Consider the following 144,179-nt stretch of genomic DNA (forward strand, 5'->3'; position numbering starts at 1 on the left):
CATCTAATAGGCATATATCTTTTATTATATAAAGCTCCTGTATTCTCTCCCCTCCCCTATCTGGGAAAGACGCTGCAATTTAGAATTTCAAGCGGCACAATGGAAGAGAGTTTATGAACCACGGGGAAGGTTAAGTGAATGGCTGGGTGAGAAGGTAAGTGGCACTCGGGAGTCTGGGAAAGAAAACAACAAACATTTCAGCCTCGATGGGTGGTTGAGTGCGAGTGTTCAATTGGAAAATGAGCGGGCAAAGCGAAGATAAAGTGGGTATTAACAATGAGAAAGCCATTAATAGGGTCACCTAAAGGGCTCTTGAAAGCGGGCCGGGAACAGAAAAGTGTCCTGTTGCTATTACTATGGGGTTTCTTGTGCTCGGTAATCGCAGCACTTATTCATTCTTTAAGAACAGGTCTCTTCGGGTTAAAAATATCAAGTTTGTCCTCATAATATTTTATCAGATGATGGTGATGTTGCTGCCCAATATGAGAGTGCGCCATCTCTCCTGTACGCAGTTGTGACAGCAATGCGATTGGCTGCAAGAGCCTCCTGCACCTGTGATGTCACCCAGAGTTCAAATGGTTGCTCTTTTCCTACTGTAGCCCACATATAGCAACTGCCTTTCTGTGCGTGCAAACATTGTGGAAACGTCTCCTTTCGTAGCAGGTTTTCTTCCCACGTGAATCCCCATGTTTAATGTGGAATGTTTTACTCTCTTAAGGTGCCGTGTGCACAAAAGAGTCATTTGGTCCTTCAAGTGACATCTATTGGTCATTGGCAGTACTTCAACTCATTGAGGTGAGCATTATTCAGCCTTTTATATACAGTCAGGTCCATAAATATTGGGACATCAACACAATTCTCATATTTTGGGCTCAATACACCACCACAATGCATTTGAAATGAACCAAACAAGATGTGCTTTAACTGCAGACTTTCAGCTTTAATTTGAGGGTATTTAAATCCAAATCAAGTGAACGGTGTAGGACAGGCATGTCCAAACTGTGGCCCCCCAGCTGTTGTAAAACTACATAACCCAGCATGCCTTTTAACATTCCCTAATAGCAAAACTTTGGTAAGGCATGATCAGGGACGTGCAGTCAGGGGAGGCAGTGCCTCCCTATCATAAATTATCAAAAATAATTACAAAAATATTTATAACACATATACTGTGTTTATAAATATCTTATTATTAATTTTTATTATTTATGAGGTGGGACACTGTCGGAGTCTAGGAGGCAGCGGAAGCTGTGCCTCCCGCTGACAATTGTAAAATGTCAGCAGGGGGGGGCAGGGCTAAGCCACGGGGAGAAATGAGGCTGAAAAGCACATTAAAAAGCAATGAAAAAGTGGCATCTACACATCTGCCTCAGTGACAGGGACGAACACCCCTGTCACTGAGGCAGATGTGATAGGACAACGGATCAGGCTGTCACACACTGACAGCCTGTATCCACGGTCACGCTAAGCTGTGGTGGCTGCGCTCCACCGACAGGCATGGCTCTCCTCCCCCCCCCCCCCGCCGCCAGTGGAGCCCTGGCATCGGCCAGACTCACCTCCCTCCTCCTCCGCCTCCCTCTGCTGCCGCGGCCCTGCTGGGTGGCCCGGCTCCCCACCCTCCACCCGCCGTGGCTGGCGCCCCAGCTTAGGCATGTCAGGGAGGCCAGGCTCACCTCCTCCTCCCGCTGCCACGTGGCCCGGCTTCCCTCCCTGCTCCTGCCGCTGCTGGAGCCCCGGTATCTGCATTTCAGGATGGTTCTTCCTGTTGCGGCCCTGCCAAGTGGTCTAGCTCTCCTCTCCACTGCTGGAGCCCAGGCATGGGCCAGGACAGTTACAGCGGGCGATGAATGTACCCCGGTCTCCACTGGGTGGCCCGACTCTCCACTCTCCAATACATGAGCGACACAGGTACAGGAAATACTAATCCCTTACATATTGGTTAGCTTATGTGTGTTCTATTCATGCTGTATAACAGTGAACAGTAAATATATTAACTATGTATGCATTTGACACATGTGCGTACCATCATTTTTGGAAGTGTCATTGAATATACCTAGACTTAATATCTAGATATTGATACATGTTATCTAACCTACCATAATATACTAGGTCAGACATAGTATAAGTTAGACAAAATCCTAACAATTATCATTATAAAAGGAGCTTTGCATTAAATCATTCTGAGGCAACACCCCCCGCTAAATTGTATAGAATCTCCTAGAACTGAATAATAGTTTTTTTTTTCGTTTTTTTTAATCAAATATGATAAATAAATCCTAGTGCTTTCGCTCTCTTTGTACTTCCCCTTCAAAAGTAAGTAGTTCTTCAGCCCTTTGTCCCGTCTATCACTGTCCCGCGTCCCCCTCTGTCACTCTGGGCCTTATTCTAGTTCACTCTTTCTGACAAAATCCTTCTTAGATGGACAAAACCATGTGCACAGCAGGTGGGGCAGATGTAACTTGTGCAGAGAGAATTAGATTTGGGTGGGGTTTTGCTTCAAAGTGAGATCTATATTGCAGTGTAAAAATAAAGCAGCCAGTATTTACCCTGCACAGAAACAAAATAACTCACCCAAATCTAATTCTCTCTGCACATTTTACATCTGCCCCCCTGCAGTGCACATGGTTTTAGCCATCTAAGAAGGATTTTGTCAGAAAGAGTGAACTAGAATAAGGCCCTCTGTGTTTATTACTTTATAGGACTAATTACCATTTCACAAAAGTGCCTGCCTCACCTGACACTAACCTCACCGCACGTCACTGGGCATGATGGGAGTTGTAGTTTCACAACAGCTGGAGGGCCATAGTTTGGACATGCCTGGTGACGAAATTACAACGGTTTCTATATGTGCCTCACACTTTTTAAGGGACCAAAAGTAATGGGACAGTTGACTCAAAAGTTATTTCATGGACAGGTGTGGGCTATTCCCCCATTATTTCATCATCAATTAAGCAGGTAAATGGTCTGGAGCTGATTCCAGGTGTGACATTGGCATTTGGAATCTGTTGCTGTCGACTCTCAATATGAGATCCAAAGAGCTGTCACTATCAGTGAAGCAAGCCATCATTAGGCTGAAAAATCAAAAGAACCCCATCAGAGAGATAGCAAAAACATTAGGTGTGGCCAAATCAACTGCTTACAACATTCTTAAAAAGAAAGAATGCACCCGAGAGATCAGCAACCGAAAGACCGTGGAAAACATCTGTGGTGGATGACAGAAGAACTACTTCCCTGGTGAAGAAAAACCCTTTCACAACAGTTGGCCAGATCAAGAACACTCTCCAGGTAGGTGTATATGTGTCAAAGTAGTCAAGAAGAAGTCAAGAGAAGACTTCACAAGAGTGAATATATATATATATATATATATACATATATATCACACACTATTGTTTTGTCCTGACGACGGGGGAGACCCCGAAACGTAGACCACCAGGCAATAAATTTGTCCTACGTTCACCAGCATCAAGTCCCTGAGTGCCCTTCTTTCCTCATTTGTGTCTTCAGGGGCTGCGAGGCCCTTAGGGTGGCACCAGGGCAAGCTACCTCTCTGGACTCATTATAAGTCCTGGGTGCCGGTCTTTCTCTTGGATATATATATTACTTTTTTTTCTTTTTTTTTTTTTTTTCTTTTTTTTTTTTTTTTTTTTTTAACTACCGATATTTTTTTAATTAGTAAGCCTCTAAGGAAAGACTTAAAGGTTTCCCAAACACAAGCCGATTTTGCAGATCCTATATTATCCCCAAAAAAACCCTTTATCTGCGGAGTAAGATCATCATTCTGGTTGAACACCTGCAACCAAGATGGATGCAGTCGCCAGTATGTATAGCCTTTATCCATCTCAAAATCCATTTGTATAACAACCGGGGAGTGATCGGAGATCCCTCGTGCTTTATAGTCTATATGGGATATGTATCTTAAAAGGTTTAAGGAAGCAAATGCCATATCTATTCGTGAGAATGTATTATGGGAGGCTGAATAACATGAGAATTGTTGTTTATGTGGATTTCGAATCCTCCAAACGTCACACCATCCAATTTCTGATATAAAAGCTGCCATTCCCCTTTCATCTCTACAAGCCCCTGGATCCAATCTCCATCTATCTACAGCCGGATCCATCACAGCATTATAGTCCCCCACACATAGAACCATATTGTCTGGACGTGAGGAGACAAAGTCCACCGCTTTGTTAAGTGTGGCATATGAGAACGGTGGGGGGACATATACTACTAATATAGACAGTCTGAAGGAATTAAAAATTCCGTCAAGAAATATATATCGCCCCAACGTATCAATCTCAATTGAAATACATTCGAAAGCAACACTCTTTTTAATTAATATAGACACCCCGCGTGATGCAGATGTAAAGACCGAATGATATGACCAACCGACCCAAGGTCGCTTGAGAGATAGTGTCTTCTCATGAGTTAAGTGAGTTTCTTGTAAGCATATAATCTCCGCCTTCAAATTCTGGCATTGTTTAAGAACTAGGGAACGCTTTAGCTTATCATTTAGCCCACGTGTGTTCCAAGATATTACTTTTACCATAATTGTTACATGTATACATTTCCTACCTTAGTGTGTTACTACCTAAGGGGGCCATTTTTGTGACGCCATTTGACTGTGCACTACACAGAAGACAACACATAAAGACACACATATACCCACCCTCCCTAACCCTCCCTGTCTGACCCGCCCCTGTAGGCCGACCTTGATCCCCATCCCACCTAATAACCTATCTAATAACCTATCCCAAGGCGATTTATTACAATCACAATCACGGCGTGCCCGTCCCTCCGGAACAATAACCCATCAGCGCACTCGTTGGAAATGGGGGGGGTACATCCCACAACAAAGAAAGAAAAAAAAGGATAAACAGGTTTTCAGTATAATCGTACCCCTCCTCCCAATCCTCCCCTCCTCTCCACCCCCAACCCCCAGCTAGGCCATCGTGTCCAAACGGATAATATTTCAGTACAGAATTAAGGACAATCTATTATTATATTCACATTATTGGTATCCCTCTTTCTAGAAATCTTCTCGGAAAGAAACAAAATCATATATATATAGCTGTGTGAATCCAAAAGCGTGGCTTCTGATTCACCGTCCAATTACACATACAGACCCATAATGCCTAACATAATTCCTAACATTTTCCCGAGAGTATATGGGCAATATTGCCCCTTCGGTATCCCATCTGAGGGAAGAAGGGGAGAAAAAAAAAAAAAAAAAAAAAAAAAAAAAGAAGCCCAACATATCAACTTAACATTTAGAATCAACTAAATCCACTGGTATGGCTTCTGTTCCACAGTCATTTCCAATCAAGTATTTAGATCTTATATCACCTGGGTATCCTGTCCCACAGTTATGCATCCATTCGGCCATTAATGTACGTTATAGAAGGAAAATATACAATAAACAAGTCCTCCTATCTTTTACAGGTCATATATAAGGAAATCCCGTTCTGTATACCATACAGGTTTAAAGAAAAAAAAAAAAAAAAAAAAAAAAAAAACTCCCTTTCTCTTCCATTTTCTTCCAGGTTATCCTTTTTGATAAGTAAACTGCCAGGAGCTGTTTAAAGTATATTAACTTTTTGCCAGTTGTCTGGGGCCTGGATAACATTTGTCGATCCATATTGCCGCATCGTTGGAGGTTGAAAAGAACCTGGTGGTATCCTTATCCACCACCCGCAGTTTTGCTGGATATAACATTGAGTACTTGATGTTTAACATTCTTAGCCTTTCTTTCACATCACGGAATTCTGCTCTCCCCTTTCTGACATCAAGTGGGAGATCAGGGAAGGCAGATATCTTTTTTCCGTTATAGGAAAGTACCCCATTATTTCTGTCAAGACGCAGAATGGTATCTCTATCTTTCGACAGCAACACCCTCACTATCAAGATTCGTGGGGGACCACCTGGTATTGGGGGCCTGGCAGGGACCCGGTGGGCTCTTTCAATAGAGAATAATGGGGACAGCGCTTCTCTGCCAACACATTTAGTTACCCAGTCCTCAATAAATTTTTCAGGGTGATTTCCTTCAATCTTCTCCTCGAATCCAACAAATCTGATATTATTCCGGCGAGAACGCCCTTCCATATCTACTACTTTTGAATTTAGCTCGGATATTTGGGCCGTTAGAATTTTAATTTGATTTTGCATAGGAAGAATAGCATCTTCCGTATTTGAAATCCTGGCTTCAGCTTCTGAGACTCTATCGCGGGTCTTTTGCGCATCGTCCCTTAGAAGCATAACATCTGATTGTAAGCTGTGGATTTGCTCCGACAATCTAGATTCGCATGAATTAATGGCTTCTAATACTTGTGACAACGTCACCTCTTGGGGTTGAGGATTTGTGCTGGTTTTAGTAGGAGTACTCAAAGGGGTGTTTTCTCTGGAGGATGAAGGGGCATTGGTCTGTGACCGGGCGAATTTCTCTAATTTGGCGGCCGCTGCACTCTGTGTCGACTTCCCCATGTCTAAGGACTGATGTCGACCAAACGCTGGGAGAGATCTTAGATTTATATTAAAATAAACTTAGAGAGTCTTAAGCAAGCAGATCAAACAACGGTCGTGCACGGGAGTCCTGCTCTATGACTTCGCGGCGGTCATCAGGACAAATAGTGTGGTATATCAAAGCAGTCTTACTTACAGAGTCTTGTGGAGCGTGTTATGGCAGTTATATCTTACTGTCAGGGTTCTCTGCGCTTTCCTCTGTAATACGCAATCGCTGGGTTAGTTGATAACGTCTGGGCGGATCCAAACTCAGTTTTCGTGCGGGGCACCGCCGCGTCCACCCGGCTGCCAGCACCCGGCTCAGCCACAGCATACACACGATCCCACCGCTATATCCCGGTCTCCGGGAGTTGAAGTCCCATACAATCGCTGGGTAGCAGCAGACACCAGGACCAATCCCTGCTTAGCTCCCGCTCAGGATACCACCGCGTCTCCCCAGCTGCACGCGCCCGGCGCATCCGCTATGTCCACGAGACCTCGCCGCTGTATCCCAGTCACCGGGAGATGATGTCACACGCTCGTCAGCAGGGCCTTGCGTCTCCTTCCTCAGGCGCTCCACGCCGCACCAACTCTCTCGATGTGTTATCCCAGCCACTCTGTGTTTGGCCCGCCAGTACCCCGTGGGGGGTAGATCAGGGGAGAGAATTCAGGCTCTCATCTCTGCGCCATTCCTCCGGAGGGACAAGCCTTCCTCCCTCACGTGCACGCCAGCGTGACCCCGCCCCTCGACTTCCCTCCCCCGGAATCTCAGAATTCTGGATATATATATTACACACGATGTAAACCATTGGTGAGCCTCAAAAACTGGAAGACCAGATTAGAGTTTGCCAAACAACGTCTAAGAAAGCGTTTACAGTTCTGGAACAACATCCTATGGGCAGATGAGACAAAGATCAACTTGTACCAGAGTGATGGGAAGAGAAGAGTATGGAGAAGGAAAGGAACTGCTCATGATCCAAAACATACCACCTCATCAGTGAAGCATGTTGGTGGCAGTGTGATGGCATGGGCATGTATGCCTGCTAATGGAACTGGTTCCCTTCTATTTATTGATAATGTGACTGCTGACAGAAGCAGCAGGATGAATTCTGAAGTGTTTTGGGAAATACTATCTGATCATATTCAGTCAAATGCATCAGAACCCATTGGACGGCGCTTCCCAGTGGAGATGGACAATGACCCGCAGCCTACTGCAAAAGCAACCAAAGAGTTTTTTAAGGCAAATAAGTGGAATGTTATGCAATGACCAAGTCAGTCACCTGACCTGAATCCGATTGAGCATGCATTTAACTTGATGAATACAAAACTGAAGGGAAAATGCCACAAGAACAAGCAGGAACTGAAGACATTTGCAGTAGAGTCTGGCAGAGCATCACCAGGGATGACACCCAGCTTCTGGTGATGTATTTGCTGAGCATACAGACTATCCAACTTATGCTTATGACCAATTTACACTTTTTTTGTGGCCAATTGTGTACATTTTAATTGAATCCTTGTTTAAAGTAAATTACAATTGCAAACATACTGAGTCTATTACCAATTTCTACTGCATACAGCCATATGCACCCATATATATATATGTATATTCACTGCATATTGATTAATAATTAAGACAGACCGCGACACTCACCCACAAAAATGATATGCTAAAGCTTTGTTAGAGGCAGGCTCCTCCCTTCTGCATCCCAGCATCCTCAGTACAACTTCCAGAGCACACTAGGATACATTAACTCAGTACAATGCCTGAACATATTAATGTGTACAGTACAATAACATAATAACCAATTTAACATGACAACACATGAAACTGCAACTTACTGAGCGTAAGGGAGGGATCGCTGTGTCACCAGGATGGATTCAGAGAAAGGGATTCGCACGGTAAGTTCTTACAAAAATCCCTTTTCTCTTTCATCCAAACTGGTGACACAGCCCAACCATGGGACTTTCAAGAGCCGGTCCTTTGGGAGGGTACGCTCAGGTCTGCAGTTCTCATCACTGCTCGTCCAAATGAAGCGTCCTCCGATGCAAACTCATGGAACTTGTAGAATTTGGTGAAAGCATGAACAGAGGACCAAGTGGTAGCCCTGCATACTTGCTCCGCCGTAGCCCCGTGGCGCACAGCCCAAGAGGCAGCAACCAATCTGGTGGTATGAGCATTAATTCTGGAGGGCATTGGTCTGCCAACTTTGGTATAGGCAAAGGCAATAACCGACCTTAACCAATGAGCAATGGTCTGCTTTGAAGCTGGCCAGCCTCTTTTGTGTACATCATACAAAACCGATAGTAATGGGGGGGGGGGGGGGGGTAACTGTAAGTCTTAGACCCTTTATTCTAGAGCAGTGTAAACTTTATAACATTAAGTCCAGACATCTGGGAAAAAAGGGAAATGAAGGCCAGGGATGGTCGCATTCACGGGGAGCACCAACCTCCGTGCTCCCATCCTCGGCCCCCATCCCACCCCATCCTCAGCCCCCGGAGGAGGAGAGTGTAGAGACGGCAGAGGGAGAATATCCTGGATGGTGGAGGATGTGGAGGGGTACAGAGGAGGTGGAGGGGGATGAAGAAAACGCAGAGGACTGCCGAATGACCCCTGGCGCAGGACCTGATCATCGGCAGCCGCGTCACCAGGCTTTTCCACTCAGACAGGTGGCATCTGTGATGGCCCCGGCAAGACCAGGAGTGAGTGACCACCAACAGCGGGAGCTGCGGCATCAGCCCGGGAGACTAGAAGTGAGTGAACACCATCGACCGCATCACTAGGCCGTGCCACCTGTCCTCTAGACTTCAGGAGCCCGCCCACCCAATGCTCCAGCTTCAGGCAAACCCAGTGGAGGCGGCCCCATGGATGCAGGTACTGCCTATCTATCGGCCCACAAACTCTTCCACTGGCCTCACTGATTCCCCCCCCCCCCCCCATCACCACCACCCACGCTGGCTCTCCCTCTAGCCAGGCCCCTGGCACGCTGCCCCCCCTCCCCTAAGCCCCTCAACAGGACAGCACCTGGATCCATCCAAGCTGACTCCTATGGGTGCTGAAGGGAGATGGCTGTTGAACCCCTCCACTGCTGCCTGTGAGTAGCAATGTTAAGATTGCAACGCTGAATGGCTGCCTAGGATCTGTGACACTGGCCAGAACATGTACCCTGTGTCTCCCCTGTCGTGTTTTTACCTGCTACCTATCTGGCTGTGCAATCACCAAGTGGCGCCGCTGAATGGCTGCCTGGGTGCTGAACAGCTCAGTAAATATATCAGGGTTGCCGACTCTCCCGGAATGTCCGTGAGACTCCCGTAATCATGGGTCATCTCACGGACTCCCGGAAGAGGGCCCCTTTCTCCCGACGCAGCTGCCTCGCTTGTGTGATATGAAGTGCGCATGCGCTAGATGCCGCCGGCGGCACCAGCAGTTGGGCCAGCTCTTCCGGGATCCTGCTGCTACATACACTTTCCGGGTCCGGCCCCCTGTCCCTGTTGCTGCCGACTGGGCCTTTACGGTGCCTATCCTGTCCCCAAAAGGGAAGGAGCAGGATTCAGGACAGGAGCAGCGCTGAGCACAGGCGGCGGCCGGGAGCTGAGCAGCGGAGGCAGCAGGAGGAGAGGATGGCCAGTCTCCTGTGTCTCCTTGCCCTCCCTCTGCCTGGTCTCCCAGCACTGTCCCCACTACACTACTCCTTCCTTGCCCTCCCCCTGACTCCCCTCTGCCTGGTCTCCCAGCACTGTCCCCACTACACTATTCCTTCCTTGCCCTGTCCCCTGACTCCCCTCTGCCTGGTCTCCCAGCACCATCCCGACTACACTACTCCTTCCTTGCCCTGTCCCCTGACTCCACTCTGCCTGGTCTCACAGCACCATCCCCACTACACTACTCATTTCTTGCATTCCCCTGACTCCCCCTCTGCCTGTTCTCCCGGCACTGCCCCCACTACTCATTCCTTGCCCTCCCTCTGCCTGGTCTCCCAGCACTGTCCCCACTACACTACTCCTTCCTTGTCCTCCCCCTGACTCCCCTCTGCCTGGTCTCCTAGCACTGTCCCCACTACCCTACCCATTCCTTGCCCTCCCCCTCTGCCTGGTTTCCCAGCACTGTCCCTACTACCAATCTGGCTCCATGCTTATAAAAATACTGTAGTTGCCCCCTGGCGACGCCAGGGCCGGATTAACAATGGGCCTGATGGAGCTACAGCTGAGAGCCAGGGCTTTTCAACGAGCCTGGCACTGCGTCGCTAGGCCCCTGGAAACTGGAGATACCACCAGGCAAAGCTGGAACGTTTTCCCCATAGGATAACCTGGGACACACTAATTCCGACCCCCACCCAGTTCCAACAGCTGTCAGTTCCCCGGCATCACAGAAGCTCAAGGTTGATCTCAGTCGAACCCACATCGCTGGGCCTTCAATCTGATACCAGGCTGGTCCATATGTGTTCATTGGTTCTAGCGATATTGTGGGTAAACCGATTTTTTCATTTCTGAAATGTAATTTCATGGATTTTGTTTGAGGACAGATTTCTCTGGAACCAAACGGCCCAGTTTCACGGGACCAAAATCATTCGAAGCCCACATGTAAATGGGTCAGTTGGTTCTGAAGATATAGCTGGTTGTTTAAAGGGGGGGAGGGGGTTCTCCCCCTCACACCAGAAAACGCAAGGACTAGGCTGGTGTAAAAGGGGCCTGCCCGGGAATGTCCCTGCATGATCCTGGGACCATAATCCCGGGTAAATCCCTGCATTTTCTGGTGTGAAAGGGGTATTATTTCCAACAGCCGGAACCTGCAGTGCTCTGAATACAGCCGGGCAGCCCCCTGCTTTCTGCCCTGGTGTATGCAGAGCACTGCAGGTTCCGGCTATTCTGCCCGGCGGCGGCTGTCCCCCAGTTACTGCGAGCATGTATTCCCCCTTGGCAATGAGCATGTAATCCCACATGGCAACAAGCATGGAACCCCTGGCAATGAGCATGTAGGTAAGCAGCACTTATGTATCATAATTTTTAATAGGCATTATGGTGTTTGGCATAATACGTAATGGAAAATATGGTGTCAATTTTTGATGCGCGTCTTTGGCATGAATTGCCCCTGTTTATGAAGCATATTGTGCATTATTGCTCAATCTGTTTGGTATAGGGTGTATTTTTCTTCAATCCATGTGGCAAAATGTGAATTTTGCCTTAATTTATGTGGCATAAAGTGAATTTTGACTCAATTCGTTTGCCATAGTGGGAATTTTGGCTCATTCCATGTAGCATAATGTGTAAGAGGCAAGTACAGTATAAGGGGGTTACTATTGTGGTGCCTGATTTGTATAAGGGGTATATGGTGTGGTAAACTTAGGTGACCACATAAAAGGTGCTGCAATGTTGTCTACCAAGTTTCGGCTTTCAGTATTTTTTTATGACTGGAATGCCGCCTCATCCTGCAAGTATCTTATGACATCGGTGTCCTGCGGGTGTACCTTTGGAGGGCACCCGCCAATATGTCTCCCTGCATTTTTCTTATGCCAGCCCCCTGCCTTTTCCATGCATATATAATTAGATGAAAGTATTTACACAAATAGAGACGGACCTATGAGCAGATCACCCAACCAGAGCACTGGTCACGCCTCCCACATTATTAGGTGCTGGCCACATCCCCTATTATTGCGCATAATAGGCCCTTGATAATTTTCAGCTCCAGGCCCATTTAGACCTTAATCTGGCACTGGGCGACGCAAGGCCTGCCCCCTGGCGACGCAAGGCCCTCCCCCTGGCAACGCAAGGTCCACCCCCTGGCTTTTATATTTCTCCCTGAAATGATTTTTCAAAAGTAGGCAACCCTGAAATATATGTTCCCCATGCCTGTGTCCCTCATCAGGATACATTTAGTGCATATCTGTATGTGTTATATAGATGTCTGTACTGCCACTGTTTTACTTGTTCCCACCCTGGCTGTGCACAGCAATCCAAATCAAATTCCTAGTATACGCAATTATACCTGGCCAACAAAGCTGATTTTGATTATGATTATTTGCAGAACTAAAGGTGCCCACACACTAGAGAGATCTGCGATCGTAAGATGTGCGCATAAATTAGCCTTAAAATCTTTTTTCCATCCTGGACAAAAGATTTCAGGCAAGCGCACATCTTTACCAAAGATTTTTCTTAAGATCCCGTGTGCGTTCCTATGGATCTTTTGTTGAATCTTCTGATCTTTTGTGCAGCACGTAAGATCAGAAGATTCAGCTAAAGATCTACGGGAGCGCGCATCGGACAAAAATCACATCGGACGATATATATCGGCCGATTTATCGGAAATCGGCCAATCGGCCCAAAAATCGTTCTAGGGTGTGGGCACCTTAAGCCTTTAGTTCACCTATAAAACATACATCCTGTGTTAATCTATGTAATGACTACGCTAAATCAATACAAAATTGCTTGCTTTTATATGGTGTAAAACCATTGGGAGAATGCATTGCTGCTTTGTGTTATTCAATATCCTATGTTACAACAGGGGTCAGACATCTAGGGGGAAATTTACTAAAGAAAATTTGTAAAAAAAATAGGTGTATTTGTATCCAGAAATACATTCATTTTTGACATTTACTATCCCGAAAATACGGCAATTTGTATTCGTGTTGATGTACTATCAATATGAATTGCTGTATTTTCGGGATAGTAAATGTCAAAAATAAGTGTATTGCTGGATAAAAATACACCTATTTTTTACAAATTTCCTTTAGTAAATTTCCCCCCTAATGACATCTCCCACTGCAGTGTATACACCCAAAACCAGAGAACACAGAAGCCAGACCGAAGCAATTCAGCCCTGACTCTACCATCAATGAACGTTACTTCAAAATACCATAATAGATCGGAAGAGGAGAGTCACTCAGACACCCTGGAGATTAACCGAACCTGGGCCCCAAAACTCATGAAGGAAATGAATAATTGCCAGGTGTAAACACTAATTACAAGAGGGATAAAGAAAACACAGGTTTATAATTAAAGCAGTTCTTTTGGGAATTGACAAATGCTGCAAAAAACAACAGATGACAACAAGAAGGAAAAAATTCTGTTCTAAAACCTGCTCTGATAAATCGATATTTTACAAGTGGTCCTTTACAAGTGGTCCTCATATTGCTCCATAGACCAGTCCTAAAGGCCCCCATCCAATTCTCCTTGAGCCACCCGGGACCCTCGCAGGTGGCAGGATCTCATGCGATACATCGCTAGTGTATCGAGCAGAATGGGGAGACAATGGGCCATATTCAATGAAGGAAAACAGTAATTACTTTTGTGTCTGGAACAAACCATAGTTGCCTCCCCTCCTGCATTCTGCAGGAGACTCCCTGAAACAGCAGCAATCTCCCTCTCTCCCTCATTAGTCTAGCCATCTCCCTCGTGTCACCTAGCCCACATTACACGGTTACTTTTTTGGGAAAAGCAATGAGAGATAGATACATTTACATTGAATCATCAGCGCCATTTCACAGTTCTTAACCAAGTATATTATCTCTTACTAACTGCTTTGGGGCTCATCTACATTTGGATATAAGTCATTTTACAAGATTCCTCTCAGATGTAGGAGTACACACCCACGCTTCTAGGTATCTCTTTGACAATCTCTTTGCACAATCTCTCCATATATGGAACTAGACACGCCCTTTGGGTGGAGCATGACACTCCCCCTCGATGGGGCGCTGTGCAAAATTCTATTACCAACTATAATCTCCCTGAAACTAGTTTTCAAAAGTAGGCAAGTATAGAACAACCCATGTTGCTATGCAAGGCGATCAAACACAATTATATGGTATCTGTGCAGGGTAAATACTTTCTGCTTTTGCATATAGCCCACATAAGTTAGACAGCTTTATTTGTATACTGCAATTTAGAATTCAGTTTAAACACACCCCACCCAAATCTAAATCTATCTGCACGTTACATCTGCCCCACCTGCAGTGGTTTTGCCCATTTGCATGTTTTTTTTTTTTTTGCTTTTCTAACAAACCTGAATCAGTCTTATATCTGGAACAATGAATCTGAAGAAAATTTCCTAAAGTGCAGGTTTTCAGAATTGGAGATGTCGGCCATAGCAACCAAGATTCTAGCTATTATCTTGTAGTATGTGATTGGTTGCTATGGGCAACATCTCCACTTCTGAAAGCCCCTATGAGTGGTGGGGTAGAGTTACATGAGGCAAAATCACATTATGTAGCCCCACTGCTTCAACAAACACCCACAAATCGCAACATTTTGTCCCTAAGGGGGCAGGGCTTAATAAAATCAGATGGGTCCCCTGAAGTATCTACCAGGGTCTCCTTTCTGCATTTCTTCTTGACAGCAGATAGTAGGCAAATATGTATATACTGCCCAACATGGATAAGAACCATTTGGTCCATCTATTCTGCCACTTTTTTTAACCACACTGCTACCTGAAACCACATTTGTTCCTTATTTCTTTTTAAGAACATCCTTATGTCTATCCCATGCATGTTTAAATACTGACTTAGCCTCTACCACCACTGATGGAAGGCTATTTTACTTATTGTCTACCCTTTGGGCCATATTCTGGTTCACTCGGTCGGATGTGCGTTCGTTTGTATCGGACCGAACGCACCACACACCCACACGCCTACAAGACCTCCGCATCCGTTCGGACGGACCACCATATAAGAGGGAGTGGCGTGGTTCTACATGAACACGACCATGTACAGACGGAACTCACAAAGTTTGCTCAGTCTTTCAGCGTCCAAGCGGCCAGACAGCCGACCAAACGCCCTCTGTTGGAGTTTTACACAGCACAGCACAGCACGAATCCGCACGGAACTCATGCTTCAAACCCATTAAACAATTAGCCAAACTCTATGGTCTTTATTACTACTTTCAATTAAATGCTTTTCTACCCAAATTGGAATTTACATTAACCCTTGCGACATTTCTATGTATTCTTTAGAATGTGGCATTTCACAAACTACCTGCGTTTATGTGCCCCACAATTTCACATACTGCAATGACCTTTGCACCACTACAATCTAATGTTTAATAAACACCCCTTCAATTTGTATAACTGACACAGTTCTGTACCCATTATGTAATCTACATCTAATATTTTTCATAAACAGTACACAAAATAAATAAATGTGTGGCATTTTTGAGTATTCAAATATTGCGGCATGCAATGCTGTCACTTCCATATACTACATTTCGGTACTTGTGACTTATCTGGGTGCCTGATTTTCTTCATCGCACCTAAAAATCGCGTCAAATCGCATCGCATACAATCAGATTGCATGCGATGCGATTTTAATATGTGAAGGCACCCAGATGCCTGTTTTATATGTGAAATGGCCCCCCAGACCCCATTTTTAATTGTATACCCACCCTGATGGCTAAATGCCCCCCATTGTTAACGCCACTCCACTATCAACGCCAACCCGAAGCGTGGCGAGCGCAGCGGTACGCGTCCTCCGACCTTTTCATACCCCCACTATCCACGTCGGTGTGGAGTTGATTTTATATAGTGTGGCGAGCGCAGCAAGCCACCGAGCCCGAAGCGTGGCGAGCGCAGCGAGGCCCGCGAGGGGACACGGATACCTGTGAAGCCCGCGAGGGGACGCGGATACCTGTGAAGCCCGCGAGGGGACGCGTATAGCTGTGAAGCCCGCGAGGGGACACGGATACCTGTGAAGCCCGCGAGGGGACGCGGATACCTGTGAAGCCCGCGAGGGGACGCGTATAGCTGTGAAGCCCGCGAGGGGACACGGATACCTGTGAAGCCCGCGAGGGGACGCGTATAGCTGTGAAGGTATCCACGTCCTCTCGCCACGCTTCGGGCTCGGTGGCTCGCTGCGCTCACCACACTATATAAAATCAACTCCACGCCGACGTGGATAGTGGGGGTATGAAAAGGTCGGAGGACGCGTACCGCCGCCCCTCGCGGGCTCGCTGCACTCGCCATGCTTCGGGTTGGCGTTGATAGTGGGGTGGCTTTAACAATGGGGGTCATTTAGCCATCAGGGTGGGTATACAATTAAAAATGGGGTCTGGGGGGCCATTTCACATATGAAACAGGCATCTGGGTGCCTGTACATATTAAAATCGCATCAAATCGCATCGCATGCAATACAATAGCATACAATGCAACGCGATTTTCTCTTCAAGGGAATTTCAAGGGAAATCACGTCAAATCGCATGCTTAGGCCGGTTTCACACACTCCGGCTCCTGCCGGACGGTGAAATCCCGCACGGCCAGGGAGCCGTGCCGCACACATTAGTTGTGAATGGACACTATTGTGTCCATTCACACGGGACAGCCACGGCCCGGCCGCACGGCTGCAGCCGGATCCCGCCACTGGAAGGGACGGCTGCTGGGCTGTGGCCATCCCCTCCATGATAAACTACTGTGTGCGGCACGGCTCCCTGGCCGTGCTGGATTTCACCGTCCGGCAGGAGCCGGAGTGTGTGAAACCGGCCTTAGGGTACTGGCATACAATTTCAACATCGGGCGCCCAGATAAGTCACAAGTACCTACATTTCCAAACATATGTGGCACAGTCCGTGTGTGTACTTATCTATGATAGCATTGCAAAACACAATTTCCAAATTGGACTCAAATGTGTGCTTATGTGTACATGTGTTTGGCAAACCAGTGTTTACATTCATGCATTAATTATGATGGTCATATTTATGCCCATCACACACTAACCCAGGGGTAGCCAACTCCAGTCCTCGAGAGCTACCAGCAGTGCACATTTTCCAGCTCACCTCACAGATACACAGGTGCACTCATTACTCACTGACACATTTTAAAAGATCCACAGGTGGAGCTAAATACTTCACTTGTGATTCTGTGAGGAGACATGGAAAACATGCACTGTTGGTAGCTCTCGAGGACTGGAGTTGGCTACCCCTGCACTAACCTAGCCCTTTATTCTGAAAATACACACACCCCACCACACGTTCACCAACATGTATTCATTACCCTCCACTTTATACCACACATAAAAATGCAATCACACATGTGTATATGTACCTTCCCTTCCCTTAACACAATACACAAACATATTTTAACAAAGCACAGGCAACTTCTAACTTAGAATAAACTTTTATTTGAACAAAGGGGAAAAAATGAACTTGGGTCAGTTGGCATGGGAAATGGGGTTTGTTGATTTGCAGTTGCACATGTTAATATTTTTTGTCTCAAGTTGTTTGAATTGAGCTAGGAACCCTACAGTCATTTCTATACAGGATTAAAGAGCTGCTGTCAACATGTTACTAACTATGATGATTGGGAGACACACAGATGTCTAGTGTATTAATTGTATGGCTTGTGCCATCAAATACCAATGTATGTTGGCAAAGCTGCCCTAGCCTTGTGGCTGTGTCAAACTGGACAACACTCTGCAGTAACTAATGTACTGATAAGGTCCTAAAATTGAAGCGCCTTGTCATTTTGAACCATCACCAACTATATGGTTGGTGACCAGTCACCACCATGGTGCAGATTTCTCCTGTAGTCCTTTCCCTTTCCGAAATTCTGCCCCTCTTGTATCAGACCCTGCCCCTTTTAGCCTCCCTAATGTGTAGGTAAGGCCTGCAGCTGTTGTACGGGTTGTCCCAAAACCTTCATGCAAGCATATGTAACTTAAGTTAGTATTTAATTTGCGGAGGAGTGAAAATTTAATTTAATCTATGAAGGGTTGAGGTGTATAATTGCATTACCTGTGAATGTATTAATATTATATGGGGATGTAGATTGTACAGTAATATTGTGGTGTGGGGCATATTACCATTATGGGGTTCCCTCTGGCAGCAGAGGGAAGAAGCAGCGCTGTGCATGCCCGGCGGTGAGCACTACAAAACGCCACAGCAGAGGCGGGACAGCAGGATGCTGCACCATCGGCCTGCGGGCAGTCAGCCCCCCTGTTGGGGTCGGGGATGGACGCACACTGTGGAGCTCCTGGCCCCTGGCCCCCCCAGCTCTACTGCTGGATAATGCCCATTGGCGGGCAAGACAGGCGAGCTGTGACGGCCACCAGGAGAGAAGAGGAGAGAGGGCCAGAATCCCACAGGCAGCAGCGGTCCGGTCTAGCGGAGGCCCCACACAGATATCTACAGGCGGCCTCTAGGTATTTAGACTCCCAGCGACCATCGGAGGGAGAAGGTGAGGAGAAGCTATGCGAGGGTACCAGTGGTAGCCCCCTCATCCCCAGTAGAGAGATCTGCCCTCAAGAAACACCAGCAGTGGCTCCCTTTCCTGCAGGCCCAATCTTGCTCCCCCCGTCTCACCCAGGAGATGGGGCCTCTGCCCCCAACTCCAGCCTCACTGACTCTGCCCATCCCCCGCCACCACCCACGGCTCTCCCTACAGGAAGATTCAAGATGGTGCCGCAATGGCTGCCTAGGAACGCACTCAGACAAATGTATCCCGTGTCTTTTATGTGATAACTGTCTCTGCTACAACTGTGCTGTCTTTACTCACACTGTTACCTTATACTGTGCTCATACTGTTACCCACCTGGCTGCTGCAACGACCAGTGGCGCCGCTGATGGCTGCCTAGGCGCTGTGCAGCTTGGCAGGTATGTGTTCCCTGTGTGATAAACTGTACTGTCCCTGCTTATATTGTCACCTACCTGGCTGCTGCAGCGACCAGTGGCGCCGTGGATGGCTGCCTAGGTGCTGTGCAGCTCGGCGGTTATGTGTTCCCTGTGTGCCACTATACTGTCCCTGCTTATATTGTCACCTAGAATATAGAAACAAACAAGTGTGCCAACATATAGTGCGCAATTAAAACTCAGTGCAGCAGATGTGAATTACACCTTAAAGTAGGACATCCAGAACCTACTTAAAAAGACATATAGTGACAACAACAGGGGGGTGTCTCACATACAGCGCTCAGTGTATAACCATAAATAATAGAGATACCACCATTTATTTGTTTCTCTTTTAAATGGAGATCTCAGATCAGCAGGCTTTTGGTGAACCTGAAATGATAAGCACCCAATCTCACAGATTGTGTGAGAGGGTGAAATAGGAGGAAATATAGTGCAGATTAACCTTGGTTTAAAAAGGGTTTAATATACAATCCGCACTTACAACATAAAAGCTTTTAGACAGCATATAGTACAATCCACCAGGCAAAAACAGCTCACAGTCAGATGGAAGAAGGGTCTTAAAACCAGGGTCCAACGTCCAGTCCGGAACCAGAAAGAGGGATCCACCGATCAGCACCTTGAGATGACTTGTGTTCAGCCTTGGATGGGGGTCTGTACCTTCTAACACTCAACGCGTTTCGAAGTATTCTTCATCAGGAGTGTAATTCTCTGTATGTCTGGTAGGTATATTTATACCTCCATACTAAACGGTGCCAGCTGAAACAAATGCGCTCCGTACATCACCACCGGATGTCCGGGTAGGAGCAGCCGGAAGTGACGATTTTTGCGTGTCACATGCAATAAAGGAAGATGGCCGTGCGTTCCAAATGTCCGTTTTATCGGACATATGTGGTAACGGACTAATTCTATATAAGTTTATTACAGATGGAGATAATCTCTCTGTGCGCATATTATTAGTAAAAACTAAAGCCTCATAAAACCCCAAATCAATGGGGAAAAGAATAAGTCAGGCTGTAGCGGGGCGCAATGGCCGTGCGTTCCAGGTGAAATAACCTTTGGAACGCATTGCGGAAGTAATCACGTAATTCTGTTATTGAATCATTGAAAGCCATCTTCCTAAAGTGCAGAGTACATATCATGGACATATAATCACATTATATTACATTATAACATTGTATCACAGATTTGGCTAGTATAGACCAGATAGATGCATTTTAATGTAAATGAATCAACATAAAAGTACACCATATAAAATTATTATAAAAAATCATTTTATTTTTTATTTTTTTTAAAAATCTGGTTCAGTGACTAACCTTCCTCCTGATACGTACAAAATATAAAAAACAATTTAATACATAGATAAAAATGTATATTTGATCGACACATAGATCAGAAATAGGTCACTTTTTCCAGGATGATCTATAATAAATAAAAACAGGTAAGTATTTTAAATATTGACTAAAAACAATAAATCACCCAGCCAGGGATAGAAGAGAAGTATAGCTTTTTATGTACTGCAGATGTTAGTACTTTGTACACAGTGATAACCAAAGAAAATGGCCTTCAAGCTGTGTCTTTCTTTTTAAACAAGAGTGATTTGAGTGAACAGGTAAAACAGTTTATTCTCACTAGTATATCATTTATCCTTACTAATAATTTCTTTTTTCATGAAGGGGATTATTATTTACAGTGTGTCGGAACTGCAATGGGCACCAGGTTCGCCCCCCAGCTACGTCAGTATGTAAGGGCTTTGGATATATTAAAGTTTTATTTTAAGTGTGTGTCAGTGTGTTTTATTTTACTTTTTTTAATACTATGGAACTACAAGTGCCAGCGGGCCCTTTAATGCCCCGCAGGCTGGGACTTGTGGTTCTCCAAGTCCCAGCTTGCGGGGGAGGCTTGCTGGGACTCATAGTTCACCAGTATTAAACAATAGTTTATTATTTTTTTTTACACCAAGATCAGCCCGGTGACCACAGCCCAGGGTCACCGGGGACAGCACAAGGCTTCAGCCTGGTCAGGTAAGTCCTGGAGGGGGGGTCCCCACTCCCCCAGGGCCCCTGGCCAGACTTACCGGTCAGGGGGTTAATGTTTTGGCCGCGGGACCTTATATAATAAGTGTCCCCCAGCTGTGTCATTACCCTGCTGGCTGGTTTGGCCTGGGGCTGGTTCTTAAAATACGGGGGACCCCTAGTCATTTTGTCCCCGTATTTTGGGAACCAGCCCCGGACCTGGAGCCTGGGGCTTGTTGTTAAAAATCGGGGAACCCCTATTTGTCGGGTTCCCTGATTTTTAATTACCGGCCCCGGCTCTTTCAGCCTGGTGCTGGTTACAACTGTGGGGGGGACCCCACGCTGTTTTTTTTTCTATTTTTTTACACTAAAGCCTGCACAGATCTGGCTGATCCGTGCAGGCTAAAGCCAAATACGACAGGGAAAGCAAGGTGTATTTTCCTGTCGTATTTTGGTGCCTGTTTTACACCAATTAGCAGCCGTATTATCAATACGGCTGCTTATTAAATCAGGAACCACCATTCTTTTGAATGGTGATTCCTGTCGTATTCTATCGATGGTGTAGACATTCGTATTTGTAAATTAGGGTAGGGGATTGCCTGTTGGTCTCTTCCTCCTGGCGTGCCTCCTCCCACCATTGCTGCTGTGATCTTTGTCGTGCTGTGTATATTTTGTTTAATTGTAGATTGGGTGTTGTAGGTGGAATCCATGGGATTGGGGATAAAAAAAAAGCTACAAAAGTTACAAAGCAATACACAGTACTCTTTATAAACAATAAAACTGAGGTTATGATAAATTTAAAAATTACTCATTAAAAATTCATAAAAAAACACACTGACACTCGTGTCACAATTCAAAAAATACAGCGTCCTAATCGGCGCCTTAGTTCTTGTAGGAGGTCCGGCTGGCGCCTCCGCAAGTCGGACTATCGCCGCTCCAGTTGAGCGATGGTCCGGCGTACGCCCGCGCGGGCGTGAATGCGGCGCCGGGCCACAAGTTACGCCCGGTGCTTCTGCCTATTTGAGACATAGGGGCCTGCATGCCCCAGCCTCGCCTCCATCACTCCCACAAGGGCCAGAAGCTCCCTGTGGGAAAAGGGCGCTGCCCTGTAGGTAGACATATTTGGCAATGGCGCAGTAAACAAATGCAGTGACATATTAATAATGGTGTTCTGGGATTGGTTGCTAACATTCTTATTTGGAATAAACTTTATTGATATTAGTTCAAATAACAGTATGTATGTGGAAAAAAAATTGCCACAGCGATCGGATCGCATCACTTACTCTATGCATGTATGTATATGGTCATATTTGACAAAATATGGCCATACACATATGCGCATGTCTCCTGCCTACATGTTTTTTTTAAACCTTGTTTATACTTCTGACCATACCTTCCTGACTCTATACCCACTCAAATAGTCGTTTGCACATTTGAATAATCTTAAGCACCATATAATACCTAGGTACAGCAAACTTCACATACTGTACCAACATGACTCTTAAAGGAGAATACACTTACAAATCAACTCACCTTAAATGACATCAATAATCAGCTATATAGAAAAATAATAAATTAAATGTTAGAAATTAGTGAAAACATCACCAAGTTCACACATGACTGGGCCCCCAACCCATTACACCAAAATCAGTATTTAGCCAACAGGTGCAATGTTGATGAATGTCAAATAAACTGTGATATGAAGTTTTTATAACATTTTAAAGTGTGTGTGTATTTATAACATAATCAATTAGTTTAAGATCTTATATAGTATGTTGTCCATCCACACAGATACCTGAAGTAGCGTGCCACCACACAGTCCCGCAGATGGTATCCCCGGATGCTCTCATGGGTGCGAGATGGGCGCAGGGCACCTCTTGCAGCTCAGCTGTTGTTACTTCCGACTCGGGAAAGGGTACATTACGCTTCACAGCGATGTTGTGCAAAAAGCAACACACCCCCACAATCCTTGCCACCATTTCGGGGGAATATTGCAGGTCGCCACCAGTGCGGTGGAGCACCCGAAAATGGCCCTTTAACAGGCCAAGCATGCGGTCCACCACTTGCCTGGTGGCAAAATGCGCCCCATTGTATGACTCCTGTGGGCGTGCAGGGGTAACCAGACACACCCAGAATCCACGCATCACGGCCTTCCAGCTCTTGGAGTCTTTGCCAGATCCCGGTTTTTCGGATAACATGAGAGTCATGGGCTCTTCTGGAAAGTTGGAATTGAATGCAAGTATTTCCATGGATAGGCCACATACCACCATCACATTGAGTGAGTGAAACATTTTCCTGTTATGGTAGATCCGCTCGCTCCGTGGTGGTGGTACGATTTGTACATGGGTCCCATCCACAGCCCCTATCACATTAGGGAAGCCAGCAAGTTGTTGAAATGCAAGCTTACTTCTATCAAGGGTATCTTGAGCAAAAGACATGGCCATGAAGTGCCCCTTGCGCCTAAATATGGCAGACATCACATGCCACTACTTGCTGGAAGGATCCTGAGGCGCAGAAAAATGCTGCCAACACCAGGGCGAGTTTCGGTATTACGGTCTTAAGCCGATGATGAGCTTCCAGATCACTCTCAATTAAAGTAAGAGTCTCTAGAATAACATGTGGGGGTAACCTGTACCTAGAAAGTACCTCATCATCGGGCATCCCAAAGAGGGTCACCCGTGAGCGGAAAATTCTAGCACGACCTGGCCTCCTTTGGCGCCGAGTGGCTGAACCCGCACGTTGCCCCTCCCTGTGCACAACATACACCATTGCAGCTTCTGATAACTAAACTTACAGAAAATACTCACAATTAAAGCAATGTACTGTTAATGTTCACAAACCCCAAAAAGTCAACTACTGTATTTAATTCTACCATACATACAGATGAGGGACGGCCCGTATTCTGAAACAATTTACTGAAACAATGGACACAACATTTAAGTTACCACACACCCCAATGAAACATATATGTAATTACCATGTATAACATTGCCACCAGTTACACCAGGGGTTGCTAAAATGTTACAGTAGCAGCATTTATGAAAACAAATGTGCCTGGAATACTGTATCCTAGCCACCATTGAAGAGGCAACCAGTGACCTACTGTATAACAACTGGACACAAATATCTAGATGAGAATTTACCAATGACCTATACAGAACTGGACACAGTAATGTAGATGAGGTCGTACCAGTGACCTATACAGAACTGTACACAGTATTTTAGATGAGGTTATACCAATGACCTATACAATACTGGACACCGTATTCTAAACGAGGTCATACCAGTGACCTATACAGACCTAATCAGACCTGGACACAATATCTAGATGAGGATTTACCGATGACCTATACAGAACTGGACACAGTATTCTAGATAAGCCTTACCAATGATCTATACAGAACTGGACATAGAACTCTACATGAGGCTGTACCAATGACCTATACAGAACTGGACATAGAACTCTACATGAGGTCGTATCAATGACCTATACAGAACTGGACACAGTAATATATATGAGGCTGCACCAGTGACCTATACAGAACTGGACACAATAGTCTTGATGAGGCCGTACCAGTGACCTATACAGAACTGGACAAAGTAGTCTTGATGAGGTCGTACCAATAACCGATACAGAACTGGACACTGTATTGTAGATGAGTTTGTACCAATGACTTATACAGAATTGGATACAGTAAACTAGATGAGGTCTTACCAATGACCTATACAGAACTGTACACAGTATTCTAGATGAGGTCATACCAATGACCTATAAAGAACCGGACACAGTATTCTAGATGAGGCCATACCAATGACCTATTGGACATAGAACTCTACATGAGGTCGTATCAATGACCTATGCAGAACTGGACACAGTATTCTAGATGAGGTTGTACCAATGACCGATACAGAACTGGACACCGTATTGTAGATGAGGTTGTACCAATGACTTATACAGAACTGGACACAGTAAACTAGATGAGGTCTTACTAATGACCTATACAGTGGCATTATTACTTTCTTTCTGTTGCTGATTCCTCTCCCTAAGCAACCAAGCATCAGAATTGCCTTCTTTATTGCTATGTTACACAGCTTCCCTGCCTTTAAGTCACCTGAAATAATGACTCCTACTGTAGATCCCTTTCCTCCTCAGTAGTTTCCAATATTGAAACCATTAATAGTATATTTACCTATTGGATTTTTGAGAACCAAGTGCATGATTTTACATGTTTTTGTCAGTAAACTGTAGTTGTCATGTTATTGACTATTTCTCTAGTCTATCTAACTCAGTGGTTCTCAACCTTGGTTTTCATGACCCCCACACAGTGTACGTTTTCCATGTCTCCACACAGAATCACAAGTGAAATAATTAGCTCCACCTATGGATCTTTTAAAATGTGTCAGTAAGTAATGAGTGCACCTGTGCACATGCTGGGTGACCTAGAAAAATGTGAACTGTGTGGGGGTGTTGGGGACTGAGGTTGAGAACTACTGATCTAGATCATCCGCCATTTGTTTTACCCCTCCTGGTGTGTCTACCGCTCCTTGTGTCATCTGTTATAATGATATTAAAAAGCACTGGCCCAAGTACATATCCCTGGGGAACTCCACTGGTAAAAAATTTCTCCTATGAATAAGGCCCATTTGCTACAACTCTGTTTTCTGTCCTGCAACCAAATTCTTATCATACAAGCATTTTAGTATCCAACCCCATGTTTCTGAGTTTATTAGCAGTCTGCAGGGTGGGATAATGTCTACAACCTTACTAAAGTCTACATAATATAAGCTGTAATTACCCCCCCCCTTTTTTTTTTACTTTGGTCACCCAGTCAAAAAAGTCAATAAGCTTTGTTTGACATGATCTTCCATGAGTAAATCTAAATCCATACTGGGATGGATTTACTTTTTTGGGATCCTGTAAATTGTTGGATTTGAGATAACCTACAACTCCTCCTTTTAAAAGTGTTTCCATCAATTTTCCTACTACTGATGTAAGGCTCACTAGTCAGTAGTTGCTTACATATTCCTTGCTTCCACTTTTGTGCAGTGGTACGATGTTTGTTTTTTTCCAATCCTCTGGAAACTGGTTGAAAGATTCTGGTAATGGTGCTACCTTAACCCCCTTTAGTATCCTTGGATGTATCCTCTGTGGCCGCATTAATTTAGCCACTTTTAGTTTTGAGAGTTCTGTTAGGACAGGGGTGGCCGAACCGGTCTTCGGGATCTACCAACGGTCCACATTTTCCAGATCACCTAGCTGCTGCACAGCTGTAGTCATTACTAACTGTCCCATTTTCAAACATGCTGCATTTATTCCTACTATAGATCCACAGGTTGCCTGAAAAACATGAACTGTTGGTAGAACTTGGACAGGTTTGGCCACCCCTGTGTTAGGACCTTCTCCTCTGTATAGCCCTGTACACACACATCGATTTGCTTTTGATTCGATGTTAGATTTGATTTTCTATTAGATCTCGCATTAGGTCTTTCCATTCGATTTGGCATTAGATCTGTACTTTTGCATTAGATATTGAATTCGATATACATTCATGGTACATTGTACACATTCGATTTACTAGATCGAATTTGATATTTCCTTGGCTGCCCAGTAGATTTTTCTGTTCAATTTTGTGAAAACGGGAGCGTGCATCGAATCGAATGCAGATTGAAAATGACACAAAAAACATTCGATTTCGTTTAGGATTTGATTTTGCTTCTATAAGCAAAATCGAATCGAAAATCTGGAAAAATCGATGCATGTGTACAGGGCTCAAATGTACTTTTTCGGAATACCACTGCAACTTACTTACCTTTGGCCCCTTTCTCTCTCTTTCAGTAGTGAATACTGAGCAAAAATAATGAAGATGATCTACTATTACATTGTTTCCCTCAAAAAGCCTTCCACTCTGCCTTTTGTTTTTCTCCTTTCACTTAGAAACTTAAAAAAATTGTTGGCACAGTAGGAATGGGGTCTGTCCTAGATTTTAACCATATTCCAAATCTCAGGTGGGACCCGGGACTTTGGGGGAAAAGAGGTATTAGTGGCACTGGTCCCAATGACAAAGTGAAGTATTGGGCATGATGGCTATTTAACAAGGCTGTAACTCATATCTGCTACAAACCCACCTCTTTCTCTGGGCTACTGCAATAATGCCCCATTTACCAAGGCCCCAAAAGGTCTGCTTTTAAGGGCTCTGCACCCTTACCTAATTAAGGGGACAATTGTGGTTCATTCCCAATGAACTGAAATTGGCCCCTGCACCGATGGTCGGGGTTAGCGCTTTCGCACTCTAGGAGTCCGTAAGCTGCGATCTTTGCAGCTTACCAAGTCAACCACAATACGGCCCTAAATGTTTCGATGTTATTGGTGCCTTTGGACCACATTTCTGCATTGATTCATACCTGATCATTAATCTGCAAAATTGCAGATGGCTGCGAGTAGATAGCCACCGCCCAGACAGATAGAAAACCCGGCCGTGCAAATCTGAAAATGAATTGCGAATGGATCAGGATTCGCAATCCTTGTGCAATTCCCAAACCATCAAATAGTTTTTTTGTCTGTGCAAATGTAAGTAATGTAAGATTTGGTCCTTTCCACACAATGCATCAGAACAATAAATCATGTGAAAAGTGTCTAATCATAGGTCTTTTACTTCTCATTCTGATGTGCGGCTCCGTGCCCATCTGACCAGATCCGCAGACTTCTGCAATAAGTACACATCATATCCCCCAGCAAATGTGATCGCATGCGAAACATCGTAAGCAAAGTGACCGCATATGACTTATATGCCATCTAGCCACCGTTGAGGCCAGAGGATTCTCGGCTGGGAGTTGCTGAGGTACCGTATGCCTCAGCTATGTCTATGGAGGCCTTTAGACTGACCCTTTCCACATCTCTGCAACAGAGACAGGATGTTCAAGGCCAGCGCTGATATCACAGACCCTCCCTGAACACGCCTGCATTTTCCTAACACTTCTAGAAAATGCCCGGTTACCACTGCCATACACCAGGTTCCTGTCAGTCAAGCAACGCCCTCTTTGCGTTTACGACCCATACGCATTCACGCTACAATCCATGTGCAGTCATTCCATAGTCGCTTGACTTGCGAATTTGCACATCAGCAATTCAGTCTGAATTAGGCCCTATTTGTGGGGAGGGATCCAAGGGTCCCCTCACTGGGGATTTTTGCATATCGTATTTCCCTGTTTTGGATTCGCCGTGCGCTCGCTGTGCTTCCGCCATCGATGTCAAGCTCTGATACTGGCCGCCTGTGAGCTGACGTCCCCTGCATCCCCCCCCTTGTGCTGCTCAGCTGGCTGCAGGCACAGCAGTTCGCTGGGGGAAAAAAAATAAAACAAAAAATTTAAAATATAGTAATGTGGTGCTTGTAAAGATAAAAAATAAGCAAGATCCTTCAAATAAAAAACTGACTTGTAGACACCAAAAAAAATTAATAAAAAACCTTTAAGTACAAATTTCAGTTCACTTAAAAAAGATGTCAAAAGAACGGCAAACTTCACCAAAACAAAAAGTGAACACAGTTCTCCATTTTGGCATTGAATACACTGTGCTGAATTTCCCATTGAAAACCAAAAGCGAGTAGCGTCAATTATGAAACAGTGAATTGGCCGGCATTCGATGTTTGGTGAACAGTGATCGTTGAACACGGCAAATATCATTTTCGGTGAAAAAAAATTTCACCAAAAAAACAGCCCTGTTCGCCGAAAAATCAAGAGCACTGAATACTGCCCCATGTCGTGGCATCTCGCCACCCTTTGCCCACGACTGAATCCCTCCCATAGCCCAGGTAGAGTTATACCCCTTTCACACTTACAAAAATATCCCGGGTTTTTGCACATGAACGCACATTAACCCCGGATTTAGCTCAGCGTGATAGGGTCTTAAAAGAATATCCCGGGATTTCTACCCAGGTCCTGACCTGGGTAAATTCCAGAATCGACCCGCGATGCGGTCAGTGTGAATGGTCTCGTACCTGGGATTGGGTACACAGGACTTTAAAAAAGCTGCTGATTGGAGCTTTCTTAGGCTCACAAATGCTGATGTCATCTTTCAGAGCCCTGGAGTCCATTTCTAATGACATGCATATGTATTTGCAGGGATTTCCCGGGATCAGTGTGAATGGGGCTGTCCCAGGTGGATCCCAGGTCTGAGTGCAGTGTGAAAGGGTACATTCCTTGGTAGAGTCCCGGGAAGCATCCGGTAACACATTCCCAGGTATGACCCGGCTCTGCGAGTGTGAAAGGGTATATAGATTGTAAGCTCCACTGGGGCAGGGACTGATGTGAATGTTCAAATATTCTCTGTAAAGCGCTGCGTAATATGTATGTGCTATATATGAAACTGTTAATAAATAAATAATAAATATTACACATCGCCGCTTTAAAGGAAGCTAAATTGTGTCACTTTAGCCCCAAAATGTAATGAATATGCCCATTGGACGTCATACATCCATCACTCAGGGACCCCAGCGCAAGGCAGGCATGCTGGTACTTGTAGTACTTCAAAGAGATACATGTAGCATCCCTGCTCACCCAGAGCCGGCCGGGTTACATAGCGTATGCCAGTCAAGCTGCAGCGGGACAGGAGAGGGAGGCGCCGCCAGCCAGTGTGTGACTGGGAATGGGCGGGATAACAGCGGCGGCGGCGCTGGGCGATGACGTCAGGCGAGGCGGCCTGCGGGATCCCGTCACTCGGTGTGTGAGCGAGCAGCCCGGACCTTCCGCTCAGGTAAGCGGCGGCACCAGGGAGAGGAGGCCTTAGGATGTATCCAGCCTAACATCAGGCCGGTGACCGGCCTCCAATAACTGCTCAGCTGGGCCCGGCTTCCCCTCACTGAGGCGCCCTGCTGCGGTTCCGTGCCCAGGGTGCCACGCTCACCCCCGGTCCCCCTCTACTATGAAACACCCCCCCCCTCCACCCACCCAATTCACTGCTGTTCCCCATCCCGATCGAACTGCTGCTCTTCCTTCTGGAGACCCCCCCCCCCCCCCCCCCTCATACTGACCCCCACCCCAATCTTACTGCTGCTCTCCCCAATTTTGCGAATGCCCACTCAAGCTAGCTGCTGCTCTCCCTTCAGTAGGAGACCCCCCCCCCCCACACACACCATCTTACTGCCCCCCCCCCCCCAATCTTGTTGCTACTCCCCTCAGGAGACCCCCCCTCTCAGCTGCTCTCTGCTATGAAGAAACCCCCCCATATCTTACTGCTGTCCCCCACCCCAATCTTACTGCTGCTCTCCCCTCACGAGGAGATTGACTCTCTGCTGCTCCCCCCCAACATACTGCTGCTCCCCCTTCTGGAGGAGACACCCCCCCCCCCCCCCAATCTTACCGGCTGCTCCCCCTTCTGGAGGAGACCCCCCCATCTTACCGGCTGCTCCCCCTTCTGGAGGAGACCACCCCCCCAACCCCCCAGAATGTAACTGCACTGGATACAGACCGCCATGTTATGTGCATAAATAAGGGAATCTAGCTTTGGCCATGCGTAATTAATGCAGGGTGTACTGTAGAATAAGATCTGTAAACATTCGTTCATGCACCTGTGTGACTATTTTATTTTACATCATGTAATGCTAGACCTATTCGTGGTCTGTAAAGCCATTGCTAACTCTGTGTCAGATTGGGTTTTCTCTGGGTACAACGCTCTTCTCCCACATTCCAAAAATATACTGGTAGGACAAGTGTGACTTTACATGTGTTTATTGCAGACTAGATGGGCCAAGTAGTTCTTACCTGGCATAAATATTCTATGATTTTAGTTCATACATTTAAATCTTTTTTTTTTTTTTTTTTTTATAAAGGTACTTTTGACAGATGGCAGCAGCAGAGAGTCCTGAACGGGACCCGCTTTCTCCTGAAGAAATCCTGCCTGACCTCACCGATGAAGAGGAAGATGATGACCGAGATCACACTCCGCACCATGAGTTGGATGAAGAGGAGGAGAGAAATAATGATATTCTAGACAATAAAGCGTCACCTGATACTGTTGTCCCAGAATCAATCTTGGGAGATCGCTTCTCCCCATTATCAAATAATAACCTGTCCCCAAAATCTATCCCGGAGGAAAAATCCATATCAGAACCCATCTTCGAATCAACCACAGATGAAAAAACTGTCTCTAATTCCTTTCCAGAGGGGGAAGATGCCTTAGAAACTGTTACAAAGGAGAAAAATGAAAGACATTTTGTTTCAGGAGACCAAGAGAGACGGTCTATTAAGTCTCCTCTTCGTTCTGACGAAGAGGACAGTGTCAGTGAGGTGAAGTCTCCAGGCTCCGATGGTGAGCAGACCAGAGACATGCACCAGTCTCCTATCCTTAATAAGGGAGGGGATGAGAGACCTAATGAACTTCCTGATGAAGCCTCCTCAGTTATACGAGAACTGGATGAGCATGAACTGGATTATGATGAGGAGGTCCCAGAAGAACCAACAGTTCCTAACCAGGAAGATGACACAGAGAAGCCTGGAGCCGATGACGACGACGAAAAAGAGAAGGATGAGTCCCCCTTGGATGTAAAGAATGAAAATCAGAATGAAAAGAAGAAAGAGGAAGATGATGGAGAGATTGATGAGGGGGAAATTGATGTGAGTTTTTCATTATTTTTTTTCTGGCAATTTAATACCTGTATATTATCAGTATGTGTCCATAGTTCCATTCATCTTGCACATCGGAATGATGGTGCAATGCTGTAATTTGTGGTTTCAGTACATCCAATTGCTGTACACACTACACCAGTGGTTTCCCAAACTGTGTGCCGTGGCACCCTGGGTTGCCTCAGGATATTTGCAGGCGTGCCTAGGGTTGGTGGTTCAGAAGCAATGCAAAATTATTTATGGTCATTGTAATAGGCAAAACCAGAGCTTATGGCTGTCGATCATAAACTATATGAACAAACATAAGTGAATCCTGTCCTTTCCCACATAATTATACCTAAGGATGACATATAAACACAATTTATTTACTTCAATATTGTTTTCTAAATTTCTCAATAAGAAACTTTTTTTTTTTTTTTTTTTATCCTAGGGCAGCCATGAATTTATTTTTTATATATATTCCAGGGTGCCTTGATTCAAAAAAGTTTGTGAACCACTGCCCTACATGATACGTTGTAAAAAGCTTCTATATATCATTATATGACTGATGTGCAGAATATCTCATGGGACAATGAGGTCACCCAATTAATCGTATAATTATACCCCTTTTAAACCGCTGCAAAACCCCGGGTCTTCGGCGGGTCAGACCTGGGTCAGTGGCGGTGTAAATGGGACGCGTCGTGTCCCTTTACACGGGACTTCTACCCAGGTCCTGACCTAAGTAGAACATGGCTAGGACCTGGGTAGAAGGCAGTGTAAAAGGGTACACAGGGTCATCCGACCCGGATCCCATTTACATCAATGGGGGTCGTGCAACCTACGGACCGCAGCGTCCGCAGGTTGGACGGGGTGGGGGGGGGGTGTACAGGGGCTGGGGGCAGCCCAGCAGCTTACCTTGGTGCTGGGCTGCCCCTAGCACAGCGATTGGTGTTTCCAGCAGGGATCATCGCAGTCCCGGCGCTTGGAGGTGATGTCTCCAAGCGCCGGTCGAAATACCGACATTTAAAAAGTCGACATGAGTTTTTCATCATTTTTTTTTTTTTTTTTCTTTTAAACCAACTTGTAGGCTAGGGCGAACTGCTGGCAGGAGGAGGACTTCCCAAAAAGGGGGCATGGCCGTTCAGCAGAGGGCGTTGTCTCATGACACTCTAAAGACACCCTTACACTTGTGAGATTTTGTCAGATTTGACCCAATTCAGTTGGATTGGGCCAATTTATCTGACAAAATCTGATGTGTAGGACCCAAATGCACAATCCCGTGTGCATTGGGTCTAACCAAGAGCTTGATCCTCCTGCACATAGGATAAATCTCAAGTCAATCAGGCCCAACTTGTTGGACAAGAGGGGGCCTTTAGGTGCTAGGTTGTCTCCAATCTGTCTCCAAGCTCTCCCCTCACTGATGTCGTGCACATGCCGTCTGCTCAACAGCGGTGTCACTGCCGGCTGGGTGGGAACAGAACAGGCCAAACTGCTTCTGCAGGGCACCGCCATAAGGGCTGGGTATATTTTGCCATTTTAAAATCTGTCAGCTGATCAGCCTAGCAGGAACATGGTATAAGGGGGTTTCAACATGCGTCCTTTCTCTTTGTGGAAGAGAACTCCTAGGTTCAGATTGCAAGAGTCTTGGCTGGCTACATGGGTCACTCCTGGGTCCAACTTGGGTTGCCTACAGTGTGAAGGATGTGACCCAGTCTTTGACCTTGGTTACTTTTTAAAAGTGAGGATTGATAGTATCCTGCAGCAAACTCAGGTAAAGACACTGGTTCAGCATGAAATGGGTTGACCTGACAATAAGTTGGCACCAAGGTGCAGTGTAAAAGGGTATAGGAGCCGTACCCACTCCAACTCATGTTCAGTATTCAGGGAAAAAGAAGGTTCAAAACACCAGTTTTGGTTTGAAAGTGGTATAACAGGTCCACTTGTATACTGTAGGACATCATGAATATAAGGGTGATTATACAATACCCATTACGGGCAGAATCCACTGCTTGGACACTGTTTCGGCTTGTAAAACACGGGTTGGATCCCAAACCCACCTCAGTACCCACTTTCCCACAGGAGATGGAAAATGCTGGGGCAAGCATTTTGATTCGGGAGAAAGGGGGGTGTAAGACCTCTGAAAGCTTGTTGGGGCAGAAAAGTGATTTGGGGAAACCATGGGACATTTGAGAATTGCATTTGGATGGAGCGGAGTATGTATGTAGAACTATATATTGTGGTTAAAAGTAAGTGCTGTTCCGCTGATCACTTTGTAGTATGTCAGGATGTCTCTTTGCAGGCGTAGCACAAGGTGGTGACACACAATATGGTCATTTATTGAAGTATCACATAGCGGCCTGTGAGCCACAACTATGCAAAATTATGCAAATGCCATAGCTGCCTGAATTTACTTTTAAATGCCCACCAGTGACTGAGTGTCCCAGTGTCTGCGCAAAAGCTGCAGCATCAGTCTCTGATCAATCGATAATTGAACTTCTGCGCAGCCCTATGGTCGCACTGCATGGCTGCAGGCAGGGGGGTCAGTCAGGTGCAGCTGTTCTTCCTCCTCCTATTGCAATGATTTGCCATATGTAATTCTGATTTATATTCTAATATAGTGTTCACTAGCCCCTTGCATCTTTCAAACCCTGTGCACTTCCTCTTCTCTGCCTGGGAAGTCACTCTCTGCTGTGGTGCTTCTAGCACAGTGTGCTCTGTATTTCAGCTCTAATATACAGAACAGACCTGTGCTAAAAGCACCACAGGCGAGAGCGACACCCCTGGCAGGGAAGAGGAACTGCACAGGGTTTGAAAGATGCAGGGTTCTAGAATGAATATATAATATGGGCAGAAGCTGTCTCCTGCAAAACAATGCCTACTGCAATCACATAATTTGTGCATGGCGCCGCTTGTTTGCAGAAACATTGATGACATCATCGTACATCATCTCCATGTACAGTCTGAGGGCCTGATGCACACGCTGAGCTGATCTCATCTCCCAGGATGCAGAGGCCTCCACTAGCAAGCTAGTATTGTATGCATGCCCAGAAAACACCATCCGAGCGAGGATATTTTAAATTGTTTTTGAATATATCGTCCAGATCTTGGCCTTCATTTGTGATGCACATTTTATAATCGATCTCTGGGTGCTCTTGTGCCTGCATCCATCATTGCACCGTACAGATTTTTGGCATCTTGCATGAACGGGTTCAGCCTCTGTAACGGGTGGCGGGTTCTTTAAACCAATGTTGCATCCTAGGACGCAGGTTGCATCACTACTGCAGCAGGTGGCATCTGCTTGTAATCCTCAGCAGCTGCGTGAGAGGCCTCTATGCAGCCACTGTGCCATCTGAGTACTGATGTCCACAAACATCCACCAAGAACCATTATTGAACTGAAGGTTGCTGTACTCCAAGAGATGACCATATCCTATTGAAAGCCAATTGAAAATAAATTGTAGAAATCTCGAAGCTTTATTTATAGATTTCCATTGTCACTGGTGTCCTCTTTTCACAGAATAACCCTTCCGCAGAAATATCAGTGTATTTGAAACTAAAACATCCAAAAAATACAATATTGTAAATCTGGGTACTACTGTACTTCCGCAATAACAGTGATCTTGTTGGGGGTGATTTCATTGTCACTAGTTTGTGCCCCATGGAGCAATTTAGTTGTTGCCTCGTCCAGGCACGAATATCAGCATGGAGACACATTTAAGCTTGCAGCTTCCAGAGGTGGCAACCTGACATGTGCACTAAGGGGGGTATGCAATGTGGGATCACGGCTGTCGATCCCCGCCGACAGCCGTGATCCAGGCCCATTTGCGGTCAGATTGACCGCATAACGACCGACAGGATTCAATGTCCTGCCTACCAATGGGCGCAAAGGGGGCGTGGCTGCGAAAACAGCCGTGGATTGGCGATCTGCGGCCTGGATAATGACAATCCACAGGCGTTATCGGCAGAACGGCCCTGTGAAACTTAAACACATGCACATAGCGCACTGAGAGGCGGTGTGCCGTCGCTCAGCTGGCGCACTGAGGGGCGGTGTGTGCCGTCGCTCAGCTGGCGCACTGAGGGGCGGTGTGTGCCGTCGCTCAGCTGGCGCACTGAGGGGCGGTGTGTGCCGTCGCTCAGCTGGCGCACTGAGGGGCGGTGTGTGCCGTCGCTCAGCTGGCGCACTGAGGGGCGGTGTGCGCCGTCGCTCAGCTGGCGTACTGAGGGGCTGTGTGCGCCGTCGCTCAGCTGGCGCACTGAGGGGCGGTGTGCGCCGTCGCTCAGCTGGCGCACGACTAAAACATCTGACATTTGTCAGATCGGTTTGGTACACGACTAAAACATCTGACATTTGTCAGATCGGTTTGGTACAAAAGCCTGGTAATATCTGATTGTTTTGCCAATTTTTGAGCATTTCGAAGCAAATGGTCAACTGTCAAGCTCTCATCCATTACAGGTTGAGTATCCTTTATCCAAAATGCTTGGGACCATAAGCATTTTGGATAATGGATTATTCTGTGTTTCTGAATATTTTGCAATGATGTATCTTGCATTTATGTTGTACAAACATATGAAATACACACAAATATATTTTATTTGAGCATGAAACAAGGTTTCAAAACAGTACACAAACTTTGTTTGGTACTTGTGTATTATCACGGCGCCCATTACACAGTTAGCGTAGCGTCCCTGTCAGAATAGGCGTAGTGTTCCCGCGGTCAGCGTAGTGTTCCTGCCCATTCGCCAATAGCTGGAGCTTACGTAGTTAGTGTAGTCAGTCAGGGTTATGCAGTTAGCGTAGTCAGTCAGCGCTTATTACATTGTGTGGGAACCATTGATCATATTAACCTGGCTGACATGACAGGTGGGAATGTGTTCCTGAAACACCCCCCACTATCCACGCTAGCCCGAAGCGTGGCAAGCGGACGCGTCCTCCCGACGTTGGCGTGGAGTTGATTTTATAAAGTGTAGTGAGCGCAGCGAGCCACCGAGCCTGAAACATGGCGAGCGGACGCAGAATACATGTAAAGTAATCCGCGTCACCTCGCGGGGCTCTGTGGCTCGCTGCGCTCCCCACACTTTATAAAATCAACTCCACGCTGACGTGGATAATGGGGGTATGAAAAGGTCGGGAGGACGCATAACACGACCCTTCGGGCTGGCGTGGATTTCAAATGGAGGCATTTGCCAGTATGTAACATGGAGCGCTGGCGAATGCCTCTTATTGTACATGAGATGCACTTGCGTCCACACCCCCCCCCCCCCCTTTGTGTAGGAGACGCATGCGCTAACGAATCCCTAAACCTGTCGGCAGGGTTGCCGTACCATGCCGCAATAATTACTGACAGATGGTACGCCTCTCCGCCGGCGTCCGCCAGTGCACGGGATCTGACGTTTACCAGCGCTGTGTGAGAGGCGCTCACTAGTCTTGCCAGGGACAGAGCTGCAGCTCCCGGGGACAGTACGGTGACTAGCTGCCTGACGGGGACACTACGCTGACTATGCTAGGCAGCCGTTGGGCTATGCTGAAAGGTCATGCCCGCAGCGGGGCCAGTTACAGGTCATGCCCCCAGTAGTGATTGTATAATAAAAAACAAAAAGTACTAAGAACTATGGTTTGCAGAATAATTTGGATAAGGAATATACTGACCCTGTACCAGGTTTACAACTAGCCAGATCTGACAATAAATCTGTAATGTATGGGCAGCTTTAGATGGGAGTTGTTGCACATAGCAATCAATGATTTTCTACTTATTTATTTAGCACCTTTCTAGAATTTAATCAATAGAATTTGGTTGCTATGGGCAACATCCCATCTTCAGTAGGACTCGCATCTTAGTAAATTTACCCCGTAGGATCCAGTTACTCTGCTGTCACACAGCACACCAGCGGGTAGGGCCCCCTTGCTCAGCTGTCTCACTGACAGGCAGTATCCTGTCACACAGCACACTGGCGGGTAGGGCCCCCTTGCTCAGCTGTCACACCGGCGAGTAGTGCCCCCTTGCTCATCTGTCACACTGGCTGGTAGTATCTGGTTCCTTCCCTGTCATGACCAGTCCCTATGTTGTGTTTTTTCCGTTGCCAATGGGGTGTCTTCTGCTTGTAGATAATTTTTGTAGATCTGAGTAGTTACTTTTTAGAGAAGCAAACTCCTATAGCAAGCTATAGAAATAGGCAGGACTTTATTGGATGTTATTTCCAGCCTGAAAGAGGAAAAAGGTGGATAATTGCGCCAATTCTTTTAGAGCAGTGATTTTCAACCTTTTTACCTTGTGGCACACTAAATAAGATTTTAAAATTGCCAAGGCACACCGTGAGATCCCCACAGGGCAAAACACATTGGCCCCCACAGGAAAAAAACAAACCTATTGCCCCCATATACAAAAAAATCACACTGGTCCCCACAGGTAACACAAATAAAATACATTGGCCCCTTAAATGAAAAGAAGAGACCAATAAATAACAGTTGAACTGGTGGTGGCTGTAAACTAGTTTGGGCATCTCTAGATCTGGAGGCACACTTGAGAACAGCTCAAGGCACACTAGTGTACCACGGCACAGTGGTTGAAAAACGCTGTTTTAGAGCACCAGGGGTGTATCCTCCTGTATAAACACCAATACATTTGGAATTAAAATATATAACAATTATTTATTATAAAAATTGTTATATATTTTAATTCCAATTGTATTGGTGTTTATACAGGAGGATACACCCCTGGTGCTCTAAAAGAATTGGCGCAATTATCCCCCTTTTTCGTCTTTCAGTCACATTTTTTCCTAGTTCCTTATTCTGCTTTTTAGCAGAATAGGATTATTGGTGTGTATACACTAACACACCACTGGATTTGCTGCCTATAATTAATGGAATACCTATTGTAGAGCATACGATATATGCATCTATAAATTTAAACATCTGTAGATTTTTATTTTTTATATATTTTCTTATGAGCGCCCATTACTTCCATTATTCTATAGTGGTTGTTGTATATCTTTGTTATTTCCAGCCTGTCAGTCTTTCACTACAATACCAGGGACGATTGTAGACCTTCCAAAATGTTGAGATTTTATCAGTACAGATGGGATCCGGTCGAAAAGTCGACCTCAACGCATGGTTGACCCAATCAAAAGGACAACATGAAAATAGTCCACAGGTTTTTCATGTTTTTTTTTTTTTTTTTTTAAACAGACTTGTTCTAACTTCATGATCCAAGTGGGCACAGAGTTAGATTTAAATAGTGTGTTGAGTATGTTTTCTGTAATTAGCAATTCATGCTGAATTAGGCCTGTAGTCACATCTGTCCAAATACATCTAGGTGTGCTCTTTGTATTTATATATAAATTTCTGTGTTTTGAACCCTTAATAGTCTTAAAGGGGGTTATTCTAGTTCATTCTTTCTGACAAAATCCTTCTTAGATGGACAAAACCATGTGCACTGCGGGTGGGGCAGATGTAACTTGTGCAGAGAGAATTAGATTTGGGTGGGGTTTTTCTTCAAAGTGAGATCTATATTGCAGTGTAAAATAAGGCAGTCAGTATTTTCCCTGCACAGAAACAAAATAACTCACCCAAATCTAATTCTGTCTGCACATGTTACATCTGCCCCCCTGCAGTGCACATGGTTTTGTCCATCTAAGAAGGATTTTGTCAGAAAGAATGAACTAGAATAAACCCCAAAGAGAGAATGTTTATAAGATAATAGAATGTATCGCTGTACAAGGAGATGCAATAGTCACATAACATGTATAGCAGGTTATAGTGTGTACATGCACAATAGATGTAACCAATGTTCCCTCTAATTTTACGAAGGCTGTGTGCGGCAAAAGATTTTGGCTGTGCAACTTTGGAAGGAAATTAAAATTTTTGTGCGTCACTTATATATAACTGGAAAATAACACTCAGCATTTGTGTTAACTTTACTTCAAAATGATATTAAACATTCAAAACACAGCACACAGTAGTTAATGGGTGAAACACACATTAATTGAGTCCACAACTGCAAAAAGGGACCACTGCTGCTTTGTGCGCTCTGTTGTAATGTCTGTGCGCACGCTCGCCGAGTTGTGTGCGCGCGCACACGCGCACAGCTTAGAGGGAACACTGGATGTAACCAGTACTATTTTTCTGGAAAAATAGCACCAGGAACCCAGGGTCTGAGAGAGAGATGCATATATTGTATTTTAGAAATGAAGGCACTCGCAAAGGACTTTAAAATAAAACGTATCTTATGGAAAGTACATTTTGCCCAGGACAGGTTCAGGGACCCAGTTCCTGATGATGTCATATTTAATTAGAGGTTCCAGAATGGAGTTCCTGCACTGGGTGTACCTATTATGAGGTGCGCTACTTTAACTTTCTCTGCAATGTCTGTTTCTGCTGGTCAGCCTGACTTCTGGTAGCCCAGGTGTTGTCAGGCTGGAGGGATGCGTCTTGTGCTAGGACAGGGGCTCTGGACTGATTGTTTGTGTGGTGCAGTCCACAGCCAGCGAAGCTTCTCTGTGCGAGTGCTCCCTAGGGATGTTCTGTGCAGTCACAGGAACGTAGTCTTAGGGGGTCTGGAGTCCCGGTAGAGCTTACCTCCGGTAGCCCAGATGATCTCCTAATACAGGCATCTGTGTTCTCTGTATCTATGTGTGTCACCTGCTGCTTCCACATCAATCGCTTTGTAACACAAAAAAAAAAAAAAATTCCGTGTTTATATATGTAACGCCTATTTTATTTTTGGATAGACAGATCTGGGGGGTTGGGATCATTTGGTCGACAGTCATTAGGTTGACATGGCTCTAGGTTGAAAGGTCATTAGTTCGACATTGTCTAGGTCGACAGTGAAAAGGTCGACATCCGTTTTTATCCCCTGAATGTCAACACAGTCGACATGGACACAGTTTAAAGTGCACCGCTCGCTGCACTCGCAATGCGCCGGGCACTATTTTCTTCTCCCACCGCGCCCTAGTGGGTGGTAGGGCATGAAATACCACCTGTCTGCACATGTTGGCTCAAAAAAAAGTGAAAAACTCCATGTCGACCTTTTGACTGTCGACATGGAGACGATGTCGAACTAATGACCTTTCGACCTTTTCCCATGTCGACCTAATGACTGTCCACCATAATGCTTTAGACCAAATTACCGTATTCCGGATCTGGGATCCCCTGTCTGCCGACTCGCACATCCACAAATTCAATTAGACTATTCAGATTGAGGGGTAGATTTATTAAGCTTGGTGAAGTGTCTGGTTTTTATCACCGGCCAATCAGTTCCTACCTGTCATTTTTCAAACCAAGCCTGTAACTTCACAGTTAGGAGCTGATTGGCCGGTGATAAAAACCAGACACTTTATCACTTCACCGAGCTTAATAAATCTGCCCCTCATTAAGACTGCGACTACCATCTGCAGCCACTGGCAATTGGTTATCGGTTAGCGGCTCCAGTGATATGTAATTGATTCATTAAGGCAACGGAATATCTACATAATTGCTGCATATTCAAGGACCTAACGCATTTATTTTATTTTGATTGCAATATTTATCTCCATCATTAGGTGTCGCTCACAAAAGATATACTCATGTTGCCACTAGATGTCACTAGGGGACTGTAAAGAGAAATGAAAGTTTAGCTTAAAATAAATTACACCATAAATAAAACAATGAAACACATCATGAACACCACGCAGCGTGGTAAATGTACTAAGATGGGAGTTCTATTGAAGATGAGATGTTGCCCATAGCAACCAACCAAGATTTTACTTATTTAGCACCTTCTAGAAGATAATAGATGGAATCTGGTTGCTATGGGTGACATCCCATCTTCAATAGAATGCCCATCTTCATAAATGTACCCGTGTGTATAATGTGTGTGTAGCAGTAAAACGATGTCTAACATTTTATATTACACAGTTAAGTTGTGTATGGCTGTATCTGTGGCCTGTGTTATATAGGCTCACTCTGTCTGCTAAACCATCTCAGGATGAAGTGCTTGGCACCATTACCCGGAATAATGTCTGTGTGGGGATATTGGCAACGTTGTATCCTGTTAATAAACAATTGTTCTTGCAGGACGATGACCTGGAGGAAGGAGAAGTAAAGGACCCTAATGATCGAAAAACCAGACCCCGATTACCCTGCCGATTCTTCATGAAAGGTAAACATCTCCTGCCTCGCCTGTTTAGCGCCATTCCTGATGTAGTTATTTAGTAGACAAGCATATAGGTATGGCAGGCACAGAAGTCCTGATTACCATGGCCTCAAACAACTTACGTGCGCACACAGACCGATACGGGGTCTCATTCAGATTCGATCACAAATACAAAATCTTTCTCAAATGGACGAAACCATGCTGCGCTGCAGGTGAGGCAGATGTAACATGTGACACTTGCGGAGGGGCAGTTGCTGCTGTCTCCATGCTGGTGCAATGGCACTTTAACTTGCTTGCACCTACTTGAATAGACCCCATAATGTGTCTTCTATGAGATGTGCAAAATAATTATTTTTAAACAATAACATTTTAAATCGAGATCCAAAATCGATTTAAAATTGTAAACACGGTTCATTGAATTTACTGTCAACACTAGCATGTCACAAAATGATGCAGGTCCCCCCCCCCCCCCACCTCCTAACTTTACACCTATAGTGCTAACAAAAGAAACAAATAGCAGTGCGTGTAATGCATGGGGGATTATTCAGACCTGATCACTGCTCTGCTAGATAGCAGATCTGTGCGATCAGGTATGTGCCGCCCAGTCAGACATCATTGACTCCTCCCTCTCTTTCACCCCCCACATTCGTGCTCTCACACAGTCTTGCCGCTTTCACCTCCGCAACATCTCGCGCATCAGACCATTCCTCTCCACTGACGCAACCAAAATTCTCATTCACTCTCTTGTCATCTCCCGCCTTGACTATTGCAACATCCTTCTCTCTGGGCTACCTCTCACCCGCCTCGCACCTCTCCAATGCATTCTTAACGCTGCTGCTAGGCTCATCATCCTCTACCTCCCCCCCTCTGTCTCTCTTCACTGGCTCCCCATTCCTTTCCGGGTTCTCTTTAAACTCCTCACCACCACCTACACGGCTCTCTCCTCCTCCACCGCTCCTTACCTCTCTTCACTGATCTCTATCCACACTCCCTCCACCGACTGACCTCTCACCTAATCACCTCCTCCCACTCCCGTGTCCAAGACTTCTCTTGTGCTGCCCAAAACGGATAGAGGGTGTACACTGCGCTAGTAGGTAAAGGATTCGGTTTGATTAATCGGTAGGTGCCAATATTCAGATAAAAACAATTTATTATTACACAATAAAAATTTATATATTCGGTAAAAAATAGGTGAACATGGTTATCCACAATGAATAGCAGTAGGTGTTTTAAGTAAATGAAGCTTCTGGGAGGGAATGAATGTATGAGGTCAGTCCATACGGTTCCGTATTTCTTTATGGAGAAAAGAGATGAGATCCATTCCTAGGGTGCCTTCTGAGATGTCCTTTATGTATTCCCGTTATGTGGGGGGTATGTTGGTATGGGTGGCGTATTTGTGGGGTAGCACTCCCCGGCCAGATAGTAGGAAGTCCGCTTTGCTGGACTAGGACCAATCCTCCAAAACTTTAGGGAAGGGCAATAATGTAGTACAGGAAAAGGCTGGTTCAGTCTCAAAGTGTATCTCCAAATGCTTGTAGCAAATTGTATGAGGCTGTGGATTCCCTCTCCACCAACGCGTTTTGCCTGTAAAGAAGGCTTTTACCCCTGCACTGGAACAACCTCCCGCCACCCATCAGGCTTTCTGATTCCCTTACCTCCTTCAAGCGCTCCCTCAAAACCCACTTCTTCTGACTGGCCTATCCCTCCTCCTCCTAAACTCTTTTGCTCCTCCTATCCTGTATCCCTACCCCTCCATCCGTTCCTACTTATCCTATCCGCTTATGAGTAGGGCCCTCCTTCCTCACGTACTCACCCTATCTCTTTACCTCACCTGTCCTCCTGTCCTGTTCTTCCCTTCCTCTACTTCATCTTCAGTCTCCTCGGAAATTTCGACACCAACTTCAGAACTGATGCTGATTTTAGTTCTACCAGCTATACCCCTATTTATGCTGTATTTTATCAACACACCCTGTACGTTACCTTGTAATTTGTTTTTTTGTTTGCTATGTACGGCGCTGCGGACACTTTGTGGCGCCTTATAAAAAAAAAGTACTACTGCTGAAACCCTGCTCCACGCGAGCCTGTAAATTACTTAGCCTGGCTTGCGAAAAAATTAGCTGCAAATCCATCTGCAAGCCGCTCACCATTGAATGACTACTCCAATGTGTGCTGTCTGTGCGTAGCCCAGGACTTGGCGGCTGCAATAGATGCAGGCTATTCTGCACTGGACCCTCAATAGTTTGGGCACAAACGTCCGCTTACCACCCCCCAAACGCCGTCTTCCTGGCAATCAATTTGTGTATAGCCAGCGATGAAGACATTTGCTGGATTTTATTGCAGGACGGCCTTGCCCATGCGCTCTACAATACGTATGCATGTGCACACAATCGATAATCGAGGGGGCTGCACATTAGCAGCTGTGCTATAAGGTCTGCGTAACCCCCATAGTTACAAATAGCAACAAGTGTGATACATAGTTACAAATAGCAAGTATGGTACAGATACAATACCAATATACAATATTTGCCATCATTGGTAACGGCGGCAGGTCAGTTAGCCGTTCGTCTGCTTGCAGTGCTAGTAAGGCTGCGCTTCTAATAGCCCCAACGGGCTCATACAAATGATGTGATATGTTGGAGAGAAGGAGCGGTAGAACTTTACCTCGCTTGCACCTATTTGAATCAACACCAAAATGTTATGAATTGTGCAAAATAATTATTTTACAACAGAAATTTTTAAATCAAGTTCCAAAATGTATTCATCTACATTGGTCATTGAATTTACTGCCTTATCTAGTACGTTGCAAAGTTGTGCGTGTCCCCTGCCTCCTAACTTAAACTCGTTTCTTAAATTAACAATGGAAGCTTTTAATTCTTCTAACTTTTTTTTTTTTTTTTTTTACTTTCTCCCCAGTTCTGCAGCTAAACCTTATTTTAATTTTTTTTTTTTATCCGCTATAAAAAAAAATTTCTTTTTTTGCTAACCTTTTGGTTTTCTATTCATTTCTACTGGCTATTTGTCGGACCAAATGCACTTATCTTTCCACAGTAAACATTTCCTGTAACTATGTGCAGACCATCTCCCATAGCCGCGTGTTTTGTAGAAAATATATTTTATAAAAAAATTCTTAAGATTACAAAAAACAATCTTTGTACTTTTATTGGCTGATAGAAAGTAGTTTGCAGCTTACTGTATATGCTGTGGGTATACAGTGAGGAATCGATGTAGTATCCCATTTCTATTCTGTTTATTGCATGGTTTATGGAGGAGTATTTAAAACCATTTAATAATTGGCAATCCAATTTGAATATCCACATTTGATGATCAAATCTATAACTGATAGTTGCAAGCTTTTTAGGACAGGCCTGAGACACCTCTTCATTGTCTCTCCTTCCCTCATGTACATAGGGCCTTATTCTAGTTCACTCTTAGAGGCAAATTCCTTCTCAGATGGACAAAACCATGTGCACTGCAGGGGGGCAGATGTAACAGGTGCAGATCGAATTAGATTTGGGTGAGTTATTTTGTTTCTGTGCATGGAAAATACTGACTGCTTTATATTTACACTGCAATATAGATCTCACTTTGAAGAAAAACCCCACTCAAATCTAACTCTCTCTGCACATGTTACATCTGCCCCACCTGTAGTGCACATGGTTTTGTCCATTTGAGAAGGAATTTGCCTCTAAGAATGAACTAGAAATAGGCCCATAGTCTCTCTCCTCTTCTTAAGCTGGCTATATGCAAGGGTGATTTGGCCACTTTTCACCTGATCCCGCTGGATCGGGCTGACAAAGCAGGTGAAAATCTGGTCTGATGCGCGGTCCCGTGCACAACGGAGTCAGAGATCGGACGTGCTGCGCATCCGACCTCCATTCCGGGCAGCCTCCATGGCAGCAGGTGACGGAACATATATACGTATAGATTGTATGCAAAAGGACCGCATACCATATCGGAGCATCCGAACAATTCAAGGTGGGGTTTGGCTGTGACATCTCCCCTCATTGTAGTCGCATAGTGTATGGGGGCTTTACTGTCAGGGTGGGGATTTATAGATTACAGCAGGCATTCCCAACCACGGTCCTCAAGGCACACCAACAGTGCAGGTTTTAGTGATATCCAGGCTTCAGCACAGATGGTTTCATCAGAATCCCTCAGATACTAATTAAGTCACCTGTGCTCAAGCCTGGATAGCTACAAAACCTGCACTGTTGGTGTGGTGTGCCTTGAGGACCGTGGTTGGGAATGTCTGGATTACAGTGTCTAGTTTGATAGTCAATAGGTCTACACATACACTAGGTTGACATGGTCAAAAGGTAGACATGAGAAATGTTGACACGTGAGAAGGTCGACTTTGGTTTTTTTAGGTTTCTTATTTTGGGTGTCAATACCGACAGACCCACAATTAGTGGAACGCGTGCACTAATTCGGCCCCGGTTCCTCATTCCACTGGTACTTTGCTTGGCATACTTTACCATCCACGTGGACTACAAATGGGAGCGGTATGAAAGAGTCCAAAGAAATGGGGAAAAAATTGTGACCTGTTGCATGCTTACCTTTTGCCAATGCGTCGACCTAGCCGATCGTTTGTCTGTCGGCCTATTGCATGTCTACCTATTTACTGTTTAACTAGACGCTGTAAACCTTTCAGCCCCTTCACTTACTGTCGTCCACTCTGCACATGGGCCCCGATTGAGGCCGGATTACTAGGCTGCGAATCTTCAGAGCCCAGCGATCGGATAAACGCCACCCCCACCACAGTCTCCTCGCTACTGTGTGCGGCTGCGCTTGCAGTCTTGCACACGGGGGGAAACCATTCGCAATCACTCACCATCGGATGGTTCTCCCCTGTTTGCAGCCACCGAGATCAGATGTTATCTTCTAGAACAGTGGTTCCCAACCCTGGTCCTCAAGTACCCCCAACAGTGCACGTTTTCCAGGTCTCCACACAGAATCACAAGTGACATAATTGGATCCACCTGTGGATCTTTTAAAATGTGCCTGAATAATCTGTGCACCTGCCAGGTGACCTGAAAAAGGTGCACTGTTGGGGGTACTTGAGGACCAGGGTTGGGAACCACTGTCCTAGAATGTGCTAACGAAATAAGAATCTGATTGGTTGCTATGCACAACATCCTATCGTCAATAGAACTCCCATCTTAGTAAATTTGCCCCTTAGCTTTCCTGACTTATATTATTGTGGAGGGGAACTGATATCGGTGAAACGTTTAGGAAACCGCTGTCATAAGTAACTCCGTCTCGCTTTGTTAGACCCATCACAATATTTTGCGTTGGAAAACTGCCGGTAAAAAAAAAGAAGTTCTTGTTTAAATCGACCTGGTCAAAACCAGCATGAAAACAGCACGTGTTCTCGCACATTAATTAGGTTACATAAAGACTGTTTGTATTTCATTACCCATTGTTTGTATAGGTGTAGGAGTATTTAATCAGTAAGGAAGAAGAATACACGTGAAATATGGCATGCACTTCGATAAATCGCTGCGACAAATCACACACTGGTTATTAATCGGTCGGGGCCAGGGTTCTCATCGCAGAACACTGGCCCTGACAGATTGCTCAGCACACAGCGCTGGCACATTGCTGTGATGCACTGTGTGTGCTGAGCAATCTAGCATCGCTCCGAATGCTCATCTACACTGTAGGCCCTATTCTTTTAATAGGGATGGTAAACATCACATTTACCGGCTTTTCAAGGATATAAAAGGGTTTCTAGCATCTGGTACTTGTTGTGGCTGTTTTTAGAACAATGGTTTCTTGTGTATGTGATCATTGTAGTTATTTGTGGCTAACTTATGCCCCAATTTGTACAACCCTTCCCCCCCCCCCCCCCCAAATACCCCCTCTCTGTTCTTTCGGATTACCCCTCTTCCATTATAATCTGATTGTCTCATCCTTCCCTACACAATTCACACAAAACCATTTTATTTTCTTTCTATACCCCTGGCCACCAGACCACGCTGCCCTGTGAGTACATCATATATAAGGACTGATTCAGAACTAATCCTTCAACTGCAGGTTTGCAGATAACTGCAAGTAGTTGGCTACCACCCAGACAGAGTGAAAACCTGCCCTGTGCAAATCTGCAATTGAATTGTGAAAATGTGGCTATCCGCTATTTTGTCACACATCCGTAGGTATTTCACTCACCAGCCAATGATTTTCCCAGTCTGTGCAATTGTGAGTACAGGTGCCTACACACGTTGCGATTTTAACATGCGTTTTGAACTTTTAAAGTTCAAAACGCATCGGTTCACCGTGTACCGGCGGGGATGCGATGTGCGTCCCCGCGGGTACAATATTGTATAGCACAAAAAGTATCTGCAGTCAGTACTTTTTGTGCTGCATCGCATCAGTTTTGTAGTACATGAGATGTCCATTAGGTAACTATAAACTCAAAAAAAAAAAGAGGCTAAAATCGCATCGCACCCGCACTGTACAGTAGATCACATCGCATCCCCCTGCAAGTTCCAAGTTCAAAACGCACAGCACACATATCGCAACGTGTATGGGCACCTTACTTCTGGCCCTTCCACAGCGACAGAGACAGGCCGGAGATGACGTCGCACAAACCCTTAAACCGCCTGGTCATGCCTGTATTTTTTTTACACTCCCAGAAAATGGCTGGTTATCTAAAAGAATTTGGTACTCTTTACCTAGAACGGCGACCATCGCATGCACTAAAAAACGGGTGCGATGCGATGGCCGCGATTTCCCATAGGGATCAATGTTAAAAGTGTGATTGGACGCGATTTTAGTGTTCAATGGCTCAATGGCCGCGATTTTTCCATAGGAAACAATGTTAAATGGGCCATAGAGCCCAAATAGTCACCCTAAAGTCAGAAATGGCCCCCACAATTGTTAACGCCACCCCACGATCAACGTCAACCCGAAGCGTGGCGAGCGGCGGCGGTACGCGTCCTCCGACCTTTTCATACCCCCACTATCCACGTCGGCGTGGAGTTGAGAATAGAATAGTGTGGCGAGCGCAGCGAGCCACCGAGCCTGAAGCGTGGCGAGCGGACACGGATACCTTCACAGGTAAACGCGTCCCTTCGCGGGCTTCACAGGTATCCGCGTCCCCTCGCTGCGCTCGCCACGCATAGGGCTCGCTGCGCTCGCCACACTATTCTATTCTCAACTCCACGCCGACGTGGATAGTGGGGGTATGAAAAGGTCGGAGGACGCGTACCGCCGCCCCTCGCGGGCTCGCTGCGCTCGCCACGCTTCGGGTTCACGTTGATCGTGGGGTGGCGTTAAAAATTGTGGGGGCCATTTAAGACTTCAGGGGGACTATTAGGGCTCTGTGGCCCATTTAACATTGTTTCCTATGGAAAAATCGCGGGCATTGAGGCATTTAACACTAAAATCGCGTCCAATCACACTTTTAACATTGATCCCTATGGGAAAATCGCGGGCATCGCGTCGCACCCGTTTTTTTAGTGCATGCGATGCCCGCGATTTTTTACCCCCGATGACCGCGATGGACATCGTGGGCGCCGTTCTAGGTAAAGAGTACCAAGAATTTAGATATTTCTGTTGCTATTCATGATCAGTCATTCAATTGCGAATTCGCACAACAGCAATTGGGTTTGAATAACCCCCATAGCTAACTAAACACGTCTTCCGGTAGTATGTTGTGATATGGGGCATTCGCCCGGATCTATCGGTCGTATTTCCATGCGGATTATAAGACCGTTAGCAGCTCCCTTTTATGGCTTTCATCTATTAGCGAAGTGCTGCGAAACATACTAACGCTATGTAGATTGCCAATAAACATTTCCTTTTTGAAGACGAAATAAATGTACGTATATTCTCTATCTCATTACGCACTCCTGCAATTCATTTACAAGATCTCTCCGCATTATAAGTTCCTTCATGAACCCAACAGAGAACCAAGTGAGAGTCTTATCTCTGTCTTCATAAAACACGTTATTCTGTAACGCTGGGATAGTATTTCTTACCTTCGCTGTCAGGTGTAATTGTGCAGTAAAACAGAACAACCAGCACAGTGATTGCTTATCGTTTAACTACGATTTGCAGAACTTTAGTACCTGTACTATTAAATCTACACACAAGCATTACATGGACCGTGCATTGAAAGTCCCTTCGAGTTGAGTTTCCTAACCTCCTCCTTTACAGCAGGTTTTATTGGTAGCCATGCTTGAGCACATGTGACTTGCGTAACCATCTCGGCTCTAGCATGAATATCCTCAAAGCTTGGACTGAAATGGAATTTGGAAGCCTCTGCCTTTAGGATATTCCTGCATTAGATAAAGGTCCCCATTCAGACCGACAGTAGTTTGTAAGGGGGGTACATGGCAAGGCCGCCACACATGCCGGGCACATCACTAAAGTACAAGCCTTCACCCCACAGCGAAGGGCAAGGCCAGCCATGTTTTGGGTGTCAGCAGCTTTGTGTGACTTCACGCAGCCCCTGTGGCCCGGACACGTCTGTTTTCCTGGCAGCTCCCAGAATATGCCACTTCTCAGCCCTCAATGCTGCATTGTCACGTTGTTGCTGCTCCCATCACAACTTGAAGTTTGGTTGCGGCCTCCGTACAAGTTCTTGTGCATATGTTCTGCGGTGATTTCCGCACTTCTGCAGGTAACACTCAGTTGACCCCAAAGCCACCCCTAGTTTTAATGAAGCATTTTTTTTTATTTTTTTTAGTATTGAATTAGTAAGATATAAAAACATTAACGACAAATCCTTCAGTTTAAAGACCATTATCATACATACATACATATTCTTATACATACACTTACTCTCTGTTGCCGTCATAAATTTTTATAATCGCACCTCAGTGCTTAGAGACTGTTATTGCTGTCATCATATGCGGTTATATGTCTGGTTGACAGTCCTGGGTCTCCAACCCTGCTACTGGCCAGGATTATTCCCTGGACATGTAACCAGGGTCAGTGCCCCAGCTTGCGTGTGAAAGGTATGGCTTGTGTCTTGAGAACACTGGTCTTGCCTAAACGAAATGAATTGGTGGTGGACAGTAGGGTTTAGAGATGACCTATTCCCCAAGCGCTCACTGTAAGCTGAAAGAACCGGGTCCAGTGTGAAAGCTGATGGGAATAAACTGGGTCAGGCCTGGTCAACCTGTGGCACTCCAGCTCTTGTGAAACTACACATCCCAGGATGACTTGCCACAGTTTTAGCATGCCCTAATAGTAAAACTGTGGCAAGGCATGCTGGGACTTGTAGTTTCGCAACAGCTGGAAATCCACACGTTAGCCATGCCTGAGCTGGGTCATACCCTACAGATGTGTCACGTCTTGTCCATTACAGCAGCGTTTGTGTGCAGCTTGCCATGACTAGTGATGGCGTGAAACTGCTCCCGTTGGTTTTAATGGGAGCAAATACATACGTATGCGCTGTAAGTACAGCGTTTACTTGTGAACGGGGGTGAATACAGAAAACCAGGGCGGGGTTTAAGTCTGGATTTGCCGTTTTCCAGGACAAAATAAATGCGTTTGGCATTAGGGGGTGTTTTAAAGGCGGAGTGAAGTGTCCAGCTCCATTGTTACTGGTGCGGCATGCAGACTGTATCTGTACCTGCTCCCTTTGCTACTCCTGGCCTGTCGGTGGATATTGCTGGGTAACCCCCATCGCTCCTCCCTGTGTCACAGCGGCAGCGCATGGGCTGACAGGAAAACCCAAATGCTGCATATGACTTATTTTACTTTTTTTTTTTAAGTTGATCTGACTTCCTGGAACATATCTTTTGTAACGTGTTTTTTTATTTTCTAAAGAATGATCAGTGATGTAAGTGACGATGGGGTTTTTCTATGACTTTAAATAGCCAAATTATTTCATAACAGATGGGGAATCCAACAGCCCATTGTGTAAAAGGAGCTATTTGTCTCCATTCAAATAAAACCTTTCCCCTAGGACAGGGGTGTCCAAACTTTTTGCAAAGAGGGCCAGATATGGTGACGTGAAAATGTGTGGGGGCCGACCATTCATCCCGACATTCTTTGAACCATTATTCACATCCCCGACTCTGCCCCCATTCACTGTCCCCATTCACTGTATGTCCCCCAGTGTGCCCCGCCTTCACTGTATGTCCCCCAGGCGTGCCCCACCTTCACTGTATGTCCCCCACCTTCACTGTATGTCCCCCAGGCATGCCCCGCATTCACTGTATGTCCCCCACTCTGCTCCTTTCACTGTATATTCCCATAAAGTGCCCCTCCTTCGCTGTATGTACCCTATTCACTGTATGCCCCCTACTCTGCCCACCCTTCTCTGAATGTACTACATACTGCCTCCCTTCACTGTATATTCCCCTGCAGGAGACAGATGCTTCGGCTCCCTCCACGGCCCTTCTCCGCTGTGCGTATTACGGGAGCAAGCTTCACCTTTGCTGCTCCCCCCTCCGTGTACACTGCTGTCACTGTGATCGCGGTGGAGGGTGATATGTAATTGCAGCAGCAGGAGTTGGACACATACTCATCTGAAAGACGGCAAACGCGTCACACAGTGGCAACCGGCACCCCCTCACCAATGCAGACAGCAAGCCAGCAAGGTAAAGGCGCGCTCGCCGGGGTCCCACCTCTAGAGTCCTATGCTGTGTGTCCCACGTCAGCCTCCAGCCGCCCGCTTCTGGCTGGAGGCTACGGGCCGCTTGAAGTGACCTCACGGGGCGCAATTGGCCCCCGGGCCGGACTTCGGACATGCCTGCCCTAGGACGACACCAATGTTATAGCAGTCGTCAACTCCAGTCCCCAAGTACCCCAAACCGGACATGTTTTTAGGATTTCTGACCATGATAGCAGTTGGAAAAATGTATGACCCAGCAAAGTAAGTGTGTGTGTGTGTTAAAAGAAATCCAGAAAATATGAAATGTTTGTGGTTCACCACTTATCTAGAACAGATAAGGGAGCCTGTAACAAAAGTCTACAGGGATGTATACATGAGGCAATTCTTTAAAGCAATTTTGACTACATTGTTGCCTGAATTGCCCCATGTGTACACAGCGGATGATAGGTTTGCACTGCCATGTAGTGTTGCTATTGCCCCGATGAATAGACACTGCAGGCAACAATATTTTGACTAAATCAGGCATGTCCAAACTATGGCCCTCCAGCTGTTGTGAAACTACACATCCCAGCATGCCTTGCCATAGTTTTAGCATTCCCTAATAGCAAAACTGTGGCAAGGCATTATGGGACTTGTAGTTTCACCACAGCTGGAGGGCCATAGTTTGGACTTGCCTGGACTAAATGCTCCATTGTCTCTTCAGCTGTACATACGGGCTGCTGCTGGGGATAGCCACCAGGTTATCTCTGGCAGCAACATCAAAATTTTGTCTAAGCAAAATCGCTTACTCCAAACCCCCCAGCTAGTAGCCTGAGTGTGTACACCCCTTAATTCAGATTTGTATGCAGTGATTTTCACGCAGCTGAGCGGTTATCAGTAGACTGTGCATATGCCTTGACTGCATTGCGCATTAAGGCCAAGGTACTTTTACAATGCCAGGCACAGTGGAGATTGCATAGAATATTATTACTTTTTATTTATTAACAGTTTCTTATACAGCGCACACATATTCCGCAGCGCTTTACAGAGAATGTTTAAATATTCACATCAGTCCCTGCCCCAGTGGAGTTTACAATTTATGGAGGTCATGCTGGTTCACATGCAAAGCTGCAAAATTTGCAGCTTTGCGTGTGCTTTAAACGCAGCCCACACGAATACCCTCTGCATGCACCGCGAATGTCACCGCATTCAGGTGAATGGCTGTTTCGCATAAACATCCATGCACAGCTTACGTGTGGGGAAATAATTTGATGGTCGCACTTTGAGATGGTTCCAGTGATTCCCGATATCCTTTCCTGAATTTGCAATAACTATCAAGTCTGCTGCCTAAAAATCACAGCTGTGTACACTTGTGCATGAATTGGATCCTTAGAACAGATGTGGGATCATTAACCCCCTGTATTATAAATAAAACCACTCTAAAAAAAAATGGTTACTGCCCCAGTAAAGGGATTGCATCAGCATATCTTCTGGGATGGAGGGTATTCTGCAGAAGCATTGTGTGTGGCGTTGGCTGTAACAGAATATATGATTTTACTTCTCTTTTTGTGTCTGTTTCTGTCCACCTCTGCTATTAGAATTATAGACGTGTGTGTGTGTGTGTGTGTATCTCTCTGCAGCTGAACATTGCAAGCAGGCAGCCAAAAGTTATTATAGTATATAACGGCTAAGAGGATTATAAACATCACAACGTTAAAAATGTGATTAGATTGCAATAGACATGCGGCCAGTTGAACATCCCTATTCAGATTTTTCGGTAAGATCCAGCTGGCGTTAGCCTTACAAGGCCAGTAACACTGTGGGAATCCTCCATAATGTGCTGCAATTTACAGGACAGGGAATACAAGGTTGCTTTTCTCTAGGTGTTTGGGTACATACCTGTGCGATGACACAGCCGTATTCAATGACTTTTATCGCCGGCCACGGCGATTCCGTTTTTACACTCGCCATCAATTCGCCGGCTTTTTTGCGGCGATTCGCCATGTATGGCGATCCGCCGGGACTCGAGTCACCCTATTCAACGTGGCTGAGATTCGCCGCCCCTAACGGCGAATCTCAGCAAATCCAGCGTATCCCTAAACAGCTCCATTACTGTAGTCAGTGTTTAAGAAACGCAAATTACCCTGAAAAAACGATTCCAAAACAGCAGACTGCAAAAGCTGTGTTATCTCCTCAAAGTCCAAACGAAGGAGTGAGGTGGGGAGGAGATTCATGGGTAATTGAGGTGAATCATGGGTAATAACAATGCATTGTGGGAGAAAAAAAAATACCAGAAAAAATTTAATATATATTTATATGGCACTTCTACAACCATAAGATCACACAGGGGCAGCAAATAATATTAGATTACACTTGCAGAGTTAAATTAAACACTTAAAACCAATTATTTCCGAAGTTCAGATAAAAGTTCTCCATAAAAAGATGACGAGGGAAACCCGGTGAAGAACGGCGATAAAAACCAAGAAAACGATTTGCCATCTTCTCATTGAATACACTAATGGCGATTCATGGCGAATCCCGGCGATTCTCAATGAAAAATCCTATTGACAAAGCCCGGCGATTTGCTGCAAATAACAGATGGCGAATTGTCCGTCATTCGCAGGTCGCCATTGGCGAATATTGCTCATTGAATAGGGTGAATCGCTTTTGGACCTCCAAAAATCGCCTACACACACGAAAAAAGCACAGATTCGCCAGAAAACATGGTGAATTAGGCTCATTGAATACGGCCCATCTTGCCCCATCCTTTCTTCAAGTACCTATGGGTGCTGCTATTTCTTGCCTAAAATAAAATTATTGAGAATATACAGCACACGTCATCAGCCTCAGAGTTGCAGTGAAATATATGGGAGAGTTAGTGCACACAGTAGCCTCAGCCATGGAGTTGCGGTGAGATATATATGGGAGAGTTACACAGTAGCCTAAATTGTCGTTAGCTATATTGGAGAGTTATGGTGCCCATACACGCTACGATTATCGTATGCGTTTTGTACTTTTTAAGTACAAAACGCATCGCATATACGATAATCGCGGCGTGTTAAGTGTCTGCCGCGTTCAGATCCGACGCGATGCGCGTCCCCGGGAGCCCGATATAGTTAAGTACAAAAAGGATGTGCAGGCACATCCTTTTGTACTGTATCGTATAGAATCGCATGCACTTTTGTAGTATAGTGCGATGCGAAGCTATACGATTATTGGCACGCCCCCACCTGCTGTCAGTCACCTCTTCTCTTCCGCGCCAGGCTGTCACGCGGAGGAGAAGGAGCTCCCAGCACTTCCGGCAGTAAGGTGAGCCGCAGCACTGGGAGAGGCCCCCGGGTAGGAAAGCACGCCGCCCCGTACATAATCACACAGCTCTCCCGCAGTAACATGAGGCGGGCTGGTAATAGGGGTGAGAGGGGAAGGGAGTCGCATGGCCGCAGCGGCTGCTCATCCTGCCTACAATATGTCCGTCCGCCCCCCCCCCCCCCCCTCACATTAAAATATGTGGACATTAGCAGAAATAAAGTTCATGAACTTGCAATAAAAAAATAGGTTAAAATCTGATCAAATCAAATCGCATATGATCTCATTGGACGCATCAAAGTACAAATTGCATCCAATCCAATTGGAAAGGATTGCATACTGCAAGAAAAAACTTGTATAGTCAAAATCAAATCAAATCAAATAGGACCAAAAAAGCGTAGCGTGTATGGGCACCATTAGAGCTCATGGTAGCCTCATCCTTGGAGTTGCGGGGAGCTATATGGGAGAGCTATATGCGAGAGTTAGTGCTCATGGTAGCCTTAGCCAAGGAGTTGCGGGGAGCTATACGGGAGAGGTTTAGAACTCATGGTAGCCTCATCCTCGGAGTTGCGGTGAGATCTATGGAAGATTTCCTGCAAGCGCTAGTATCACAATCACTGAGTTGCGTTACATTTAGTGCAGCCTCGACCCTCTGTTCACTCCTCCTACTTATGCTTTCTCTTCTCTTGCTCTGTAAGAGTTAAACAAGTCCTATTGGGATTACGGTCATGTGATCAGGAATTATCCAGCTGAATAGTTGGATGTGCTGCGCTGTCCATGGTGATTACCTGTCACTTTCTGTATTTTTCCACCCTCCTTCTTGAGTTTGTACACAGCTCATCACTGGGCTCACTGGGCGTGCTGCTTTAATTGCCTTACTCTGGTTTTCCCCTTTCTCCAGCCTCTTTTTTTTTTTTTGCATGTATGTGTAATATCCATTGTATACATACCTTTGTTGATCTTGTGATCCGCTGTAAGTGGGTGGAATTTTTAACACCAGTGTTGCACAATTGATAGAACCTGAAATGATATTTACATTCTTTCTTAAAGTAATCCCAAACTCTGTTTGTGGGGTTTTTTTTTTTTGTCCTGTAAATCTTCCACGTGATGCAAAATTGACTGCGGCAAATTGATTGCATCTACCTCTTGGAGGTTGTCCAACATTTCCCAGGTGCCAAGTTCTGTCATCCTGAATGAGCATGGGTGACCATGACCGGTACATGTTACACTGCATAGAGAAAGCACTGGTTGTGACAGCGCTGCATATGTTAGGAATTTAGTTGGGGAACCACGAGGTGCTTGCAGGGTTGCCACGTGTTTCTCTAGAAGAATCTTTTGGCCTAGGGGTGCTGTGAAAAAAAAAAACCCCAATGCTGTAACTCTTGAGCTCTGTAACCTTTTTTTTTTTTTTTTTATCAATTAAAGCAATTGGCAATTATAATTGAAGGGTTACCTCCAGTCACTCACTAGATAGTGACCACTCGTTTGGGGTAACAGTAGGTTAATTGGTCTCCTTCATTTTACACAGTTTTTCTCAAATCAAATGTGACTGTGGAGGTATCTCCATTACATGCATGGAGTGGTGCAGTAAGGTTAATGGCTTCTGAGTTTACTTTCTCACCTAATGATGTCACAATATATCCCTGTATTTGGGATTTCTAAGGAAAACAGCTAGTCACAAATCCCAGATTTAAATGGTATTATTGTCCAAATTATATCAAAATGCATATGGTTTGCAGGGTGAGAGCCTTTGCTACCTGGTGTTGCACAGCGCGCTGTGTTCGTGCAGTACTGCAGGATGACTGAGCGGTGGCTGTGCTGATAGCCGTGTGTGCAGTGTCCGGCCAGTCGGTCCGTGTCCTCTGGAAAAATAGTTTCTTACTTTTCAGAGGAGGCAATGTAACCAAGATACTCCTACAACGTGCAAGCTACTGGACCTTCACCCTGAACACCTTGAGTCCGAGTGGCATGAACGAATGCATAAACTATGGAGCATTCCTGTGAGATAATAATAATGTGAGGCATCTTTAATATAAAAAATATCAAAAAGGAAAAAAATCACCAAAAAGGATCAAATGTAATAAAATGTACTCAAAAACAGGAACTAAAGTACAACCGTGTCCAAGAGCACTCCTAACCCATAACATTATTCCCACAGTCTTAACATCAAGTTACTACCTTGGTCACCAGCCAGCAGGGTAATGCCACAGCCGGAGGGAGACTTTTTATACAAGTCGCCCCCCATCCCCCGGCCAAAGCATTCAGCCCTGTGACCGGTCAGCCTGTCCTGGGGGAGTGTGGGGTCCCCCCCTCCAGGACTTACCTGGCCAGGCTGAAGCCTGGTGGTGACCCTGGAGCAGTGGTAAAACATAGAAGCTATTGTATTATACTGTGGAACTATGAGTTCCAGCAAGCCTCTCCCGCATGCTGGGACTTGGAGAACCACAAGTCCCAGCATGCGGGGCATTGAAGGGCCTGCTGGCACTTGTAGTTTCACAGTAAAATAAATAGTTAAATAAACACACTGACACCTATTAAAAATAAAACTTTAATGCATCCAAAGCCCACACATACTGATACTTACCTATCTTGAGCCCAGGAGGGGGGGGGGGACCCCTTTATTGGGGGGTCCCCAGGACCCCTGGCCAGGCTCACAGGGCTGAATGCTTTGGCCAGGGGGACTTGTATGAAAAAAGTCTCCCCCCGGCTGTGGCATTACCCTGCTGGCTGGTTGGGCCTGGGGCTGGCTCTTAAAATACGGGGGACCCCTAGTCATTTTGTCCCCCGTATTTTGGGAACCAGTACTGGAGCCTGGGGCTGGTTTTAACCCCCCCCCCCATCTTTACTATGGGTTAAACGGGTTTTTAAACGGAAGTGTGAATGTGACAAAAACGGCTTTTAAACTGTAAATTTACCGTTTAAAATCTGCAGTGGGAAAGGGACTTCAGGGCTCTTAACCGTTCAAAAACCCGTTTTCAATAACTTACCAATTACTTTAATTGAGCAATTTGAGTGCTATTTAAGCAAGTTGCGCTCTCTCTCTCTCTCTCTCTCTCTCTCTCTCTCTCTCTCTCTCTCTCTCTCTCTCTCTCTCTCTCTCTCTCTCTCTCTCTCTCTCTCTCTCTCTCTCTCTCTCTCTCTCTCATTATCCTACTGTAGCACCTTACTTTAGCACTCTATCATCCTTGAATTGTGGGATGCTCTATTGCAATGCCCTAGGACAGGGGTCCTCAAACTATTTCGCTCTGGGTCCCCATCAGACAATAAAAAAAATTGCAGGACCCCAGCAAGTTACAACAGAAGGTCATCAGGTCACATGTGTAGTAAGCAGACAGCACATGCATGGCAGCATTGTGAAGGCACAGAAGTATATGAGGAGTCTAAAATAACAGAAAATTCAACAGATTTTTCAGACTCCTGGAATCACTGACTGAGATTAGAAAGGTCATCAGCCTGATGGTCAGCAACATGGAGTCGCGACCCCATGCTGAGACGCTCGGGACCCACTTTGGGGTCAGGACCCACAGTTTGAGAACCGTTGCCCTAGGATAACAGAGCTCATAACCGCCCTAACAGGGACAGCAGAAGAGTGCTTTTTCCTTTTCTCTTTCTTTTTATATTTCTCACTATCAATCATATGACTGTTTAAAAAAAATATTAATGCATAAGGCTACAATATAAAAAATATCCTGAATAGCCTTGACTGGTAGCGAACGGGAAAGTTTGTTGAATAGTACAGAACTGACTAATCCGCAGTGTGACTTGTAAAGAATTTAAACCTGTCTGACTGATTCTTTCTGCTGTGAGAAATTGATATACCTATATCATGTGTATGCTATCTGAAGCACGAAAATTAACTGTATGTGTAAATATAACATCTTTCTCTCAGCCAGGATCCGAGGTTCAGAGGCAATTTCAGCCATAAGGGAACCTATATAATTCAGACGTACTTTTCAGAAAAATTACGTATATTTACGCTTTTGGTACTTGTTTCCTAGCACGGTGCCACCGATTTTGATTGTATTGATCAGGTCGGAAAAATCGCGTCCATCGCATGCCAACCAAATCGCATGCGACGCGATCGACCCGATTTTTACATTGGAATCAATGTAAAATGGTCCCTGAGACCCGATTTTACATTGATTTCAATGTAAAAAGCTCCAAAACCCCTCATTTTAATAGCAACCCCCCCCCCCTGATGGTTGAAATGGCCCCCCATTGTTAACGCCACCCCACTATTGACGCCAACCCGAAGCGTGGCGAGCGGCGGCGGCACTCGTCCTCCGACCTTTTCATACCCCCACTATCCACGTCTGCATGGAGTTGATTTTATATAGTGTGGCGAGCGTAGCGAGGGGACGTGCATAACTTCACAGGTATTACGTGTCCCCTTGCGGGGCTCGCTGCGCTCGCCACGCTTCAGGCTCGCTGCGCTCGCCACACTATATAAAATCAACTCCACGCAGGCGTGGATAGTGGGGGTATGAAAAGTTCGGAGGACGCGTACCGCCGCCGCTCGCCATGCTTCCAGTTGGCGTCAATAGTGGGGTGGCGTTAACAATGGGGGGACATTAACCATACTTTCTAACCCGATACAATGAGAAATTGGCCATATTGGCCCATTTCCCATTGTTCCCTATGTAAAATCGGGTTGATCAACCCGATTTTAACTTTAAAAAATAATTTAACATTATTCTCTATGGGAAAATCGGGTTGATCGCGTCGGTCGCGTCACGGCCCATTATAATGGGCCGCGATGGACCCGATCAACGCAATTTTCTAATTTAACATTATTCTCTATGGAAAAATCGCGTAGTATCTTCTAGAACAGGGGTCTTCAACCTTTAAGACAACGTGGGCCACCTAAAAAAAATCCAGTGAAGCCCGAGGGCACTAAACTCTACTGCGGTATTTCGGACAGCCCCATAGAATCACAGCTCCCCTATAACATCAGCACAGTCCTTCATAGATAGTTGGCACAGCCGCCCATACTCAGCACAACCCCCCCCCACACACACACACACACCCCAATAGTCATCAGCAGCCAATTTGGGATCCAGTGCAAACAGTGAAATATGTGGCCCCCCATATATAATTTGATATTGAATAAATTGCAATAAAGTGTGAACTAGCAGGAAAACAATTACCTGACACCTCTTTTGCAAACCTGCAAGACCAGACATTGGTTACCGCAGGAATGGTCTTTGTCCTCACACGCTTAAGTTGACTGAAGGCTGCACAGTGACATATAAGCATGAATGCCCAACACAGTGAACTAGTATGCCTCACAGATCAAGCCCAAACAATGAAAGGCTACTTAAATCAATATAAACTGTTACACATTGTGCATCACACCATAGTGTCCATTAGACATTATGCCACACACCGTAATACCTGTTGTACATTATGTCATACACCGTAATGCCCTTTACACATTATGCCCCACACTGATGCCCATTATGCCACAGGCCATAATGCCAGCAGTACTCCTGCTTTTACATATGATGCCCCAGCAGTGCCCCTCACCCAATGCCCCAGCAGTGCCCCTCACCCAATGCCCCAGCAGTGCCCCTCACACAATGCCCCAGCAGTGCCCCTCACACACAATGCCCCAACAGTGCCCCTCACACACAATGCCCCAGCAGTGCCCCTCACACACAATGCCCCAGCAGTGCCCCTCACACACAATGCCCCCAGTAATGCCCCACACACAATGCCCCCAGTAATGCCTGCAGCTTTGCCAGGTCCCCTGCTCCAGCCAGCTGTACCTCCTCATCCTGCAGCTTTGCCGGGTCACTATCCATGCCTCCTCCTGCAGTTTCGCCGGGTCCCCTCCGCCAGCTGTGCCTCCTCCTCCTGCAGTTCCTGCGCCAGGTCCCCTGCTCCCGCCAGCTGCGTCGCCTCCTCCCGCACTTCGCCGGATCCCAACTCCCCAGCTCCCACCAGACGTGCCTCCTCCTCCCCCAGCCGCGCTGGATCCACTCCTCTGCCCTGCCTGCAGCCAATGAAAAATCGGGTAGGCGGCACCCGGGGGGACTCCCATTACCCTGCCTCCCTCGGCAGCGTTTTCTTTTACTTTAAAAAAAAAAAAACCCTGTGCATGGCTGGCCGGTGGGCAGAGGGCCACTGAGATCAGCTCCGTGGGCCACTCGTGGCCCGCGGGCCATGGGTTGAAGACCCCTGTTCTAGAAGGTGCCAAATTGATAAGAAGTAGAATCTAGTTGCTAAGGGCAACTCTCCTCTTAGGTATTCAATACACTAATTCTCCTTGTGCAGCAAATCCTGTTTTGGATTCGCTGCACAATCGCCGGGTTCCGGAGGGCTGCAGCATTTGCTGCCAGCCCTCCCTCACCCCCTATTCAACGCCTCAGGGGCTTGCTGCCCCTGGCGGCGAATTTTAACCCCCCCGGCGAATGCCGCAGGGAGCCGGAGGACGGCTGCAGGCAGGGAGATAGAAGCCTCCCTGCCTGCGCCGGACACTGTGGAGGTGAAGGAGGGCTGTCGGGGACACAGGGAGAGTCCCCCAGAGCTGGCAGGGGGCTGTGTTAGGGAGCCGCTACACACTGGTCCCGATCGTGCATATGTAATGATCGGGATCAGTGTGCAGTGAATATATGAATATTAATGAGCGGCTCCCGGCTCGGCCCCCTGCTGCTGAATGTGTAAAAAAAAAAAATATTGTTAAAAAAAAAATATATATATATATTCATGTGCTGCAAGGACATAAATAAAAATAGCATGCCCCCTCACAGAAGAAAAAAAAAACAGATTTTTTTGACACCAAAATAAAAAACGCTTTATTTTCAAAAATCACATTCCAGTTCTCCAGAAAAAGATGACGAATGTAAAATGGAGAATCTGGGGGAAAATCACTGGAGAAAGCAGTTCTCCACTTCAGCATTGAATACACTCTCGGCGAATTCCACTAAAAGCCCCCATTGAAAACCAATGGGGAATCGCGGAGAATCACAAACAGAGAATCGCCAGACATTCATTTGTAGAGAATTGTGTCCATTGAATAGGGCGAAATGTTTTTTCTGTGAGAGAATTCCCTGTAAACCCGGCGAATTGCCTGATTCCCCAGAAAATATGGCCAATCAGAGGCATTGAATACTGGCCTTAGTAAATTTACACCATGGTATCTATATATTATTAAAGTCACCTTTTGTAAATCCTACATTGCAACTTCAATTCACTGCTGTCAGTGTTAGGCTGCTATTCATATGATAAATCACTGCTTAATATCAGGAGCCGCAGATTGAATATATAGCAAGTATTAAATATTCCACGTCACCGCCACATCTGGTTTTTGTTTTTGGGTTATTTCTAAGACCAATCATTTCCACATTGTGTCTCTACATGCAGTGTGATGTGAAACACACTAAGTTCAGCTGATGTAATGGGTTGCTTTTAATACCTGCTGTGTACACTAGGTGGCGAACGTTACCATGTCTGATATGATGCTCTGCAGTACAACCACCTGTATATAATGTAAATGGGTCTAGTCTGGTTAAGAAGAATGCTTAATTGCAAAAGAGGAGCAACATAGTCATATTGTGTGTTCTGGTGCATGCAGTGAATTGTGTGGCTACGGTGAATAATGGTCCTGTGCACCTGGCCAACATATTAACCCTTCGAGTGTCAACGTTGTTGTGGAATCCTCAAAAATATCCCCTAAAAATGCTCACAGCGACTGATTTTATTTCTTGTGGTGTAATATTTAATTACATTTCAAAGAATTGACTTGGCCGTGTTTTGTAGTTATACTAAAAGAACAGCTGCTGTGGGCGGCGCTCGTATTTTTAGCGGATATTTTGAGGATCTCATGCAGCAACATTGGCACTCAAAGGGTTAAGCACAAAAGCCAATATGTCCTCGGTTCTCTTTAACTAAACTTAAGGGTTTTTCCACTATCATGTGACTTTTCATCTGCAGCCAATACTGAGTACATTCCTGTTCTCTTTCTCCTGCACCTTATCTATATCTTCTGAAATGCAGCCAGGTAGGGTCAATAATGCTGCCTTTGGTCACATAAGCAAAATAAACCGTTACTTGCGCAGAGGAGTCCTGGTATCTGTCCTTTTTTTGGCCAGCAGACAACAATAGGATAATATGCACGGTACAATTTGAATATCTTTATAAAGAGCTGAGAATAAGTGTGTGTAAACAGCAATTATTTACATGCATTGGCTGCATAGGTCGATGTTGAATGTGATGTGAATGGATTTGCGCGAATTCGCACGGCTGCTATGCTATTTGCAGTCGTCTGCATGAGCGGAATTTCACTCTGGCTTGGCAGCGGCTAGAGAATCGCACAGCAATCGGGTCTGAATTAGGCCCACTGTTAGTTTGCATTGTGCTGCCCGTAAGGATAAACCTTTGATCCACTGCTGCTAGAGAGAGGTCTAGTTCACCTTCTTGTATTAGTATGGTAATAATTATTAGTGGTCTGTGTATGCTGCTGCTGCCACTGCTGCTGCTGCAACTCTGAAGCGAATTCACTCAACACTATTGTAGCATTTGTGTCCTCAAAATGTGGGTGGTGCCCGGCTGACTATTTTCCAAGCTGTAATGGAACACGGTTTTACAATTTGGAAGGTGTGGCCTCATGATTTAGTGGGTGGGGCCTGCACAGGTTGCGGTTTCCCCAGCAACGTCTGTATTGTGAATCTGGAATGTCCGTACATATAAAATTGGTGGGATCATTCTTGTGCGTTCATGAAATGCAGCTTAAGTAAAAATGCTCTTCCATATTAAGGTCGACCACTGAAAGCCGACACATGAAAAAGGTCAACCGGGTCAAAAGGTTGACACAAGCATTAGGTTGACATTGGGAAGGTCGACAGTCAAAAGGTCAACATGGGTTATTCATGTGTTTTTTTTTTTTTTTTTTTTAGCAGACCTGTGCAGGCAGGCTGTATTTCATGCCCTACCGTCCAGTAGGGCAGGGATGGGGAACCTTTGGCCCGCCAGATGTTGTTGAACTACACATCACAGCATGCCCTGCTCCAGTTTTTCTATTTGGTCATGCTAAAACTGTTGCAAAGCATGCTGGATGTGTAGTTCAACAACTGGATGGCCGAAGGTTCCCCATCCCTGCACTAGGGTTTGGAGGCAGAATATAATAGTGTGCAGAGAGTAGCGTGGCACGGAGCCCAAAGCATGGCGAGCGTAGCGGTGCACTCTTCCGTTGCCCATGTTGGCCTTTTTGATGGTCGACCTTCCCAATGTTGACCGAATGCTTGTGTTCACCTTTTGACCCTAATGACCTTTAGCCATGTCGACCTTTCTTCATGTGTCGGCCTAGGGCCTGTTTACCCAATGCGTGTTGACCATAGTTTGGGCCACCCATTGACCCGCCCCACAGTCTGGCCACCTACGTGTGCAGCCATATTGCATAATGATACTATTATACGACCCATGGCCAAGTATCCAGGAAGTCCCTTGTGTGGCCAGCTCTCTCTTGTTCAGGAGCCAGCTAAAGGTGCCCACACATGGTGCGATGCACGCTCCCGCGGGCATCGCATCACACAGTACAAAAAGTATGTGCTGCACATACTTTTTGTACTGCCCGCGGATCGCATGCAATACGCATGTGTTGAGATGCCATCCAGCCCATAACAGGTGCGATCATCGCACCTTTAAAAACATTGGTATCTTATGTCAAGCTTTGAGGTCCATGTCCTAAAAGCATTTAAGCTGCAGTATATCAGTGACCATCTATTTTATTTTACACATCACTTATTATTCTTTAGGTAACTGCACTTGGGGTATGAGCTGCCGGTTTATACATCCCGGTATGAATGATAAAGGGAATTACTCACTTATTACCAAACCGGACCCATTTACACCCAGCGGCACTTCTACTGGTGGAACCCAGCTGCCTCAGAACTCTTGGGTAAGTTGTAAAACTATACATACATTGTAGGTGTACCTGACTGGGTGTTGGAGGGCGGGCGGGAGATGCTGACTTCCTAATCATGAGATGATCATAAAGTGTAATGACTACGGGTCCTCCTGTCTCCTGGGTTTGGTGCATTTCCTCCTAACCTATCACATTTCTCCCGTCAGCGGAGCTCCTGGAGTCTGGGCTTTGTTGCAGTATTTTGTTCCTGGATCAAGCCTTTTGCACAAATGATTTTCGTCTTTTTTTAGGGTGCTCCAGTCACCGAGGAGCTGCTTCCTCCCCCGGTTCCAGACCCTCCTGTAGAGAGTGCTTGGGAGAGAGGACTACGTCACGCCAAGGAGGTAATGTAACGTGGTTATCTGTGGGTCTTCTGGATGCATGTATAAGATCTAGTGTACAGCAATTACTGGTCTGATCTTCTTTCTGTACCGCGTGTCTTTGTATTGTGCTAACAGCTTTAATTGGCCTCTATTGTCTCTGCAATAAATACAGAGGTTGCAAATGTATTCATTCTGTTTCCAAGTGCATCACAATTGTTGGAGCCACTGCAATTACAATGTGTTTAGAAAAGAAAAAGAGAATCGCAGAAAGTGTGGTACTTACAAGTCCTCCGTTATTAAACCCGATGTTTTACTCCATTCTAAACTATCGTCTTTTCATATCCGTGCTTTGGATAACCCTATCATCCTGATTGTTGTACAAAATGATGTCAGCATATTATTGCAATGTGTGCTGGAAACAATGGGAAAATAGGGTGTGAAAACAATAGCTGCCCTAAGGGACCACTTTAAGTGACGTGTATCACCAAAACACACAAATAAATACAATACGTACATGAAAACACCAATATGGTCTCCGGCGCTGATAAGATTTCATTTTCTCTTAAGAGATTTCCAAAACGAAAAAGATAAAAAAATACAATAGTGTGATATTGTTTAACAATATAATTAAATAATTAAATTTGATGAGTTCTGATGGTCCCGTACTGTTGAGATATGTCTACTTTCTAAGTAGACTAAACGTATATGATGGAGTGGTCAGGTCACCGTGTTAACCCCAAATTATTCTTCCTCATCATAAATTACTCCAAAAAGACAGAAATACCACAATGGTGTAATACCGTTTAGCTTTTAGACATGACACAGATGAATATATGAATGATACCAAGACCTGTACCGTTAAATTTTGTCTCCTATACAAGTAGACAGTGTGAATAGGAATGGTTACTTCACCATATGGCTCGAAATATCCTTCGTTTCAGGACATCCAAGGCTCATAAAAATAGAGAAATTGGCTAATATGGTGTGATACATACTTTAATAGACACAATAAAAACAAATAAAACAGTGTAGCCAAGGCTGACTTACAAAGAATTGCAGACTAAACAAGCAAGATGTATATGACCACAGCCGTCCCCGGAAACTCCACCTAGTGAAGAAGCAGCTTTTTATGGTGATTGCGCCAGAACATGTGCACAAACTGCTTTTTCTATTGATTTAAGGAGTTGGTGTACTCCTACTGCACTGTGGGCTGCATTTATCCAGAATTAATTGCGCAAAACATATACCCACCATTCTAGAAGAAGCCGCTTTGACGGCACTCTCCGGACTACCAACGCGTTTCGATACCTGTAGTATCTTTGTCAAGGTGTTAGAGAGAGACTGTTGGAGATCTGTGTATATACCTCCAGGTCTAAACTTCAAACAAAACCTAATTCCAGACATGGATAATACCTCACCCGCTAATCCTATAGAGCCTCATTAGCTGAATGCAGAGTCCAATATCCGCTTTTTCTAAACTTCTTCGTAATCCAAATGGTACGATTCATGCTGCATAGATACTTCCGCTTATCTGGACCTGCCGGAAGTGGAAGTGACGTTTCTCGTTTCAGCTTCCGGGATGTCTCTGCATTCCAAAGTTGTTATGGCAACTGCTCCGGCTCCCACAGTACTGATACTTCCGCCTTATGGAGGCGAAAGTGACATTATGTGTACCAATTGGAGTAACATTAATGCGTTCCAGCGCTCGTTCACACTTCCTTACTTAAGATGTCGATGCGGAAGATGATGTATGCGTTCCACATCACATTGTTAGGAATATCTTTATTCATCCTTATATATGGGGCGACACGGATGGTGTAATGGTTAGCATTACTGCCTCACAGCGCTGAGGTCATGGGTTCGATTCCCACCATGGCTCTAACTGTGCGGAGTTTGTATATTCTCCCCGTGTTTGCATGGGTTTACTTCCGGGTACTCCGGTTTCCTCCCGCAATCCAAAAATATACAGGTAGGTTAATTTGCTTCCAACAAAATTAACCCTAGAATGTCTGTGTGTGCGTGTACATGTGGTAGGGAATATACATTGTAAGCTCCACTGGGGCAGGGACTGATGTGAATGTTCAACTATTCTCTGTAAAGCGCTGCGGTATATGTGTGCGCTGTATAAGAAGCTGTTAATAAATAAATAAATATACCGCCTTTATAGTTAAGGTGATGCTTAGTCCATTTGCCAATTTGGCCAAATAAGAAGAATGTAATTTCATAGAAGGTGACTGCATTGTTCATAACCTCAAAAAATAAAGAGGGTAATAAAAATTATTTTATATTTATACAAGTTTTTGCTAACAGGTTTTATACAAAATATTTAAAAAAAGATTAGACGGTATAAAAATGTAATAAAAAAAATCCTTCCAGAAACCACTCTAGTTCAAAATCTTTGTTGAGCCCTTAAGGTAATTAAATATAGTAGTCCGTTCACATTTTGCTAAAACTGTATTTATATCACCTCACCTTTTTTGGGGGTTAATTTTCCGTAGGATATAAAACCTTTTTTATGTGGCCTGCATTGCACGGATGAGTTTTTTATGAAGTGCGTGGAAAGAGCATGCGTTTCTCATGCTTTCCGTATATTACGGATTTGTTCACTTACTCTTTAAAGTGTCTACTGGTTCTTCCAATATAAAATAAATGACAATTACACTCAGTAGCATAAATAACATTAATACTATGGCATGTTAAAAAAGTCTTTAATGATATATTTTTTGCCATTGGTAGTATTTTCTGTTGCTTTCATTCCAAAATTATTAGGGATGCATTTGCATCCTACACATGACTGACATCTATAAAAGCCAATAGATTTTTACCATCTTAAGATGCACCGTGTTTGTTGTTTTTTTTTGGGGGGGGGGGGGGGGATTTCTGCTCCTATTATGGGGTCCTTTTTTTTTTTAATTAGTCCCCAATGTTTCTTTAAAATATTACAATCCTCTTGATGTTGTGATGAAACATTTGTTATAAAACAACCATTTGAAGTGATCTCCCTTTTATTTTTATTTTTTTGGTAACATAAGGTCTTTTTTATTCAGACTTTTTGCTATTGAGTTATCTATTGTACTTTATTCATATCCGCTTGTTGGAAACCTTTTTTCATATCCTTAGCCTGATTACAAAAAAATATCCTCCTCTGTGCAGTTCCTGCGTAAACGTCTAAACCAGGCATGTCCAACGTTGGCCCTCCAGATGTTGTGAAACTGCACATCCCAGCATGCTTTGCCACAGTTTTGCTATTACAGAATGCTAAAACTATTGCAAAGCATGCTGGGATGTGTAGTTTCACAACATCTGGAGGGCCAATGTTGGACATGCCTGGTCTAAACTGTCCCATTGGTATAGATTCCTACCATCTGTTCTGGTGACCGCTATTTCTACTGATACAGTATGTGTTTGTGAATCGTTGGTTTTTACGTAATTTGGGGGTTTTAATTGTATTATCTTCTATATAGATTACCAGATCTAGGAAATTGACATTCGATTTACTAATGTCAAGAGTTAAAACAATACCTCTATTGTTGGTATTAAGATAAGTGCAAAGTGTATCTATCTATTTTTTTTTCATTTGGAGTGGAGATAAGGAAACCTTAGATACATTTTGCCCTAATAGCTGTCACCAGAACAGATGGTTGGAATCTTTACCAATGGGACAGTTTAGACGTTTACGCAGGAAGTGCACAGAGAAGGATATTTATTGTAGTCAGGCTAAGGATATGAAAAAATGGTTTCTAACAAGCGGATATGAAGGATGTACAATAGATAACTCCAATAGCAAAAGCAAAAAGTCTGAATAGAAAATAAAATTAAGAAAAAGGAGATCACTTCAAATGGTCGTTTATAACAATTTTTTCATCACATCAAGAGGGTCGTAATATTTGAAAGAAACATTGGGGACTATTAAAAAAGGACCCCATAATAGATGCAGAAATTCAGAAAAATCCAGGGTGCGTCTCCAGACCCAATCTAAAAAATAAACAGTTTAAGCGTTTATGCCCTACCTCACCAAAAAAGTCAACTGTAAAATCTATTGGCTTTTATAGATGTGGGTCATGTGTAGGATGCAAATGCCATCCCTAACAATTTTGGAATGAAAGCAACAGAAATTACTATCAATGGCAAAAAATATATCATTAAAGACTTTTTAACATGCCATCTAGTTTTTAATGTTATTTATGCTATTGATCCTATGTAAAATTAACCCCCCAAAAAGGGGAGCTGATATAAATACAAATAGGATTTTTTCTTTGTTATATTTCTTAATTACATTTTTATCCTGTCTTATCTTTTTATATATATATATATATATATATATATATATATATATATATATATATATATATATATATATATATATATATTTTGCATAAAACCTGTTATCAAAAATGTGTATAAAAATTATATAAGTATTAATATCCTAATTTATTACCCCTTAATTTTTTGAGGTTATGACAATTGCAATCACTTTCCATGAATTTCCATTATTTTTTTGGGCCAAATTAGCAAATGGACTAAGCATTACCTTAACTATAAAGGCGGTATATAAGGATGAATGAAGATATTCCTAACAATGTGAAATGAAACACATACATCATCTTCCGCATCGGCATCTTAAGTAATGCGGGGTACACACCAGGACGACCCGCTCACGATGCACAGTGTCAGTGTCTCGTCCGACCCGCTCACGATGACGCGGGGGGGCACGACCCGCTCACGATGTGCACCGTGAGCGGGTCCGATCCGATGGCGACCCGCACCCGGCTGTATGGTCGTCATTGAGATCCTACCTGCAGCAGGTAGGATCTCAATAACGACCGACCGACCCGCGGGACCGCGCATCGGATCGGTATCGGTCCACACCAGGTCAGAAAAGGGCCCAATCAGCACACAATCTACATCCAATTGATCGGAATTGGATCTAGATTGTGGGGATCGGGCCCTAGTCGTCCTGGTGTGTACCCAGCATAAGGAAGTGTGACCGAGCGCTGGAACGCATAAATGTTACTCCAATTGGAACGCATAATGTCACTTCCACCTCCGATCACTCCAAAAGGCGGAAGTATCAGCACAGCGGGAGCAGTTACCATAACAACTATGGAATACAGAGACATCCCGGCAGCTGAAACAAGAAACGTCACTTCCGCTTCCGGCAGGTCCAGATAAGCGCAAGTATCAATGCGGCAGGAATCGTACTATTCTGATTATGGACAATTTTTGAGAAAGCGGAAATTGGACTCTGCATTCAGCTAATGAGGCTGTATAGGATTAGCGGGTTAGGCATTATCCATATAGAGGTAAATGGGTTGGATTTCTGGTGCGCAATTTAAAGTGCAGCTGACCTCCTCTAACAGGAGTTATCAACCTGGTCAAACAAAAGCATATACAAGAAAAAAAAAATTTGGGAGTACAGCGCTCTACTGTGGGTGGTATTTACAAACAAATCGGGTGTATCTTACCAGGTGTAGATCTCGGACTGCTTCTTTCCCAAAGTTATTTCATACGGTCACATGCAAATAAAATGGAAACAAATATAGTATAGTAGTCCAAAACACAAAGTCTATACAAATATGGGAATTCCACAGGACCAAAAAAATGGATATGTTCTTCTATGTAACAAGCGTTAAAGGTGATAGATCTCTTTAAAAGATCCCCATAAAAGAGATCTATTACCTTTAACGCTTGTTACATAGAAGAACATATCCATTTTTTTGGTCCTGTGGAATTCCCATATTTCTATAGACTGTGTTTTGGACTACTATACTATATTTGTTATATATGTGACCGTATGAAATAACTTTGGGAAAGAAGCAGTCCGAGATCTACACCTGGTAAAATACACCCTATTTGTTTGTAAATACCGCCCACAGTAGTGGGCTGTCCTCCCAAAAAAAAAATTCCTTGTATATGCTTAGGTATTATCCATGTCTGGAATTAGTTTTTTATTTAGTTTTTTTAAGTTTTTAGACCTGGAGGTATATACACAGATCTCCAACCGTCTCTCTCTCTACACCTTGACAAAGATACTACAGGTATCGAAACGCGTTGGTGGTTAGGAGAGAGGAGTGCTGCCAACGCTGCTTCTTCACCAGGTGGAGTTTCCGGGGAAAGCCGCTTGTTTTGTCTGCAATTCTTTGTGGGGTAAAACACAGGGTGAGAATCAGCCTTGGCTACACTGTTTTATTTGTTTTTATTGTGTCTATTAAAGTATGTATCGCACCAAATGCCGATTTCTCGATTTTTATGAGCGTTGGAGATCTTGAAATTAAGGCTATTTCGAGCCATATGGTGAAGTAACCACTCCCATTCATGCTTGTTTGTCTACTTGTATAGGAGACATATTTTAACGGTACGGGTCTTGGTATCATTCATATATTCCTCTGTGTCATATCTAAAAGATAAACGGTATTACACCATTGTGGAATTTCTGTCTTTTTGGAGTCATTTATGAATATTTATGGGGTTCAAACGGTGACGTGACCGCTCCATCATATACCTTTTGGAGTCTACTTATAAAGTAGACCTATCTCAACGGTACAGGATCATCAGAACCCATCAAATTAAATAATTGAATTATATTGTTAAACAATATCACACTATTGTATTATTTATCTGTTCCTGTTTTGGATAAATAAGAGAAAAAGGAATAGGATCATTTATCAGTGCCGGGGGACCATAATTGGTGTGTTTCATGTGTGCTGGAAACAGTTTATACTCTTGTTGTACTGGATGCCAAGCACTGAGCAGTTTTCCCCCTGAGAACCAACATTTGTTGCGTTTTGGTTTCTCCTGCAGGTGCTGAAGAAAGCCACCATGCGGAAAGAACAGGAACCTGATTTTGAGGAGAAGCGTCTGACGGTGACTATCGGCGAGGATGAGAGAGACTTCGATAAAGAGAACGACTATTTCAGGGACTGGAATTATCGGATCACTAGAGAAGTTCGGGAAACTGGGTCCGTTGTGAATCTGGTGTTATTTTTATAAACTTTAGCTTACTGGCTTGTACATGCCGTACTGGAACTTGTTGCTGAAAATATCACTTTTTGTTTCACGCTGTTTTTCTTTTTCTCCTGTGTTTTTAGCCATGTTTTATAGCTGAAACAAGGTGCATCAAAAGTTACAGAAGAACATATTGGATATACAGCCCATATGAATGATAGCCATAATATAGGATTAGTTGTTTATAACTATAAACCACCCATAAATAAGAAAGCACACGTTAAGCTAAATGTTCTGTTTCCAGGTTGGGTGTAAAACACTATACAGCACATGTCAATCTGACTGAATAAATAAAGCATATTAGTAACTGTAACGCGATATACACAAAAGTAATGTGAACATTAATACTGTGAGGGCTCAGTACGAGGAGCGTTAATACTGTGAGGGCTCAGTACAAAGAGCATTGATGCTGTGAGGGCTCAGTACGATGAGCGTTAATACTGTGAGGGCTCAGTACGAGGAGCGTTAATACTGTGAGGGCTCAGTACGATGAACGTTAATACTGTGAGGGCTCAGTACGATGAGCATTAATACTGTGAGGCCTCAGTACTATGAGCATTGATGCTGTGAGGGCTCAGTACGATGAGCATTAATACTGTGAGGGCTCAGTACGATGAGCATTAATACTGTGAGGGCTCAGTACGATGAGCATTAATACTGTGGGGGCTCAGTACTATGAGCATTAATACTGTGGGGGCTCAGTACGATGAGCATTAATACTGTGGGGGCTCTGTACGATGAGCATTAATACTGTGGGGGCTCTGTACTATGAGCATTAATACTGTGGGGGCTCAGTACGATGAGCATTAATACTGTGAGGGCTCAGTACGATGAGCATTAATACTGTGAGGGCTCAGTACGATGAGCATTAATACTGTGGGGGCTCAGTACGATGAGCATTAATACTGTGAGGGCTCAGTACGATGAGCATTAATACTCTGAGGGCTCAGTAGTATGAGCATTAATACTGTGGGGGCTCAGTACGATGAGCATTAATACTGTGAGGGCTCAGTACGATGAGCATTAATACTGTGAGGGCTCAGTACGATGAGCATTAATACTGTGAGGGCTCAGTACGATGAGCATTAATACTGTGGGGGCTCAGTACTATGAGCATTAATACTGTGGGGGCTCAGTACGATGAGCATTAATACTGTGAGGGCTCAGTGTGTATGCATTATTTAACATCTATTTTGATATAGGTGTCTCAAGCCACTATTGTTATATAAGAATGAGAGACTGATAATTTATCACAAGATGCAATTATAACAAATATTTCTGCTGTACTAAGAAACATTGTTGCAGGGAAATAGGAATAATGGTGCGGATGTATTAAGCCTGGTGAAGTGATAAAGCGGTGATAGGAAGGTTTTAATGCACCACCCAATCAGCTGTGTTAAAAAAAAGAAAAAAAAAAAAGACAGGAGCTGATTGGCTGGTGTGTTATCACTTTACCAGGCATAATACATTTGCCCCAATGAAATCAGAGTAGCAGGTGCACCAGGCAATAAAAACAGCAGGAGGGATGGATGAGCTGAATGTGGAAGGTAGACAGTTATTAGACTGACAACAAATGGTTGACATGCATTATGTCAACAGATGAAAAGCTGACGGGTACAATAGGTCGACAGGTTCAAAAGATCAATATAAAAATACACACTTAAGGTTGACACATTATTCCCAACACGTGTATAGTAACACAGATCCGAAATTTGGGATAAAATAACTTGTGTGTTGACTATTTTTTAGTCGACCTTTTCAGCCAGGCAACCTTAAGCATTATCTGTCGACTCAATGGCTGTCTACCTATACATTGGCAATTTATCACCGGCCATCAAACAAACAGCGGTCTGATCCATCTATGAATCCTGAGAAAGTTGTTGTGTTTCTTTGTATGATGTGAGTTTTTACCTATACGTATATTGTCTTTCCAGGGAAGTGGAATTTCGGGAAACTGTGACACAGGGGTAAGTCTCGTCTCTGATAAACCAATGATTACGTTCTGGTTCCTTTATGTAGTACAGAATTTGGCTATATTGGTGAGGGGATGCTAGTTTATATTAAAGATTTTAGCAGCTACATTGAGTATATTATGAACATTGGGGGTTATTCCGACTGGATTGCTGTTGTACACTTTGCAAGCTGATCGGTTATCTATTGACTGCACATGTGTCTGGATTGCAGCACACATGAGCGACTCCTAACAGGGACAAAAACAGTGATTATTTTTATTTAGCAAATCCCCGCCGCAGTTTGATTGACTGGAAGTCACCATTTGTGGGTGGACACCTGGGGGGAAATTTACTAAAGGAAATGTGTTCAAAATAGGTGTATTTGTATCCAGAAATAGACTTATTTTTGACATTTACTATCCCGAAAATACGGCAATTCGTATTGATAGCACATCAATACGACTACGAATTGCCATATTTTCGGGATAGTAAATGTCAAAAAAAGGTGTATTTCTGGATACAAATACACCTATTTTTTTTACAAATTTCCTTTAGTAAATTTCCCCCCTGATGTTTTCTGGGAGTGTCAAGAAAAACGCAGGCATGCCCAGGTGTATTTAACAAGGGTATGTGACTTCCACTCCAGCCCTTATCAAGCCCGTCTGTTGCAGACTTGCCGAAGGGTCAGTTCCGTATAGTTAGGCCCAGGGCTATTTTTGTGCAGGCTCCAGCAGGAACTGTGGCCCTTATTCTAGTTCACTCTTTCTGACAAAATATTTCTTAGATGGACAAAACCATAAGCACTGCAGGTGAGGCAGGTGTTACTTGTGAGATAATTAGATTTGGGTGGGGTTTTACACCTGCCTCACCTGCAGTGCTCATGGTTTTGTCCATCTAAGAAATATTTTGTCAGAGTGAACTAGAAGAAGGGCCACAGTTCCTGCTAGAGCCTGCACAAAAATAGTCCTGGTTAGGCCCTTATTCAGATCTGATCGCAGTACAAATTTGTTCTCAAAATGTGTAAAACCATGTGCACTGCAGCTGGGGCAGATGTAACATGTGCAGAGAGAGTTACATTTGGTTGGAATTTGTTGAAACTGAAATCTAAATTGCAGTGTAAAAATAATGCAGCCAGTATTTACCCTGCACAGAAACAAAGGGGCAGATGTATTAAGCTTTAACAAAAGATAAATCCAAGGGTGATAAGGAGAGATAAATGCCCAGCCAATCACCTGCTAACTGCCATGTTAAAGCCTGTGTTTGAAAAAAGTCAGTAAGGAGCTGATTGGCTGGATGTTTATCCCTCCTTATCACCCTTGCATTTATCTCTTGTTAAGGCTTAATACATCTGCCCCAAAATAACTCCACCAAATCTATACATCTATACATGTTACATCTGCCCCAGCTACAGTGCAGCATGGTTTTGCCCATTTTGAGAACAAATTTGTACTGCGATCAGATCTTAGTTTGTCAAAATCATTCGATGGTGAGTGAGTTGTGAATTGTTTGCAGAACAGCGATTCATTCACAAGACATTTGCAAACCTGCACTGGGTGGGATTTTACTGTTGTAGTAGCAGCTATCTGATTGCAGATTCGCACAACAGCGATCACGTCTGAATCAGGTCCATGGTTTAATGTTACTAATCTGCCCTGAAATAGATATTTACTTTTAGTCCAGTGTCTCTTATGAACTTTTATGCGATGACATTTTCTCCTCATCTTGAAGACTGTATCTACATTAAGAGATAATTTAACGGCCCTATAATATTGCCCTGTGACCTTTTTGTGGGTCCACCCAGACAAAGATGCCCAGCGCCCCCTCACCACCACCCCTGCTCCGCTATTATTTTCATATCCTCTGTCTTTATTTCTCTACCAAAACACCTCATTTGTGTCTGCAATGAAAGATACAAGATTGGCTCCTTTATTGCATCTGTCATTTTATACCATTTATGGTTTTATTGTCACTGATGGAACACGCCATACAGAATAAGCGTCGTGGATGGTGTAGGACAGTGTCCCTTTGGCATGAAGGCTGTGTGGTATGACATAAGCCATAGACCATCTTATTAAACCTCATGCAGCAGGAGTGCACGTCACCCAGCCCTGTCGCCGTGTGCAGAATTTCACACACCGCCAGCTGTCTCTGTACATAAAGTCATTCACCGCAGCTGCAGGCCGATTTTTCCGCACATCCCTAAACAGCCCCCGTTGTACAGTGCGAAGGCAGCCTACATTGTGCAGTGCGTTTATTGCAGATTTGAACCCTGGAGCATCCTAGTAAATGATCATCGGAGTAATGGTCATGTTTTTGTCAGGACGGACTTGTTCCGTTACTGCTGCATCACTGTGACGCGCGGACGCCCTGTTTTATCAGCAAGGACTAAACAACAAGTTTATTATTTTAAGATAAGTAACGTTTCTGTATTACCGCCTGCTTATCAAATCTCTCTACAGCTGGGAACTATAAGGAACACCTTTCCTTACTGGTCTTTCCCTTTTTTATGCCGTAATATCACAAATACACTGTGACAGCCAAAGGCTGCATATGCCCTACAAATTCACATAGATTACATGATATATTTTTCCCTAATAGATTTTTTTTTTAAAATTTTAAGACCTCTCTTTTTCTGAGGTGACCGACAAATCTGTCCGGACCGCGATTACACAATTCTTTTTCATTCTTCAGTTTATTTGCGGTGTCCTAGCAAGGGCATGCAGGTCTACATGAGACAATGGTTTTGAATGTCATCCGTCATCCGTTTTCATGCAGTATGAAGTATTGGTTCATTGAGCTGTAAAGGCCCCCATACACTGAGCCTATTTCAGTCGATTCCATCAAATCGGTCCAAATCCAGTCAGTTTGATGTCCCCTCAGGTACGATGCGCTGTCCCATGGGTTGGTAGACGGACCAGCTGGCCATCCGACCACCTGTACCTGCGAGTGCGTGTCACACAATTGGATGTCCCTGTCCCTCACGGTCCTCCATGTCTCCCGCGTCGCGCAATTTGGTGTCAGACTTCGGGCTCATCAGTGTGATGTCAGTAAAGTTTGGGGCTGCTCGTCACTGTGGCAGGACCACCCCCCACCCCAGTGCCGGGAGGGGTATAACTGGGGGTCCTGGTCTCCCTCACACCTCGGTACGAGGAGCAGGATCCATCACATCAAATTGTGATGGATGGCATGCGTCCCTGCTGCCCTGGAAGCTTGCGGGGTATCGGGTGGCCGTACACTGCTACGAGACATCACCTTAAGGATGCCAAGAAACGTGTGTATGTCGTAGACCATAATAACGGCACTCTCTGCAGTGCTGCTGTTCTTAGATATTCTAGTATTGTTCTGCCTCCTTTAACGTCCTCAGAATGAAAGAGATGTTACATTGACCTAGGTGTGCCCCCAGCGTTTGATTACTTTATAGCACAGGTTCTCAAACTCGGTCTTTGGGCCCCACACAGTGCATGTTTTGCAGGTCTCCTCGCAGAATCAAAAGTGGATCTCTTAAAATGTGTCAGTGAGTAATGAGTGCACCTGCCGGCTGACCTGGCAGACGTGAACTGTGTGGGGTCCTAGCGACATCGTTTGAGAATCCCTGACTTAGGATCCATGTATATGTGAGTGATCTTCTCCTTTTCACTGAAAACTATGGGAAGATTTAATTTATGAACTTTTAGCTTGGAACTGCGCTGCCTCCACTGTTTGTTTACTGTTCTGCGTGCATCCCAAAGGCTGGGAAAAATTCCACCGAGCACCCACGTGCTCCTCTCTTAAACCACTTAATAGGTTTATCGCCCTCTAGTGATGGATTTTTTATTTGCTGTTAAAAGTTTTTTTGTGACACAGGCCAAGTAGTGAAAAATTCCAGACCTGTAAAAGATTCAGATTTATATATTTTTTTGTTTATGTATTTTTTTTACAAACTGTAACTATTTTTAGGCTGTGTTTGTGTTACAGATTACACTTTCATTACCCAGAATAGGCTGTGTTGGAATGCGTTCAAATCAGTAAAACTTTCCACGGCCTGGTGATTTGTGTGTCGTGTGCAGATGTAAACTGTACCTGAGTTATTAATACTAGATGGGCAGAATGTTTTTTTTGTTTTTGCACGCAACATTTTAACATCTGCATCATTATAACACTTTATTTTGTTAGTGCTGACCCTTACGCAGACCCCTACTGTGACCTTGAAATGGAGAGATATTGGCGCGGCGGTCAGTATGAAAACTTCCGAGTGCAGTACACAGAGGCCGAGCCGTATCGATATCGAGTAAGTGACGCGATCATTGCTAATCGTTTGTTCTGCTATATCACAACACCGTCCATTTCATCCCTGTTTCTAGGGCCAGCTGTTATAATGGATTGTATGCAGGTGATGTGGGGCCATTCATGTTATTGTACAGAAAGAAAAAAAAAATAGAACTTTTTGCAAAGTAGTTGTTCAATGCACTGTGCTCCTATTTCTGTAAAAGTCTGTCCCACATACCAATAAACAAAAGATTGGATACACAAACCTAACCTAAGTAAACTCGTAATATAAACTTGCATAGGTAAACCTTTACTCTGTCTATTTTTCTCTCTCATTAAAGCGGAGTCCACCTCTTCTGAACTTTTACCCCTCCTTGTTGTTTTCAGGGCTTACGGCTGGATTAGGAAATTCAAAACAGGAAAATGTCATTGCTTTTCAATTTAAAATATTTTTATTGTAGATTTTCACGTATAATAAGCATCACGGTATGTGTGAGAGAGAGGCTTAAATATTATATACGGCAAAAGTGTTGCAAAACTCTCCTTGTTCCCCAGCTCACCTGCTTGTACCCAGTTTTGCAGCAGGTGCTATACCCTGGCTTATGGCGTAAAGTTACTGTGCGGGACTTTTCTTTGTTGGTGCACAAAGCACTGTAGAAGTGTCAGCCTGTAACATCGTGCCCAGTGATCATACCGAACACCAGGTTTTCCCACATTTCAACCTATTTGACTGCAGAACAGATTCTCTCACCAGATTTGCCCTTACGCATTTCTTCTCTCCGCACAGGAAAGGGAGCGAGAAAGGGACAGAGACAGACAGCGAGACAGAGAACGGGACCGCGACAGAGGTCGAGATAGAGATCGGCGTCAGCGGGAAAGGGAGCGCGACCGAGAACGCGAGAGAGACAAGGACCGGCAGAAGAGGAAAGATGAATGGGAGAGAGAGCGAAGTAAGAGGGACGAGAAGGAGCGACAGAAAGATAAAGAGAAGGAGAAAGACAAAGAGAAAGATAAAGATAAAACAAAGATCAAGTCTCCCCCTCTACCAAGGTCAGTACTCTCCGGTTCCAAGGAATGGCTTGTTATGTATGTGGGTGGTTGACCAAGGGATGATCCGTGCACTATCCAAGGCCGTCATCCCTTGGTCAGTTGGGTGTTTAATTTTTGTTGGATTAGTCGCTAATGAGACATTTCTTACTAATGCACCTTAAAGCAGATCGTGAAAATAATCCTTCCTAGTCGCCTTTTCTGCTTCTTTACCTAAGCATACTCACGATGAGCAGTACCCAGGTGTCCCACAAATGGGTCTCAGGCTTGCTGAGTGACTTAAGGATCTCATTCTACTCCACGTAGTTGCATGTTTACCTCGCAATGGACTTCCGATATCTGATTTGGGTATTCATGATGGTATTAACGTTCATTCTAGCACCTGTGCAGTTCCTCTTCTAGCACATGTCCGGTCTGTATTTCAGCACTGAGATGACCAGACCTTTTTCTAGAGGCGCCACAGCAGAGAGTGACACCCCAGGCAGGGAAGGGGAACTGCACAGGTTTTGAAAGATGCATGGTTCTGAAGTAAACACTACGATTGTTGCTGGGATAGCACCAGAGAGAGGACTGTTATTGGCAGTCAAGAAACAAGATGGAAGTTGGCATTGAATAGGATTTTGATTTGAAGTATGAGAGTTCCCGAGCAGTTTTTCTGTTATGTGGCTGGACTTTGTACAAACTCATTTTTACACGTAGCCAAGTTAATTTACAGAGGAATGTTATGATATGCAACTTAAGATCTTAAGAGATTTAGCAAATACGTCCCAGACAGTAAATAATAAATCAGACAAGGTCTGGTTTTCTCTTAAACATAATATTAAGCCTCAAGATGTAATGATTAATGCATTCTTTGTTCTAAAACATAAAGCCATTGCACGCTCTGTATTTCAGCTTTGCCCTACTCCGTCCTTGCCTGCTCCATACATACGTACATTTTGAGCAAACTACTGTTGATGACAAGAAGTCATCATTTCTTTGCATAGAGAAGATCTGGATCACCTGCCTTTGGCATGTGTGGTCGGTTTACCCTGCATCATTCAAATCCTGTGCAGTTACGCCTTCTCTTTCTTGTCTGTTCTGCAAATTGGTGCAGAAATAGACCACACTGTGCTAGAAGCACCACATTTACACCCCAGAGAAGAGGAACTGCGCAAATTTTGAAGGTGCAGCGTGCTATAATGAACCCTACCGTCTATGCGCGTCTATGCAGCCTAGCATACAGGCCCACAGTCTCGGAAATAAAAGCAACAACACCACTCACGCAGACCACCCGCTTGTCGCTTTTCTCCACTTCATTGTTTCTGCTGAGGCACACTTGGTGTTGTAATAAGGTTAATTTACTATTCGCACAGGTCTGGTCTGCATATCAGTGCTGAGATGATGTATGAGGTAAAATAGCCCTGAGAGCTGGCCATAAAATGTTAGTTTAATAATTGACATTTAAAATAAAATGGCGGTTATTACAATTAATGGTGCTTAGTGACCGCTTACTACAACTGTGGCGACCAGGGCATACATGAAGTGGATAATGGATTCATATGTATAAAATAAAATAATTCAGGGGGAATAATTATTAGATAATCTTACCCAGAATTCTTAATCATCATAAATATCAGGAGTCATCTATACCAGGCGTAGGCAACCTGCAGTTTTCCAGCTGTTACGAAACTACAAGTCCCAGCATGCCCTTCCATAGTTTTAGCGCACTAATAGCAAAACTGTGGCAAGGCATGCTGGGACTTGTAGTCTCAAACAGCTGGAGAGCTACAGGTGGGCTACGCCTGACATCTAAGGCAGTGATGACTAACCTTGACACTCCAGCTGTTTTTGAACTACACATCCCAGCATGCCCTGGATCAGTTTTAGCATGGCCAAATAGTTAAACTGTAGAAGGGCGTGCTGGGATGTGTAGTTCAACAACAGCTGGAGAGTCAAGGTTAGCCAACACTGATATAGGGGGTTATTCAGGTTCACTCGCAAAGGCAAAGTCACTCTCTAATGGACAAAACCATGGGCACTGCAGGGGGGGGGGGGGGCAGATGTAACAGGTGCAGAGTTACATTTGGGTGTTATTTTGTTTCTGTGCAGGGTAAATACTGGCTGCTTTATTTTTACACTGCAATATAGATATCAGTTTGAAGTACAATCCCCACCCAAATCTAACTCTCTGCACAAGTAACATCTACCCCACCTGTAGTTCTCATGGTTTTGTCCATTAGAGAGGGAATTTGCCTTTGCGAGAGAACCAGAATAACCCCCATAGACTTCTAGGGGGAGATTGAACGGCTTGCTTGCGTGTATTTTAGCTCGTGTATAAAGCTCCCAGGATTTATTCAGTTATTTTACGCAGTCTTTGGAATTTGCCCCTTTCTTGCTCCCCCATGCACAGGATCGGCTGCATTAAGCACCTTTTCCCATGCTAGGTGACAGGTACGCTGAAGTTACGTCACGCCCGGCTCTCGTGCGACCAGCCTTAAAGTCCTACCTTACGATGGTTTCTGCTCCCACCTCATTACGGGGTCCAGCATAAATCCGCCATAAGTGCAGCCTCTCTAAATAGTCCCCCCGCCCTTTTATTCCAAAGTGAAAGTAATTTTTGCAGGGACACTGACCTGTTTCAAACTTGCTGAATATGGAGAAATGGAGCTGTGAAGACAGATTGGAGGTAGAAGCAGATAGGGACTGGGGGTTGGGGTGTTTGTGGGCACAAAACTGTCACAACTGAAAGTTAAAACGGTCACAGCTTAAAGAGAAAGTACATTGCAGAAGCCGTTATTTTGATGGGTTTTTAACTAGTGTGTGTGTGTGTGTGTGTGTGTGTGTGTGTGTATATTTATCTCTCTTGCTCACATTAATAATTACCAAAGGTTTCTGAAGCTGCGCTATATGGTGGGGGTACCGTGGTCACTGAAATTAATTATTATAGTAATGTTACAGAGAGGGCAATATTGAGAACTTGTAGGCAACTCCAGCTGCTGTGTAACTTTACAGCATAGAAGGGCATGCTGGGATGTGTAGTGCCACAGATGGCCTACTCCTGATCTATACCAAAGAAATAAAAGTCCATGTACTGTCTCCGTATAGAGTCCTTCACCTCTGCTCCCTGACATAACGCATCGCTGACCTCTAATTGCTGTGAGCGCATACTGCTCACAGGCGGCCTTTGGGGCTGCACCCGCATTACTTTCATTTTCTTGGCTGGCTGTAAGTTCATGTAATTAATATGCTAAAGGGTCTGAAGTTCCCCTGGCTGGAGGAATGCGTCTCTGCCCAGGCTGTACTTTCCTCTGTCACTCTTCTGTGCACACAGTGTGTTTTCCCTGTGCACACGGTTCTCATTTTCTGACAAAAGGTATGGGCTGACTTCACTTGTTTCTTTGTTCTTGTGCTGTCACCCGTCCCGCGGTTTGAGTAACAACCTGAGCGTACACTTCCTAGTTGCTTTAGCTATGTGCTGGGGTATGGGTCCTTGGGTCAACTAAATTAAGGTAGACAGGCATTGGGTCGACACCTGCAATAGGTAGACATGGCTAAGGTCAACAGGGCTGGAAGGTCGACGGTCAAAAAGCCGACATGTGTTTTTCACGTGTTTTTTTTTTTGTCCCAAATGTGAACATAGTGGATATGGAGACTGTCTAGGTGTCATGGCTCGCCATGCTTCGGGCGCGGTGCCTCGCTGTGTTTGCCACACTTTCTCCCACCACAGTGGATGGTAGGGCATGAAATACCGCCTGTCGGCACATATTGGCTAAAAATATGTGAAAAACTCATGTCGACCTAATGCTTGTGTCAGTCTTCCAACCCTGTCGACCTTAGTCACGTCGACCTATTTCAGGTGTCAACCGAAGCCCTGTCGATGTTCAGTGGTCGACACAATGCATGTCCACTTAAAAGGGTTAGAGCTAGTGACTGCATCGCTGTAACCAGGCTGAGTTCCTGCTGAGCCTTGGTCTACCATGTCCACCGGAGCCTTGGTTTTTAAGTCCTCTGCAGTCATTTATGCTGTTATTCGGTTACTTCTTGTTTAGCACCCTTTAGAACACAGGTTCTCTAACTCGGTTCCCAGGACCCCACACAGTGCATGTTTTGCAGGTCCCCTCACAGAATCACAAGTGACGTAATCCGCTCCACCTGTGGATCTTTTAAAACGTGTCACTGCGTAATGAGTGCACCTGCCTTGTGGCCTGGAAAACGTGAACGTGTGGGATCTTGAGGGCCAAGTTTGAGAACCAATGCTCTAGAAGATGAGAGATAGGATGTTGCCCATAGCAACCAATCACATTCTATCTTCAATAGAACTCCCTTCTTAGTAACTTTATCCCTTAATGTGTCTCATTCATTCAAATAAATTGTCCTTATTGTCCGCCTACCTGGCAATTCTATTTAATTATATACAGAAGGGAAATTGGCGAGGCTTGTAGCTTCCAGTGACCATGTGCGTATACAGGGTAGACTGTAGTACTATAATGACGGGCGGAATTCAATTGTTCCTCGCGCACACTGCTCACGGCTTAGGTGATTAGGATAGATATTCAGTTGCTTGGGTGGCTGATTTGGGAAGCAAGTTATTCCGGACGTCTAGGTGGGCGCTTACTACAGCAGCTGCATAATGTAGAGTATATTGGAATCCGCTGTGCTGCAGGGCCAACCTGACACCCGCCAATGCCCTACAGATATTTAATGGTAAAGACAGTGTCTATTCGTGTGTAACTCCGCTTCAGATGGAGGATTTGCAGGATAGAATAATTGATGTGATTGTCAATGGATAATGAAATCGGAGGAGGAGAAAGAACTCTGGAGGATGGGAAAGACCCTCGGCTCAGTCTTCGGATGGATACACACCATAAGATTTTCTGGTTGGGGAAAAATGCTGGGAATATACGGAAGCTAATGACAGTCAACCAGTTGCTCTCAGAAGCCAGAAAATGGGCAAAAATGGTTGTTTAGATAAATTGGTTAAATTTAAATGGATTTGTCTGAATGTTTTATTTCCAGGGGATTACCAGGGTTCCTGAGCAAATGGTCAGTTGTCACTTTCTCCCATACGTTACCAGATGTTCCTTCCGACCAGAAACCTTTTTTTTTTCCCCCATGTCATTTGGAATCAGCGCGACTTCACAAGAATCTTGTGCAGCAGTCCGCTCTCATTTGCCCTTTAGACAACCCATCATCATTTGTTCCCCGTCAGCATTAAGTAGATAATTAATATTCTTTAAAAAAAAAAAAACAGATCTGCCCTTGGGGAGATTGCACTGAGCACTGGAATGTTGATGTGCGGCTGGTGCCTTATCCTGACCTTGCTGCATTCCATTCTCACTGTTAATTTGGATACAGATTCCCAAGTTCTATTTATAGCCTTTCCCAGATCTAAAAATGAAACCGTGCTTTCTAAAAATAGCCCGTGGCCTGATGTTTGTGTAGGCTGATGTGATGCCTATTTATAGCACCTGGGTAGGTTCCCTGTAGCTTACGGCACCTGTAATGAAAGGAAACATCTTTAGGGCATATGAAAATGCTGATGTCAGTGTCGGAAATCTCTGGGTGCAGCATGCCCCCAGCAGGCCTACCACCTAGGTTATCCCAGAGGAGGGGGGGGGGGGGGTACCCGGTTTTCTCTACCTAGTGGCGTTCTGTGGGTTTTATTCTTCTATGTGGGACATCTTTGGTGTAGTTTGTGAGCATGTGCAAATTAAACCACGCAAGTCTCTGTTTTATGTATACTTTTACACTACTCGCCACATCACAAACATAGACTGTGACGTGGTGGCCCATCTAGTCTGCCCATATGCACGCGCGCACACACAGGGTTAATTTTTGTCGGAAGCCAGTTAACCTAGCAGTAGACTATATTTTTGGACCACAGACCATATTGACTTTGTTAATCCTTTATGTATAGCTAGACCTTTCTGATTCCCGTCATCCTGTTGGTTGAGTAATATTTCAAAGCATGGAGGAAATAGCAGGGCGCAAATAGAGGCCTATTCAAATGGCAGGAAGGAAATCTGCTTAAGTGTAATAGATTGTAATAACAAATCGCTAATAAGGTATTAGGAAAAGCTAGGACTTAATTAGGTTGCAAATGAATGTACGGAAAAAAATATATAGGTCATCTATATAGTGCACATATTTTGCAGAACCTTACAGAGAATAGTTGTCCAATCAAATCTGTCCCTGCCGCAGTGGAGCAGAAGGCCCATACAGACTGGGTGATTTTGGAGCGGAGAGCAGTTTTGTCATTTGAGCTCAAAAGCCACCCTGCTGATGCACGCTCCCACATCATCGCCAGCCGCCGCCGCTCATCTGCTGGTGTTACCAGCCTTGCGTTAAAGGAGAACACCTATGACTAATTGCATACAAAATCAGCAGCGTGCAGGATACTTGGCACTGACTGCTGTTCTCCCTGTCTCCGTGTATTACTGTACATGACTAATGACATGAGACAATTGGCAGTTGCATATTACAGCTGGGTATTGGCATGGAATGGTGGCATTGCCCAGGGGCACTATTACATCTGAGAAGGAGGCGCGGTCGCTTTTAACCTGCCGACAGTTCCTTGTGTATTGTTGGCTAACCTGGGATTTCTCGGGCTGTGTGGATAATGATGGTCAGGAATTTGTGGCAACCGCTCCTCCAATGACACATTTATTTTATTTAAGAAGTGAAATCCTGTTCTCTCCATGTACTGTTATCTGCATTAACGTGTGTGCGGAATGTCAGAACCATTTTACGTTGTTATCATCATCATCATGCCCCTTCCCCTCACATATCGGCACCTGAATAGATACAGGGGAAGAGGAGAGATAGAATTGCCATTGCCAATGTGCTGCTAACTGTCATTTTTGAAGACAGCCTATAAAGCAGGGATGGCCAAACCTGTCCAGCAAAATCTACAAACAGTTCATGTATATGAGGCAATCTGTGGGTGTGGATCATTTGGTCAACCGCAAGTAGGTCGACATGGGTTAGGTCAACAGTCAAAAGGTCGACATGGGGTTTTTCACTGGTTTTTGACCCGAATGTCGACAGTCGATATAGGCACAGGAAGAAGTGCACCATGTTCCCTCGCATGGCTCGCTCCGCTTGCCATGCTTCGGGCTCGGTGCCTCGCTACACTCGGCACACTATTCTATTCTCGCTAGTGGATGGTAGGGCATGAAATACCGCCTGTCGGCACATGTCGGGTCCAAAAAAACGTGAAAACCCTCATGTCAACCTTTCGATTGTCGACCTAGACCCATGTTGACCTTTCAGCATGTCGACCTTATGACTGTCGGCCATATGCTTGTCGGCCAAACGACCATATACTGGATCTGTAGCAGGTTTGATGTGGCAGTTAGTAACACCAACTAAGTGGTCTGGGAAATGTGGACCATTGGTAGCTCTAGATGCCCGATTTGGCAGTCCTGCTATAAAGTGACAAAAGCTAATGTATCTCCAAGGTTTTATAAATCTCCCCCTGATTGTTCTTGTCTAGTTTTTATGAATTTGTTTTAGAGCTTGGATTGAGATCGCTTTCCAGGCATATTGGTAACTGATAGATATGTGCCTCAATGCGCTGCTAGACCCGGATAATTCAAGATTGCTCTCAGACTTTCCTTTGCTTCACCTTTCTTCCCTTACCTTCCTACTTTACCTAACCTTCCATTCCCTACCTTCCTAATTTACTTTACCTTACCCTCCTTCTTTCTTTTCTTCCCTTACCCTCCTACTTTACCTTACCCTTCCTTCTGTCTTTGTTTTAGAATAAGGGAAGGGTACAAGGTATAGGGTGACTGGTTAGTAGGCATTGGCTCGTTTTCAATGATGGTGAGGGGGTTTTACAGCAAGGATTGCAGAAAACCAGCGATTCTTGCTTTTTAACCCCCTCGCAGGCCGCTTGCTCTATTCAATGTTCTGGGGGGAATCCTTGCCGTCCCAGGCCCGCGAGGATTCCCCCAATCAGCGAAGCCCCCGGCTAATGCAGCGAATCAGCTGTGTTTCACTGCGGCTTTAGCAGCAAAATATGCAGATTTCCCCTCGCTCCCAAATACTGTGGGGACCAGCGGTGACAATGAGCAGGCAGCACTGCTCGCTGTCACCGCTGGCCCACAGCATTGAATATACCCCATTGTTTGGTCCCTGAGAAACTTAATAATGATTGCTGTGCTGCAATCTGGATGTTTGTGGAGAAAAAATTAATATTTAGTCAATTGACCCAGTTATCAGACCATTGCATCTTTTAGATATATTATCCCACCATTTATTATTATATCTCAAACAGAAAGTGTCTAAAGAGGTAGGTAGGCCACCATAATGGAGAGGTAGATCAACACCTCAACCCTGGCACACCAGATTCAGACGTTGGCAAAAATAGTCACTAACCGCTAAGCGGCGGTGGAGGAAATCACGCTCTAAAGCAGACTTCCCCTATTTATGTGTTCATCATACAGTGCTGTCCTTTCTGTCTCCAAACAGTCATACTTCAAGATGCTCCGCTCATCCCAATACTCTAACCCCCAGCATCTCTTTGTCACCATCAACACCCTTCTCTCCCCACCTCGTCTCCCTTTCCAACTTTCTGCCCTTGACTTTGCCATGTCTTCAACATCCAAAAGGAACTCCATACATCAGGACATCATATCCCAACAGACCCTCAACAAGCTGCTCCCTCCTTTCCCTAACCACCTTTCCATTTCACCAACTCTAACTTTTCACCCCTGTATCGGAAGATGGATTAATGGTCCTCATGCGGTCCTCCTGGACTCCAGGACAACCACCTCTTTCCTCTCCAATCTTTCCTCAATGCTGCTGCCCATCTCATCTACCTCTCCAAATGTTCTATGTCCACCCCCACTCTTACACACCCTACACTGGCTACCCTTTCCCTTCAGAATACAGTTAAATACATATCTGACCTTTTATCTCTTTACACTCCCTCCCCCTGCCAACTGGTTACTTCCTCCTATTCCTGCCTCCAAGATATTGGCAGTTGCACTCCTTATCTCTAGAATTCTTTACCCCTCCCTATCAGACTCTCCACCCCTCTACAAAATATTAACTGGGCTCTTAAGACCCACTTCTTCATTAAACCCAGCCATATCTCCTCCTAACTTTCTGTTTGTTTCATTCTACCCCTTCTGTGTCACTCCTGTCTATCTGCCCCTCCCCTTTAGAATGTAAGCTCTCACGAGCAGGGCCCTCTCCTCATGTGCTTTTCTCTGCAACCCTGATAATTGTGTCAGTGTCCTGTCCCCTGATGGGAACTGTCTTTATTTACCATGTACTTGTCCTAAATTGTTGTTTTCTCATTTATGTATTGTTAGGCACTGCGGAACCCTTGTGGCGCCATATAGATGACCAAAAACTATGGCATTTATTTAATGTGCTTCTGGCCATGGTGATGAATAAACGTACTAATACATGACCCTTTTCTGCACTGCCCTCCGCAGTAGTGTGGACCACCTGTGGGCATGTAGGCTGTATAACCGGATAGGGCTCCGCATAAGTGGGTGGGTGTTTCTGTAAAGTGTGTTTATCCGTGTGGATACTATAAACAAGCGAGTAGGTTCTGCAGGACGAGAATCCTTGTGGCATGAGACCAATGCACAGATAAGAGTCGTCTTATAATAGTAGTAAAGATAAAGTGATGCTGATGGGTGACGTCTGTGAGGTGCGGACTGGCATGATCATTGGGTATGTGTGCCAAGTGGCATCAGCCAGAAGCTTGTTTATTTAAAAAAAAAATTTTTTTTTTTTTTTTGCTTTCTTTAAAATAACTTGATTGTGAAATCCGGCTGAACTGTTTCACCGCCCACCTTCCTCCTCATAAATTTCTGTCAGAAAGGAATGTAAAATGATACCAGGAATCCTGGGCAGTAACAGAGAGTATGTGTTCTATAGAAACATAGAATGCAGATAAGAACCACTTTGCCCCTTTTTTTCTATCCATTAGATAACCTCAACCCTTTTTGATCCTTAGATCATTTGGGAGGATAGTCCTATGCCTAACCCAGGCATGTCCAAACTCCTGCTGTTGTGAAACTACAAGTCCCAGCATGCCTTGCCACAGTTTTGCTATTGGGGAATGCTAAAACTATGGCAAGGCATGCTGGGATGTGTAGTTTCACAGCAGCTGGAGGGACACAGATTGGACATGCCTGGCTTAACCCAAGTATGATTCATTTATGTGGGGTACACACCAGGACGATATGGCCCAAACGAGTCAATTTAGATACAATCTTGACCGATTGTATGTAAATTGACAATGTTTTGGGCCATTTCAGTGTCCTTTTGATGCGATCCCGATGCGCGGCGCCGCTGGTCGGTCGATCTTTTCCAAGATCCTACCTGCTGCAGGTAGGATCTCAGAACCGACCATTGCACTGGGTCGGGGTAGTACGTTCCTGTGACGACCCGCTCACGGGCACCATTGTCCTGGTGTGTACCGGGCATTACTCTGTCTTAGCATCTTCCACCTCTGGTGGGGGCCTAGTCCACTTATTCGCTACCCCAGGGGTTCTTAAACTCTGTCCTCAGGACCCCACACAGTTCACATTTTGCAGATCACCCAACAGGTGCACTCATTACTCATTGACACATTTTAAAAGATCCACAGGTGGAGTCAATTATTTCACTAGCGAATTCTGTGAGGAGACCTGCAAAACATGCTTTGTGTGTGGTCCTGAGGACCGAGTTTGAGAACCTGTGCACTACTCCTTCTGTGACGTCCTTTTTCCTGGACTGACCTATATCCGGTTGGATCATGTGGTTTTGTGTTCTAATACTTCTCTTCCTGTGAACAATGAATTCCTCTTGGACCTTCTTGAAACCCTTGGTACTATATATAATGCTGAGTACACACCAAAACGATTTGGGCACAATTACATCAATCTGGATCCAATTCAGACCGATTGGATGCAGATTGGGTCAAAATCATTTGGTTGGATCCGATTCCGATCCTACCTGCTGCAGGTAGGATCTGTATAAGATCCATTCATCTGAATACAGATGGGATCGGATCGTATGCAAATCTGATTGCACGATTTGCATACGATTTGCATCCAATCCAAATAGTTTTGGTGTGTACACAGCATAAGTTTCTATCATGTTACCCCTTTCCCTTCTCTGCTCCAAACTGAGTGTTATGTAAAAGTGCAGCCGCTGTGTGTTGAGCAAAACTAGCATCGCTCGGCTAAATCTCCCTGTGTATAGGACCCTTTAGTTCCAGCTGCTGACAGTATTCTCTCACAGACTGGCCACACACAGACTATTGAAGGTTCTGATTCGATTATGTGCTGGCTCTGGGTTTGATAACCATGTGGCTGATACTGCAATATGCAGTCTGTGCAGAAATGTCTGTGACCCGTACGGGGCAGCTATATCAATAAAAACAAAAAATTCCAGTTCGATAATTACGAAACATTTGGCAATGAGAAAATAAAATTCCCGGTGATGTAGTTAATGACTTGTCTATAAATATCTTCTACTTAAATAGAACATTGTGATAATTGTATAGTTAACTAGAGTCTGTAACAATTTAATCTTAAAGGGCAGTAAAACCTTTTTTTTTTTTTTTTTTTTTTTATAATTGTATTTTTAAAATTGAATTTGACACCATAAATTCTCGGGTTAGTTTGCCTGGCTTCTCCTTGCTTTGTGCCCTTGGTAAGGGAGAGAGCAAACACAAGTACAGTTCTGCATAAGTAACCTGATGCATGGGCATTTACTGACCTACTAACTGTACATAAAAGGGGCAAGTATGCACCCTATTGGACAGATTCTCATGAAAACCTTGTGTTTTGTCACAGGCTGGAGTACAGAAAAAGCTGTTTTGTGAATTAGTTGCAACATCCCTCAAGGGAAAATAGCTACGTGATTGTCTCTTTCCAGCCCTGATTTGCTGGCCCTGGATGCCAGCCAGGTGTAAGTGGAAATTCATGATCTCCAGCCCAGCCTGATGTCACTTCTGGCACTGGCTCCAGTATACATAAGATGACCAGTGACAGGCTCTCTATGCAAATACAGAGGGAGTGCGGTGTTACGTAACTGCTCAGGGATCCGTCGGTTTGTATGAGCAATATATCAGCTCCACTACATTTCCTGGTTACACGGTGACTTCCTAAATATACTGTAGATAACGCTTCTGTCGCTTCAGCTGGATGACTTACTCATTTGTATTTGCAACCAAGTGTAAATCTATGCAAAGTGTTTACGGGTGGAAGTCCTAGTTTCCAATTGTGCAGCGGGAACGCGTAGACCAGAGTACGTGTGCTCCATTTTTCCATGTGTTTTTTGTTTTTTTAATCCGGGAAGCAATAGATCTCTCTTCCATTACAGAACAGATTGTTTTTCTAGGTGTTTGTAAAGGATTATAGGCCTGTTTATCTCTTCTGCAGATAAGGCTGGTAATTTGCATCGATGATGTCACATCCTAGATATAACTGTCCCAGAGGTCCAGCAAATATTGGGGTTATCTATGGGGGTTATTCAATTCCGAATCCTGTGGGGACGTTCATGACAGTCGTATTCAAGGCGGTTTCCGACTTGCTGTAGCGTTTTATCAGAAAGGGTGGCTACATTGTCGCAATCGGACACGAATTTGCCAATTAGCGGCCGTTTCTGACAATTCACATCAGAATTAAAAAAAAAAACTGAATCTGAAAGCTCCAATGCTGTTGGAATTGGCAGCATTGAATAGGCAATTGCACAGATCGAATACCCCCCTTTGTGTACTCCTAACTTTGCTCACACCTTATAACTAGATCTGTGTTCTCCAGTCCTAGAAATGTCAGATTAAATCTTTACAAAGGGCTAAATTTACTAAAGCAACTAAAAATGAAGGTGATGTTGCCCATAACAACCAATCTTTTTCTGTCATTTTGTAGGACGTAACCGAGAATTTTTTTTTTTTTATAATTGTATTTTTAAAATTGAATTTGACACCATAAATTCTCGGGTTAGTTTGCCTGGCTTCTCCTTGCTTTGTGCCCTTGGTAAGGGAAAGAGCAAACACAAGTACAGTTCTGCATAAGTAACCTGATGCATGGGCATTTACTGACCTACTAACTGTACATAAAAGGGGCAAGTATGCACCCTACTGGACAGATTCTCATGAAAACCTTGTGTTTTGTCACAGGCTAGAGTACAGAAAAAGCTGTTTTGTGAATTAGTTGCAACATCCCTCAAGGGAAAATAGCTACGTGATTGTCTCTTTCCAGCCCTGATTTGCTGGCCCTGGATGCCAGCCAGGTGTAAGTGGAAACTCATGATCTCCAGCCCAGCCTGATGTCACTTCTGGCACTGGCTCCAGTATACATAAGATGACCAGTGACAGGCTCTCTATGCAAATACAGAGGGAGTGCGGTGTTACGTAACTGCTCAGGGATCCGTCGGTTTGTACGAGCAATATATCAGCTCCACTACATTTCCTGGTTACACGGTGACTTCCTAAATATACTGTACATAACGCTTCTGTCGCTTCAGCTGGATGACTTACTCATTTGTATTTGCAACCAAGTGTAAATCTATGCAAAGTGTTTACGGGTGGAAGTCCTAGTTTCCAATTGTGCAGCGGGAACGCGTAGACCAGAGTACGTGTGCTCCATTTTTCCATGTGTTTTTTGTTTTTTTAATCCGGGAAGCAATAGATCTCTCTTCCATTACAGAAAAGATTGTTTTTCTAGGTGTTTGTAAAGGATTATAGGCCTGTTTATCTCTTCTGCAGATAAGGCTGGTAATTTGCATCGATGATGTCACATCCTAGATATAACTGTCCCATAGGTCCAGCAAATATTGGGGTTATCTATGGGGGTTATTCAATTCCGAATCCTGTGGGGACGTTCATGACCGTCGTATTCAAGGCGGCTTCCGACTTGCTGTAGCGTTTTATCAGAAAGGGTGGCTACATTGTCGCAATTGGACACGAATTTGCCAATTAGCGGCCGTTTCTGACAATTCACATCAGAATTTAAAAAAAAACAATCTGAAAGCTCCAATGCTGTTGGAATTGGCAGCATTGAATAGGCAATTGCACAGATCGAATACCCCCCTTTGTGTACCCCTAACTTTGCTCACACCTTATAACTAGATCTGTGTACTCCAGTCCTAGAAATGTCAGATTAAATATTTACAAAGGGCTAAATTTACTAAAGCAACTAACATGTATTCTATGAAAAAGCTACTAACCAGTAAACGCCGCGCGCACACGCACACACACACCTGATTCATTAAAGTCCTATCAGGTTTTAGCTGACATGTTTTATGAATCAATATGTTTGTTGTAAGCCAGAACAGTTAGGACTAATCTATTACATGTGTGCGCAGATGGAGTGAAAGTTTCTGCAAATCGGTTTGTGGTGCTGGAGGCTGTTATACAGTAGTGCAGGGTTCTAGCAATGTAACAGTCTCTGCAGCTCCTGCTAGTGCCTGAGTGCAGCGCCCAATGCAGTTGTATGCCCAGGTGTAGACGGCAGCAGGCAGGCACTGAACCAACCGTACTAGCTTGGTGACTTTTCTAATCCTTTTATGACTGTGAAATATTTAGCAATTACAGAAATTGTATTACTAATAGGGGAACATGAGTGCATTTTTGTTTTGCCAAATTTTATAACCCAAACTGTTGCTGTGATCGCTCCTGAAAAATCCTTTGTGAGAGTTTGGTATTAACATCATAAGTTGGGCAGTACGGATGGTGTAATGGTTATATTACTGCCTCACAGCGCTGAGGTCATGGGTTACATTCCCACCATGGCTCTAACTGTGCGGAGTTTGTATATTCTCCCCGTACTTGCGTGGGTTTCCTCAGGGGACTCCGGTTTCCTCCCACAAATATACTGGTAGGTTAATTTGCTCCCACCAAAAATTAACCCTAGAATGTCTGTGTGTGCATGTGGTAGGGAATATAGATTGTAAGCTCCACTGGGGCAGGGACTGATGTGAATGTTCAACTATACTCTGTAAAGCGCTGCGGAATCTGTATGTACTATATTAGAAACTGTTAATAAATAAATAAGGGCAGCCATAATAGGATGTATAGATCTCCCGGTCCGCGCGTGCAGTGGCTCTCGGGCTCCCCGGCCCACGTTCTGATTCACAGGAGTACATGTTCCACATCTCTTAATCTTCGGACCATGTATTCATGGTTCAGATTGCCAGACCACGTTTCGTGGCGCTCTTATTATTATTATACTTTATACGGCACCACAAAGGATACACAATCTATTGATATTCACTTAAAAGTGCATGCACCTCCATAGGGTTGCGAGCAATTTTAAGCTAATTCGAAAGGGGAAGGCATCCTGTGATACTCCAGCCTATTTAGAACTACAATATCCAGCATGCCCTGCCGCAGTTTTTTTCTGTTAAAGCTTGCTAATTCTGTGGCCAGGAATGCTGGGATGTGTGGTTCCCCAGCAGCGTGAGTGTCACAGGTTGCCTACGCCCGGCCTAGGGATATACATCTGGAATTTTCTTAGTGTGGTTACTATGGCAGAGCGCCATTTGCACCCTTCAGTCTGGTACCTAGGTTTGAGTTCTTCCTGACCTATTGACATAGTTTGTGAGGTTGGAAAAAGACGACAGTCCATCGAGTAAACACTATCTTTAAAATGATACAATAATATCTCTTTGCCAGCATTGCCTTTGCTCTACGGCTGATATTTACCTTACTGGTCCTCCCATTATACATTAACAGTGACATCGTTATCGTTTGTAAGGGTGATCAATTGATAAGTCCTAAAGATAGGCTTCGGTACTCTGTACTCTTTCCCTTTGTTTCTGATTAATTAGAAGCCTCCGTTTAATCTTTGACTGGTTTCTGTCTGCGTAATGAGGGCATTATCTGTTGCTTTCTTGTACTGTGTCTGACACAAACGTCTGAAGTTTGCAGCTGAATTTATAAAGACCACGCACTTTTTGATAAACTCCTAGAGATAACAGTCACTGTCCGTGGGCCTTCTACGTACGCAGTGAATAATTGACAACTATTTCCTCTGTAAATTACATTGCATGAACGCTCGCAGACTTAAAATAACAGTACCCCAGCTACCCCCTATACATTAGCAACACCTGTAGCACCAAATGAATCGCTATGCCACATAAATGTAAGCACAGCACTTTTAAGCATTCCAGTATTCCTCTAAGGCAGTGGGTAGCCAACTCCAGTCCTGGAGAGCTACCAACAGTTCACAGTTTCTATCTCACCTCACAGATACACAGGTGCACTCATTACTGACTGACACATTTTAAAAGATCCTCAGGTGGTGCTAATTATTTCACTTGCGATTCTGTGTGGAGACATGGAAAACGTTAACTTTTGGTAGCTCTCGAGAACTGGAGTTGGCGACCCCTGCTCCAAGGTTCCTATAGTACATGTAGATGTGTTCTTCCCCTTTTTCTATAGAATTGTGGAGATGTATGAACCCCCCTCAGCATCTACTGTATTAATATCCTTTATTTATATGGCGCCACAAGGGATTCGCCGCATCCAATTACAAGGTACATGAATGAATAAGCAAAACAGGAACTTAGAGTCTAATGCTGGCCACACATCAGACCAACTTTCCTCCAACCATCCAACTAGTTGATTGGATGGAATAAAAATCTGGTACTGGATAGGAGCAAATGTATTTTGTAATGAAGTCATTTGTTTCCCAAATCTGAAAATGGACAACAACTGTCAGACAATGTACTGTAGTTGGACCTATTTGATTTAAACAATTTCACTGAAGGTTTTTGTCCATTCTCCTGAGTTTGTGAGCAAATAGCTTATTGGCATTTGCCCCCATACAGTACCAGATTTTCAGTCCAACCAATCAACTAGTTGGATGGTTGGAGGAAAGTTGGTCTGATGTGTGGCCAGCATTATACAATAGAGCAGTGGTTCTCAAAATCTGTCTTCAATTACCCCCAACAGTGCATGTTTTTCAGTTCTCCACACAGAATCACAGTTGAAATAATTAGCTACACCTGTAGATCTTTTAAAATGTGTCAGTGAATGAGTGCACCTGCCAGGTGACCTAGAAAACATGCACTCTTGGGGGCACGTGAGGACCAAGGTTGAGAACCACTGCAATAGAGGGAAAAGCACAGGATACATAAACATTGCTGCATCAACAGAGGACCCTGGAATAAGTATCACCGTGATAGAAAACCACAGGATTTGCTTTATGTAAGAAAAGAAAAAGCACATCAGGGAAGTAGACGAGGGTCTTAGTTGAATCCTGGGTGAGAGAGGGTCTGATACTGGAAACATTTTGAGATTAAAATGGCAGGTGTGTGAGAGGTGCTTAGAGCATCCCAAAATGCGGTAAAAACCCAGATAACCGGGTTTTTACCACATTTTTTCGTTTAGAGAACCTCCCCCAGCATCTGATGTTCCATGTATTTTCCTACCCCAGTGACCTTTCCTGTTTTATCCAATGATTATGTAATACCCAGAAATTTGATACATTGTTTCTCTTATCAGTTGTAGGAGTATGAAACTGTTCCTATATCTATGGATTGCTTCATGCTCTGGTTATCTGTGGAGCTGGGGTGTGTGCATATGCAACACTGCACATGTTTGTACACTTCTGCTTCCTAAGTATTGCAGCTCCTGTAGTTCCGTGTCCAATTAGTCAATGACTGCAGGAAGCCGGAGTCTGTCACCCGTAGCTATTGCATTACACCTGACGTAACACGCACGCTGCCGGCTCTTAGGGATGAGGGCTGGAAAGCACAGGATACACCCACCCACAACTGGGCACTAAACAAATGTAGAACAATGGAGGTTTCTTGTGTCATAATGTCCCAGGATTATCACTTCCTCTGAGGAAATTCCTCTGTGTAATAAGCTCGGAGTGGAACCTGCTCCCTTATTCCCGATTACTGTTAAGCTCTCCAGACCCAAAAATAAAAATTTTCTTTTTTTATCAGTTGTGCATTATGTGAAGTAGTCCGAAAAAAATATTTTAACATCCTATCCTAAAACATATTTTAGTCCTTTTTTTTATTAGAAAAATAATAATCTTTTCCTAATATGAAGGTAGTGACACTATCGACGCAATCGTATCGGTATTGACTATAGAAATGAGAATGCTGGCACCAGTGGTCAACACAGCTTTCTCTGGGAACAGCATCCTCATATCAACACAGTGATGCCCCTTTCAGACCGCACTTAAAAACCGTTCTTATAAGAAAAGTGACTTTCGGAAAATGGCTGCCCCCATACTAAAGACAATTTTTTTTAAAACAGGCTTTCCTATGGGGCAGCCATTTTCCGAAAGACATTTTTTTTTTACAAGTGCAATGCATCTGTCCATACTGCCGGGATCCTCAACGCGTCGCAGGAGGTACCGGCTGAACGGGGGGGTTCCTTTAACACATGGGGGGGAGGGCGGGTTGTGTGTGTGTTAACCCGCGGGGGGGTGCCCGGTTGTGTGTGTGTTACCGGGAGGGGTGGGCTGCGGTTGTGTGTGTGTGTTAACCGGGGGGGGGGGGGGGGGCACTGAAGACCGCACTGGCTTTGACCCTATTTTTGGAAACATTCCAAAAACGGGTCTGCCAGTGTCAAAAAACCGCCACTTAAACGGTAATATACCGTTTAAGAAATGCGGTGTGAAAGGGGTTTTTACCTGGCAGACCCGTTTTTGGAAACGTTTTCAAATACAGGGTCAAAGCCAGTTATGCGGTCTGAAAGCAGCATGACTGTCAAACTAATGTTTGTATCCATTTCAGTGTTTTAGATTTTGCTTACTAACCAATGCAGGTATGTAATGTGTTCTCAGTGACGTCACTGGTTCCTGTGATTGGTTTGGCTGCACTCTGTGATGTCCCTGCTTCCTAGTGAGTGCATAAGCTGTATTCTCAATGATGTCACTAGTGAGTGGATGGGCTGTATTCTCCGTGATGTCACTGGTTCCTAGTGAGTGTATAGGCTGCTTGAACAGTGATGTAGCACTAAACAAAAAACAAAAATAAACAATGAAATCGCCTATTTGTGGAATGGGTTTAGATCTCAAATTCCTCAAGTAACACGTGAGCTGTACACCAAGGAGAGCACATGCACACTGGAGTTAATAGAGGGATTTGAGATATAAACCCATTCCACAAATAAGCGATTTCAATGTTTACGGAACGATCCTCCACTGAGTGGGTACTATTCCTCACATTATCGTAATTGCCTACTAAATTATGAGGCCTTAAAATACCCTCCCTCTGCTTATTTATGAAGGCCTGTAATATCAGGAGAACTATTAATATTTAATTGCTGTATAATGAAGCTAAAATGCTCCACCCCAGAAGGGACCAGAACAAGTCGGGTACCACTGACTAGGGGAATAAGTTAACCTTAAGTCTACAAGACTTCAAAGTAAGAAGAACTATAACTGTATATCATAAAAATTAATTGTCGGTACTTGTTTCCTATCTGGGCGCCCAGGTTTTCTACGTACGGCACCGTAATGAAATCGCATCGGATTCGGTACTCGATGATGTACGATCCGATCCGATTTCATTTTAAATCGCATCGCATGCGGTGCACAATGCTGTACGATGGCGTCCGATCCGATCCAACTACATTTTGTATCGGATCACATTTATTTCATTCAAATATTCTATTTGAATTAAAAAAAAATTTTTTTAAAATAACCATTTCAGGCCCTGGTCACCACCACTATCCACGTGATCCCGAAGCGTGGCGAGCGGCGGCGGTACGCATCCTCCGACTTTTTCATACCCCCACTATCCACGTTGGCGTGGAGTTGAGAATAGAAAGTGTGGCGAGCGCAGCGAGCCACCGAGCCCGAAGCGTGGCGAGCGCAGCGGATACCTGTGAAGCCTGCGAGGGGACGCGGATACCTGTGAAGCCTGCGAGGGGACACGGATACCTTCACAGGTATCCGTGTCCCCTCGCGGGCTTCACAGGTATCTGCGTCCCCTCGCGGGGCTCGCTGCGCTCGCCACGCTTCGGGCACGGTGGCTCGCTGCGCTCGCCACACTTTCTATTCTCAACTCCACGCCGACGTGGATAGTGGGGGTATGAAAAAGTCGGAGGACGCGTACCGCCGCCCCTCGCGGGGCTCGCTGCGCTCGCCACGCTTCGGGATCACGTGGATAGTGGTGGTGTCGTTGGTAATGGGGCGGTAAATTGCCATTATCAGTCCACTAAAAATTGGCCATCCTATGGGCCAACCATAAAAGCGGGAACAAAATCGGATCGCATCGTTCAATATCGTGTATGTGCATTTGTGGTATCCGATGCGATCCGATTTTTATACGGAGAATAGCATGGTGCGCAATTAACGTAGCGGGCGCCCAGATAGGAAACAAGTACCATTGTGTCTTAGATCAATTATGTACTCTGAAGTTTCTTGATGAAATGAAACGCGTTGGGTGACTGCTTTGTTAAACATTGTGAATCACTCCAGGCACAAGAAGGCGTGTAAAAAAGAGCTGTCAAAAGCACTTTTATTTGGACTTTTTAATAAATACTTTTTAATATACTAATGAATGTTTTTTCATATATAAATATAAAAAATATTGGGCGCTAAGAAAACACTACTGGTTGGTTGATGTTGTTTGGGAGTTCCTACTAGTAGGATGCTCAGTGGGAAGTATTCAATGGGTTTTTTCTCCATGTGCAGTGAATGCTGTTTAGGATTCGCTGCACATTCGCAGGGTTCCCGGAGGCTGCAGTATTCGCTGCCAGCCCTCCCTGTCACCATATTCAATGCCGCAGGGGCTCGCTGCCCCTGACGGCGAATTTTAACCCCTGCAGCAAATGCCGCAGGGAGTCAGGGGACGGAGCCAGGTAGGGAGATGTAAGCCTCTCTGCCTGCCCCACAATTTGTGGGGGAGGGCTCCCGGGGACACAGGCAGCAGAAGCTGCCCCCCACCGGCCCCCTGCTGGCAAATGTGTAAAAAAAAAAAACATTTACGGTAATTAGATTTTTTTTTAATATATATTAATGTGCTTTAAGCACATGAATAAATATAGCATGCCACTTCACAGAAAAAAAAATCAGGTACTTATGTAGTATCTGGGCTGCCGATTTTTTGATTGTATGCCTTAAGTTAAGGCATACAATCAGATGCGATGCGATGCGATATCGCATCGCATCGCATCGCATCGCATGCGACCATCGGATGCGATGACCCGATTTTTCCATAGGAATCAATGTTAAAATGGACTGAGTCCATTTTAACATGGAATTCAATGGGAAAAAGGGGTCCTTTTCATACCCCTACTATCCAAGTGGGCATGGAGTTGGATATAAACCTGTGGCGAGCGCAGCGAGCCACCGAGCCCGAAGCGTGGCGAGCGAAGCGAGCCCCGCGAGGGGACGGTATTCTGTGTCCCCTCGCGGGGCTCGCTACGCTCGCCACGCTTCGGGCTCGGTGGCTCGCTACGCTCGCCACAGGTTTATATCCAACTCCATGCCCACTTGGATAGTAGGGGTATGAAAAGGACCCCTTTTTCCCATTGAATTCCATGTTAAAATGGACTCAGTCCATTTTAACATTGATTCCTATGGAAAAATCGGGTCATCGCATCGCATCGCATCCGATGGTCGCATGCGATGCGATGCGATGTACCCGATTTAGAAATCGGCAGCCCAGATACTACATAAGTACCAAAAATCAGATTTTTTTTTACACCAAAAAAAACCTTTATTTTAAAAGATCACTTTCCAGTTCACCTTAAAAAGATGTCAAATGCAAAACGGTGAATCATGGCAAAAATCAGGGAGAAAGCAATTCGCCATCCTAGCATTGAATACACTCTCGGCAAATCCCATTGAAATACACCAGCGAATTGCAGTGAGCATGAAACAGAGAACTGGCCGGCATTCGCTGTTCGCTTTCGGCAAACAGTGAACCTTGAATTGGGTGAATCAGATTTTCAGTAAAAAAAGATTCACTGCAAGGAGTGAAAACAGGATCATCTATGTAAATGTAATGCTGTACAATGCATGGACTGTGGTCCCTGCCGCTCACCCGATCCGCATTCACTTGTCAGGTCAGTAGCTGGATCTTCATAGCGATATGCCAGCAGCAGTGACCAATGTAATGTTTTATAAGATATAAAGTTGCTGACACTGGAAGCAGAGCCTCACACCTTACATTTGATTTTATTTTTTTTCAGCCGGCCAATCGATTCCTCAAAGAAAGATCCTCCTGCTGTACCCCTGACGACTGCTAACGCCACTGCTGCTGTCACCGCTGCTCCAGCAGCGGGTGGCCCTACGCAGGTCAAAAGGGCTGATGAGTGGAAGGACCCATGGCGTCGATCAAAGTCCCCAAAAAAGAAACTTGGTATCTCTACCTCCCCCAGCCGAGGACGCAGGAGGCGCCACACCACAGAGTCGTCCGACTCCGGGTCTAACTCATCAAGGTATGTGTCCCCCTTCTGTCATCAGTGCGTCTTTCATAGAACATCCTACTCCTGGTATCTCCCGATAGGACCTAAAACTCCCTAATATCCACATTGTCCAGGGGAAATCTGAATCCTCAGAGGTCTGATATTGTAAGGTGGGCACCTATTTCGATAAACCGTATTGGGTGGGTTTTGACATTTATGGATCATAAATGAGATTGATACCATCAGGTCACCTATCATGGCATTTGGTCCTGCCTTCAGTCATCCGCTCACAGGCACCGCTGTACATCACAAGTGACCCGTTCACCTAGGGCGGAACGCTGAGCGGAGTGAACAGTTTAAAAACAGATCTGTCACTCTGCCGTCTGGCCGGCATTGTACTCTTTTGTCTGTTTCTAGATATACTAAGCAAAGTACAGATACATACATGATTACGGCATCCGGATTATAAAACCTGTCTACAACGAGTATTGTTCTAGTACTGCAAGCCGCATCCACTGCTGACATGAACCTCATGGTGACTGCGACCTATGTCTAGTAGTATGTCGTAAATAAGTGGCTTCACCTTCGTATTTGAGTGGATTTCTGTAGCGGAATTTACCTCCGGTTCGCGAGAATGGAAAATGTGCTAGGTTACATATAACTAAACCCTGGGAGCAATGATTTATGACAACTTGTGAATTAAAAGTTGCTGTAACTAATAGCAACCATTTATTGTACTTTCAATATTTCAACAGCCCTTGCATGTCTTTATTACTGTCTACTTCTCAGGAATATGTTCCCAATATTCTTTATTTACCACTCCCTTCTTAGTCCTTTGTCGCAGAACATTAAAACTGTTTCACCTCCTGTTCTGTATTTTAGATCCTCTTCCCGGTCATCTTCCTACTCCGGTTCCGGGTCCTCACGTTCTAGATCATCCTCTTACAGCTCTTTCTCCAGCCGGTCCTCTCGGCATAGTTCCTTCTCTGGAAGCCGGTCCAGGTTTGTTTAAAAAAAAATCATGTAATTCCTCGTTGTGAAAGTGGAAACATCTGCGATCAAACCAGTATTTCTAGTTGGTGGAAACTGCCTATTTTAGGTGTTGAAATCACGTTGCATCGGATTCTGTGTGTCATTTTTTTTATTTTTTTTTAAATGTTTACCAATCCTTGTAGCATCAAGTTTTTCAGCACGTACGCTACAATAGGGGTAGTGTTCACAAATACTCAATCAGGTTAGTTGGTACTTGTTTCCTAGCACGGCGCCCGTCGTAGGTGATCGCATACCTTAAGTTAAGGTATGCGATGGACACGACAGACGCGCGATTTCAGTGCTATTTTTAGCCTTTTCCCCAACAATTAAAAAATCCCCCCCATTGTTAACACCACCCCACGATGAATGGCAACCCGAAGCGTGGCGAGCGGCGACGGTACGCGTCCTCCGACCTTTTCATACCCCCACTATCCACGGCGGCGTGGAGTTGATTTTATATAGTGCCCGAAGCGTGGCGAGCGGACGCGTAATACCTGTGAAGTAATGCGCGTCCCCACGCTTCGGTCTCGCTGTGCTCGCCACACTAAATAAAATCAACTCCACGCCGACGTGGATAGTGGGGGTATGAAAAGGTCGGAGGATGCGTTCCGCCGCCCCTCCCGGGCTCGCTGCGCTCACCACGCTTCGGGTTGGCGTTGATCGCGTTGAGCGTTAACAATGGGGGGGGGGGTGCATTTAACCCATCAGGGTTGGGAAAAAATAAAAATTGGGGTCTGGGGGCCATTTAACATTAGGGCCAATGTAAAATCGGGTCTCAGGGACCATTTTACATTGATTCCAATGTAAAAATCGCGTCCATCGCATGGGATTTGGTTGCATGCGATGCTATCGACGCAATTTTGTGTGGTCCCTGTGGACACAATTTTTATCGCTGGCGCCGTGCTAGGAAACAAGTATGGTTAGTTTACTGTACAGAATGGATTTACAGAAAAGAAATGATGATCTATACCAGGCATGTCCAAAGTCAGGCCCAGGGGCCAAATGCGGCCCGTGCTGCCATTTCAAGCGGCCCGCAGCCTCCAGCATGAAGCGGGCAGAGCATCAGATGTGGGAAGCACAGCACAGGACACTAAAGGTGGGGCCCCGGTGAGCGCGCCTTTACCTTGCTGTCTGCTGCAGTTAGGCGGCGTCAGCCACCACAGTCAGATGTGTTTGGCATCCTACCCCTGCTGCTGCATTCATATATATCACCCTACTCCACAATCACAGTGACAGCAGTGTTTGGGGAGGGGGGGCAGCAAGGGGGAATTTTGCTCCCGTAACATGCAGAATGGAGGAGGGCAGCAGCAGGAGCCCAAGCATCCCCTGTCCCTGCAGTGCCTGCTTTGCCTCTCCTTCCTCTGGCTCACACAAGAGGCTGGGAAACATACAGAGAAGGTAGGGGGCAGAGTGGGGGACATACAGTGAAGGAGGGTCAGGCTGGGGGACATACAGTGAATGGAGGCAGTGATGGCCATTCAGAGAAGGGGGAGCAGGGGCAGGCTGGGGGACATACAGTGAATAGGGGCAGAGTGGGGTACATAGTGAATGGGGGTCATACAGTGAATGGGAGTCATACAGTGAAGGAGGGTCAGGCTTGGGGACATACAATGAATGGAGGCACTGATGGACATTAAGAGAAGGGGGGCAGGCTGGGGGACAGAGTGAATGGGTGCAGAGTGGGGAACATACAGTGAATGGGGGACATACAGTGAAGGAGGGGCAGGCTGGGGGACATACAGTGAATGAGTGGGGGACCATTCTGATGTGATTAATGATTCAAAGAATGTCAGGCTGAATGGTCGGCCCCCACACATTTACACTTCACCAAATCTGGCCCACGTCACAAAAAGTTTGGACACCCCATATCTATACAATACTAGATCATTTTGTGCATAGACCATACTTGACCTAATATTTCTTTATTTGCTTTATTACCAGTTATTAGCGTTCACATTCCGCATCGCTTTATAATTGAAATGTAACATCAGTCCCTGCCCCAGGGGACATTACAAAGTATATTCTCTACCACATGTGCATTCTAGGGTTAATTTTGTAGGGAGCCAATAAACCTGTATATGTTGGATTGTTTCAAGAAACAGGAGCACGGGGAGAATATACAAACTCCACACAGTTAGGGCCATGGTCAGAATCAAACTCATGACTAACCATTACTTATCCACTACCCTTTCTGTGAAGTTATTTTTCCTCATATTTCCCCTGAATCTTCCTCCCTCTAACACAAGGACATGCGCTGAAACTAGATGGAGGAAGATTCAGAGGAAATTTTAGGAAAAATTACTTCACAGAAAGAGGTAACATGTTTAAAAAAGGGGCAGACTAGATGGGCCAAGTGGTTCTTTACATTCTATGTTTCTATGTTACACTGTTCGTGCTGCCAAACATGTTAATGGGTCTTGCAACATCTAGGTACATTTGGTGGATAAAAGCGAATTACGGCCTATAAAATGACATTAATTGTATAGTCAGGCCACATGAAGCCATATTTAGTGTGGGCATCATGGATCATTGCAGCATACTGCCTGGTGATCCGTAGTACGCAGAGTACATTGCAACAAACTGCCTAGTGATCAGTATTACCCAGAGTACATTGCTGTATACTGCCTGGTGATTGTCTGCTGATTCTCTACCTCCAGGTCCAGATCGTTTTCCTCCTCCCCTTCTCCGTCACCAGCGCCATCTCTGCACAAGCCCTCCGCTAAGAGCAAAGGCGAACCTGTAGCTGTACCTGCCAAAGGGTGAGTGTGAAGTGCCACATGTGGTCAATGCTTGTGTGGGGCAGTATATGGAAGAGCGAACGCCTTAATGAGTATTATTCCGAGAGATGAGTGACCTGCTGTCTGAGCGCTTGTAAGAGCAGTATGCCATGACTGCAACATCACTGAATTTGTCTCGCGAAGTCTGGACGATGTATGGAGCCTCCCATCATAAGCACACATTGGAAATGTATGAAGCTTGGAGAAGTTGTATCTATTCACATAAAGAACAGTCCTCCACCCAGCTCCTAACTATCACTTTACATATCGGAGCTGATTGGCTGGACCGTTCTCACCTTGCACATACCGTTCTTTGAGGATAGATAACACTTCTCCAAGTGTCATACATTTACCCCACTGTTCTTTAGGATCCAGACTTTGGGCCTTATTCTAGTTCACTCTTAGAGGAAAATTCCTTTTCAAATGGACAAAACCATGTGCAGTACAGGTGGGGCAGTTGTAACCTGTGCAGAGAGAGTTAGATTTGGGTGAGTTATTTTGTTTCTGTGCAGGGAAAATGCTGACTGCTTTATTTCTACACTGCAATATAGATCTAACTTTGAAGAAAAACCCCACCCAAATCTAATTCTCTCTGCACAAGTAACCTCTGCCCCACCTGCAGTGCACATGGTTTTGTCCATTTGAGAAGGACTTTGCCTCTAAGAGTGAACTAGAATAAGGCTCTTTGGGAGAAACCTGCACATTCAGTTTAGAAGGCTTTTTCAGTTTTCGAATCGTTTCCACCGGTGTAAATATTAAGTAGAGTTGTCATTTATTTGAATTCTCTTCCTCATACTAATCCAGGCCTCTTGCTTGTCCTTATTCAGTTGTGATAACCATCAAGATATGGTAACAGTACAATAGCTTGGAGATATGACAGTGGGAATTGTTGCATTATCCAGATCAGAGAGATAAGATTGAGGCATTAAACACAGCCCCTTACCCAACCTCCCTGACTTTCTGACTTCTGCATGACATGGAGATGCTTGCTGGACCAGAGCTCATGGGTTTAATACTCTATTCATGACCTAGAGATGCTTGCAGAGGAGTGCGTATGGAAAGTTTTGTGATCGCTGATACAAACCTGTAGCAAAGTTTCCACTTGTTCTAGGGGATCTGTGTCTGATAAGTTCTGTAAACGTTGATGCATAATTGCCTGAGCTATACAACCAATAATAAAATGTATGAAATACGCGGATTCTATTCAGAGACAAACCAAATGTGAAGAAGGCGCCACCCCCCGCAGTGTCGGTCCCAGCGGCAAAACCTCCGAAGGCCGCTCCAGAACCTGCAAAAACTGTAGAGAATAGAGTCGGAAGAGCGAAAGAGGCAAAGAGGAAAGCGCCGCCAAGGAGGTACGTTACCCTCTTGACAAAACAATTTGGAAAACTGTTCACTGGTAGCCTGAAGGTGCCTATACAAGGTGTGACAGGGCAGTGCGATGCGTGCTCCCGTATGCACCCCATCACACAGCGCGTAAAGTCTGTGCTGCCCGTGCTTTTAGTATTAGATTGTATCGTCTGTAGTGCAAAAAGCAGAGTGCTGTAGCACATTATATGCTTTTTGTACTAGATACAATGCAGTCTAGTACTAAAAGCACGGAGTTCATTGCACCTTAACTCTGGTCGGTTGTTTCTGTTTTGCATGAAGGAGGACCGTAAGCGGCAGTATCAGCGGCAGCGCAAGCAGTTACAGCGGGTCCAGTTCCCGATCTGGATCCCGATCAGTTTCCTCGCGTTCTTCGTCTGCCTCCGTTTCACCTTCCCAGGCTGCAGCCCGCAAAGCCAGGTATGGCTCTAATCCGTATTACTGTAGGCTCGTATAAATTCAAGGCTGACCTCTTTTTCGGATAAATGTGATGAGTGCGATGTAAAGCATACACCCCCTTTGTATAGAAGATCACCTAGTTTGGTTACAAGGACGATCATTACGTTTTCTGCTTGTTGGCGCACACTCTTCTCCATCAATGTAAACAGCAAGTGTTAAATGATGCTCTTACATTATACTAACTGCCGCTGTGTTTGTTTTATTCCTGTCTCCTCTGAACCCCGCTGGGAACACAAGCAGGAAATCCAGGTAGGCTCATTCCCCTCTGGCATTTACGCTGTCTGTCTATACAGCCACTATTTTCTGCTGTAGGAAGTGAACAAGGGTTACCCCACACATCAGTCACTTCTCACCACACTCTTTTCAGCAGTTTAATCATTCATATAATAAGATTGTAGGCTGCCTTATGATTACAATCTCTTTTAGTTTACTATTGAGTACTTTCCGTACTTACCACAAATCTTACTGCATCTGAGACTTTCCAGCACAAACGGAAGCTGGCCAATTGCACGCTGTGATTTTATGACTGAGATGCCCTGCCTTTTGCACCGGGATTAAGATCCAGAACGATTCTTCTTGGTGCAGGATGTCTGCTGTACAGTACTTGCTGTTTTCTAAGATTCCTGAGCTATTTATACAGTACTGTAAATGGTCAATTATTCTAGGGCATTTTGTAGTTGTCTTTGCCGTGCAGTTCTGTGTCTTGTGTTGCATTGCCGCTGTGTGTGTACCTCAGTGTAATAATGCAGCGGGTGTTTTCCCATAGGTCGCTAAGTGTGAGCAGCGTTTCGTCCATCTCCAGTGTCTCATCCAGCAGCAGTTCCGTGCGCAGTGCTGACTCTGATGACCTGTACGCTGATCTCGCCAGCCCCATCTCTTCAGCCAGCTCCCGCTCGCCCGCACCAGCACAGCCGAAGAAAGAGAAAGGTACTCCCCAAATTCCCACCCCTCCTGCTTTACCAGCACTCTAACCAGTCCTATCATAGTCTATAGAAAAGCCTTTCGGGATTCCAATTTTAGCTAGAATGTAAACTTGCTCTGTGTTGTGGTTTTAATTCAGCTCCTACTGACAGAACCAAAAAGGAGGAGCCGCGGTCTAAGGAGGAGCCGCGGTCAAAGGAGGAGGCGCGTCCTAAGGAAGAGCAAAAGTCTAAGGAGGAGCCACGTCCTAAGGAAGAGCAAAGGTCTAAGGAGGAGACGCGCTCCAAGGAGGAGACGCGTCCTAAGGAAGAGCAAAGGTCTAGGGAGGAGCCGCGTCCTAAAGAAGAACAACGGTCTAAGGAAGACAAACGGGCACGTGAGCCCCCCACCCAGACTCCAAAAGCTGCCCCTGCAAAATTGTCCAAGCCTGTCAGCAGTAACAAAACAGCAGCTATACAGCCCCCAGTGCCCCCGCCGGCCCAGAGCAGCTTCAGTGCCCACAAGGAGATTAAGCTGACGCTACTGAGCAAGGTGATGTAACCACGCTGCTTTTCAAACGTGCAGTCTTCACAGTAGTCACTTATTAGCAAGCGGCATTCCTGCAATTCCTTACCCGTACAAAGTCTACAAGAGCCTCTTCTGAATTACATCACTTATTTACCATTAACAGGAGTGGGGTGGGGGTTCTGCTGGAAATGGTTGGCTGCTAGCCAAGCAGAGCATTACACGATGAGCCAGGCAGTAATGAATGACACATCAACATTGTACAGAGCCTGGCAGTCATTGCGATTTCCTGGCATGCTGGTGAATGCATATTACCGTTCATCTCTTGCCTGGTAAAGGAAATTCAAAGTTTCAGTTTACATAATCTGGGGCAGAGGTGGCCAAACTGGTCCTCGAGATCTACCAATGGTCCACATACCCCGACCACCTAGCTGGTACACAGCCGTAGTCATTACTAACTGTCACATTGTTGGTAGATCTTGAGGATGGGTTTCCTATCTCACCGGGCATGTTACCAGTTGGAGCTGGGATGCTGTGTTGTGCCAGCAGGCCCGATGGACCAGGCGTAGCCAGGATGAACAATTGGGAGATGTGGGTGAGGTTTGTCAAATACAGAGGATATTCTTTTTGCCATTGAGATATTTTTAGGATGTGCACCATCAGCATCGGTGCCTTGTGCAACTAATCTCCTAATTAGTTTGTCATGTGAAAATCACAGCATTACATACAGATTTACACAAGCCGCACATCAGATTGGTCATTGCAATCTAGCAAAGTAGTTTAGTCTCTTCCATTTATTTACAAAAAAGAAATAATTTGGATCACCCTCGGGCGCAGCTGCTTGTGGGTCTCAAAACACTTATTTGAGGAGTCACCACCCCTCACAACATGGATACACAGTACAATTTTATAAGTGGAAACCCTCTAGCGCTTAAACATGAAAGATGGTACTTCCCTTTATTTGGCGTGGATACTTCTTTACAGACAGGTGTGTGGGATTGATCGTCCTTGTGATTCAACTCTCATAGATTTTTATAGTACATGTAAAAAATAGAGAGTACAGGCATCAATATTCCACACTATATAATTGATTCTACACCCGTGCGAATGGATGGAGGCTGTGAAGTATTCTTTCTTCCACCCAGGGGACAGACAGATGTAATCTGTAGGAATGGTGCGTACCAAAACTCACATAAAAATGTGGCTGGTTCCACACATCAAGGTATCTTTAAATCTCTGGTGCGTACCCAACTCACAATTAGGAAGAATGGTATCCTCACATAAAGGTATCTTTTAACCAAACGAAATAAAGAATTCTGTCAAGGGGGTGCGTACCCCAACTCACTGGTGCAAATGTAGTAGTACTCGCATCAAGGTATCTTTTAGGCCACTCAGTTGATAGATCAGAAAGGTGCTTTAATAACTTCCACATCCAGAAGTGACAATATAAAATAAAATCAAACAGAGTGATCACTGTGACTGCTGTATACAATAGAACAGTGGTGAAAACTTGGAGTCTACAACCTGGGAGGTCTTCCGGACGATCCAGCCAGGGAGTAGGTCAGTCAGAGTTCCAAGGTCCAGCAGTCATCCAGGGATCACCTTCCTCTCAATACACACAACGCGTTTCAATCCACTCTGGGATCTTTTTCAAGTGACACTTGAAAAAGATCCCAGAGTGGATTGAAACGCGTTGTGTGTATTGAGAGGAAGGTGATCCCTGGATGACTGCTGGACCTTGGAACTCTGACTGACCTACTCCCTGGCTGGATCGTCCGGAAGACCTCCCAGGTTGTAGACTCCAAGTTTTCACCACTGTTCTATTGTATACAGCAGTCACAGTGATCACTCTGTTTGATTTTATTTTATATTGTCACTTCTGGATGTGGAAGTTATTAAAGCACCTTTCTGATCTATCAACTGAGTGGCCTAAAAGATACCTTGATGCGAGTACTACTACATTTGCACCAGTGAGTTGGGGTACGCACCCCCTTGACAGAATTCTTTATTTCGTTTGGTTAAAAGATACCTTTATGTGAGGATACCATTCTTCCTAATTGTGAGTTGGGTACGCACCAGAGATTTAAAGATACCTTGATGTGTGGAACCAGCCACATTTTTATGTGAGTTTTGGTACGCACCATTCCTACAGATTACATCTGTCTGTCCCCTGGGTGGAAGAAAGAATACTTCACAGCCTCCATCCATTCGCACGGGTGTAGAATCAATTATATAGTGTGGAATATTGATGCCTGTACTCTCTATTTTTTACATGTACTATAAAAATCTATGAGAGTTGAATCACAAGGACGATCAATCCCACACACCTGTCTGTAAAGAAGTATCCACGCCAAATAAAGGGAAGTACCATCTTTCATGTTTAAGCGCTAGAGGGTTTCCACTTATAAAATTGTACTGTCTTCCATTTATTTATTTACAGTTTCTGATAGCCCAGCATATTCCTTTGTGCTTTACAATTGGATTCAACAGTGATAAGACAAACTGGGTAATCACAGACACATAGAGGTAGGAGTGCCCTGCTCGCAAACTTACAAGCTATAGGATTCGTTTCATCTGTGTGAATAAGATACACATTTTGGTGCTGCTGAGTTCTTATGACGCCGAGGGGGGGAGGGGGCTGTTTGACGTGACTGAGACCACAGTATAGGTGACACATCTTGTATGTTTAGCTATGCCAAACAGCAGGTATGGTGGAAAGGTGTGTCTGCCCTACACGCTTAACACCTATTAGGAGTTAGGCAAGGCCTGTACATAGTTGTCTTACATGTGTGAATCCTGTAATCTAACAAGTTAGCTCACATTTCCTCATTGCATAAATCATCCCACAGATCCTTCCAATTGTTTTATATCATAGTATCTAATGTGCTATTGCCTCATTCCTACAGGGCACCGAGAAGGGGAGTAGGAAACGGTACGAACCATCCGATAAAGAACGGCTGCTCTCCCCACCTGCCAAGAAAGCCAATATATCACCTGAGAGAGGTGAGTCCTGTCTTTACAGAACGATAAAGCTTCTTGCATGCGCTTGTCCTAGGGACAAGTCAGACCCAATTCTCGTGCGAGCCGCCCAGCAGCTCCCCGGGAGGCGCACATACAATTTGGCACTCGATGTGCCATTTTTTACATGTGATAAATCGCATGCGATTTATCACATGTAAAAAAAAAAACCGGGGAGCTGCAGGATGGTGAGGAGCAGTGTGGGGGAGGCGGGCAGCGGCAGTGCCGGTGAGCAGCAGCGATAGTGGGCCCTGGCAGCAACGGCTGTGAAAAGTGTACGGTGGGTGCAGCGGGCAGTGGCGTGCGGCGGTTATAATCAGTGTGCTGTCACTGTGTGGCGGCGGCTATTACAACTTTAAAATAACATGTCAAATGACTGTCCGGCTTTTGATTGGCTGAGATAGCGCACTCTCAGCCAATCAGTGGCTCCTTCCCAGCGGCTGCTGATTGGCTGAGAGTGCGCTATCTCAGCCAATCAGAATCCGGACAGTCATTGGACATGTTATTGACATGTCCACAGATTGTATTATTGGCAGCCACCAGCAATGGTTTTGCCTTTTACATTGACCATAAATAATTTGAATTGTTCCTGGAACACCAATCCAAGGCACCCCTGCAAGTGTCCTGAGGCACCCCAGGGAGCCACGGCACACCGTTTGGGAACCACTGACATAGACCCCTTATATCTGCTATTGCTGACCATGAAGGGATTGCAGCAAATATCTTGAATGTCAGCTGCGGTTCCTCTATTCCCAACAGCAGCCCTATGCCTCTATGGGGGCTGCTAGGCTGTCAGACCTGCTCTCCTTACATGGTGGTAGCCACGTGTAGCCTATGGGATACATTAGGCTTTTTTCGAAAGACCTGCTGCTCCCTTTGGTATGAAAACGTAATTAATATACACTGTATATATCAAGTTAGTGGACCTGTCACTCAGGGCTTACCGCACAATGTGCAATTACTTTGCTCCAGTGCCTCCTTAAATAGGGAGCAAGTCCTCCCAGATATGTAGCAGAATGACGTGGCACTCGGAGGCTTGAATACAGCTGAAAAAGTGAGGACTGTTTTTTTTAATCCATATACATCAACGTTTCGGGGTACAGCAACCCCGTCTTCAGGATGCAATACAAGAAGTACTGTATATGGTGCACAATTACACTTCTACCAAAATACAAGTGACCCCCATGTGTGTGGCCGCCGGTGGACTTCTGGGTATTTATATATCTCTGCAGCTGGACTGAATTGTTTCCAACAATGTCATGTTCCGATCCTAATCTAAAGAGGTTCTTCTGCATTACTGACCTGTCAGTGCAGGTTTACACCGCCACTCCTGCACTCTATATTTAGTTAGGTTGCTGCAAGAGGCTTCCCTCTGGCTACAAATCTAAATTTAGACGGTGCTACACTTCTTTCCAACTATTGTGCCATATATTTAGCTCTTTCTATTTTGAGAACAACTTCTAAATTTAGACCAAGCTTAAAAAAAAATCACTTTTATTTTAGTATCCCTTTCTAGGGAGTATCGGATGGACTTGCCCAGGTGTTCATGGCGTATATTTGGGGGCATAGTCCTACAAAGCATTTCCATGATGGCTCTCTACCGGTTCATGCCAGTAATCTGTGCCCACTTGCAAGGCTGGAATAGAACTTTATCTGGGCAATATTTTTCTTTCCATTCTGTCCAAGGTCGGAAGTAATATTTTGCAACATGAATTCCCTTTTTGTTGGAATGCACATGCATTATGTATTCATGTACTGGGTGGGCACATTAGAGGAGGGGTTACCAGGGGGTGGAAAGTCTCTGAAAGACTGCAGTTATTCTCGGTAGTAATCCGAGAGCAGCACCTAATAAGAAGTAAACCGCATCGGCCTACGGTCTAATCACCTAATGCAAAAGAGTCCAGGTCCTCCTGGAGCAGACTTGTGAGCAACTCGTAACTAACGCTTTGTTCTTGTCATTGTGGCAGCACCACGAGACCGCAAGCAACCTGGAAAGCTGCCTTCACCAAAACCAGAACGTCAGAGGGTTCCAAACACCAAGCCTTCCCTCCCTCTGCCAGACAGGTAGGTGGTGGATCTATGTACAGAGTGCTCCTGTGAGTGATTGGTTGTAACACGTTCCTGTAAGTCACTTTCAAATAACATGGGTGAGAGCTTGGGATAGTCTCCCCCTACCCCTTAGTGTGAGCGAATATAATGCTCTTTATGTCAAGAGAAGACGGAGGGTATGCTGTGCCGCTACAGTCCTTGTAAAGGGAAATCCTATGGAATTCCCTCCGTTTCCAGTCAACGATGATAATTACTAACCTATGTACTTGTGAGCTAGATGCTGTATCAGTCCAGTTTGTGAAGCTAGCAGCCTTTTAAAGTAACAACATAGCATATTTCTGCATCCCAGTTACCAAGCTGTTATCTGCATCTTACTGACCATAAGAGTAGAAGACTGCGCTGCATTGCACGGTGAGCTGCAAGCACACAAAACAGTGACGTTCTGTAACATTTCATGTATGTAAGTCGTCTATGCAGAGCTGGTGCTAGCCACAGTATATCTGGTCATACGCTGATGTGTCGCAGTGATTGGTTACCTGTTTTATGGCTTTAAGTGATGATCGTGCATTCAGCAGCTCTGTATATGAGGAATCTACATAACCAGGGTTCCCTTTGTGCATATCGTAGTTATTCATTGACTGTAATAGGTCAGAAGTGTATAGCGATGAAGAGGGGATATTCCATCTCAGATGTCGGTGTCATAAAACTGCAGGTGAAAGTCAGGGGATCCCGAAAGCTGCATTTTCCTGTAATCGTTGCATTTAACAAGTTTTTCTCCGCAGCGTTGTGACCTGCAAACGTGACTTGGGCCGGGGACATTGCAGTGATTTAGGCTCCAATACTACGTAAAACAATGAAAATAAAACTTTTTTTATACTGTACCTATTAAGGGAATGGTGGAGGTTAAGCCGTGTAGACGCAGTGCGATTTGGCATACAATTTAAACTATATAAAATTGTGTAGTTCGTTAGGCAAAACGGCACCGTGTTTTCCCAGCGGCTGATAACGGCCCCGTGAAGTTGCTATCGGACGGCAAAATAGACTGTTAAGGCAAGACAATTTTGACAATGCTGCACACATGGTGTATTTGGCCTATGGCCAAATCATCCATAGTCCAAATCACCTATGACCATAGTCAAAATTGGAACAGTCAAAAGCGAATTACCCAGCTGCATTTTGGCACCGCGTGTTCACCCCTTTAGAGTTTCTGCGCCAGGGTAAAAATATTTATCAAGATGGGTTGCCATACATCAGAAAGATCGATTGCGCTCATGATTGTGTCCAATTTCCCTTTAACTCCCTGGTAGTCCTTGTGTGTGCACACACAATGTGCACACAATCTGCATACAATCCATTTTATAATCAATTGAGATTGTATGATTGGGTACAATATCTTTCTGATGTATGGCCACCTTTAGACCCTACAATCCACCGTCCTCTAGAACATCGGTGTCAAATTGTGTGTGAGAGGGATTCGGCCCAGTTTTGGTAACTTGTGATTTTTTCCCTCCGTTACTCTAATTCCTTATTTTGCCCCCCTCAGGAAGCGCCCGCTTTCTCCGCCACAGCCGAAGAGCTCAAGCAAAGTGACCAGCATCCCAGGGAAGGCAGCAGATGGCTCCGCCGCCGCCGCCAAGTCTGGCAAAGCAAGCACATTATCACGCAGGGAGGAACTTCTCAAACAGCTCAAAGCTGTGGAAGACGCCATCGCGCGTAAGAGGGCAAAAATTCCTGGCAAGGTATAGCGGTGCCGGCATCCAAGGAGAATCTGGAGAGACTGGGTGTGTTTTTACATGTGCGATATGAGAGTGAATGTGGTCACGGCGGATTTGAACTCCTGCCGCCTGCATTTGTTTTGGCCACAATTTCCTCCAATAAAACCAGAAATACTGCTGTAAGATAAAAACAAAACCTCGGAACGCTGTTTCCAAACCTCTCTGTGACCTGATGTAACTGAGGACGTTCCAACAGACGAGGCGCTTACGTAACTGATGACCTGCTTTGAGCTTTCCTGACTTTTTTCTTAAAACTTTTTTTTTTGTTTTTCGTTATTCTGACAAGGAAACCACCCTCCACCATACAAGGAAACATATCCCCCAATACTGCTGCAAGTCACCCTAGACTTCAAACTCACTCTCGCCCTCTTAATCTTCATTGGACTAACCTCTTAGGAAGACTGATATAAATATATATTTTGTTCTTTTTTTTTTTTTTTTTTTTATTCTTTTTTTTTTTTTTTTTTATTCTCCCCTTTTTTCTGTTCCGTCTTTGCAGACAACAAAGATGTTTTCATTTGTAATGAAATAGGCTGTTTTAGTTGGTGAAGACAGAGGGCAGGAGTGAGTAACGCGTTTTTAAAAGCCAATGCAGTTCTGTCCGGTCGGGGTGTCTACCTGTTGATATGGGACATATTTGGGGAAGGGGGTGGGGCAGGTGATTTATCCCTGAAATAAAGTATTTTGATAAAACATTTCCATTGTTTCTTGATGTACTTGTTCAGATGGTTTAGAACAGTGGTTCTCAAAATCGGTCCTCAGGACCCCACGCAGTTCTGTTCTGTCGGGGTGTCTACCTGTTGATATGGGATATATTCAGGGAGGGGGGCGCAGGTGATTTATCCCTGAAATAAAGTTTTTGTTAAAACATTTCCATTCCACTTCAGATGGTTTCGAACAGTGGTTATCAAAACGGTCCTCAGGACCCCACGCAGTTCACATATTCCAGGTTCCCCGACAGGTGCACTCATTACTGACACATTTTAAAAGATCCACAGGTGGAGTTAATTATTTCACTTGTGATTCTGTGAGGAGACCTGCAAAACATGCACTGTGTGGGGTCTGAGGACCGACTTTGAGAACCTGTGGTTTAGAAGAAGTGCGTCAGGTTCTCTGCCCCATCGCCTTTATTATCAATGCAGCTAGTTATGCAGTAGGCAGCGGGAAGGGGTTTCTGAAAGGATGGTTGTTAAAAGTACTCGTTACGTAGTAAGGGGCACAGGAAGCCTTATTATTCTACTACTTTGCAATACACACACAAATCCGTCAATATCTTTGCTACACATCTTCCCTCCTAAGTACGTGCAGGGCTGTGAACGGGACATGTTTTTCTACATTTTAGAAAACGAAGACATATTCCTCATGAGTCACTCTGTGACGATTGGTTTCATCACTGTGCGAGGAAGAGATATTGATAGTAAATACCTGTTTTTTGCATAACCAATATGGAAAATTGTTGACATTGTTAATGGCTTTAGCACACAGATTTACCCTAAGGGAAAGTGCACAGCAGTGTTGTAGTCATTGCCATGACGTGTCAAGTTCCTGAGTACCAAGGTATGCACCATGTCAGTAATACTATATACCATCTCCTTTACTCCTGCTCTGTTGGCTGTGTAAATGTGGCCTCTCGCCCCTATGACTGTGTTGGCAAAATTAGAACGTAATGCAGACCCTCTTTACTGTTGCCCAGTAATAACTGTTTTGTGCTCTGTTCTGTCCCCTCTTGTCTGGTCCTGTCCTCACTGTCCCAGCCCTGTCCCTTCTGTTCTTGTCCTGTCACCTCCATCCTGTCCTCACTGTCCTGTCTCTGTCCCATCTGTTCTGGTCCTTTCACCTTTGTCATGGCCCTTTCCCATCTGTTCTGGTCCTGTCACATCTGTCCTGTCTGCCCCCTCTGTTATGGTCCTTTCAATTCTGTCCTGTCTCTATCCCCTCTTTTCTGATCCTTTCACCTGTGTCCTGTCACTGTCACCTCTGTCCTTTCCTCACTGTCCTGTCTCTATCCTCTCTGTTCTGGTCCTTTCACCTTTGTCCTGTCCCTGTCACCTCTGTCCTGTCCTCACTGTCCTGTGTCTGTCGCCTGTTTATGCAAAAGGACCAGCCCTCCAGATGTTAGTGAACTACACATCCCAGGATGCTTTGCATTAGTTTTGCTATGTGGCCATGCTGAAACTGATGCAAGGCATGCTGGGATGTGTAGTTCATCAACATCTTGAGGGCCGGTGTTGCCCAGCCCTGGTCTACGTAATGTCGCTCTCATGTTACAGTTGTTTTTGTTTTCTTTGCACATTGCTGGGGTGGAATGAATACCTGTCCCTGGAGGCGTTTTGTTTTCCATTGGCGGAAAATACTTTCTTATTGCCCAAACAGCAGAAAAAAAGAAACTATATCAAATTTAAACCTCAGCAATCAGTAAATGGGCCCCTTGTTAAATTTTTCTTCTAATCCTCTATCTGCATTCCCTCTGTGCTGTTCTTTTACATAAATAAGTGTATGTATGGGTAAATAGAAATCTGTCATCAGGTATGTGGTGTGGCTGGTAATGAGGGAGGTGACATTCAGCAATATACTGTAGAAAAACCAAAATAAGGTTATATCTTGGCCCCCACCCAACCAACACGGTTCTGGCGCTCCTGCATGTATACTGTATATGTAGGTATGGATTTGCCATAGGCGGAAATAGCGGGTTTGCCCAGTTGTTACCATCGGATTGCTATAAGGTGTCCCGCTGCGAGGATGTTGTGGCCATTGAGTTTCTGAGTATTGAGTGCATTGTGGATAGGGAGAGAGACCACATCATATGAGAGATTATCTGAGTAATTTCAGGTCTAGTAGCTATGGAGTCACAATATTTACCTTCATTCAATACCAAATAGGGACAGGGCTACCAAATGTGCACCAACAAAGCTCAGATAATGTTGGATAGATTGTATGTAATCTGTATGGGTCATGACACCATAAAAACTTGAGCTTCTAAGAGTACATATGGAACATTTTGTATGGATGTCTGTCCAGATCGCTTGTTCTAGCATTTCTCAGCAGCACTCCGGCAGCTCCTTTTGCGGTCGGTCAGGTCTCCGGCAGCTCCTTTTGCGGTCGGTCAGGTCTCCGGCATCTCCTTTTCCGGTCGGCCAGGCCTCCGGCAGCTCCTTTTCCGGTCGGCCAGGTCTCCGGCAGCTCCTTTTCCGGTCGGCCAGGTCTCCGGCAGCTCCTTTTCCGGTCGGCCAGGTCTCCGGCAGCTCCTTTTCCGGTCGGCCAGGTCTCCGGCAGCTCTCAAAAGTAACTAAAAAATGGATTATTGGGCCTTTAGAAGAGGATCTATGCACACACAAGTATTCTGCCAACCACCAAAGATGCAAATACTGTATTGGTAGAAGGTGGGGAGGGTGATGGATAGTTTCTTCAGCTCAGAAAACTTGAGACATTTATGGGGATGTTTGTAACAAAGAAGAATGTGATTAAACAATATGTCCAAATAGACAATAGGTCATTGTCTTTAGGTACCAACTACTCGTTTCCTACCAAACGGGTACATATGTCATACAGACTTAATGTCCGCACATTATTTGAGAATACATGTCATCGGGGTTCACCCATTTTCGGGGGGTTAGCCCAGAATATTTATTAACACCTGAATGTGAGGAGGAGGAGGCATCTCAGCAGGTATCTTGGCTACTGAGCCAGGGTGTTTCAAAGTACGGTCCTTCCAGTACTGTCTCAGTAGACCTTGGGGCCCGTTTACCGTTTAATATTTGTGTCTAATTTCCAGAAAACACCTGAAATGTATCTAGGAGGGACCGCAGCAGGAATCTCCAATACCTGCTGAGATCCCTTCTGTCTCGTCGGCAGCCGCTCCTCCTCACATTCAGGTGTTAATAAATATTCTGGGCTAACCCCCCGAAAATGGGTGAACCCCGATGACAACGCATTTTTAAAAGCCAATGCAGTTCTGTCCGGTCGGGGTGTCTACCTGTTGATATGGGACAAATTTGGGGAAGGGGTTGGGGCAGGTGATTTATCCCTGAAATAAAGTATTTTGATAAAACATTTCCATTGTTTCTTGATGTACTTGTTCAGATGGTTTAGAACAGTGGTTCTCAAAATCGGTCCTCAGGACCCCACGCAGTTCTGTTCTGTCGGGGTGTCTACCTGCTGATATGGGATATATTCAGGGAGGGGGGCGCAGGTGATTTATCCCTGAAATAAAGTTTTTGTTAAAACATTTCCATTCCACTTCAGATGGTTTCGAACAGTGGTTCTCAAAACGATCCTCAGGACCCCACACAGTTCACATATTCCAGGTTCCCCGACAGGTGCTCTCATTACTGACACATTTTAAAAGATCCACAGGTGGAGCTAATTATTTCACTTGTGATTCTGTGAGGAGACCTGCAAAACATGCACTGTGTGGGGTCTGAGGACCGACTTTGAGAACCTGTGGTTTAGAAGAAGTGCGTCAGGTTCTCTGCCCCATCGCCTTTATTATCAATGCAGCTAGTTATGCAGTAGGCAGCGGGAAGGGGTTTCTGAAAGGATGGTTCTTAAAAGTACTCGTTACGTAGTAAGGGGCACAGGAAGCCTTATTATTCTACTACTTTGCAATACACACACAAATCCGTCAATATGCTACACATCTTCCCTCCTACGTACGTGCAGGGCTGTGAACGGGACATGTTTTTCTACATTTAAGAAAACCAAGACATATTCCTCATGAGTCACTCTGTGACGATTGGTTTCATCACTGTGCGAGGAAGAGATATTGATAGTAAATACCTGTTTTTTGCATTGTGTTTTTTGCATAACCAATATGGAAAATTGTTGACATTGTTAATGGCTTTAGCACACAGATTTACCCTAAGGGAAAGTGCACAGCAGTGTTGTAGTCATTGCCTAGATATGTCAAGTTCCTGAGTACCAATGTATGCACCATGTCAGTAATACTATATACCATCTCCTTTACTCCTGCTCTGTTGGCTGTGTAAATGTGGCCTCTCACCCCTATGACTGTGTTGGCAAAATTAGAACGTAATGCAGACCCTCTTTACTGTTGCCCAGTAATAACTGTTTTGTGCTCTGTTCTGTCCCCTCTTGTCTGGTCCTGTCCTCACTGTCCCAGCCCTGTCCCTTCTGTTCTTGTCCTGTCACCTCCATCCTGTCCTCACTGTCCTGTCTCTGTCCCATCTGTTCTGGTCCTTTCACCTTTATCATGGCCCTTTCCCATCTGTTCTGGTCCTGTCACATCTGTCCTGTCTGCCCCCTCTGTTATGGTCCTTTCACTTCTGTCCTGTCTCTATCCCCTCTTTTCTGATCCTTTCACCTGTGTCCTGTCACTGTCACCTCTGTCCTTTCCTCACTGTCCTGTCTCTATCCTCTCTGTTCTGGTCCTTTCACCTTTGTCCTGTCCCTGTCACCTCTGTCCTGTCCTCACTGTCCTGTGTTTGTCGCCTGTTTTGGCCTTCTCGTCACCAAAAACATTCAAAAACCCATACAAATAAGACAAAACAGACACACTATGGAAGAATAGGCTTACTGCATTTACTTCTTATTTCTTATTTCAGGGACATTTCGTTCACACTTCAGAATGGATTCTTACTTCATATTTTTGGTGCTTGTGTATTATCTGGGCGCCCGATTTTTTTCATTGCATGTCACTACTTAAGGCATGCGATGCAATGCAATGTGATTTTTCATTGTCAAGACCCGATTTTTAATTGTATAGTCAGCCATGGGTGATTTCATACCCACACTATCCAACTACGCATGGAGTTGATTTTATAAAGTGTGGCGAGCCACCGAGCCCGAAGCGTGGTGAGCGCAGCGAGCCCCGTGAGGGGACGCGGATTACTTTACATGTATTCTGCGTCCCCTCGCGGGGCTCGCTGCGCTCGCCACGCTTTGGGCTCGGTGGCTCACTGCGCTCGCCACACTATATAAAATCAACCCAATGTGTAGTAGGATAGTGGGGGTATGAAATCCCCCATGGGTGACTATACAATAAAAAAAATCTGGTCTTTACAATGAAAAATCACATTGCATTGCATCGCATGCCTTAAGTAGTGCGATGCGATGCAATACAATGAAAAAATCGGGCGCCCAGATACCATATTTTTATATATTTCCTTTACTTGTCTCCCGTTTCTAGTAATCTTCCACACCATTGAGTTTCCATGAAGGGGTGTAAAATTTGGTATTGGGTTTGTCTATCTAGCGTTTCTTTAAGAAACCCCCCCCCCCCCCCCATGAAATGTCCATTCTCATTACACTCCATGCATCAGAACAACCAGGGTGTGAACTATGAGTGGTACCGTCTATGCACCACCGCGGAGACGGTGTGAGCTATGAGTGGTACTGTCTTCTCACCACCCAGCCAGGGTATGGGCTATGAGTAGAACCATCCATGCACCACCCAGCCAGGGTGTGAGCTATGAGTGGTACCCTCCATGCACCACCCAGCCATAGTGTGAGCTATGAGTGGTACCATACCTGCAACACCACAGCCATAGTGTGAGCTATGAGTGTATCCTGTCTTTATCGTCTACGTCAGGGCTGGGCAACACCGGCCCTCCAGATGTTAGTGAACTACACATCCCAGGATGCTTTGCATTAGTTTTGCTATGTGGCCATGCTGAAACTGATGCAAGGCATGCTGGGATGTGTAGTTCATCAACATCTTGAGGGCCGGTGTTGCCCAGCCCTGGTCTACGTAATGTCGCTCTCATGTTACAGTTGTTTTTGTTTTCTTTGCACATTGCTGGGGTGGAATGAATACCTGTCCCTGGAGGCGTTTTGTTTTACATTGGCGGAAAATACTTTCTTATTGCCCAAACAGCAGAAAAAAAAGAAACTATATCAAATTTAAACCTCAGCAATCAGTAAATGGGCTCCTTGTTAAATTTTTCTTCTAAACCTCTATCTGCATTCCCTCTGTGCTGTTTTTTTACATAAATAAGGGTACTTGTTTCCTATTTGGGCGCCCACGATTTTAATCGCGGGCATCGGGGGTAAAATCGGGGCCATCGCGGGCATCGCGGCCGATAAAAAATCGGGTGCGATGTGCCAGACGCGATGCCCGCGATTTTCCCATAGAGAACAATGTTAAATGCCTCAATTTACCCGCGATGACCGCGATTTACCATAGGAAACAATGTTAAATGGATCAATTTCCCCAAATTATCATAGGGAACAATGGGAAATGGGGCAAAAACACCCCTGAACATAAAAATGTCCCCCCAAAAGTAGTTGACGCCACCCCGCCATCAACTTGAACCCGAAGCGTGGCGAGCGGCGGCGGTACGCGTCCTCCGACCTTTTCATGCCCTACTATCCACTAGGGCGTGGAGTGAGAATAGAATAGTGTGGCGAGCGCAGCGAGCCACCGAGCCCGAAGCGTGGCAAGCGCACGCGGATACCTTCACAGGTAAACGCGTCCCTTCGCGGACTTCACAGGTGTCCGCGTGGCCACAGACACCTGTGAAGCCCGCGAGGGGACGCGTTTACCTGTGAAGGTATCCGCGTCCCCTCGCGGGGCTCGCTGCGCTCGCCACGCTTCGGGCTCGGTGGCGCGCTGCGCTCGCCACACTATTCTATTCTCAACTCCACGCCCTAGTGGATAGTAGGGCATGAAAAGGTCGGAGGACGCGTACCGCCGCCCCTCGCGGGCTCGCTGCGCTCGCCACGCTTCGGGTTGGCGTGGATCGTGGGGTGGCGTTAAAAATTTGGGGGGACATTTAAGGGTTAATTGTGCCTATTTGGGCGCTGTAGCCCATTTAACACTGATTCCTATGGCCACATCGGGTCCATTGAGGCATTTAACAGTAAAATCGCGTCGGTCGGGCCATTTAACATTGATTCCTATGGGAAATCGGGTGCATCGCGTCGCGGGCATCGCGGGTACATTTATGGCCGGACGCGACCGACGCGATTTCCATGTTTAACATGGGTTTCAATGGGAAATCGTGGGCGTCGCGTCGCGGCCAGACATAAATGTACCCGCGATCACCACGACGGGCGCCCAGATAGGAAACAAGTACCTAAATAAGTGTATGTATGGGTAAATAGAACTCTGTCATCAGGTAGGTGGTGTGGCTGGTAATGAGGGAGGTGACATTCAGCAATATACTGTAGAAAAACCAAAATAAGGTTATATCTTGGCCCCCACCCAACCAACACTGTTCTGGCGCTCCTGCATGTATACTGTATATGTAGGTATGGATTTGCCATAGGCGAAAATAGCGGGTTTGCCCAGTTGTTACCATCGGATTGCTATAAGGTGTCCCGCTGCGAGGATGTTGTGGCCATTGAGTTTTTGAGTATTGAGTGCATTGTGGATAGGGAGAGAGACCACATCATATGAGAGATTATCTGAGTAATTTCAGGTCTAGTAGCTATGGAGTCACAATATTTACCTTAATTCAATACCAAATAGGGACAGGGCTACCAAATGTGCACCAACAAAGCTTAGATAATGTTGGATAGATTGTATGTAATCTGTATAGGTCATGACACCATAAAAACTTGAGCTTCTAAGAGTACATATGGAACATTTTGTATGGATGTCTGTCCAGATCGCTTGTTCTAGCATTTCTCAGCAGCACTCCGGCAGCTCCTTTTACGGTCGGTCAGGTCTCCGGCAGCTCCTTTTGCGGTCGGTCAGGTCTCCGGCAGCTCCTTTTCCGGTCGGCCAGGTCTCCGGCAGCTCCTTTTCCGGTCGGCCAGGTCTCCGGCAGCTCCTTTTGCGGTCGGTCAGGTCTCCGGCAGCTCTCAAAAGTAACTAAAAAATGGATTATTGGGCCTTTAGAAGAGGATCTATGCACACACAAGTATTCTGCCAACCACCAAAGATGCAAATACTGTATTGGTAGAAGGTGGGGAGGGTGATGGATAGTTTCTTCAGCTCAGAAAACTTGAGACATTTATGGGGATGTTTGTAACAAAGAAGAACGTGATTAAACAATATGTCCAAATAGACAATAGGTCATTGTCTTTAGGTACCAACTACTCGTTTCCTACCAAACGGGTACATATGTCATACAGACTTAATGTCCGCACATTATTTGAGAATACATGTCATCGGGGTTCACCCATTTTCGGGGGGTTAGCCCAGAATATTTATTAACACCTGAATGTGAGGAGGAGGCATCTCAGCAGGTATCTTGGCTACTGAGCCAGGGTGTTTCAAAGTACGGTCCTTCCAGTACTGTCTCAGTAGACCTTGGGGCCCGTTTACCGTTTAATATTTGTGTCTAATTTCCAGAAAACACCTTAAATGTATCTAGGAGGGACCGCAGCAGGAATCTCCAATACCTGCTGAGATCCCTTCTGTCTCGTCGGCAGCCGCTTCTCCCATTCTGCGATGGTGGTAGCCCATTGTAGCCTATGGGGCAGTGCCATCAGCAGGGATTCAGTGCTAACCCCTCACCACCTGACTGAGTACATCGCAGGGACATGCTCCTTTTTTAGCCCGTCCCTGCTTTTGCAGGAAAGTAAATCTGGACGTTGGGATCGCATTTTGCAATGCGATCTTGGGTGCTACATTCCACCCAGATTGTGTATGCGATCCTTCTTACATGGGCCCCTATGATGTACAACAATCTTCTTCTGTCATTGTGACGGACTTCGCTTAGATCATGAGTTATTGGCACTATAAATATTCCTAAGTAATGAAACGTACGTTGCTTTCCATGGGTTCTCCAGGATTTCTCTGTTTTAGATGCACCAAAAGAGGAACACTATTATGCAGTTGATGAAGATTGAAAAACTAGGGGCTTTTGAAGAGACAAAAATTTCCAAAGACATCTGTAAAACATGTCACTGCTGTATGGCGTTCTATATATGCAGGGTCAGAAAAAGAATGCCTGCCAATTGCACCCTCAAATAAACATTGTTTATATTGTCGTCAGCATGATAGTATTATAGAGTATCAGACAAGAAGTTCTCTAAGCATCCGCAAAGCATTATACATTCACTTCTTCCCATAGGCCCTTATTCAGATCTGAACGCAGTACAAATTTGTTCTCAAAATGGGCAAAACCATGTGCACTGCAGGTGGGGCAGATGTAACGTGCAGAGAGAGTTAAATTTGGGTGGGGTGTGTTGAAACTGAAATCTAAATTGCAGCGTAAAATTAATGCAGCCAGTATTTACCCTGCACAGAAACAGAATAACTCACACAAATCTAACTCTCTCTATACATGTTACATCTGCCCCACCTGCAGTGCACATGGTTTTGCCCATTTTGAGAACAATGGATTGTTATATGGACTTGCGCTAAATAAAGCAGCTCTTATCGGTTAAAACAATATTAGAATATGTAAAAGAGCGCTGAAGGTTTTTTATAAAATAATGCAGAATGATATTGTGAATAATATACGAAGAGTGGTACCTGCAAAAGAAATGTATGATGTTGTAGCCGCCAGTGATGTAGTCCCTTGTAGCGGGAGATGTGTGTCTGGTGCTATGAAGTAGATGACCGGGAGGCTTTTGAGAACAAATTTGTACTGCGATCAGATCTCAATACAGACCATAGAATGCCAAAATGAACAAGGCAACATCAAGCAGATACGTGACAGAGCTTGGGTGGTATAAAGAGCGGTTTGCCTATATTGATCTGGACTGTTCTACTACGCGTTTCCTAGATTTCAAGAACACGTGACCATACATACTTAATTTAGTACTCCGAGATCACGCACATGGGTAGCATGCTGTAAAATAATGTCATGTATGATGTTAGGTAGGTAGTGTTTAGACTTCAAGAGCAAATCCCATGCCAAGTATATTTACCCAATTTGTGAAGGAATGGGATCATTCGTCAGACTGCATTTAGGTCTACACCATTAGGTCTACACCATTAGGTCGACTTGCATTTAGGTCGACCAGACTGAAGGTCGACATGGGTTAGGTTGACAGGGTCATTAGGTCGACAGGTATAAGGTCGACAGGGTCATTAGGTCGACAGTGAAAAACTATGTGTTTTTTTCCAAGCGTCGACACAGTCAACATAGCACCGCGTCCCCTCGCAAGGGCGATCACGCATCGCCATGCTTCGGGCACGGTGCATCGCTACGCTCGGCACACTATTTTATTCTCCCACCACACCCTAGTGGATGGTAGGGCATGAAATACTGCCTGTCGGCACATGTCGACTCACAAAACAGTCAAATGACCCCATGTCGATTTTGCCTGTCGACCTTCCCCATGTCGACCTAATGACCCGGTCGACCCTAATGACCCTGTCAACCTAATGACCCTGTCGACCTAAGTCATGTCGACCTTCAGTCATGTCGATCTAAATGCATGTCTACCTTAATGCAGGTCGACCTTAACCCCTTCCCGACATTTGACGTACATTTACGTCATGGCCGGGAGGTACTTCCCGACACATGGCATAAATGTACGTCATGAGTTTAAACTGTCACTGCGTCTCGAGACGCAGTGACAGAGGGACGATGTCTGCTGTCCCTGACAGCAGACATGTCCCTGCATGCCCAGGGGGGGCTGCGATGCCGCCCCCCCGTCGGCGATCGCTGTGATTGGCTGTTCAGTGTGAACAGCCATTCACAGCGTTTTCCTGTGTTACCAGCGAATCAGACGCTCGGTAACACAGGTGTCAATCACCGCCGGGCGTCAGGGGGCATGAGGGGGTCATCGGTGACGATGACACCTCACCCCACCCTCACCCCACCTGCCCCCAAGGCTGTGATTGGTCCGTGGGACCCACGGACCAATCACAGCCAAGGCGCGACATTTAAACTGACGGTGACTGCGCTGCAGACGCCATTCCGGTCTGGAATAGCGTGCAGAACGGTCACCGTGCCTGCCTGCCGTGAATACCGACCTGATCCTTGCTAATACTTACCTGATCCTTGCAAATACCTTACCTGATCACCTTATCACTGCTTGTAGCGTGCTGGACGCTTCCTGGATCTGACTTCCTGAGACTTCCTGCTGCTGCTGCAGTGTGATAGAGAGATAGAGAGAGAGATAGAGAGAGATAGAGAGATAGTGACAGAGAGAGCTATATTTTGTGTCTGCTACCCCCCCTTTTTGGGGGTGCAGGGGTTTTCTATATATAAATAACTGTCAGTGCTGCTGCTGCAGTGTCATACAGTGATAGATAGTGATAGATAGTGATAGATAGTGAGAGGTAGAGAGATAGAGAGATTTGTGTCTGCTACCCCCCCTTTTTGGGGGTGCAGGGGTTTTATTTTATATATATAACTGTCAGTGCTGCTGCTGCAGTGTCATAGAGTGATAGATAGTGATAGATAGTGAGAGATAGAGAGAGATAGTGACAGAGAGTGATAGAGAATGTATATTTTGTGTCTGCTACCCCCCCTTTTTGGGGGTGCAGTTTTTTTTTATACATATAACTGTCAGTGCTGCTGCTGCAGTGTCCTAGAGTGATAGATAGTGAGAGATAGAGAGATAGAGAGAGATAGAGAGAGATAGTGACAGAGAGTGATAGAGAGTGTATATTTTGTGTCTGCTACCCCCCCTTTTGTGCTGATCAGTATATCTGTGCTGATCAGCAACTTTTTGGGGGCGCAGAGGTTTTTTTTTTATATATATACCTGTCAGTTGCTGCCAGTTGCACTGTCAGTTGCACCAAAGGTTGTGCACCTGCTGTCCCTCACTGGTAATCAGTGTCGCATCACTGATCACCTTTTTTTTTTTTGTGAGTGCTGTGGGGTCTTTTTTTAATTTTTTTTTTACACACACTGATTTTGTGGGTGTCCTGTGGCCACTGTGCGCCGATCAGTGACGTACATCACTGATCAGCTTTTTCGGCACAGGGTTGATCAATTTTTTTTTTTTTTTTGATCAGATTCCTGTTGCCTTTGAGCGCTGTTCAGTGACAGACGTTACTGACCAACATCTGTGCTCAATTTTTGGCGCAGGACCTTTTTTTTTTTTTTTTAACCCCTTCAATTTTTTATTTTTAACCCCTTCATTTTTTTTTTTTTTTATTGGTATAAAGTATTTTTTTTTTTCTGCACCACATACACACTACACACTACATACCCCCCGGATTGAAATAAAGTTTGTACCCCCCCCTACACTATACACGTGTTGAAACATTTCACTACCAGTAACACAAAAATAAAAATGGCATCCCAAATGTCCTCCCAAATGTCCTCCCAAATGTCCTCCCAGTCATCCAGGAGAATGTATTCAGTGGAGGAGGCATATGCCATGCTTGCCTCTGACTCTGACACAGGCAGTGATGCAAGCGGGGAATTTGAAGGATTCGTCTTAAGCTCCTCTTCCTCCTCTGGTGATGAGGGACCCCCTCAAAGACACCCCCGTAGATCAGCTGAGATTCCCCCCCCAATAATTGATCTAGTATGGACCCCGCCACCAGACAATTTTGAGCCCCAGGTTCCTGAGTTTTTGGCCATGCCAGGAATCCAATTTGATTCCACAGGTCTCAGAGAAATTGACTTTTTCAAATTATTTTTCTCTGATGATTTTATAAATTTAATGGTGGACCAAACTAATTTATATGCCCAGCAGTTTATTGCTCAAAACCCCACGTCATCATTTGCTAGGTGGACCCCTGTAGATGCAGTAGAGATGATGACGTTTTGGGGTCTGGTGTTTCATATGGGCATAGTAAAAAAGCCAGAAATTAGGCAATATTGGAGTACAGATGTTCTGTACAGTACTCCATTTTACCGTATGGCCATGCCCCGGACTCGATTTGAGACAATTCTTAAATTTATACATTACACCGATAATGCACAGTGCCCACCCAGAGATGATCCCACCTTTGACCGGCTATTCAAAGTCAGGCCGGTCATTGATCATTTCAGTGCCAAATTTGAAGAGGTGTACATCCCTGAAAAATTTATTTGTATCGACGAGTCCCTTATACATTTTAAAGGAAGGGTTAAATTCCGCCAGTACCTTCCCAGTAAGAGGGCAAGGTATGGCATAAAAATGTATAAACTGTGTGAAAGCACCTCAGGGTACACCCACAGGTTTAGGGTTTATGAAGGGAAGGATTCAAGAATTCAACCGCCAGAATGCCCCCCCTCCCTCGTAGGTGTTAGTGGGAAAATTGTCTGGGATTTAGTGCACCCCTTCCTGGATAAAGGTTATCACCTCTATGTGGATAACTTTTACACTAGCATCCCCCTGTTTAAGGCCCTTGGTTCAAGAGGTACAGCAGCTTGCGGTACTGTGCGCAAGAACCAAAGAGGCCTCCCAAAAACGCACATTGCCCAAGTAATGAGAAGGGGTGAAAGCAGGGGAATATGCAACGAAAATATGTTGTTGGTCAAATATAAGGACAAGAGGGATGTCCTTATACTGACAACAATTCACGGAGACAGTACCACCTCCGTCCCTGTACGAGGTACCAGTACCCACACCTCCAAACCTAATTGTATCCTGGATTACAATAGGTACATGGGCGGAGTGGATCTTTCAGATCAGGTACTGAAGCCGTACAGTGCCCTGCGGAAAACAAAAATCTGGTACAAGAAGGTGGCCGTGTATATCATCCAGATGGCACTGTATAACGCTTACGTGCTATTCCGTTCTACCGGCCAGAGGGGGACATTTATGCACTTTCAAGAGGAAGTCATAAAGGGCCTAATATTTGGGAACCAGCAGGCAGAGGGCCCCAGTACTTCTAGTACTGGCCCCCGTATTGTACCAGGGCAGCATTTTCCTGATGAAATCCCCTCCACTGGAAAAAAGGGCAGGACACAAAAAAGGTGCAAAGTTTGCTATAAAAAGGGAATAAGAAAGCAAACTATTTTCCAGTGTGACACTTGCCCCGACAAACCCGGCCTATGTATAAAGGAGTGTTTTAAAATATACCACACATCTATGGAATATTAGGTTCATAATTTCACCGTGCTTCGGGGGTCTTGCTAATGCCACATAGCACCCACCATTCATTCCACCAGAATCTGAGCCGCAAAATCCAAAAATCACTCCTTCCCTTCTGAGTCCTGCCATGCACCCAACTGGTATTTTTTGGTCACATGTGAGGCATTGCCGTACTCGGGAGAAATTGGGGCACAGATTTTGGGGTGCTTTTTCTCCTTCATACCTTCTGAAAATGAAAAATTTCGAGCCAGAACTGCATTTTTGTGTAAAAAATGTAATTTTTCATTTTCACTGCCCAGTTTTATCAAAATTGGTGAAACCCCTGGGGGTTTAAAATGTACACTATACCCCTAGATGAATTCCCTGAGGGGTGTAGTTTGCAAAATGGGGTCACTTGTGGGGGGGTTCCACTGTATTGGTGCTTTGGGGGTCTTGCTAATGCGACATAGCACCCACCATCATTCCACCAGAATTTGTGCTGCAAAATCCAAATATCACTCCTTCCCTTCTGAGTCCTGCCACTTTTTGGTCACACATGAGGCATTGCCGTACTCGGGAGAAATTGGGGCACAGATTTTGGGGTGCTTTGTCTCCTTCATTCCTTCTGAAAATGAAAAATTTTGAGCCAGAACTGCATTTTTGTGTAAAAAAATGTAATTTTTCATTTTCACTGCCCACTTGTATCAAAATTGGTGAAACCCCTGGGGGTTTGAAATGTACACTATACCCCTAGATGAATTCCCTGAGGGGTGTAGTTTGCAAAATGGGGTGACTTGTGGGGGGGTTCCACTGTATTGGTGCAACATAGCACCCACCATTCATTCCACCAGAATCTGTGCTGCAAAATCCAAAAATCACTCCTTCCCTTCTGAGTCCTGCCATGCACCCAACTGGTATTTTTTGGTCACATGTGAGGCATTGCCGTACTCGGGAGAAATTGGGGCACAGATTTTGGGGTGCTTTTTCTCCTTCATACCTTCTGAAAATGAAAAATTTTGAGCCAGAACTGCATTTTTGTGTAAAAAATGTAATTTTTCATTTTCACTGCCCACTTGTATCAAAATTGGTGAAACCCCTGGGGGTTTTAAATGTACACTATACCCCTAGATGAATTCCCTGAGGGGTGTAGTTTGCAAAATGGGGTCACTTGTGGGGGGGTTCCACTGTATTGGTGCTTGGGGGGTCTTGCTAATGCGACATAGCACCCACCAAAATTCCACCAGAATCTGAGCTGCAAAATCCAAAAATCACTCCTTCCCTTTTGAGTCCTGCCATGCACCCAACTGGTATTTTTTGGTCACATGTGAGGCATTGCCGTACTCGGGAGAAATTGGGGCACAGATTTTGGGGTGCTTTTTCTCCTTCATACCTTCTGAAAATGAAAAATTTTGAGCCAGAACTGCATTTTTGTGTAAAAAATGTAATTTTTCATGTTCACTAACCACTTGTATCAAAATTGGTGAAACCCCTGGGGGTTTGAAATGTACACTATACCCCTAGATGAATTCCCTGAGGGGTGTAGTTTGCAAAATGGGGTCACTTGTGGGGGGGTTCCACTGTATTGGTGCTTGGGGGGTCTTGCTAATGCGACATAGCACCCACCAAAATTCCACCAGAATCTGAGCTGCAAAATCCAAAAATCACTCCTTCCGTTCTGAGTCCTGCCATGCACCCAACTGGTATTTTTTGGTCACATGTGAGGCATTGCCGTACTCGGGAGAAATTGGGGCACAGATTTTGGGGTGCTTTTTCTCCTTCATACCTTCTGAAAATGAAAAATTTCGAGCCAGAACTGCATTTTTGTGTAAAAAATGTAATTTTTCATTTTCACTGCCCACTTGTATCAAAATTGGTGAAACCCCTGGGGGTTTGAAATGTACACTATACCCCTAGATGAATTCCCTGAGGGGTGTAGTTTTCAAAATGGGGTGACTTGTGGGGGGGTTCCACTGTATTGGTGCTTGGGGGGTCTTGCTAATGCGACATAGCACCCACCAAAATTCCACCAGAATCTGAGCCGCAAAATCCAAAAATCACTCCTTCCGTTCTGAGTCCTGCCATGCACCCAACTGGTATTTTTTGGTCACATGTGAGGCATTTCCGTACTCGGGAGAAATTGGGGCACATATTTTGGGGTGCTTTTTCTCCTTCATACCTTCTGAAAATGAAAAATTTTGAGCCAGAACTGCATTTTTGTGTAAAAAAATGTAATTTTTCATTTTCACTGCCCACTTGTATCAAAATTGGTGAAACCCCTGGGGGTTTGAAATGTACACTATACCCCTAGATGAATTCCCTGAGGGGTGTAGTTTGCAAAATGGGGTGACTTGTGGGGGGGTTCCACTGTATTGGTGCAACATAGCACCCACCATTCATTCCACCAGAATCTGTGCTGCAAAATCCAAAAATCACTCCTTCCCTTCTGAGTCCTGCCATGCACCCAACTGGTATTTTTTGGTCACATGTGAGGCATTGCCGTACTCGGGAGAAATTGGGGCACAGATTTTGGGGTGCTTTTTCTCCTTCATACCTTCTGAAAATGAAAAATTTTGAGCCAGAACTGCATTTTTGTGTAAAAAAATGTAATTTTTCATTTTCACTGCCCACTTGTATCAAAATTGGTGAAACCCCTGGGGGTTTGAAATGTACACTATACCCCTAGATGAATTCCCTGAGGGGTGTACTTTGCAAAATGGGGTCACTTGTGGGGGGGTTCCACTGTATTGGTGCTTTGGGGGTCTTGCTAATGCGACATAGCACCCACCAAAATTCCACCAGAATCTGAGCTGCAAAATCCAAAAATCACTCCTTCCCTTCTGAGTCCTGCCATGCACCCAACTGGTATTTTTTGGTCACATGTGAGGCATTGTCGTACTCGGGAGAAATTGGGGCACAGATTTTGGGGTGCTTTGTCTCTTTCATACCTTCTGAAAATGACAAATTTGGAGCCAGAACTGTATTTTTGTGTAAAAAAAATAATTTTTCATTTTCACTGCCCAGTTGTACCACAATTGGTGAAACCCCTGGGGGTTTGAAATGTACACTATACCCCTAGATGAATTCCCTGAGGGGTGTAGTTTGCAAAATGGGGTCACTTGTGGGGGGGTTCCTAACTTTTAGCATCTTATGGTGCCTAGAAACCTACATGGTGCCTAAAAAATAATCTCATAAAAAGGAGGCTCCAAAATCAAGTAGGTGCTCCTTCTATTATGAAGCCTGTGGTTTGGTCACCGTGCACACTAGGGCCACATATAGGATATTTATGAAAACAAAAGAATTGGGGGAATCAATTTTCAGTCACATTTCTCTAGTAAAATGTACTGTGTTCCTTAGAAAAATGTATTAAAATTGCAAATCTGCAAAAAAAAAGAAATTTTGAAATTTCACCTACACTTTGTTTTAATTCCTGTGAAACACCTAAAGGGTTAACAAACTTCCAAAATGCTGTTTTGAATACTGTGAGGGGTGCAGTTTTTGAAATGGCATCATTTATGGGGGTGTCTCACATACAAGTCCCTCAAAGTCACATCAGAACTGAACTGGTCCCTAAAAAAATCAGTGTTTGAAATTTTCTTGAAAATTTGAGAATTTGCTATTCATATTGTAAGCCTCCTAGTGTCCCAAAAAATTAAAAGGAAGTTGAAATAATGATGTCAACATAAAGTAGACATATGGTCTATGTTAGTTATTCACTATTTTGAGTGGTAAGATTATTTGTCTCACAAGCAGAAAATTTAACATTTTGCAAATCGCTAAATTTTCCATATTTTCACGATATTTTGGTATTTTTCACAAAAAAACACAGACTGTATCGACCCAAATTTACCACTAATTTGAAGTACAATGTGTCACGAAAAAACAATCTCAAAATCACTGGGATAAGTAAAAGCAAAAAAAAGTTATCCCCACTTAAGTGAGACATGTCAGATTTGAAAAAAAGGGCTCTGTCAGGAACGCAAAAACTGGCTCTGTCAGGAAGGGGTTAATGCAGGTCGACCTAGTGGTGTAGACCTAATGCTTGTAGACCTAAATGCTGTAGACAATATGACCGTATCCCTTTGTGAAATACATTCAAGAGTGCAACGCCGCTGTCACCGGCTACGTCACACAGACCGGAATGCTGCAGCTACGTTTACAACTACATAGATTTCAATCACTATAATAAACAGTTTATTTGCGTTTGACATATGGAGTAAACCGGGGGTTCAGGTTGTGAGTGCAAATCTACCATGACAAAGTGTCCTCGTTCTGATGCATATCGACGCTACAGGAGAATGCTGACACTTGTAATGCTAGGTGAAGTATTTTAAGCATGTTGGCATTATAATAACTAAACACACTGCTTTACGTCTATGTTTAAAGTTACAATGCCGACACTGTTAAAATGCGTCAAATAACATTACAAGCATGTTGGCATTCTCCCATCAACATAATGCTGTCAACATTTTGATGCCAGCATACTATCAGCGTAGAATATCCCTAAACCCAGGGATGTAGCCAGAATATAGAAACCTTTTGAAGGGGCACTTTCTAGAGAGACTTTTCTCTCTCCCTAGTTCATAGAGTAATAGAGTAATAGTGGTGCCCTGCGGGGATACGGTCGTATTGTCGTCCCGACTTAGGTCGACAGTCATTAGGTCAACACCATTGGGTCGACAGGGTTCTAGGTCGACAAATGCGTTAGGTCGACATGGGTTAGGTTACGAGGTCGACATGGGTTATTTTTTCACAGTTTTTTGAGCCGACATGTGCCGACATGTGGTATTTCAGGCTCTACCATCCACTAGGGCGGGTTGGGAGAATAAAATAGTGTGCCGAGCGCAGCAAGGCACCGTGCCCAAAGCATAGCAAAGTGAGTGATGTGAGGGGCTGCGGTTGAATTCCAACTGTGTCCATGTCGACTGTGTTGACATTCGGGTAAAAAAAACTGAACAAACCCATGTCGACCTGTCGACCTAACCCATGTCGTCCTAATGCATTTGTTGACCTAGACACCTGTCGACCTTCACCCATGTCGACCTAGAACCCTGTCGACCTTGCTGCCTGTCGACAATACTATCCACACCCGCCCTGCGGTAGTTCTTGGTATGCCCCATGGTAGTGACCTAGCTCACATTATACCACACTGTGCACCATTTTTATATTATGCCACATAAATAAACTATATGCCACATTCTACTGTTGCCAGTACACCTGCCACACAGTGCTAAGAGGATAATCCTGGAAGCTAATAGAAAGCCTGGGTATGAACCAGGGTGCAGGTGAGTCAGGCTCCTATAATTCCTTAGGAGCCTGATAGATAGATGCCACCTGGACAGTAAGGCGCTGGATGGGCTTAGATGCCACCTAGACAATATGGTCCTGGATGGGCTTAGATAGATGCCACCTGGACCGTACAATGCTTGACGGGCTTAGATGCCACCTGGACAGTACGGTGCTTGTTGGGCTTAGATAGATTGCACCTGGACAATAAGTCGCTGAATGGACTTAGATGCCGCCTAGACAGTTCGGTGCTGTATGGGCTTAGATAGATGCCACCTGCACAGTACCTTGCTGGATGGGCTCAGATAGATGCCACCTGGACAGTACAGTGCTGGATGGGCTTAGATGGATGCCACCTGGACAGTATGGTGCTGGGTGGGCTTCGATAGATGCCACCTGGACAGTATAGTGCTAAATGGGCTTAGATGTCACCTGGACATTACAGTACAGTGCTGGATGTGCTTAGATAGATCCCACCTAGACAGTATGGTGCTGGATGGGCTTAGATGGAAGCCACCTGGACAGTACAATGCTGGATGGGCTTAGATGTCACCTAGACAGTATGGTGCTGGATAGGCTTAGATAGATGCCATCTGGACAGTACAATGCTGATTGGGCTTAGGTGCCACCTGGACAATAAGGCACTGAATGTTCTTAGATGCCACCTAGACAGTACGGTGCTGGATGGGCTAAGACGGAAGCCACCTGGACAGTATCGTGTTGGATAGGCTTAGATGCCACCTAGACAGTATGGTGCTGGATGGGCTTAGATAAATGCTACCTGGACAGTACAATGTTGGATGGGCTTAGATGCCACCTGGACAGGACAGTGCTAAATGAGCTTAGATGCCACCTAGGCAGTATGGTGCTGGATGGGCTTAGATAGATGTCACCTGGACAGTACAATGCTGGATGGCCTTAGATGCTACCTGGACAGTACGGTGCTGGTTGGGCTTAGATAGTTGCCACCTGGACAATAAGGCACTGAATGATCTTAGATGCAACATTAACAGTACGGTTCTAGATGGGCTTAGATGCCACCTGGACAGTATGGGGCTGAATGGGCTTAGATGGAAGCCACCTGGACAGTATGGTGCTGAATAGGCTTAGATAGATGCCAACTGGACAGTACAATGCTGGTTGGGCGTAGATGCCACCTGGACAATAAGGCACTGAACGTTCTTAGATGCCACCTAGACCGTACGGTGCTGGATGGGCTTAGACGGAAGCCACCTGGATAGTATAGTGTTAGATGGGCTTCGATGCCACCTAGACAGTACAATGCTGGATTGGCTTATATAGATGTCACCTGGACAGTACAATGCTGGATTGGCTTAGATGCCACCTGGACAGTACGGTGCTGGTTTGGCTTAGATGCCACCTAGACAGTATGGTGCTAAATGGGCTTATATGCCACCTAAGACAGTATGGTGCTGGATATGCTTAGATAGATGCTATCTGGACAGTACAATGCTGGTTGGGCTTAGATGCCACCTGGACAATAAGGCACTGAATGTTCTTAGATGCCACCTAAACAGTACGGCGCTGGATGGGCTTAGATGAAAGCCACCTAGAGAGTACGGTGCTGGATGGGCTAAGATGAAAGCCACCTGGACAGTATGGTGCTGGATGGGCTTAGATGGAAGCCACCTGGACAGTATGGTGCTGGATGGGCTTAGATACCACCTAGACAGTACGTGCTGGATGGGCTTAGATGCCACCTGGACAGTACAGTGCTGGATGGGCTTAGATGCCACCTGGACAGTATATATATATATGCTTGTTTTCACCTTGACAAAGGAGCTAGTCCCCGAAACGTTGGAGATATTTTGCACCAATAAAAAAATTCCTATAGGAGTGCCGCCGCCTGCCTGCTACCTTTTTGCTACCTATCTGATCCGGAGGGCACCCAGGTATCTGCATTGGAGCGCCGGAGTGCCGATCCGCCACCAAAACTTTATATCTATATAGAGATAGAGAGAGATAGGGAGAGATAGATATATATAGATATAGTGCAGCATGTGTTTAGATGATAACTGTCTGGAGGATATACTGCTGGATATGCTTAGGCCTGGGTGTCTGTGGGAACCATACTAAAATGTTTCCCAGCACGAGGATGTAAATGCAGAGGAAAGTCTGTATGACCAGGATAATATACAGTATACCGGGGTGCTGTACAGTTTGATGGTTTGGTTTTTTTCCCGGCTGGAATGAAAATGTTGATCTCCGAGGTACATGTTTAATAATCTCTCCGCACTTAATCTGCCATGCATGAATGTTTTATTGTTTGAGATATAATTATGTGTATCCTGTGTTAGGTGTCAGAGCTGAGGGCGTGTGACTGTGTGTAAGTGGCAGAGCAGGGTTATCCCAGCTCAGGATGTATAAACTATGGACACACCTATCAGTAGATCAGTGTGGCAGGATCACCTGCCCTCCTTCCTCCCTTCCAGTTTTGCAGATACCACGATGTACTGTGTCATTATAACTAGGATTTATAAACCCTTGTTAACCCTACGGATCTCTAGCTGCAGAGGCACTACAAATCCCAGCATGCCTTCCACCTTCATCCTGCATGTGCAGACAACGGAGGACATCACTAACGTCCTGCGCAAGCGCGCGTCATTAACGATATAGTACATGCGCACTAGATGATATGCACAAAAACATTGTTATCATGCGTATAGACTATTATATCATCTAGTGTGTACGCACCTTTACAGTTCAAGACAATGTAGGACAAGTACAGGGTATAGTAAGTTATCTGAATCGGTAAACGACACTGGAATAAGTATCAGCGTGGCAGAGAACAATGGATTTGATGCAGTTGAAGGGAATATGGAGTAGAAGAATATTGGCATGTCTATGTATGTATAGAAATAAGAACAATAATGTTGCCCTATGCTGCTCTGATGAGATGGAAGGGGATGAGATGGGGCATCAATAACTGCTTAGAGCAGTGGTGAGGAACCTCAGGCCCCGGGTCTGAGTGGCCCTCTCACCCGCCTGGCGGCTTTGCCGAGAGTCAAGTACAGGGGAATTCATGCGAGAGGTCGGTAGTTCTCGTGAGATTCCTCTTAATCAACAGCAGCCGGAGACTGTCAGTCCTATTCAGTGGCAGCCGCTGGAGCGGGGGACGGCTGCAGCAGGACAATTTGTAAGAGACATTTTTACATATGGCCCCCGATGGATTTTTTCCCCATACAAATGGCCCTTGGCACAAAAAAGGTTCTCCACCCCTGGCTTAGAGGTACGAGGAGATCGGTGCCCACAGAGGACCAACAGATGCCCCAGAAGTGGTGAGGATCTTTTTTGTTCTTCATCCAGAAATAATATATTTAGAATTGATTTTCCTTTAAGTATTGTAACAAAAGTGTCGGATATCCAGCATCTTTTAATTCTTGCGCTGCCAGGTTTTCAGGATTCCTCCTCCGTGTGCAAAGGTGACATTGATGTGTCTGAGGTTTCTGTTATATGTAACAGAACTGCTAAAAGTAACAAATGAATTAGGTTCTCTGGAAACGTAACATGTATTCCGATAAATATTTCCGCAAACGGATCATAGGGTTGTCTTGTCTCTGTTTTTTTTCCTGCACTTTTATTTTTTTAATAAACTGATCATATTTAGTAAACAACATTTTTGGCACAATAATTCCCAGGTCACTTACCTTATACCCCTTTCCACTGCCGCAATAACCCGAGTTATTGCCGGGTCTACCTGGGTCGTATCTCAGTGTAAAAGGGTCCTTGAAAAATAACTCGGCTTGAGTAACCCATAAAGCTGATGGGTAACAGGTCTGTCGCGGGTAAGTGTGCCATGTAAATGGCGCCACCTGGGGGTTTTTTTTTCGACATATGTTTATTGGGTTTTGCAAATATCAAAACAAACATAACATAACAGTCATCGATATAAATTGAGAGAAACAGATGTAGCGAAAACATATAAAATTAGTGACAAACAGGTACCAACTTAGTATATCATAATAACTGTACATTTTGCTGTCAGTAATTCCAGTTTTTACGGGTTCGGTGTGGTGTTAAACTGTCCAAAGGTTATTACCACAAATATATTTTTGAGATATAGAGTCCACTAGGAAACCCATTCATACGAATTTCAAAAATTTCCAGCAACCTGGTAACTTGTCATCTGCGAGTGACGTTAACAACTCACATTACATCAATATCTCAAAACTAATTAACTTTATGTTGGTGAAAAGTGGAATTGGAATGGGGGGGGGTTGAAGGGGGAGGGAAACTGGGAATCAAATAAAATGAAAGCAGAAGGAGCACTGTAGACGTTTCCTCAGAAAGAGATACAGTAATGGATTATCTCTTTCTGAAGAAACCGCTACAGTGTTCACTGCGGAGAAATGCGTCAAGGATCTGGGGTTTTTATTTCCAATTCCCCTGCCAATACAGCCTGCTGGTTTTATATTGGAGACTTCCGTTCAAACCATGATTGCTGCAATCTGTTTGTTGCCAATACCGAGATCCGGAACGAGCTTGTGCCCGCTGCTGCTGTATCCTGCAAACAAGTGACGGACGGCTCGCTCCCTGCTGATTCCAACAGCGGCAGCTCGTCAACAGGCTGCGGGTGTAGCTGGAGCCGTCTGTGAGTTCCGGCTCCCACTGCTGTGGATTCCACATCAAAAGCATTAAGCAGCAAATGGAATTTCTTTCCGCAGTTTTGGATCTCCCTTACACCCCAAAAATACAACTGAGGGGGAGAATCTCAATTTCAATCCCATTAAGCAATTGACACTATATTAAAATGGTGGAGCTCTAATATTTTTCCAGGACTTGGCTATATCTGAATTTAACATTAATTCAGCAGAAAGTGCAATCTATATATGTATATTATAAGTGTAAATATGCATATATTTTTATTTTTAATATATTGGTTGTCTAATTAACAATACATTATATATATATATATATATATTCATCCAATTGTGTGGTGCTCTCTTATATGTATGTAGGTACTTTAGTTTTCATCCTTTTATATATATATATATATATACTATAATATTTTTTGAGCCGACATGTGCCGACAGGCGGTATTTCATGCCCTACCATCCACTAGGGCGTGGTGGGAGAATAATATAGTGTGCCGAGCGCAGCGATGCCCCGTGCTCGAAGCATAACAAGCGAAGCAAGCGATGCGAGGGGCTGCGGTTCACTTCCAATAGTGTCCATGTCGACATTTGGGTAAAAAAAAAACCAGTGAAAAAACCCATGTCGACCTAACCCATTTCGACCTAACGCATTTGTCTACCTAAACCCATGTCGACCTAGACACCCGTCGACCTTCACCCAACGGTGTTGACCTAATGACTGTCGACCTAAGTCGGGTCAACAATACGATCCACACCCCAGACCAACAGGGGCAGAGCGCAGCACCCAACACATTAGAATTCTGCATATTCTACTTTTGGGACCAAAAAATTAAATAATAAAATATAATCAATGCGGGACATTCTACCCGTGGATGCAGATAGGCACGTGAAATCTCAATCAGTGGGATGGAGGACTCTCCACCTATATCTAAAAGTTGGAGTTATTTACATAATTCTGGGATTCCAAATTTTGCTAATGTACGTGGGTTAGATGGATATATTTGTCTATCTATAAGTGTAGAGGAAATAAGATTAAGATCCCCACATAATGTAACAGGTAATTGAGCAAATGGGGACAATAGAGTTACAAGCTTCCTAAAACAGAGGGCAGCGTATTGATTAGGTGTGTAGACATTTAGACAAACCATTGTGTTGTTCATATCGTATTTAACGTAACACAAACGTCCCAATTGGTCAGATATCACCTTAGTTACTTCTAGGAGAATAGGTCGGGGGAGGAGAGATAGATTAGGGTATCATCAGCATAAAGGTGGTAATGGAAACCATAGGAGCTGATGAGGGTGCCCAGAGAGGTGGTGTAGAGGGAGAAGAGGAGAAGGCCAAGGACTGACCCTTGGGGAACACCGACTGGCTGCGGGGTAGTAGGAGAGGAGGAGCTCAGAGTGGAGACGGAGAAGGACCGATCAGAGAGGTATGAGGTGAACCAGGAGAAGACCGTGCCAGTGATGCCAAAGGAGCGGAGGGTGTTGAGCATGAGAGGGTGGTCAACAGTGTCAAAGGCAGCAGACAGATCAAGCTGGATGAGGATAGAGAAGAGGCCTTTGGATTTAGCCGATAGTAGATCGTTAGTGACTTTGATCAGGGCAGTTTCAGGCGGAACCGGATTGGAGGAGGTCTAGAATGGAGTTAGCAGTAAGGTGGCTTAGGAGACGATTATAGGTCAAACGTTCTAGGAGCTTGAAGGCAAAAGGGAGGAGGGAGATGGGCCTGTAGTTGGATGGAGAGTTGGGGTCCAGATTAGTTTTTTAGAGAATTGGGGAGACAAGAGCGTGTTTCAAGGAAGAAGGGAAGATCCCAGAGGATAGGGAAAGATTAAAGAGGTGAGCCAGGTGAGAGCAGACTGACGGACTGAGACGACGAATAATATTGGAGGGGATAGGATCGAGCGGGCAGGTGGATGGAGAAGAGGATTGAAGGATAGAGTGGACTTCGGCGGCAGTGGTGGGGTAAAATGAGGACTGGGGTGGGAAGGAGGGGAGTGGAGATGTACGAGGGGAGGAGGGAGAGGGTGAGGTCATGGCAGCAGTGATGGCAGTCCTGAGAGAGGAGATTTTGGTTGAAAAGTATTTATCAAAATCAGTGGCTACGATGGAGGATGGAAGAGCTAGAGGAGGGGGGGAGAGCAAGGAGTTGAAGGTGGCGAAGAGCCTGTGGGGGTTGGATCATTGGGAAAGGATGAGGGACTTAAAGTAGGATTCCTTGGCCAGAGCAAGGGCAGAGCTGAAGGAGGAACAAATTAATTTGAAATGGAGATAATCCGCGAGGGAGCGTGATTTCTTCCAGAAGCGCTCAGCAGTGCGAGAGCACTTTTTAAGGAATCGGGTGATATGCGAGTGCCACGGTTGGGGGTTGGAGCATCGAAGGGGGATAGAGGAGGGAGGGCAGGCAGAGTCCAATGCCGAAGATAGGGTGTCATTATAGAGGGAGGCGGCGATTGGGGCAGGACATGACGGCTATTGGGTCGAGAAGAGGACACAGTGTGTTTGAGAAGGCAGCAAGATCAAGTGTGTTAAGGTTATGCCGTGAGACAATGCGCTTGGGAGGGGGGTGGGAGAGGGGGAAGCAGTGAGGGAGAAGGAGATGAGGTGATGGTCAGAAAGAGGAAAAGCCGAGATAGTGTAGTCAGTAAGGGAACAAGAGTGAGAGAATACAAGATCGAGGGAGTATCCTTGGATGTGGGTGGGAGAGGTAGTCCACTGAGATAGGCCAAGAGAGGAGCAGAGAGAGAGGAGTTTAGAGGTGCCAGGATCAGCGGGGTTATCCAAGGGGATGTTAAAGACACCAAGAATGACAGATGGCAGGTCAGAGGAGAGGAAGTGTGGAAGCCAGGTGGTGAAGTTGTCAAGAAATTGGGAGATAGGGCCAGGGGGGCGGTAGATTGCAGTGACACGGAGGTGGTAGGGGTAGTACAGACGGATGGAGTGAGACTCAAAGGAGAAGAAAAGGAGAGAGGGTTCAGGGTGAATGACACTGTAGGTGCATGAGGCTGAGAGGAGAAAACCCATGCCGCCACCTTGGCGACCGTCAGGCCTGGGGGTGTGAGAGAAAGAGCTGCCAC

The 144,179-nt window shown here is 45.0% G+C and overlaps 1 protein-coding gene across 2 annotated transcripts; it reads left to right on the forward strand.

Annotated features, from left to right (window-relative positions):
- Nucleotides 1–29,700: 29,700 nt before the first annotated feature.
- On the forward strand, nt 29,701–117,078 carry ZC3H18 (zinc finger CCCH-type containing 18). Of its 2 annotated transcripts, none has more exons than XM_083164671.1 (20): nt 29,701–29,853; nt 30,929–31,712; nt 41,748–41,832; nt 65,437–65,579; nt 65,837–65,929; nt 72,710–72,867; nt 74,848–74,880; nt 79,018–79,132; nt 79,898–80,160; nt 102,263–102,511; nt 103,361–103,480; nt 106,168–106,269; nt 107,496–107,642; nt 107,938–108,075; nt 108,352–108,363; nt 108,881–109,041; nt 109,175–109,566; nt 112,446–112,542; nt 114,525–114,621; nt 116,150–117,078. In XM_083164671.1, exons 2-20 carry the CDS (start codon nt 30,942–30,944, stop codon nt 116,349–116,351), a joined length of 3,378 nt encoding a protein of 1,125 aa, XP_083020797.1. In that variant the 5' UTR covers nt 29,701–29,853; nt 30,929–30,941; the 3' UTR covers nt 116,352–117,078. The 2 variants fall into 2 exon arrangements, with proteins under 2 accessions (XP_083020797.1, XP_083020798.1); XM_083164672.1 differs by having other exon boundaries at nt 108,355–108,363.
- The last annotated feature ends 27,101 nt before the right edge of the window (nt 117,079–144,179 follow it).

The sequence above is a fragment of the Crinia signifera genome, chromosome 11 (assembly GCF_055691185.1).
Source record: "Crinia signifera chromosome 11, ASM5569118v1, whole genome shotgun sequence".
NCBI lineage: Eukaryota > Metazoa > Chordata > Amphibia > Anura > Myobatrachidae > Crinia > Crinia signifera.

Bases quoted from the DNA above. Each gene is read 5' to 3' on its own strand.
- ZC3H18 (XM_083164671.1), top strand. From the start codon at position 30,942: ATGGCAGCAGCAGAGAGTCCTGAACGGGACCCGCTTTCTCCTGAAGAA. The intron at 103,481-106,167 runs GTTTGTTTAAAA...CTCTACCTCCAG, and splicing joins TTCTCTGGAAGCCGGTCCAG to GTCCAGATCGTTTTCCTCCT. The intron at 106,270-107,495 runs GTGAGTGTGAAG...GATTCTATTCAG, and splicing joins GTAGCTGTACCTGCCAAAGG to AGACAAACCAAATGTGAAGA.